Source organism: Trachinotus anak, unplaced genomic scaffold (assembly GCF_046630095.1).
Source record: "Trachinotus anak isolate AG129_WGS33_773 ecotype Australia unplaced genomic scaffold, CSIRO_AGI_Tana_v1 ptg000004l, whole genome shotgun sequence".
Taxonomy (NCBI): Eukaryota; Metazoa; Chordata; class Actinopteri; order Carangiformes; family Carangidae; genus Trachinotus; species Trachinotus anak.
Window position 1 is genome coordinate 12512694 of NW_027273855.1, and position 103868 is coordinate 12616561.

The 103868-nt window shown below is 40.1% G+C and overlaps 12 protein-coding genes across 23 annotated transcripts; 6 read left to right on the top strand and 6 right to left on the bottom strand.

The window, feature by feature from the left end:
* Nucleotides 1-1897: 1897 nt before the first annotated feature.
* LOC139620433 (glycine N-acyltransferase-like protein 2) lies at nucleotides 1898-5669 on the top strand. 2 transcript variants are annotated; one of them, XM_071475975.1, is made up of 5 exons: nucleotides 1898-2024; nucleotides 2873-2980; nucleotides 3061-3196; nucleotides 4711-4834; nucleotides 4978-5537. In XM_071475975.1, the coding sequence occupies exons 1-5, from the start codon at nucleotides 2022-2024 to the stop codon at nucleotides 5390-5392; spliced, it is 786 nt and encodes a 261-aa protein (XP_071332076.1). In that variant the 5' UTR covers nucleotides 1898-2021; the 3' UTR covers nucleotides 5393-5537. The 2 variants fall into 2 exon arrangements, with proteins under 2 accessions (XP_071332076.1, XP_071332075.1); XM_071475974.1 differs by lacking the exon at nucleotides 1898-2024 and adding an exon at nucleotides 2413-2645 and having other exon boundaries at nucleotides 4978-5669.
* Nucleotides 5670-15759: 10090 nt separating this feature from the next.
* spsb1 (splA/ryanodine receptor domain and SOCS box containing 1) lies at nucleotides 15760-19625 on the top strand. Its single transcript, XM_071475981.1, has 2 exons — nucleotides 15760-16526; nucleotides 18029-19625. Exons 1-2 carry the CDS (start codon nucleotides 15833-15835, stop codon nucleotides 18154-18156), a joined length of 822 nt encoding a protein of 273 aa, XP_071332082.1. The 5' UTR covers nucleotides 15760-15832; the 3' UTR covers nucleotides 18157-19625.
* A 4014-nt stretch (nucleotides 19626-23639) lies between these two features.
* Nucleotides 23640-31681, top strand: slc25a33 (solute carrier family 25 member 33). 2 transcript variants are annotated; one of them, XM_071475980.1, is made up of 7 exons: nucleotides 23640-23829; nucleotides 25739-25912; nucleotides 27273-27350; nucleotides 28575-28675; nucleotides 28969-29035; nucleotides 29923-30203; nucleotides 30306-31681. In XM_071475980.1, the coding sequence occupies exons 1-7, from the start codon at nucleotides 23789-23791 to the stop codon at nucleotides 30503-30505; spliced, it is 942 nt and encodes a 313-aa protein (XP_071332081.1). In that variant the 5' UTR covers nucleotides 23640-23788; the 3' UTR covers nucleotides 30506-31681. The 2 variants fall into 2 exon arrangements, with proteins under 2 accessions (XP_071332081.1, XP_071332080.1); XM_071475979.1 differs by lacking the exon at nucleotides 23640-23829 and adding an exon at nucleotides 24772-24986 and having other exon boundaries at nucleotides 30306-30652.
* A 1790-nt stretch (nucleotides 31682-33471) lies between these two features.
* On the top strand, nucleotides 33472-40714 carry LOC139620434 (galectin-3-binding protein). Of its 2 annotated transcripts, none has more exons than XM_071475976.1 (8): nucleotides 33472-33896; nucleotides 34609-34647; nucleotides 34891-35199; nucleotides 35944-36252; nucleotides 37647-37961; nucleotides 38237-38386; nucleotides 38547-38613; nucleotides 39059-40714. In XM_071475976.1, exons 1-7 carry the CDS (start codon nucleotides 33866-33868, stop codon nucleotides 38588-38590), a joined length of 1197 nt encoding a protein of 398 aa, XP_071332077.1. In that variant the 5' UTR covers nucleotides 33472-33865; the 3' UTR covers nucleotides 38591-38613; nucleotides 39059-40714. The 2 variants fall into 2 exon arrangements, with proteins under 2 accessions (XP_071332077.1, XP_071332079.1); XM_071475978.1 differs by having other exon boundaries at nucleotides 33724-33896; nucleotides 39062-39199.
* Nucleotides 40715-41346: 632 nt separating this feature from the next.
* Nucleotides 41347-45446, bottom strand: LOC139620437 (uncharacterized). The gene is made up of 7 exons (XM_071475982.1): nucleotides 45237-45446; nucleotides 44957-45061; nucleotides 43947-43978; nucleotides 43491-43525; nucleotides 43306-43359; nucleotides 43148-43210; nucleotides 41347-42391 (listed from the first exon to the last, which is right to left on the bottom strand). The coding sequence occupies exons 1-7, from the start codon at nucleotides 45316-45318 to the stop codon at nucleotides 42181-42183; spliced, it is 582 nt and encodes a 193-aa protein (XP_071332083.1). The 5' UTR covers nucleotides 45319-45446; the 3' UTR covers nucleotides 41347-42180.
* A 726-nt stretch (nucleotides 45447-46172) lies between these two features.
* On the bottom strand, nucleotides 46173-49499 carry LOC139620438 (protein starmaker). Of its 2 annotated transcripts, XM_071475983.1 has the most exons (7): nucleotides 49407-49499; nucleotides 49046-49225; nucleotides 47154-48959; nucleotides 46985-47051; nucleotides 46813-46882; nucleotides 46551-46718; nucleotides 46173-46452 (listed from the first exon to the last, which is right to left on the bottom strand). In XM_071475983.1, exons 2-7 carry the CDS (start codon nucleotides 49086-49088, stop codon nucleotides 46330-46332), a joined length of 2277 nt encoding a protein of 758 aa, XP_071332084.1. In that variant the 5' UTR covers nucleotides 49089-49225; nucleotides 49407-49499; the 3' UTR covers nucleotides 46173-46329. The 2 variants fall into 2 exon arrangements, with proteins under 2 accessions (XP_071332084.1, XP_071332085.1); XM_071475984.1 differs by lacking the exon at nucleotides 49407-49499 and having other exon boundaries at nucleotides 46194-46452; nucleotides 46813-46879; nucleotides 49046-49232.
* Nucleotides 49500-49589: 90 nt separating this feature from the next.
* dnase1l1l (deoxyribonuclease I-like 1-like) lies at nucleotides 49590-52026 on the bottom strand. Of its 2 annotated transcripts, XM_071475986.1 has the most exons (9): nucleotides 51958-52026; nucleotides 51719-51878; nucleotides 51541-51629; nucleotides 51372-51458; nucleotides 51157-51275; nucleotides 50485-50597; nucleotides 50058-50215; nucleotides 49852-49948; nucleotides 49590-49772 (listed from the first exon to the last, which is right to left on the bottom strand). In XM_071475986.1, the coding sequence occupies exons 2-9, from the start codon at nucleotides 51857-51859 to the stop codon at nucleotides 49692-49694; spliced, it is 885 nt and encodes a 294-aa protein (XP_071332087.1). In that variant the 5' UTR covers nucleotides 51860-51878; nucleotides 51958-52026; the 3' UTR covers nucleotides 49590-49691. The 2 variants fall into 2 exon arrangements, with proteins under 2 accessions (XP_071332087.1, XP_071332086.1); XM_071475985.1 differs by having other exon boundaries at nucleotides 51719-51978.
* Nucleotides 52027-53172: 1146 nt separating this feature from the next.
* traf3ip3 (TRAF3 interacting protein 3) lies at nucleotides 53173-59296 on the bottom strand. 3 transcript variants are annotated; one of them, XM_071475996.1, is made up of 14 exons: nucleotides 59158-59296; nucleotides 57991-58422; nucleotides 57769-57901; nucleotides 57551-57668; nucleotides 57418-57445; nucleotides 57253-57282; nucleotides 56595-56690; nucleotides 55797-55868; nucleotides 55496-55636; nucleotides 55181-55318; nucleotides 54967-55102; nucleotides 54707-54855; nucleotides 54067-54183; nucleotides 53173-53796 (listed from the first exon to the last, which is right to left on the bottom strand). In XM_071475996.1, the coding sequence occupies exons 2-14, from the start codon at nucleotides 58387-58389 to the stop codon at nucleotides 53596-53598; spliced, it is 1758 nt and encodes a 585-aa protein (XP_071332097.1). In that variant the 5' UTR covers nucleotides 58390-58422; nucleotides 59158-59296; the 3' UTR covers nucleotides 53173-53595. The 3 variants fall into 3 exon arrangements, with proteins under 3 accessions (XP_071332097.1, XP_071332098.1, XP_071332099.1); XM_071475997.1 differs by having other exon boundaries at nucleotides 59162-59295; XM_071475998.1 differs by having other exon boundaries at nucleotides 53456-53796; nucleotides 54707-54852.
* Nucleotides 59297-60320: 1024 nt separating this feature from the next.
* On the top strand, nucleotides 60321-64614 carry atp5pb (ATP synthase peripheral stalk-membrane subunit b). The gene is made up of 7 exons (XM_071475999.1): nucleotides 60321-60463; nucleotides 61239-61275; nucleotides 61404-61549; nucleotides 62235-62398; nucleotides 62637-62762; nucleotides 63372-63551; nucleotides 64357-64614. The coding sequence occupies exons 1-7, from the start codon at nucleotides 60436-60438 to the stop codon at nucleotides 64432-64434; spliced, it is 759 nt and encodes a 252-aa protein (XP_071332100.1). The 5' UTR covers nucleotides 60321-60435; the 3' UTR covers nucleotides 64435-64614.
* A 338-nt stretch (nucleotides 64615-64952) lies between these two features.
* Nucleotides 64953-73914, top strand: eps8l3b (EPS8 signaling adaptor L3b). Its single transcript, XM_071475995.1, has 20 exons — nucleotides 64953-65099; nucleotides 65917-66033; nucleotides 66344-66459; nucleotides 66571-66635; nucleotides 66731-66889; nucleotides 67566-67715; nucleotides 67925-68010; nucleotides 68123-68256; nucleotides 68460-68581; nucleotides 68720-68855; nucleotides 68981-69057; nucleotides 69212-69286; nucleotides 69399-69544; nucleotides 70948-71158; nucleotides 71637-71677; nucleotides 71806-71899; nucleotides 72690-72806; nucleotides 72884-72972; nucleotides 73086-73218; nucleotides 73301-73914. The coding sequence occupies exons 2-20, from the start codon at nucleotides 65996-65998 to the stop codon at nucleotides 73340-73342; spliced, it is 2031 nt and encodes a 676-aa protein (XP_071332096.1). The 5' UTR covers nucleotides 64953-65099; nucleotides 65917-65995; the 3' UTR covers nucleotides 73343-73914.
* On the bottom strand, nucleotides 73814-77834 carry LOC139620449 (glutathione S-transferase Mu 3-like). Of its 2 annotated transcripts, none has more exons than XM_071476000.1 (8): nucleotides 77673-77834; nucleotides 76036-76111; nucleotides 75884-75948; nucleotides 75704-75785; nucleotides 75339-75436; nucleotides 75151-75246; nucleotides 74467-74577; nucleotides 73814-74194 (listed from the first exon to the last, which is right to left on the bottom strand). In XM_071476000.1, the coding sequence occupies exons 1-8, from the start codon at nucleotides 77706-77708 to the stop codon at nucleotides 74099-74101; spliced, it is 660 nt and encodes a 219-aa protein (XP_071332101.1). In that variant the 5' UTR covers nucleotides 77709-77834; the 3' UTR covers nucleotides 73814-74098. The 2 variants fall into 2 exon arrangements, with proteins under 2 accessions (XP_071332101.1, XP_071332102.1); XM_071476001.1 differs by having other exon boundaries at nucleotides 73985-74224.
* Nucleotides 77835-78974: 1140 nt separating this feature from the next.
* Nucleotides 78975-100946, bottom strand: ampd2b (adenosine monophosphate deaminase 2b). Of its 4 annotated transcripts, none has more exons than XM_071475991.1 (18): nucleotides 100737-100946; nucleotides 87820-87944; nucleotides 87577-87707; nucleotides 87411-87479; nucleotides 87205-87307; nucleotides 86835-87024; nucleotides 85835-85976; nucleotides 85605-85694; nucleotides 85308-85437; nucleotides 85013-85207; nucleotides 84725-84856; nucleotides 84438-84601; nucleotides 83637-83763; nucleotides 83369-83532; nucleotides 82792-82912; nucleotides 82402-82575; nucleotides 81379-81489; nucleotides 78975-81260 (listed from the first exon to the last, which is right to left on the bottom strand). In XM_071475991.1, exons 1-18 carry the CDS (start codon nucleotides 100843-100845, stop codon nucleotides 81045-81047), a joined length of 2493 nt encoding a protein of 830 aa, XP_071332092.1. In that variant the 5' UTR covers nucleotides 100846-100946; the 3' UTR covers nucleotides 78975-81044. The 4 variants fall into 4 exon arrangements, with proteins under 4 accessions (XP_071332092.1, XP_071332093.1, XP_071332095.1 ...); XM_071475992.1 differs by lacking the exon at nucleotides 100737-100946 and adding an exon at nucleotides 96929-97147; XM_071475994.1 differs by lacking the exon at nucleotides 100737-100946 and adding an exon at nucleotides 92821-92915.
* Nucleotides 100947-103868: the final 2922 nt, after the last annotated feature.

Sequence of the window (103868 nt, forward strand, 5' to 3'; positions counted from 1 at the left end):
CTTTCAGTGATGACGTTTGCAATGCACTACATGGGCTTTGTATGGATAATGGTTTCTCCATTTTAAAACCTGTGCGTTTGAGGTATCAGCATCTTGGCTGTTCTCTGCAGCAGTGCAGCGCTCTCTGCTTCTCACTGCAGGAGCGAAGCAGTTTTTTTTTGTTTTTTTTTTAACATGACTTTGTTCTGCCTGGGCCCCCAGTTGAACCCTGGGATCTTTCGTCCTCTAGTGCAAAATTAGGAGCTGCATGCATCTCACATTAACCCAATCCCACCAGACAAGGTGTACGCTTACCTATTTTACACAAATTGGACTTAGTGTATTACATGAGGGCTTCTCTCCCTAATAAGCTTGTATCTCTGCTCTTATAAGATATGCCACTGCTGGTACAAATTACTGAATCAGCAAACTCACATAATGGAGCATATCTGACTATTGGGGAGCTAGGCTGTCTATATCAGTCAGTGTCAGCATGAATCATAGGTTATGTATCATGCGAAAATTGTAATCAGCTGAGAGTGAAGCATCACTCCCTGCATGAAAGATCTGCATGCAGTGCTGCTACTGCATCAGTCTGCTGAGCCTCACAGCATCTGTCCTCTCTCCTGTACTCTGTAACACCAGGGAAAATGCCCCCGCCAGCATATCCCTCACATAGCCCATGCCATTCTCAGTAATAGCATCCCCTGTGATGAATAAGCCATGAGGAGGGGCCCTTTTACATGTCCTATTAGATTACCTCCCTGTGCTTTACCTGGCTGCTGTCACCTCATCGCCTCTGGCCCTCCACTCTTCTTAATATTCTCTCTTGTTAGCCCAGCCAAGGGCAGAATGTATAAACATGTGTTAAAGCTCACAGATCATATGAGTGTAGAGATTTGGAGTTGAGTCATCTGTGCAGTTGATTGAATGTGCACATACACGGCCAGTCACTCATGTTTATGATTCACATTAAGGTCCGGGAAAACTGCCTCACTATTAGTGATTTTGCGGTTGATAGGAAATGTTTAACTCAGAAGGTGTTTTTGTCAGTAGGTGTCATAACAGGGCATCATCATTGACTTACACCTTATCAGACATGAGCTCTAACAATACTGAGGCAATGCTCATCTTAGGGAAAAAAAAGGTTATCGGCTAGGTATGGACAGTCTTGACACACGCAGATAATGGAGTTAAGTCTAACCATTGGCAGGTGAGTTTGCATGTCTTTTTTTTTGCCATTCACAGCCAATTCCCCGGCTCCATTGATCTGTCCGGAAAAGATAATAGACACATTGATTCACAAGCTCAGCAGCTTGCTTGGTTTAAACATCAATTCAGACTAATTCTCAGTAGTCCTTAGTCAAGGAGGAGAATTGCCTTAACTGATGACCGACTCCTGGGTCTTTGAAAATCTAGATTCAAAAGACATGCTGTGAAGATTTACTGTCTCAGAAAAGCAGAATTTATTCCTGAAAATCTGATGATGTTAAAAAAAAGAAGAAGATTCGGGTGAGTAAATGAATTAAAGCAATGAAAAATAGAATCAGAGAGGAGATAATTGAGGCTAGCTGGCAATAAATTAACTTACAGAAAGCTTTCTCTCCCCACTCAGTTCAGTCGGTCTGGCGTAAAGATAGAGTGAATGATGGGATCCTGACTTTGTAGAAGAAGGTGTGTGGTGTGTTTCACTGCACCAAGGCTTCTTTGCTGACCTCATTTTGTAAAGCTGAGCAGATTCCTCCCAAGGCCAAGTGGAGTGAAAAAGACACACTGTCAACTCCAAAACAGGTCAAATGTGGTTGCGCAGGAATGACTGTGAGCACACAGAAGTACAAACACTTCACCATTTTGAAATCACAACGGATGAAGTAGCAGCTTTTATGTCACTAACAAGGGCATTCTCTTTTTGATTTTATCAAAGAATCGCTTATGGCATTACTCACTGTGACATTAAATACCCTGTTGTGAAAGGATGAGCTGGATATGCAAAACATATGAAGCGCGAGGAGTCATCAGTTTCTCCCTCAATATGAGAGATAATGGTAAGAGGTCTATGAGAGATTGACATAACGGTGAGTGGCTGAACTTCTGACAGCTGGCTGCTCTGTTGTGGTGAACGAGCTGCGACTCTGTCAGCTGTCACTGTCAGCAGCAGCCAGTCTGCTTTCTACACACAGTTCAGCCTTAACTGAGGGAGACTGCAGCAGAGAAGTCTTGATTAGGCTTTTACAAACATATAATATCATTGTCAACCGTCAGTATTTAAAATTTTAAGTTAAACAGTGTAAGAAATCTGTAACAGATGTTTTTGTCTGAATTTCTTTTCAGTATTTTGTACATTTATGATGACTGCAGTTAAATGTACACTTTCAAGGGCAGGTAAAATAAATATTTCTTGTATAAAGAATAAAGACTTTGGACTTTGTGTTTATCTTATCTGGTGGCAGTAGCATGTACGTGCCCAATGAGCTGTAAAACAGCTGAACTACACCTGTAAATATTAATGTTTCACGGCTAAATTGCACATCTTCAGTCAAGACTTCAAGAATTCAAGACGGTGGCCAGTCTACTCTGCAAAAACCGAAATGATCATCTTGAAAGCAGTCAAGGACCTCACTTTGATGAAAAATATCCTTTACAGGGAACTGCCACACTCCATCACCGTAATGCTGCTGTTTTTTGTGATGAAACATTAATGTTTGTGTGGTAGTGAGGCAGAAAACAATTTTGTTTAATAGAAAAAGTGAATATCGGTTGATGATTGTAGACCAAACTCCACTCTGCTGAATTCAGTCTCCGGTGTTACTTCTGTGCCATTTTCAACTGCAGTCATGGAAAGCCACTTGTTATTTTGGTCTTTTTCCCTGCTGTATTGTATTCTGCATTCCAGGTTCTTGGAGGAGTGTTGCATATACTCCACAACAACTTGTGTCATCTGGAGATGTGTGTTGACTCCTGGCCTACATTCACCACTGCCATTTGTTACCGTCAAAAAAAGGTATGGCACACAGGGACAAAGATAGATGACTTATAGGCTCCTCCAGAGTGGCCCGTTGATGTCTGAATCTGCCTGTGAAGTATCTCAGCAGCAGCGGCAGCAGCTCCAGTGTGATTCCTGACATATGCACCGTCTTCACCAAGAACCCAGAAACTCTGAGAAGTCTGCTGCTTAATAAGAGGGTCATAAACTGGAGGAACGGACTCATATTCAGAGGTAGAGTGAAAGAATGAAGGCATAACATTTCCTTAACTGATGTATTAGAATAACTTAGGGCTGCAATTTGTTATTTTTTATCAGTAGTCATAGCAAAATACAGTATTTTTATTACGGTGCATTTGTAATATGTCTAGTTTTCATCTGTGAAGTATACTTGTGATTATACTGCAACTGTGGTGCATGATGAAGACATCCAACAGCACCGCTTTTTGGATGTAACTGTTAACCTTCCTGATTTATTACAAAACTATTTTTGAGTTTAATGTCTTTTATTCACTGAGGAGATGAGTAAAGTACTTAAGGGATAAGGCTGCAATATTCTGTATTTTTGTTATTTTGTCATTTTTGTGTCAAAACATTCTGTGCAAATACAGAAATCAATGTCTCCAGCCTGTGTGTACAGCCTCTGCTCTCTGCCCTAGGCCCATTGGTCGCTTGAGAAGATTGAAAACTTACTCACAAATATATACTTTAATTTAAAAGAAGGGCTCAGCGTTTTTTTAAAACAGCTGGGCACTGTACGTTTTTAGCAAATATTACTAGGAGTAAATGGTGCATTTATTGGGAACTCTTTTCACCTGCAGACTGAAACACTTGGTGCGATATAGTGAGTATTTCTGGCAGCAGCACAGTGTGTGTGGGATCAACTCAAAATAAACTACACTGTGTGTTTTCATTGTAATGAAGGAACATGTCACCCAGTGCAACAGTGTGTTTCACTCATGTGTTTTAAGAGTCTTTGGACAACAATGGAGGTCTATAGCACAGAGGAATAAGCTATATCACTTAGATACACAGTAAATACTTGTTAGTAGGATCAAGTCAATGGTGGTTTTGGTCTTTTCACGTAATCTGTTGACAATAAGAAACATATAGAATATGATCAAACTTAAGTGTGGATACACATACTGATTTGTCATTCTCATATATTTGTACACTTGAGAGCAGTAAATTTTTTTCACTTTTTAGAATTGGAGATTAATAACAGAAATATTTATATCATTCATATATTTTTAAGCAATTATTGTCTGTAGTTTTAAACAACTGCATGGCATAACATTTTTTTCTAAGCCAGATGGTTCCTTAACATATAATTCTGTTTGTCCATGCCATGATTAGGGCACTGATGTGATATGCTGAAATGACATCTGTGCCGATATTGACCTTATTCAGCAGATTGCAGCCACAATGTGACTGATCTACCACTAAACACAGTGTCTTCGTCAATGTCGTCTTTTTGTGTTTCTGCTATCAGGTACACTCATTCAGTCATCGAGGTCCACTAACTCCGCTTATGGTGCCGCAATAATCCCAGTAATTACTTTATATACAGTGAAAATGATTCCAATGAGTTTCATGCAGTGCACAATACAGATATTAAATATGGGAAAAAGAGAGTTCTGGTGTTGGACTGATATTCTAATGGTAGATACCTAGAGTTGAAGATTGTTGCATCCCTGGCATAATGATGAAGGTAAATTAAAACAAATTTGCTTTTGTGCCTCTGAAAGGTATACCAAGCTCACGCTGTGATCTCATCAAAGAACTTGCCACTCTCAGTGGGCTAGATATCACAGAATATGGGGGTTATAACACCTTCATACACCACAGCCTGGAGAATACTGACGAGCAAGAGTGAGTTCCTCAGATTTATTCATGACCTCAATTTAGGACAGCTCTATTATTTTTTGAAGTCGATGAGTGAGATTAGAAAATACGATGCGCATTTCACTGATTTATGTTCATAATTTCTGTTCATATTTTTCTCTGCGGTCCAGGAAGGTGTTGCTGCTGCCAGTTTCCATTCTGGATGAGTCCCACGCTGAGCTCGTGGACACACACTTGCTTTATGGAGGCAACCAGGATAGCCTCAACCACGTGAGAGCCTGTATCCGCCATCTGCCAAACCACTGTGTGATGGATGAGAAGGGCCGTCCCGTGAGCTGGGTGCTGTCTGATGAGCTGTGTGAGCTGAGGATGGCCTACACCCTCCCAAAGTACAGACGAGCCGGTCACCTCCTGGCCTTGTCTCTGTCTTTGATCCGCAGGATGAGCTCTCTGGGTCTGCCCGTCTACTGCCACGTTAGCCAGCATAACCAGGCCGTCATTAATGCTTTGACCTCACTGGGCTTCTCTGCATGTCCCAGTATGGAGAAGATCTCAGTGCTGCTCATATGCAAGGACAGAGTCTGAGTAAACCCAACTAATGACAATAACGTCTGTCAGATGAGTGAAAGCACACTGGAAAACTGATGTTTTATTGTGAAAGTGGAAAATTTAACAACGTCTCTCCTTGTTCTATGATTTGTTTCCCTGCTCAAAAGATGCTGCACAGTTTAATCAATTTCTCATAGCAAACTCAAAATAACATTTTCTGTGGTGTTCAGGTTAAATGGAGGAATATGCCAGCTATGCTGCTCCTTTTTGTTCACTGTAAAAAAAATAAAAATAAAAAAGGTATACAAATGTCCCTCAGCATGAAATAATTATATAAGGACAACACACAAATCTGTCTTCAGTTTGATTCTCTGGTGTGTGCTGAGCGGCTATTCTTGAAGAAAAGACCCCCCTAATCTGCAGATCATCCAAGGAGACTTGCATCCACCTGGGACCCCTCCCTGGAGGTGTGCTGTTCCGTTGCTGATTGCCTATCTGTGTTTTAGCAGCAATGCACCATTCAAGTCTGCAGGCAACTTGACAAATGAGCAGCGGTCTGAGCAGAGGGGATGCTCGTACTGCACCACACATCCTGTCCCATCCACAGCCCCCTGTCCCGCAGTGGTGCACCTCTCTTAACTGATGCCCTTTCCTTACTCGAAACCAGCAGGCACTTTTCTCAAAGTCACACAAGTACAGTACATGCTAAATACATGTTTGCTGACACATGCACACACAAAGACACGTCAGCATAGAAATGTTGATCTTTAGTGTACATTTATACAAAGTTGTTCAAATTACCATATTATATCATTTTAATGTGTAAAATAATTTTAGTGAGTCAGTGTTTCAGGTTTTATTTTGGAATGTCATGAATTATGTTAACTGTATGTCAGTAAACGTGTAAATAGACCAATTAATCAATTAGCGTATTGATTAGTCAGTTTACAGGAAATTAATCAGCTGCTATATTGATAAGCAGTACATCATAAGTCACTTTTGCAGCAAAAAGCCACACATGTGTTTGTTTTAGTTTCTCCAGTATGAGGATATGCTGCTTTCCTCTGTTTTTATGTCATTGTATATGGGATATCTTCTGTTTGACAAAACAAGAAACTGGAATTCTTCACCTTTGGTTCTGAAAAACTGTGACAGGCTTTTTTTATTATGCCATGACACTGTATAGACTAAACGTTTAATTAATTAATTGAAAAAATAATTTAATATGAATAATAGGTTAATCAATGATAACAAATAATAATTTGTTGCATCTGTACTTGTAAATTTAGTGTGTCCATATCTGTCAAAATCATTGTGATTAATAGTTTTTGAAGCATTTTCTCAAAAATAAGTAAATTGAAAGAACGGTGTGCTATATTTTCTTGCTGGGCTTCTTGAACAATACACAGCACTATGTTATTATAAATAACCAAGCAGAGCTCTGTATTCCCAGAGTGAATGAATTTTTAAACCTCACTGTCCATGCACACAACTCTAATAAGTGGTAAAGATTATTTTTATCGCTGTCTAAGGATTTCTGCTATACGAATCTGGGCTGTGCAGGTCTTATATTGCAAGCCATCCACTGAAACATGAGATGTCTTCTCACCTACAGCATGAATCTATTTGAGTGCTCAACCTCCAATACAGTCAAAGAGGTGTAGGACGATTCAAAAAAGATATCAGGAGGGTTTTATGCAAGCTGCAACGGTTGCAGATCTTTACTCATCCCAAGGCATGTTTGTGAGTCAGATAAAAAAAAAAAAAAAAACTCAGAACATGAAGCACCTGACAGCTGAACTAGTTCTCATGCTTCATCAGTATGGAGCCTGCAACTGCAGCCACCACTTGAGGACAGCATCCACCCACTGGTCCTCCTCAGAAACTGCATCTCAGCGCAAGCGAGGAGCTGAGTGTCTGACGCAGCATGCGATCATTCACCTTGGCTGTGTGTGCTGCTCGGACTTGGTGCAGCTGTCCACACACACACACACACACACACACACACACCCCCCACCACCACCACCATTACCCACTACCCCCCCACCCCCCCTATAGAGGCAGTGCGCTCTGCCAGCCATGGAGTGGGACGTACTATCGATCCTGCTGAAATGATGGTTTCTAAAAGGGAGGCAGTAAGCATGTCTGCACTCCCCTCCTCCACTGTGGAGGGGCCCTGAGATATCACCAAGCTCAGCACATTGCACCATCACGGCATGGGAAAATGGGATTTTCACTGTGAGATGAGCTGAGGGGAAGGTAATTCAAGTCGCCAAGCTATGTTCCCCACCAAGGATGTAAAATGAGCCCTGTTACCTTCAGATGCCTCACACAGTGGACAAATAAGGTCATTTTAAATCTCCTATTAATTCCAGTCACAAAGAAATCAGATACCAAATGTGAAAATATGCATGAGTGCTGAAGTTAAGAAGGAAGTGAAGAGGAGGAAGATGTTCACTGTTCACTCAACCATTCATCTTTTGCAGCCTTTAGCACTTGTTCCTAATGTGCCACCACATGCAACTTGTATCTTGTGTTCCTTGTGATTCTGCAAGGAATTAAATGATAATCTGGATAAGTGATAAATTAATGAAGTGTGTGAGTTTCTTGCAGACTGAGTGCAAGGCTCTGAACCTCAAGGGTGTGTCTATTCCAGAGACACCACTAGATGGCGACAGTGTCCTAGGATTTTCCAATACTCAGGTGAAATATGGTGCATGTGTATGCTCTGGCTCACACAAGGTTGCAGATTTTGAGTTAATTCTGAGCAAGCTTTTACACTACACTGTGTCTGATACAGTAAGTGAAATAAATAGATGCTTATAGTCACTACTATGGAAAAAAAAAGACTGTGCTCATCTCTTTATGAATGGACCTTGTTGTTGTAAAGGAGCTCTGTTACTCAAGATATTTGTTTGAAAGATTAGAAGTGACTGCATCAGATGTCCAGCACATGAAGGTCATGTGCAGGGTGCATCATCCTTGTCAGTCCAAATCGTAAGTCACCATATTTGACATTCCCCATGGGTCAGTGTGTCAGTCCGTGGAGTATGATTCTGACTTACTGAGCAACGGTAACTGATGTCAAAGATCTCCACTCGTTTTAACATCATTCTCTGTTTTTTTTAAACTATGTCAGTGCACAAGTGAATGGCCTGAGGAACAAGTTTAACGACAAGATGCACCAGTGTTTCAGTGTGTGAGCAATCATGGTTCACTGGTGCTGTCGATAGTATCACGCTCCTACTGAAGTTGGTCATATGGTGTGTGTGTGTGTGTGTGTGTGTGTGTGTGTGTGTGTGTGTGTGTGTGTGTGTACTTGACAGACTGGAGTGTGGATTATCAATTATGGTTCCTGTCATCAACACACATCACATGCATACCCCCAGAGCAGACCATAATAGCATAATTGTGTCCAAGAATGCATTTAAAAGACGTATAAGTACACAGCATATCAGCATATATTAGAAAGATACCAAATTCTCATGGTGGATACCCCTCACAGAGAATGTACCACAGACTAGGTTTAAGCGCAAAGCAGCTTTTTATAGTTTCACTATCAATTAAGGTCTAATTTCCTACCTTACTGTAAAACTAACAAAGATGTGAATGAACAGGGGCTTTGTGATGTCCTACCTGACTTGCACAGCATGTGAGCCCAGTGTAGTGTAGAGCAGTGTCTGCAGTTGAGATTACACATAAAAAGATCCTGTGGTGGTAATGGCCTGAAGTTAGTTTTATATTGGTGAGCCCTTGGTAAGTGGATATTTTCGTAAAACGTGTTTAATTTCAGTCATAGGTGAATGAATTACAACCAACAAATATATATCTCAGGTTTTTTGTTTTGTTTTATATATGTCAAGATTGTTTGTGCAATTTTGTATGTGCCAACAGTAAGGTCCAAAAGCCTGAGTTTTGGACACCACTGTATATTTTTGTCAAATCTATGCAATAGTTTTGAAAAGAATATGACATTTAATTATTCAATGTTTTCATGTACCTACAACCACATATTTGAAATGTAATAATACTTTTCCTTATGACGTGCAGCTGTGAGGCCAGATTTTTCATGTTTCCTCCTGTAATTTTTCGTGCTTGTTCTTGCGCTTGTCTTTTTCCAATGTAAATATAAATGTGCAATTCTGTTTGATACTTGAGCATGATACATGAGCATCTTTTGCAGTCTGACTTGATTGTATAATAATAAGACTTTATTATTAATTACAGCTATATAATTAATAATATATTAGTATTAATACCACTTAGCTGCCACAAGGGTTTTTAGGATGATAAATTCACTCAAGAAACAATATACATTGAAAAATACTAAGAAACAATATTTGACAATTCAGTACTTAAACATAAAATACATGAATTATAGTGTGAGACCTTTTGTGAATGTGACCTAAGCATGTCAATATGAAGACTCATGAATGAAAATTAAAGTGCTTGTTTCAAAATGACAGAATACAAGTTAAAGCTATATTTCAACAATGAAATTTCAATGTGTTTATTGTATGGTTGCAACTAAGAATTATTTCATTATTGATTCGTTTTTTAATTTTTTTTAATGAAAAAAATCAGTGAAAATGTTGATTACTGTTTCTCAGAGTCCCAGGCGATGTCTTCAAATGTCTTGTTTTGCCTGACCAACAGTCCAAGTCAATTAAAGCAGCAAATTCTTTCCTCTGAAGAACCAAAACATCTATCAAATATTTTGAGTAAAAAAAAAAAAAGACCTGTCAGAATCGATTAATCGACGAATGTAGTTTAGTGTAAAACTCGTGTTCACTCATCCGTGTATAGTTTTACCTCAGTTAATCTCAGATGTGCTCATCATTGCATTTGCCCATGTTTTTATAAATACATTTACATAACCACAGAAAAGCCGCATAAACTGCAATACCAATATGCAACCAACTTTGCTGGGAGTGCGGCCCGTCAGCGGGGAGGTCCTAATCTAGCACAGCAGCTGGGAGCATTTTACCACGTGATGCGAGGGATGTTAGAGAGCAGCCATCATTCAGCTAATTCATGTCCTGCCCGATATGGTCAAAGCTTAGACGACAAGGACGCAGAAAACTACGATGGAGTAAGTGCGGACCCTGCAGCCTTACCCGGTGCCGTCCGCTCTGCTGCTGCTTCGCTGCCTCGCAAAGGTCTGTCTGCTGGGCGCCTTTTCTTCCCCTTCTCCCCTGTCTTTCTGCTCGTACGGCGGCTGCCGGAGCGCTTGTTTCGGTTTCAGTGTTCCTCTTTCCATCACATTTGCGCGTTTGTTGTCGAAAACAAGACCCGTAAGCGAGCTGTCACCCCCCGAACGTCCAATTTCAGGAGGGAATAATGAGATGTTTTGTGTGCCCCCCCCCCACCACCACCACCACCACCCCCCCGGTTAACATGAGCCATGTTGTGTTGCTGTTTATGCTAACACCGACGGTTTCTTGTTGTGTAACAAACGGTCGCGCTTCAGGTGAACAAACGATTTTTTAAAAATTTTACATTTAAAAACCAACGGCTCCGAACGTTGGACCCACGCGCTGCTACAGCCCGTGGTCACGCGTGGACGGCCCCACGGCCCACGAGAGCTTGTTTGCAGACCAGGCTGCTTTTATCTCAGCTAGCGTGACGAGCTGTTGTGGTGTAAGTGTCCACAAGGCCCACGTACACTCGGTTGCCACTTTATTAGGGATTCCTGCTTTGAAGTAGCGCGCTCCAGTAGAGCTGCCGATACATCCACTTTTCCAGGTCGTGACCGGGAGTTCAGGCTCTGTTCAAGCTGTTGTAGAAGAAGTGTTGGTTCGGCTTTCAGCGGGCTGTGGGGAGACTCACTATACTATCGATGATCGGAATATCTGGGCTCCCCTAATTGATATAAATGGGATGTTGGTATTTCATAACAAGTTGTCCACCCCCATAATGCCAGTGGAAGTAGACTAAATGTTAGAAACACATCTCGGTATTACATTTTACGGCTTAATAGCATCACAAACCGCAGCCTCCAAAATGACCAGACGGACAATTAAGTTGAATCAACAAACCTGAACTCTGTAAACTTCATGATGTTATGATTTGTTGCAGAGTTGTTATGTTGGACTGCATTTGTTTTAGTTAGGTGAACCTAATAAACTGGAACAGAACTGCACTGAAGAAAAAGTAAGTGATCAAAGAAAAGTAGAAAAAGAATGCTAAACCGGTTTCGCAGCTAAAACACTACAGTTTAAATTTCATCAGAGGACAAGTCATAGCAAAGTGATAGACTAATAATATTTAGCAACTCTATAATATACAATACATTCAAACATTTTATCCATACAATGGATGACTTTGTCTTTGGTAAATCATGAGCTTTATATACTCAACAGGTCAACAAACAGACTAGGACTTACGTTCAGGTGGGCCCAGTCTAAATTGGGCCTTACAATAGACACAAGTGTTTCCTTGGCCCGGCAAATCCAGAGAGCCCTTCCTCTTGCATTTTAATCAGTTCCAAACCAACCCAGGGGCCCAGGACCCCAAAAAGCCCACGCCAGCATCCCAGCCCAAATATATCCCTCCACAAGCCACCTTTTATGCTACTAATGGACATGTTTGTTTTGAAGTCCAAGGTAAATGTGGGAAGACTTTTTATTGTTCTGTTAGTTATGATTTGCATATTGCGCACGTTGCAAGATGGCCCTTTGCCACATGGAAAGGGAATGGTAAACTCCTGGCTCAAAGAGTGTGCAAATTAACATGTTTCTCTCTCCCTGAATGCTGGACAGGCATTGAAAAAGAGATTGTTTACATTCAGATGCTGGCCACCCGCTGCTTGCTTTTTCTTCCCTCCTGTTTTCCGATCACTGAAGAGACATGACCCATTTAAATGGTTGTTTACTTGCATTAGAAGAAGAGCCAAAGCACTTCTCAATGAACTCTTGTCTACAATTCAATTAGAGTGGCCTTCCCAGCAGCAGAGTTTTCCACATTATACAATGCTCGCCACAGCCTCACTGCAACACAGGCCAAAACACGAAGACCAAAGAGCGGCAGTAGTCACACCTGCACGCACAAAAAGTCACGTCATGTCTTTGGGATACTGATCCTTAACGCGGTGTGTGGGGTATCAGGCCAAATTGGGTTTTCAATATAAAAGAATGGCCTGACTATTGACCTAAAATAGTACCTTTGGCATCAGTTGCCTTTCTAAAGTTTCAAATGAAATGAAGAATGTAAAAATTAGGTATGAGATGTTGTTTAGCAGTTCGATACAGGCCTCTTAGTAGTAAACTGTAAGTGCCCTGTCACAGCCGTGGTCTGTTGTAATGGAGTCAGTAAAGTAAAGCACAGCAGGTATTAATCAGGCTTTTAATGTCAACTTTCTATCCTCCTGAAACTCTTTCTGCCTGAAAGGAGCTGTGTCCTTCAAATACAACAGAACTGGCTTTTTTTTTTTTTTTTTAAGCCAGACGTTTTATTACTGCTTTTCCTGTTGCCCTCTGACTAGACAACCATATAATAGGAAATGGCTGGAGTTTTCCCCCCTCTTTTTTCCTATTTTTGGAGTTTGTGGGAATATTTCACTTTCAGAATATCTGAGTAATGTTAAAGCCCATTGAGGGTCATGTATCTACTTTTTTGATGCTTAGTGCTGCGTTTCATGTGTGTTAGCTTTTCTAAAACCAACACTATTAGATTTAAAACAGTCATAATGCCACAGAACTATGGTTTGGAGATTTTGGGGCACTAAAGAAAAAGTCCAACAGTTGTTGCCTCTGTCAGGATGTCAGGCTCCTTCTGTTGGAGTTGCTTAATAAGTGGCCAAAATTGGCAACATCATGGCATAACAGATTCTTGGATTGACTCTGGTTTATCGGGAAAAGCCGGAGAAGTAATGCGTAAAATTGAGGACAGCTAATCAAATAAGGTTTCAATGTTTTTCAAGTTGTTTGTGTGGTATAATCCTGAATGAGTCACTTAGCAAAAGGAGCACATAATAACATGGGTGTCTGCCAGTTTAGACAAGCAGATCTCTGCACACTATATGAATCTCAATGTTTTTATAAACTCCATGGAAACTTGTAAGGATATCTGGATCAAGAGAGAATGTTGATCTTCTATGGTTCAGGTACATTAAGATTTATATGAAAACATATCACAGTGTCTTTTGTTGGTCTACAGTTATTTCAAAATTTGTCATAACTATTTTTAGTTGATTTCTTGATAACATGTTGTCTCCAAGTGCGGATTTAAGCAGGCACCTTCCGAGTTATAAGGTAATTTGACATTGCAAGGGTGTTACATACTACATTCCCTGGAAAATTGATTGAGAAACTATTTATGGATACAGTCACGAGATGTAAATGTATATTTTTTTGCTGATCTGGTGATTTCAATGAAAACCAAAGTACTTAACCATGCACCTGCAAAAATAATAAAAAACCCAACTTACTTATTGATTTGCAGAATGCCTACAAGTGATAGGTACCATGGTAACAAGTGTATGGCGAAATCTCTGACAGTTGACAAATTTATATTGTCTATATACTGTCACACTGCCCAGCCCTAGTTAGTCATTTGTCTGGAAAGACTGTGTACACAGCAGCAAAACCCTGTCAGTTATTAAATGTTGAACTGCAACTTTTCAATCTAGGCCAGTCAATTCACAGTTAATAGTCCAGTACAGTATACAGGTCATACATGGACCACTGCTGTTCTCCATAAATGTAAATAATCTCTGTGATAATTTTTACTGTTTAATTCAAATTTTATGTAGATGATACAGTTGTCTACTACTCATCCACTTCAGTAGTCCAAACCCTTGAATGCCTGTATTCTGCCTTTTGATGTTCAGTCTTATTTTACTTAAGTTAAATGCAGACAAATCCAAAGTCATGCTATTTTCAAATGGCAAAGAGGTGACATCTTCCTAAGATCTCATCTCTACAAGGAGTTGAAATTGAAATGGTCACAACATGTAAGTATTGAGGTATTATTACTTATCAGAACTTGTCATTCAAATCACATTGGAAAAGCTGAAAATTTTCATTTCAAGGAATAAATCCTGTTTCTCCCTTCAGGCAAGGAAACTCTTGATTTCAGCACCTTTTTACCTGTATTGGATCACAATGATCTGCTCTTTATGAATGCACCTGAACAGTATCTAAAGAAGCTGAATACTGTATTCTATTGTGCTCTACATTTTCTGACTGTATAGAACTTAGAAAAAGTTGGTCCCCAGAGGTAGGCCAGAATTAGGCAAAGAAAGCTTTTAAATATGCTGCGCCCTCTTCCTGGAATAACCTACAGAGGGACCTGACATTGTCAGGTAGCTGATTACTATGGGGAAACTTAGTTCTCTTGTGTGATTGTGATTGCTCCTAAATTTTCACTGAAATCGTTTTAGTATTGTATAGTAACTGGATTTTTGTGTATTGCCTGACAGTTGTATTTGTCTGTTTTGTATTGTTTGTGTTTATTGTATTGAGTATTAATGTAATGGTGTATATGCTGCTGTCTTGGCCAGGTCACTTATAGAAAATAGACTTTAATCACATTGACACACAATACTAGTTACACTAATACAATAATAGTAACATAACCTCTTCAGTCTAGAAAATACATTTGTGACTGAGTGGCAGAAACCTGCTGGTCTTGTCTGTTATGCTGACTTAACATTATCGTGAACTGGTAGGGAGGAAGCACAACACTATAGAGTCTTGATCTACTGTCTGACTGCTCCGGATTTTAGATTAAGTTGAGATTGCTGTGGGTAAATGCATGACAATGATAGTACATTGTCACTAAGGCTGTAGGAAATGAGGCCATGGTCAGCAGATACATGGTCCCTGCTGTTGTGTAATGATAATGTTATCAGTTTAAATAAGCTTTACATCTTGGATTTCTTAGGTCATGGGACATTGCATTCTATACTGTGGGTATCACATGAAAACAAAGCCACTTTTGAGGCCACTTAACAGCTCTGCAGCTAATATCAGTTGTTGTCCACTGATTACCAAATGAATAGAGTTAAGAGATTGAGGTAATTTCCCGTTTAATTTAAATATGCACTGAAACATTTGCAACTAATGCTGTATGATGTCATTACAGCAGATGTACCATTTTGTTGTCAAAGGGTGTGCTGGCGAGATAAGGATGGTCTTACAATGTGCTCTGATGTTTCCTGATATGTCCTGCTACAAACAGAAGATTGCTAATTAGATGAGTGAATAATTAACTTGTGTCTTTTTTTTCCCTCATCTCCTCTAATCTCTCCAGGTAGGCTTCAAACAACAACTGGTCTGGACTTGGCTGTCTACCATCTAGTGGCAGAGGGAGCTCAGACCTGTTCTTAGGGTTGCAGGAGCACAGTGGAGGCGAGGGTTTGAGGGTGATTACTCCCCCCATTAGTATTTGAGGAGGGGGGAGGAGGAGGGGGAGGAGGAGGAGGAGGAGGAGGAGGAGGAGGAGGAAGAAGGAGCTGCTATAACGACCCCGAGCATGGGGCAAAAAGTCCCAGGTGGCATCAAAACCATTGATATGCGGGATCCGGCATTCAGCCCCCTGAAGCTGGAGCTACAGGCCCTGAGTCACACAAAACCGTCTCGACTGGACCTGCTGCTGGACATGCCACCTGCCAGTGTGGACGTCCAGGTCCAGCACTCATGGAACAATGATGACCGTTCCCTCAACATCTTCGTCAAGGACGACAACAAGCTGGTCTTTCACAGGCACCCAGTGGCGCAGAGCACAGATGCCATCCGGGGCCGTGTTGGATACACAAGGGGATTGCATGTGTGGGAGATCAGCTGGGCCATGCGTCAGAGGGGCACGCACGCGGTGGTTGGAGTGGCTACAAGTGACGCCCCGCTACACTCAGTGGGCTACACAGCGTTGGTGGGAAGCAACGCTGAGTCGTGGGGCTGGGACCTGTGCAGGAGTAAACTCTACCATGATGGCAAGAACCACCCAGGAAAAACCTACCCAGCCTTCCTTGAGCCGGACGACACCTTCATAATACCAGATTCCCTCTTAGTAGTCTTGGACATGGATGAGGGGACTCTTGGTTACATAGTGGATGGACATTATCTAGGGGTGGCATTCAGAGGACTTAAGGGCAGGAAGCTGTACCCAGTGGTGAGTGCCGTGTGGGGACACTGTGAAATTCGAATCCGGTACATAAATGGTCTTGATCGTAAGTACAAACTTTTAACCTTTTTAAAACCTTCTTTGGTTAATCTTTTCTCTCATAGGCAACCATGTTTTGTGCTCTGTGATGATGCCTTGTGTTCAGCTCTTGCATAACCACAGACAGCAGTTATTGAAGCAATAAACAAAGGTGTGACAGTTCAGGATTTGTCATATTAAACAGGACATATTGCTGAAGACGGGGTTACTATAGAGCAGCATTATTGTCTGTGACTTGCAGCAGTATGGCTGCCTCTTGGCTATTATGTAAAGCAGTTCATGTGATAACATGAGTGATTTGTATTCTTGCTTTGCCATCCAGATTACATGTGAATTAATATTTAACTGGATCGCTGACTCGCTTTCTTTCATATGAGAATGATGTCACTTTTATGATGCTTTTACTAAGGAGTTAAGACTATGATACATGATGTCACTATAACCTGTCATACCTTTTCCTGTTAGCTATACTTTTAATTTGTTTTTCAATTAGGCTGTAGACTGTAGGCTGTTGTTAGTGTTACTTAATGTTCATGTACAAAAAAACAAGCTGCTTGTTTTCCCCCTAGACAAATGTAAAATGATTCTAATTGGATTAATCCTAATTCTTCTATGGTAAAAGGGTCATGAGCTTTCAATAAGGAAACATAGGTGCTTATCAAAACATGTTGTACTACTCACATGTCCCAAGTGCTCTGTGCTCATTAGATTTTTATGTTCAGCTCAGATCCCTCGACCTACTTTAGGTCTTTGAGTAAGAAGTGCTGCAGATGCAGTGGTAGGCATAAAAACCAGTTTGAATTTGATATGACATTGCTACTGCTGCTAGATGTGGAGCGGGGAAATCCCTTGTCTTGTACACTGATATTAATATCAGTTAGTCTCAATATGTAGTTAATGATGTGGCTATGTGGCTCCAGTACACAGTGTTGGTACTGCAGAATGTGGCTGAGTAAAATTTATATATATTTTTTTTTCTTCATTGTGGCTCAGTTTTTTACATCTACAAAAAGTCAAACTACTGGCAAACACAGCTGTATGTTGAACAGTGCTTTTTGAAGGCAGAGCGAAATCTGTTTTATAGTATAAAAATTTGTGATGTACTTTAGTTTGGCACTGAATGTTTAGTCGCATTCTTGTTCATTTATTCTTCCCTTCAGATATCAGATATTTCCTTATTTAAATGATTTATTATTAATTGACAAGCAAAAAACCCCAAATATTTTGTTTGATAAATTATACAAATGAAAAACAGATTATCAAATCTCTCATAGAATAAAATGTGTTTTCAAGCAGCTAATTATGAAGTCCTTACTTGCCAACAAATTACAAAAGTATTATACCCTACAATGTGATCCATGTAAACTACGGTACAGTCTGTCCCCCCACAGCCTCTCAGATTTACAGTACAACTTCAACTGTACACACTCCTGAAATGCCATTGTGCCATTGTAAACACATAAAAAAATGGCTCCTCCTCATGCCTCTCCCTCTCTTGTCTCCCTCCAGCTGAACCCCTCTCTCTGATGGACCTGTGTAGGCGTTCGGTGAGGGTGGCATTAGGAAGAGACCGTCTGAGTGAAATCCATAGACTGCCCCTGCCGGCCTCTCTCAAGAACTACCTGCTCTACCAATGACAGACTGGCGGTCACACACAGCACACCCTCGTCTCTTTCTGTTTCTCTGGGATCCTTCTTGGGTTGAACCCGTTTGACAGCATTGTTCAAACCTCCAGGACTGACAAAGCCTCATGAATGATTCAACAAGTATGCTTTCTCTGTCAGTGGACAGTTTTTTGAGTTTCTTATCCTGTTTTTATGACTCTTTGCAGTTGTATTCTCTAACTTTATAAAAAAATCAGGAATCACTGAGCACTATGCACATGCTGATCCAGATGATGCCATGACAGTCACCATATTGGTGTACCTCCTCCAGTTTGTAAGTTGATGTGGCATATGTAGTCAGTACCTCTGCTGTGACCTCCAGGCTTTATGATTACAAATTTCTATCTCGTAGCCTTTTTAAATTTAAATGTTATTGTGCAAAAACAAAATTGTGTGATGGAAATTGAACATGGTGCAGGGGTGCATTGTCAGCATCTGACCACAAGGTGGCATCACATACTCCTGTCAGCCTATGTGTCCTGTGAAATTGAGAATTATAACATGAAATCCTAATTGCTTTTAGAAAATGTAGTTTTTAAATGGATAATTAATAAATTTTGCCATTCACACAACACAGAAATGAGATGCTGACCACTCCATTGTGAGTATGAAGTGCATTGTGGTTGAATGTGCTGTGAGCAGCTGAAGAGCAGCTCCAACCACTCACTGCACTATCAGTGCTCTCTGTGATATATATGTGCCCCATTGCTTACCATCAGGCATCTGAGAGGAACATCATCAGCAGAAATTGTAACGGAAGGATAATGCCACTGTGATTATTTGTAGCATGCACCTGCAGGAAATTTTTCTCAATACAATCAGTGTCTTTTTCTTTTTTTTTTTAAATCTTTTGTCACTCCTGGTTTTTGTAGTTCAGTAGTGTTCAACCACATGTTGTTGAGGCCCAAGAGAGCTGTTTTTATTAATTCAACCAGTCTCATCAGCTGATTCACTGGTTTGCACATATACAGTCAGAAAATGGAAATCAACCAGGGAAACAGCCACTGAAGAGCAGTGGTTGATGGTAAAACCTGCCATCTGTAGGGTCTTGCTGCCACATAGCTGAGAACCATTGATATAGTGTTTGTGTTTTATGAGATGCAGGGGTGTGGGGGGGTACAGAATATGTAGGTGAATGGTGATGTGCTTGAATCAACATACTTCAGATTTAAGACAATGTAATGACAGAAAAAGACAATCCACAAAGAGCTGCACAAATGTAATAAAACAAGGTCAGATTGCCAACATACTGTCAAATGCCATATCATAGACCTGTTGACTGTAGTATTTTTAAATGTGCAGATGTTGTACACATTCAGCACACAGCTGGATGTGGACACACTGTACCACACCTTACTTTTCCTTGCTTGCAGCTTCCATTTTATTTGTATTCCTTGTCGTAGATTTGTTTGTAAGTATCTATTAAAGATTATTTCAAATTATCTATTGTGCTTTGTACGACAGTCTAAGGTAAAAGTGAAGGCAATCCATTTAAATGCTTCAAAAAGCTACTATAGAGTAGAATCAACACTTGAGGCATATAAATCAATTAGAGACCACATGTACCTTGAGGGGAAATTAGTTTGCATATTATTTATACTATATCATTTGATGAATATTCATTTATGCTCTGTAATTCACAGGGATAGAACCTGTATTCTTAATGTTTGAGGTCCCTGTGCAGCCGTGGCCTGCCTGTACCAGTGTTTTCACTTATTTTGCCTGATTGGACCCCTTCTCAGGACGGTGGGAGTGCAGATACAGTCTGTGCTTGATTGATATCTCTCTCATTGTCCTTTGGATTCTAATGCACCCATAGGCCTTTTTCACAGACGATGTCACAGTAGGAACATCTAACGTATGAATACTAAAATTAATTAGGGCTGAATTTCATTGAGCTGCTTCAGTTTCATAGTCCTGACATGGTGCATGCCAGCTCACCATCACAGTCGAGGCTTACTGGGAAGCTTAGTAGAGCAGAGCCATCATTAATTACGTTAGTAACACGTGGTTTTTGCACTATGACAAGTCAAAATGACTGCTGTGAAAAATCCTTAGGGGCAGCACATATTGGTACATGTTAATTGACCTCACCAAACCTGATCCGAGTTCTATCTAGCCAGAATAGTTGACAACATATGGATGCTTAGGGCTTTTTTATCATCTCATTGGCAAAACAGGAATCTACCATCAGTGAGGGTGATGGAGATTAGACCCCTTCTGTCCCTGTTGCATCACTCTCAGACTGCTGTATCAGTTTCCACGCACGTAGAAACTGTGACAAAAGATTAGGATAGGCCATGGATTTGCACAAACGAAGGCATGCTGGCTACACACAAAGTTTTTTACCATGAAAAAGTCTATTTTAGCCGCAGAATACAGAGACCATGCTGAACATTAGAAAAATTGAATCCTGTGACCCTGAACTTTGTGTCCATACATAGAAGCGGGCCCTGTTTTAATGTTTCCCAAATGAAACTGCTTCCTTTCTGAAAGTCACTGAGATGTGGGCCCTCAAATTCAAGGTGCTGGGAAATGTCTTGTTCCCTAAAATGGTATGAAATTTAGATTGGAACATGGAAGTGAGTGCAGTCACATCCATACTCTAACACAGTTTAACTGTCTGAAATAGTGTAAATGTGGCTCATTTAGCTTGATTGAATGTGCCACACAATATGTATTATTTGAATTTTCATGCATATATTCAATATACTGTGAAAATGTTATTAAACTAAAACCTAGAGATAATGAACAATGATTACAGGTAAAAAAAAAAAAATCAGGCTGTTGCTGTTACCTTAAAAACATGAACAATGACACAGAGTAACACATATAAACACACATAAATTAATTATAAGCTAATTAAAGGCTGTTGCCTAGAAGTGAATTACACTTTGACTTACACTTTAAACTCAGATTTGGGCACAGAGTGAATAATAAACGAGCAGGTTTGCACTGAAATACTATTGAAGATAAAGCAAACAAGGTCTGAGCACTTGAAATGGGCCAGACATTGAGGGAAACCAGTATGGAGGGGGCAGGGAGTGGTGGGATGGGTGTGGTGGGATTTGTGCCTCTGTTTCTGCTTCATCAGTCTCCAACTACTGTGACAGTTTCACTGATACAGAAACTGCCAGTTTAATCCCTGTAATTGTTTAGCTTTTTACATAAGGAGCAGGATTAAGTTTATCTGCACACACACATGCACACAAACACACACTGTATTCAGCAGCAGATTCAAAGCAACCCAGGGAGATTTATGAAAGCCCCAAGTAACCCCAATGGGATCTTAACTGCACCTGCAACTTAACAAGGCCGCTAGATCAAAAACAACACAATGAAGATGAGGTGACAAGGGGAGTTAAACTAAATACAACTGGTGAAATAAAACAAAGGAAAAAGAAAAGAAAAGAAAAAAATCATAGGATTTCTGAATTTCACTTCTTAGAGCTACGAGGAAGTGTCCTGTAGCTGCAGGCTTTATATTTGGTCGCTTGGTGTCAGCATTTCCAACACTTACACAAACATGAAACAAGTCAAGCACATCCAGCCATCCAGCCCCATTGTTGAGCCCATCAACAAACATGCATAAAAATTCTTATCCTGCAAAGTAAGCAACAAAGTAAAAGTACTCATTCTGCGGAAATTTGCCCCCTGTGACTGATATATTATTATATGACATTACTAGATTGTTAATACTGATGTCTCAGTTCATAAGCAGCATTTTACTGCATAGAACTGGTCTAGTAAGAGGGACATGAGATGATTAATGGGACAGGGTTGAAGATAAAACAAAGTGCTGCTACACATTACATTGGAACAAATGTAAACACAGAATTCACTGCGAATACAGGATGACAAACATGTTATTGTGATTCTCATATGGGCATAATTAAGTGCAACTGGTTTGACAAGAATGTTTCGAAACACACAGATGGCACAGATGTTATGGTGCAGACATACAGACAAACAGGCTGTTATCAAGGTGACTGAGTAACTTATTTTTCTGTAGCTTAGATATCCTCAGGGTGGCAGCAGGATCTAAATTCCAACTTTTATTACACACCACTCTTTGGTGGGCAGCACATACCATAACATCACATGTTCATTATAGCACATTTAACAGTCATGGTGTTATTTTTTATCTCCAGTTAAAATCAAGGTCACTGTTGTCATGTTTTCTTCCTGCTGAAGATAATGAGGATCTTGACCTTTATTTTTTTAAGTTTCCCTGTTTTTGTTTTTTGTCAGAATTGGAACAGGGCAATTATAGGTAATTCGACACGAGGTAGGAAGTATTATATAACTGGTGCGAGATAAGCATGCAGATCTAAATGTACCATCGTAGTATGTGATAACCTTTACATAACATACCACACATAAACACTTGATGTTCGAGCTGCATAGGCTGCCTTGTTCTTACTATGTAATTACAAGAATTAAGATAATTAAGATAATAATGATGCAGTTCCTCATTAAAGATATTCCTCTGGACACTGCTTCCCTATTGAGCCACAATGGAAAAATAACACAAAATGGGAACTTTGTACCAAAACAAATGTAACTATGGAAGCTAATAATTCTTGGGCATCTATTGACAACCACAACACATGGCAACTTCATTATTTCCCCAGGCATCCAGACACCAACTATTATTCTAGACCTGAAATGACCAGTAGATTAATTGATTAGACATTTAAGAGACAAATAATTGGTAAGAATTTTGATAACCGATTAATCATTTCAAAAAAGTGCACAAAATTACAGCTACTATTCTAGGGCCACCTTTTAGTGCCAAATCTTTTGGTTTTGTTCTATTGGCCAGCAAAAAAAGCCCTTTGTAAATGCAAACTTGGAAATAATGATTGACATTTTCAACAATTTGCTGACATTTTACACACTGAACAATCAATCGATTTTCAAAGAAAAAAACATGTATTGATGACAACAAATGAATACTATATGAACTAAAACAGTTTAGGTCTTAAAGCTAGATTTTGACACAACACAAACAACAAGATGCAGAATAGGGGAGTGGTGAGAGCTGATATTGCCCTTCAAATGAAATGGTGCGAATTTCTGACTATTTTGCAGTTAAACAGATTATGTACACAGAAGTGACATGGAGTAAAGCGGGGGTTTCTGGGGCCATTACGTCCTTACCCATGCAACACAGTTACACTTTAAATCATGGCCTGTGTTATAAAGCGAACATAGCTGTAAATTATTAAGTCTTCTATTTTACACTGAAACTGGTGAAGGTCAAGAGGGACTCAGAAGTTCAAAGGGTTGTTTTTAGGACCTCTGTTTGTTGTGGGTAGCAGTTGTGTAACCCCTTGAAAAAGACCAAAGACAGAAGGTGGCGAGCACATGTGCCTACGTCACGGACAACACCCCCGTCCGTCCCACTGACGTCACAACGAGCCACTCTTCAGGCCACCGTGCCGCTCCGCCCCGCACTGACAGGTCCACAGAGCCGGCACAGAGGCACGGACTAAAGGCGGCACACCGGGATCGCAAGACCGTCGCTCTGTTATTTCACCTGGGGACAATTTTAACAGAAGCATAATACCAGTATGGTGGCTGTTTGAAAAAGAAGAGAAAGATGGCGCAGAAAGACACGCTGCTACATCTCTTCGCTGGGGGGTAAGTCACGTTAACGACACTGCTTCCAACCGGAGAACGTAATTAATAACTCAAAGGTTAATGTAACATGAAGAGGTAACTGGAGTTTAGGCCACCTGGTGTTGTCCACCAAACGCCTGTGTCAAACTAGAGAGAATTTACTCTTTAATCTACAGATTACGGAGTCGGCACCCAGCATGCTAAAATATATAAAAGCGAGCTAGCTCGTGTTAGCATAGCACAACGTTGGGACTGTAAACGCATTTCTTTCACCGTGTTCTACGCCAGGGGACAAATGTCTCGTGTAAAATGATTTTTGTTAACGTTTTGAACCTTGGACTAATAACCTAGCTAACGTTGTCATGGGTTAATGAACCACCCGGTAATATCTTCGATTTCCATTGATCAGCTAACTCGCGTTACAGCCGTGTGGAAGTTTGCTAATGCCTCGTAGCTACCGTTAGCTAGCAAGTAATATCAAACTTAGCTGTTTGTATTCTGTCTTGGGAACCGTGTTCAAACTGCGTGTAACAACCTGATGTTTTAGGTAATACCGTATGTGGAAACTGAGGTTGAAATGTGTAACTCGAGACCGCGGGTTGGCGATTAGCTAAGTGTCCCCTGGCAATCATGGCTGGACGTGGCGCAGTCACGGGAGTAGTTAGCCTCTAGCTGTGTGATGTACTCTGCTGTTATGTAACACTTCGCCAGCAACCAGCTCCATGTACCGATGCCAATAACTGTCCGAAGAATACTATTCGTAAACCTCGAGTAATGCCGTATAGGTCTGTGCGCTGGGTGCACCCAGTGGACGTTAAGGTCACATTTAAACAACACTGGCTTCTTAAAAATGACGCCATTTTACCCTTGAAATGTTATGACGAGCCCAATTTTAGCTTCGCATGTGATCTGAACGTTTGATCTTAAAAATGCAAAATCAGTCTAACGTAAGATGATGTCATGAGAACACTTGCTGGTCCATCATATGCAGTATGTCGAAACGATGGAAGGAGATTTTTGCATTTAACTCTGGAGTAAACTGTTATTTAGAAAACCAGCTGTACTTGTATGACAGCATTTGGTCCATCGAGTGCATGTGGAATAACATCAATAACTGATGCACACAATGGACATGTTTGTCATTTTCAGAGGACTCACAAAAGAACCCATTGCCCAAGGTTTGTTATCTTTGTGTTTTGTGGTCGTGTCCACAACAGCTCCACAGCGGAACAACATAATTACATATTTACATAATGACATGTTTTTGTTTGTCAGATGAAGTTATGCAATATGAACAAAGACAATTCACTGTAACGTCTTCTATATAGTTTCTAACAATCAGACAGTGAGATAGATGGCTAATGATTAGTGAATGGACAAATAGGTCAGGTGTTACTTTTGCTAAGATGTTTGACTCTGTCCTTCAGACATGACACAGTATAGAGGCTTAGTCTAATCTGTTCCACACTTCTAAGATTGTCACTGACAAGGTTGCAGACACAGCTAAGAAAGGATGGAGCAGTGAGACGTGTAAAGTACCAAAATGAAATAACTTTTTGTGCTGAAATTGGAAAAGTGTTATCTAAAAACAGGCAAACAAGTCTTTCCAAGTGCAATTAGAACGTCTGAGCTGGAAAACACAGTGCACCACCTGTATTGGGTTAACTCTGAATATTTCCATTGCAGAGCAAGACAGTGGTCTTTGACAGGAATTGTTCATTGCACCTGGCCAGTTGGTCCCCAGCTGTGTTATCACTGAAAAATATCTTGTCAGTCAAGGCTCTTATGACTAACCATGCAAATAATAGCACCACATTAATCTAAGCAGCTAACCATTGTCTTGAAACATGAAAAAAATACATGTAGTGACCAATTGCCTACTTCCCTGTCCAATGCCCATAATCCTGATTTTCACGTAATTGATCTGCAGGTGTAGTGGTACAGTGGGAGCCATTGTGACTTGCCCCCTCGAGGTGTTGAAGACACGGTTGCAGTCCTCTGGCCTCACCCTCCGGCCCGTCTTCCAGGTCCAGCTGGGGACCCTAAGTGGCACTGGAGTTATTCGACCAGGGACTGTTACACCTGGGCTGCTGCAGGTCCTACGGTAAGATGTTTGTTTGTGTTGTTGTTAGGCAAACAGTGCTGAAGCATGTTTTTATGGATTGTCCCTTGAGGCATTCGTGTTTTTCTATCTGCAAAACAAAGGAACAAAATGTTCCCTCCTCACAGCTGGTACACTTTACGGTTTGACTGCGCTACCATATAGGGACAGGCATAATTATTACCTGCTGACATTTGGCAGTTAAAGTGTGACAACCTACTGAGTTTTGTCCTGCAAAGACCTTAGTGTTTAGGCTTCTCTGATGTTTCTACGTAACTAATTTGTCAAAAAAAAAAAAAACAGTGCTTGGTGTGTTTTGGTGTAGTTGTATAAGGTCCTGTGCAGTCCATGTGATTTAGTTCGTGGAAATACTTTGAAGAGCCTGTCATTTAATTTCTGCTTTCATAGTCTTAAAATGAAGGCCTCTAATCCTGTCCTACATAAAGTGGAGATTAAGCACACACTATTCTGCTTGTATTTAGTGTCCTAAACCAGCCGTTAGGGGTGACAAAAACATGCTTTCCCATGAGGCCTGAAGATGTGTTTATAATGAGAGGTTTTTGTGATGTGTGAGTCAGCTGAGGTAGGAGAAGACGAGAAAGAGCCCCAGTTAGCCAAGAGGAACGAGGGAAGGTTTTAAGCAGGGTGCTGTGTAAGTGTTATATTACACTCAGAAGACCAAGGCCACAGTCTGAACCGGTCTGGACTGGTGTATGCTGCAGCGGAGGCTGTAAAAACTACATATGCCTAAAGACAATTTTTGTCTTAGGATATAGAATATTTCAGGTGTTATGCTAGATTTTCAAATTACTTTAGCTGATACAAATAGGTCTGTCAGACCTGTTAGAGGGTTGTCTTTGCATTTACAGGCGTATCTTTGTGTAAAATGTGCAAGAAATTCAAGACAGACATTTAAACCCTTTCTCCATTCATGGGAAGCTGTGAGAGAAGTGGTGGACATTGCAGTTGTGACTGCCCCTTTGCTTGGCCCCAGGCAGACCTGACTGTCATCTGGAGAATGAAGGTCACTGCCCACAAAGAGTTAAAAACTCTGTGGGGATGTGGCCGACGTGACAAGCCAGACACTGAGGAGGGTACTGGCTTCAGTGTAGAAACCTATGCAAAACCAGCTCAAGTGAACAGGACTGATGTAACTCTTTGGGTGGTTGCAGGCTTGAGCTATCATACTCATACCCTTAGTAGTGCCTAGGATAATCCTACTGACCATTGCTGTAACAAATGTGGCGATAGTTCAATATTTACAATGAATATATATGAATAAAAATCTGAATTATCTTATCTCAATTGTATTATTCTGCTTTATTTATGTTTGATGGTATATGGCTGTTTGCTCTTATTTCAGATCAATTCTTGAAAAAGAGGGACCAAGATCACTTTTCCGTGGTCTGGGGCCGAACCTTGTTGGTGTGGCCCCCTCAAGGTACAGTGGAACCAGTGTCTACACCACACACTTTTGTTGCTCTAATGCCTCAGTGTCGTCCATCTCCACCACCATTCTTACCCACTGCAGTGTTGTTTAATAGAGTCAGAGTTAATGATACCTGTGTATTGCAAGCTGCTGCAAGTTAACAATAAAACACAATTGTTAAAAAACAACTAACAAAGCAGAGGCAAAGAAGGCCACAAAGGGAAGCAGTAGTGTTTTCCCAGCAGAGTCTTGTTTCTGTCTATCAGGACAGCTCACATCCTGGCTCCTAAGGAAAGAAAACAAAAGAGAAGGAAATTGTTTCTATTTTTTTAAATGACTGAAAGCATTAACTGGCTGTGTAAACAGGAAGCTGTTGTCATGGCAACAACTTCCAAGCCCCTCTCCACCCTTACAGAATTTTTGCAAGTCAGGCGCTTAGTTTGTTTAGGTTAGTGTCTGTCAACAGGATTAGGCCTCTGTATTTGCATTTAATTAAATTTTTTCTTTAGTCGTGACAAGATGAGATAAGAACAAATGAGGAACTACATTCAAAGTTTCACAGACAGAGTTTCGGGAATTTAACTGATGTGGTCATGAGAATAACTGGATAATGATTGATCTATTTTAAATTTGTGTCTAACACTTTGACAAGAAGTTGTAACTAAATCTGAGTCTTGTATGGGTACACCTTTTGTAAAGTTTCAGTTTCACCCTTGTTTTATTATTAGTAAAACACATAGTCAGAACTTTGTCCTGTTGACTCATGAATGATAATCTTGGAATAATATGATCATAAAGTGAGTAGTTCTAATGCATTTGTCACACAATGCTGAGAACCTTGTCAAATTGAAAGGGGTCATGGGTTACCTATAATTTGCCCATGGTTAATGAGTAGCTACAGCATCAGCCTTTGCTCAGTAATTCCACCGTCCTTCCGTTCCTATGGCCAGAGCGGCTCTGTGGGTAACTGTGGTGCCCAGTGCTTATTCAGCCTATTCTGGTGCAGTGACAGTTTGTTCCAGAAACCAAGCAGAGAGCAGGCACCAGGAAAAAGACTGCTCTGGATACACTCTGTCAAAGGCTCACACCAGCCCAAATGGAATCATTTACATAATTGCACAGCTTACATGAAACCACATTCACATATTCAAAATGCACTCATATTTAAGCACTGTGTGTTAATCGTTGCTGTTTCTTCTGTGTAGAATTCTTACCAGTTTGTTCTCTGTGTTACAGAGCCATTTACTTTGCTGCATACTCGAAATCTAAAGAAATGTTCAATGGGTTGTTTGTCCCTAATAGTGGAGTGGTGCACATGTCGTCTGCTGGTGTTGCAGGTGAGCAGTCTACATATTCCCCTTTGTTGTATAAAGGCCTTTTTGAAGCCTCTAAATTGAACATTATTAGCTTCATAGGTTGGAGTTATCTTTATTGCATGGCAATAATCTGACTGCAGTACATTTTGCAGAGGTTTATGCTGTTGCTGTGTATTCATGCTGTGATTTCCCTCAATGAATTCAACGAAAACAAATGATGATCTTCACAACTTTATTAAGAATTACACTGAGGGGATAATAATCTCGGTACCCTATTGTGTAAAACTGAATATTCTTTTGTCGCTTGTCCTCAGCTTTCGTTACTAACTCTCTGATGAACCCCATCTGGATGGTCAAGACCAGGATGCAGCTGGAGAGAAAGTTTGTACACTCTTTATTTCACCTGCTCTGTGTGTAGTTGTATTATTTATCTCTTGGCAGACTGCAGTGTAAAACAATCTCACTTATTTAAGTGACTCTACTGGTGTGCAGGTCTTTCACATAAATGTGACCTTTGACAGATACCTTTAACAGAGTCTGCCTTCATGGTACTGTCCTTGGATTACGCAGTGCATGAGACCGAGCGTGTGACCTGGCGCCATAAATACACAGTGCTGACGCACTGTCCTGCGTCCAGAAGAAGAGTCTATATTTACATTATCAAGTACAGGGCAGTAGTATTATGTGAGGTCACTGAAACGGGTCTTTAAAGAAGACCTGTCCTGCAACACAAAATGGTGGCTTTAGGAACGAAGGAGCACAAAGGAGTGAATGATTTCAAACAAAATTAACTTAAGGTTTGACTAGTTACTGATTCACCCAATAAGGAAACAGTAGGATGTTATATCTTAGATGCTTAGATGATAAACAGAAAATTAGCAGGTTTCAAATTGTATTATCATTTATAAGATTGAAATGCTACAATTGAGAAAACTTCTCAAATTTCATATTAGGACTTGAGCTGTTTGTCAGACTTGTTGGCCTCTGGCACCTTGTGATGGGCATTCATTACACTTGGCATTTTGTAGACTGATTAAACAAATATAAAAGATCTAAGGTCAGCAATAGTTAAAATAGTTGTTAGTTGTAGTCCTTCTCATAGTGTGTGTGTATGTGTGTGTATTTATTTATTTATTTATTTATTTATTTATTTATATATGTGTTCAATATATATATTTTTTATTATTATTATTATTATTATTATTATTTTATTTTTATTTTTTTCTTTCTGTTTGGCACTAATGAGCCCGACCTGTCTGATCTTTCAGAGCCAGAGGAGAGAAAAAGATGAACGCACTGCAGTGTGCTCGCTATGTTTACAAAACAGAAGGGATCCGGGGCTTCTACCGAGGCCTGACCGCATCTTATGCCGGCATCTCGGAGACCATGATCTGCTTCCTCATCTATGAAACACTAAAGAAACACCTCGCCAAGAGCCAATTCGCCTCCCCCAATAGCGAAAAGGAGAAAGGAGCATCAGACTTCCTGCGTTTGATGATGGCAGCTGCTTTTTCAAAGGGTTGTGCGTCCTGCATCGCATACCCGCATGGTAAACGCCTTGTTGTTGTTTTTTCTTGGGAAAACCTAATGTCAGAGAGAAGTGTTTATATTCACTTACATGACTAATACTTTTTGTTGTTTGTCTCCACAGAGGTCATACGGACGAGGCTGCGAGAGGAAGGCAGCAAGTACAAGTATTTCTTCCAGACGGGGAGGTTAATAGCTGTGGAGGAAGGCTATGCAGCTTTTTATAGAGGACTCATTCCACAGCTAATTAGACAAATCCCCAACACAGCCATCGTCCTCTCCACTTATGAACTCATTGTCCATCTGCTGGGAGAGTCCAAGTGAAGACATGTTTGAAAGTTGGCGTTTTCCACACAAACCCCGAGACACACTGGGCAAGAGACTTTTGAAAGTGCAACACATTCTGTACATATTTTGATGTGGTGCTACGGAGACTTTTATGATGGAACTGAAGCAGGTAGTACTGTTATCCAAAGAGCTAAATAGATTATTTTATTGAAAGCTTGTCATTAGGAGTTTATCAAAAGTAATTCAAGAAGTCATGGTACTTATTGAAACTCCAAACCTGTGAAAAAGGTCATCTTCTTAGAGGACTAGTGTTAAGTTAACTAAGTTATTTTGTTTTATTATTTTATGAAAGTGTTTGTTTCTTTTTATCAGTGGTAAATGTACCATCACACATGATTGTGCAGGTTGAAACATTTAGTTAACAAAAGGAGGTTATTCAGATGAAGTGCAAGTAATACTGCTGTCCATTGCAGTGTAATGACCACAGACCATTTTGAGATTTTTGTTTCACAAAAATAATGTTCTGGTTTTGAAGTTGGAATTACAGAGAAATTTATCATATTTTTCATTAATATATATCTATATATACAAAAATACAGGGTTTTCTGTATTTTTTTTCTTTGTGAAAAAGATGGTCACCTTTTACAATATAATGAGAACTTGGATGCTGTTTTGACCAGTGGCTCAATAAACTGCATCAAGAAACTACATCAGCTGGTTGTTGACCTTTTAGTACCGACGTAATAATTCTAAATAATAATCTACATTTAGTTTGTAGCAAGCACAAAAGTAGAGCAGGGCTGTTTCATTGTCCATATGGATTTGGCTAAAAATACATAAAATTATTTTATCTTGTTTATTACACACACTTAAATACAAAGCTCATGCAGGAAATGTATATGTGTGAGGGTGTGGTAGAAACCTGTAATGCCTCGTATCAAAACCACACCCAAAAGATAAAATGCAGTACAATACAGGAAGAACTTGGGTGAAAAAAAAATGTCTTGAGTCAGAGCTTTCTTTAAGGATTTTAATTTCATTCCACTTTTACAACTAAATGTCTCTACATATAAGTATGCCTGCCTTTTGCTTGCTACTGGTGTTCATACTATGACTGAATGTCAAGATGTGTTTTCTAATCATTTTCTTCTACATACTGTTATTTGCTGACAATGTGTTACTTTTTTCAGTAAAACCTACTCACCTCACCTCCAGTCACAGATCTGGAAAACAGTCTCACACTGTCTCCATATATGCCTCTAAAAATAATCACCCTCTTGGGCGTTTCATGCTTTAATGTTTTACAACAAGTTAGTATTTTATGACCCAGAGCAACATAAAACGTTGATGCCAAAATGGCTTAAATGAGATATAAATACTACAAATATAAAAATATATAAGTTTTTCAAATCGCATTACTGTTTCTGGACTGGATTAAGGTCTAGACTCTGGTTTGGCCATTTTCAGTACTGTGAAATTGTTGTTTTGGAGCCATGCCTGTAACTTTGGCATTATGTTTTAACATTATGTTTCACATGGAAAATAAGTCCAGCAAGCTGCAGGTCTCTTTCAGACTGAAGCAGGTTTTGAAGATTTCTTCTGTATTTTGCTAAATTCCTTTGATGTCGCAGGCCTTCCACGACATGAACATAAATAAAGCAATAATATGATGCATATGTATGTAAGCATATTTGGTCATAATACAGGAAGAGGAAAATAAAAAAGCCACCCTGGGCTGCTGGAAAGCCAAGTCATGTATGACAGGAAAATGATATGAAAAGGAAAATATGTAAGTAAGTCACTTGATGTGTGAAACCATTTTAACAGTCAGGCATCATTCAGCAAAAATGTCTTCCTCCTGCTCTGGTTTTGGTTGATTTACCCACATTGTCCTCCCTAACAAGGAAGAACACGCTCATGACTAAAGGGTTTTACATGGAAATGAGACATCTTGTGTTGGTGTTAAATTTCTGAACAGTAATGTCAACAATAACTTGATGAACTTTAATCTTAATCTCTCTGAAATGCGCACAGGGTATCGTAAACCCACAGTGATCAGGGTTTTATGACCATGATTAACATAAAAATATTATGTTCAATGCCAAATTAAAGGCAAATTTGTACACAAAGACCTAAATGATGCATAAATATAAACAGAACTATTAATTGCAAAATTCATAATGATTATGCAGAAGACATCCACTTGGTTTAGCTAACTCAGAGTGCAGACTTGTATCATTAGCTTCAGCTGAACTTTCGGAAGCATTTTACACAAAACAAGGACTGTGGATTAAAGCGGGGGTGTCTTTGCAGCCAGTGTGTACAGGAGGAACAAATAGAGTGACCAGTAATGCTTTCAACCTACATATGGGTTTGTCATTATTGCATTAAGATAGACTTGAAAATCTCTCCTTTAATGCCTGTTTGTATTGGTAAGTGTTGGTAAATGATGTATTAGCCATTAATACAGCCATCAGTTACAACTTAAAAACCTATTGTAAAGGCTGATTTATAAGAAAGTGGTACTCTATACAGTTATCCTGTGGTGAAATATTATTTGACTTCAGATTTGCTGTGCGGTCATTTGATTTAACACATTAAAGGGTCAAAAAATAAATAATTCAAGACAGTCTGAGGTTAGATAAAATAAAAAGCCTTTCAATACCACAGAACAGAAACCAAGGCTGGCTTACAAACCAGTCAAAGCGAAGTGAGCAAATTCCCATGGAAGTGATGAAAATGTTCACACGCATTTTTATCTCTTCCAATTCTATCAGTTAATTCCTGTTGTTTCCACCCCTCATGGTCCTCCACCGCAGCATCATTTTAAGATACGTACATGACTTTGTATGTCCCAGGATTTTTGGCTACGCCCCTGCGTAAAGTCGTGATCCTCCATAGAGAGGAAGCTAGAGGGTTAAATGCATCGCTGCGGCGGTGTAGTGACCTCTGTCTGCCGCAGGGAGAACGTCTCAGCGCCGGGATTCATGGGATAAACTGCTGGACTACTGACGTGAGAACGGCGGCCTGACGGCATGTAGCTTACCCTGCGCTGTCCCAACAGTCCCCTGGACGTCTCGCCGTTGTGAGAGTCCCCCACAGCCTCACTTGGTTTCGAGACAAGAATTCAATTTTAGTATTATTATTTTTTTTAATCTAAACTATTGGCTATTGACAATGCCTAAAACTAACTTACACCCGCGCCGTTAAGTGTAGGTTGGTCAAAGTTGCTTAGCCGTTAGCTCCTAGTTCAGTTAGCCAATCCAAGTGTTTCCAGCGCGACACAAGCCAGCTAATGTCTTGTGCGGTCGCTGCCTTTGAACGACTGTCGGCACCATCACCGGGACAACGGGCCACCTTACCCCCCGGCCGTCTGATGGAAAGGTGAGGGGGACGATGCTGAGATTCCTCCACATCCTTTTAACAGGTGAGTCAAGGCAGCTAATAGCGGTTAACTCAGCTCGTTTGTCAGCTAGCTAGGTCTGAGGCAGGACCAGCTAGGTACCTTATTATGCAATAGAATAACCGTAAGGGTTACTACATTACATTCACCTTCAGAAAAGAGTAGCAGTGGTGTCTGGCATGTGTGACTTCCAAGACATTATCTTGAAATTATGACTTAAATTTTGTTTTATATCGTTAATTAACATTACGAGAACCGCTTCTCTTTAGTTAGCTTTAAATGTAGACCTGTTGGTTACATGTAAACATACTTTAGAATACCTTGCTAAAGTTATAGAAGTATAACACCACTCTGCAATGCATAAGCTAGGATACTCATGAAGATTAGAAAGGCGCTGAATCAACTGGATGGTCATTTAGGAGGCTGTAGTTTGTTAAACTGACAAGTGTTATAATATGCAGTTCAGCCTAATTTCTAAGTAAAGCTAAATGTGGTTAACAACCTATTAGAAACATCTCTCAATGATATGCAATACAGCTGTTCCAACTGATCTGAACATAAAGATAAAGATTCATTAATTACAGGACTGTTGTATTAGATGGCATTAATTTGGCTAGTGTTAAGTGTACCTCAAAGACTGCCAACTGAGTGAAAATAGCTGCTATTGTTGACATTTTGAATGGATTTTTATCTGTTTTTGTTTGAAAATAATCTCATGTTTATGATGTCCTCACAGGCCTGTTAGGTGCTCTATGGGATGGAGTTAATGCCTTTGGTAAGTCTGGTTTGCTTTAGACCTGCTGCATTCTCAGCATTTTCCACACTTGATTGAGGCATGTTCAGAAGCCTGACGCCAAAGCACTTCATCTACTCTTTAAAATTCAGACTCAGTGGTTTTATGTTTAATTCACAGAGATGACTATGATGGAGCCATTGAGAAATATAAAAACAAAAGTAATCTCACCACTTGTATATTGTAAGTCCATGCATCTTAAGATAATTTTTCACTGGTCCACAGGTGGGGTCAGACTAGTAGATGGGGAAAACAAGTGTTCTGGGAGAGTTGAGGTACTCCGCCATGACCAGTGGGGGACAGTTTGCGACCATGACTGGGACCTCCGGGAGGCTGATGTGGTGTGCTCGGAGCTGGACTGTGGCTTAGCTGAATCTGCCCTTCATGGAGCAGCATTTGGTGCAGGCAGAGGAGAGATCTGGCTACGGCATGTCCAGTGCACTGGGCATGAGTTCAGTTTGACGCGCTGTGCTGTTGTCCTCCACAGCAACTCCTACTGCACCCATGAGAATGATGCAGGGGTGAAATGCTCAGGTGAGACTCTAGTCTCTACCAAGGTGTACTGCCAGATGGTTGACTGAGTGATTTCTATTGTGTTGATTCATAGACGCTATGAAATGCTCACCTTAGTACATAGAAGACATGGCAGCTGATGTTACCATTGGCTCCAATTACACTGACACTTGAGCAATCAGGATCAGCTAGTACGTGTCAACGCTAAATCCTGTGTAGAGTAACCTGAACATTATAAATCCCAAACATCATAATTCAGACAAATGTCTGGAATACATAGAAATGATCTGGAAAACTGAGGTATGTATATTTGTTATCTCACAAGAGCATCCATCCATCCATCCAAAGACAGGTGAATGTACGGCTAGCCACATGCCCGCGCAAGAGTGCTTAGACACCTAATTTTCTCCTTTGCTATGTATGTTTTTCCTTCTCAAAATTGTCTTGATGGCTTCTCCTTCATCTCTTGGATTGTACTTCAATTGTATGTCATTTTGGACAAAAGCTTATGCCAACTGAATAAATGCAAATGTCCTTCCTCTGTTTGGTATGGTGATAGGTGGGCAGGGCAGAGAAATACATTTTTTAAGGAACAGGATAACAACAAAATGCCGAAGTAGGATTGTACAGTGAGATCATTGGGTACCTGGAACACTAGGCTAGTATTCAGAATAGCCTGCATGTCAGCATATTTATTGATAAGCTGAAGAATACGGCGCATTGGATCATCCTCACATTTTGTGATAAACCTGTCTTTTCTCACAGGTACCCTTTTTACGCCCACACTCACCCTGCTGTCACCTCACACTGTGTTCTCACCTGGGGAGGCTGTTCGCTTTGGCTGCAGTGTTCTCCTTGGTCACCACCTCAGTGACTTCCACCTGTACAAGGCTGGAGTGTCCACACCGCTGGTTACACAGAGGGCTGACCAGACCCAGACCAGAGTGGAGCTCACCCTGTCTGACATAGAGACTTTCCACCAGGGCAGCTACAGTTGTCGGTATAGGATCAAGAGCGGCTTTCCTTCTCAGCTGCTCAGCTCTCCACCCAGCAACTCCATCAACATCACTGTGGGTGAGTCATAACCACATTTTCTAATCCACAGTAACTCTATCATACCATTTAACTTTATTGTGCCAATCCCGATTCTCATTGCACATGGTTTTGTTGTGCAAGCTATATTAGACATTTGATTCCCTGGCTGACTCAGCATAATGGGTTTGCAGCACATTGGATTTTAATTTCTCTTAAGTCTCTCGAATCTGGTTTGGTTCAATTTTTACTAAATGTCTTTACTCTTAACTTAGAGCACATCTGAAACTTTGGTTTTGAGCACTGGAAATTCAATGTTGATCTTCGGGAATAGTGTGTGTAAAAAATTAATCTACACTTAAATGTGTATTTAGTTTTCAATTGCATTTTACTATCTTCTTGAGCCAAAGAATGTCACATGATGACACCTTTGCCAGCTTCATTTGCTGAAGAAGACTGTGAGATGTGGGTGACACTTCCAAAAAGCTGGCAGTCTGCATCTGAGCCCATTGTCACTGCTTTTGGATTTGCAGAAATCTTGAGTCAACAGAGATGGCTGATGTCTTATTTTAAAATATTTTATAATAAAAAAATGTGGATTTTGAGGAAAATTGTGGTTATAATATGGTTTAGACCCAAATCAGGTCACAACTGAATCAACACGTTTTGAGTCTGTCCTGAATTACCTTCAATAACCTATGGAATTCCTTTTTATTCATACCCATATATTTCAGTACCGTCTTGACAAAACTTCTTGACATTTGGTACAAACGTTCAATTGGACTCAAAGATGAACTGATTAGATTTTGTTGGTCAAAGGTCGAGGTTGTGGCGACCTCACAAAACACGGTTTTGGCCTTGTGAACACGATATCTCAGTAACGCCTCCAAGGAACTTCTTCAAATCTGGTACAAATGTCCACTTGGACTCAAGGATGAACTGATAAGCTCTTGGTGGTCAAAGGTTAAGGTCACGGTGACTACAAAAAAAGGTTTTGGCCTTGTGAACACAATATCTCCGTAATCCCTTGAGGGAGCTTGGTAAAAACATTTCATAGGACTTAAGAACAAACTGATTAGATTTTGGTGGTCAAAGGTCAAGGTCAAGGAGATCTTACAAAACATGATTTTGGCATTTTGAATGCAATATCTCGAGAACACCTCAAGGAAATCCCTTTAGATATGGCACAAATATTCACTTGGACTCAAGGATGAACTGATTAGACTTTGGTGGTCAAAAGTCAAAGGTCAAGGTCAGTGTGACCTGACAAAACACTTTTTAGCCATTACTCAAGACTTAACACAGCAATTATGACAAAATTTCACACAAATGGTTGAAATTTTGTATGACTGGGATGTAATCTTAAACTAGAGTGGTGGAGGCATACAATCGCGAGGCTGTAATTCTATTTTTTATTTTTTTTTGTCTTATCACAGTGGAACTTTTGACTCCCCAGCACTGGTACAACACGTCCACTGAGGCCCCGGCTGGTTCCGTCATCAAAGGCCACAGTTTTAATATCACCTGCTCCACCCCGCAGCAGTACCCTGGAGGTTCCTTCCAGCTGCGTCTGATTCGCTCCAACGGCACAGTGCGCCAGTCCCTGCCTGCCCTCACCCCATCTGTCACTTTTACCTTTCCCAACGCCCAGAGCTCTAATGAGGGCTACTACTACTGCCTGTATCGGGTCCAGCTGGGTGGACGAACCTTTGTCTCCAGAGAAAGCCAGCCCTTGCCTATAGCCATAAGAGGTGAAAACTGATAATATTATAGACCATAGAGATATGAAGAAAAGTGTTGTGTGTGGTGTGTGCTGGAAATCCGAATGGTTAAAAAACATTACGATACCATAATATTAATATTAATTTTACATCAGATAGCTTCTATGTAGGGTTTCCTGACAGTTGTTCACTGTACAGATTTTATGTTTCACTTGTTTGCAAGTGTACTTCAACTTGATAGTTAGTTGCAGCAGTACATGAAATTCCATCTATGGAAACTTACAGATAACTCCTCTGACCCCCAGACCCAGATCCAGTACTGAGTCCAATGGTGATCAGCTGGCTTGTGTCTGGCCTGACATTTGTCGTAGCTGTCATTATTATAATCATTGTGGCCAAGGTACTGTGTAACAAGGAGAAGAAGCCCTCTGAACTGGAGCGAGAGACCAGAACCTGTAAGTTCCTTTGTTTTCTTTTTTTTTCTCTTTTTTTTATTTATATTGCATTTATACTGTAGAAAGGGATGTAATTTTTAGACAGCATCCTGTATGTGTACCCATGATAATAAGGCTGGGCATACACTGTATGTTTTATTAAGTGTGCTTCTTTTTACAGGTGTGGACAACACTTATGTTGCCTTATCAATTAACAAGCTATGACGGGATATGCAGGCAGCAGATAGGTAAGAAAAGTATCGAAGTTCATGATTCTTGCACAGTATATAAAAAGTATTTACCACACTTGTAAGTTTTCATGTTTTATGGTTTTGCAACAATAAATCCAAGGGGATTTAATATTTTGTATCAATCTCCTGACTTGTGCTTTTCAATTACCTTTTTGTGTGTAGCTTGGAGTGTTCTTTTGTTTTTATTGTGTAGGTTTTGCCATGATATTGACTCACTAAAAGTTTCCTTCTAGTTTCAGGTGTATTTAATCTCAAATTAAATGAAACTCCTTGACTACACATGGGTCGTCTGCATTTAACTAATTCTAAAACCAAATGGGTGCACCAGTTTTGTCTTGTTGCATGTCTTGTTTAAAAAGGATGAATACTTGTCTATATCCATATTCTTAATCGTGCAAGAGTAGTGAATTAAAGTAGAGCATTTTGTGTTTCTCCTTTCTAGCAGAATCACTAGTGAGTGGAAAGCCAGAAGACTCACACCATGTCCTAAATGGATTGAGATGGCAGGGGACGCAATACAGAACCAAACAGCTTGGTTGGTCATCCACCACACCTTTGGAAAAGGCAGCAGCTCAACCCAGTTCAGTACAGTCTGGATGAGGCACAGCTTTGACTTGACACTAACATAGACCTAGGACTGTACTGCAGTTTTCTTTCTAACCAAACTTCAGGTTTGTGGCACTGCAGGGAACAATGGATATGATTGGCTACTAAGCATTGTGTTAAGGTGAGATGTAAGATAATGGCCACAGAGGACTGATAGACAGTAGAAACTATGTCCAGTTCAAAGTCAGTAGTAGTTCAGGTTAGGGATGCAGCGATTAACTGGTTTCACTATTAACCACACTTTAAAACGCTTATGTAAATTGTAAAGGCTCAGCTACACAAAAGGACATTTGGCGCAACTGAACTAAAACAAAGTTACACTAGTGGCGCACCAGCTTAAAGTGCTGCGCTTATCAAGAGAGTGAAGAGGGAGACTTTAACGTTACATTATCTTAACAATGGCAGAGGGACCAAGCAGCAAAACTTTATATCCACCGAAGAAACGCCTGATGTTAGTGTGGGAGCGTTTTGGATACGCCAAGAATGACCAGGGAGTTATGTAAGATGCCGGCTCACCTATGTGCAAAACCTGTCAGAATAAACAAACATGTCAAACTTGATGTAGCATCTGCGGGATTACCACACAGCTTTACACACCCATGTAAAGGTAATACTAACAACTGAGTTAAATTAAATTTGTGGCAAGTTAGTGAATAAAACATTGAGTTGGTAGGGAATTAAATATAAATGGAGATCAGTGAACTTAATAATTTATGAAAATAATTGAAATAAATATTTCAACTATTAGAAATTAACTTAAGTGTTAACTACAATTCCAAAACTCATTTTGGCATGATTTTTTTGTTAATTTTAGCCTAAGACTACCTCTACTGCTGACACCATCTGTTTTGTTTAAAAGGGAAATACTAACAAGGATGTTTGCAGAGCAAAGGTCGCTTACATTTAATTCCAAAGGGAGAGATAGACTTTTTGTATCTTTATTTATTATTTTGTACTGTATTATTTGGTTGCTGGATTATTTCTCTATTTCAAAAGGCAGCAATAAATAACACATTAAAATCTCAAAAGAATTCCCATGTGACATAATACATCAGTGGTCTTGTTAAATTAATGAATGCATAATAATCGTGAAACCATGATTATTCCTCGGACTATAAACGTACCATCAAAATCTATAATCGTTGCATCCCTAGTTCAGGCTGGACTTCAGATTCATGCAGACTTAACTGCTGCCATGACTCCAGATGTATAGTGTGGAAATCTGCTACAAAGAGCTAAACTGGGGAAACTGTGACATAGGTTCCTCAGGTTTCTGTGTTTATCCAGTTCAAAAACATTGTTTTATATTTATTAAAAGGCTCCACTAGCTTATTATGTACTTGCTTCCACAGATCAATGATCCTTAAAGGATTACAAGAAGTTTTTGTATTTTAAGTGTAACCCTACTATGCATCTTATGCTATTAACTACATGTACTGCACTTAGTGTGTAAGTAGAAACTAGAGTTGATTAAAATGTTGCTGTTGTTGGAGCTTCTTGTTTCAATGTTATTTTTTTTATCTTTACATGTGTTACTGCATGAACTGTGTAATTTATAGTATCAGATCAAACTTATCAGATTGTAGCTGACTCCTCCCACCCTGGACACAAACTCTTTGAGACACTCCCCTCTGGCAGGAGGCTGCGGTCCTTCAGGACCAAAACCTCTCGCCACAAAAATAGCTTCTTCCCATCTGCTATTAGCCTCATCAACAAGGCTAGAGAGCCCCACTGTTGCTGATCAATTGCACCAATCACCAGAAAAAATTCCTTGTATGTGAAAACATACTTGGCAATAAAACTGATTCTGATTCTGATACATAAAAGGAGAAAGGTTTTTATCAATAATGCATCATACAGTTTATTTACTTTTACACCCCCAATTATTTAAATGTTTAAATTTAGTTTTTGCCCCTGAATAAATGACTTAACACGTTTACTTATTAAAACTCTTATATATGGGATTATGACAGGAAAATTCAAAACAATTCACAACATTGACCTCGACAGGATGTAAAGGTTGGACAAGTACAAGTGTGATATTTCAAAATTAATTCTAGTGAAAGTATAAACATGACATTACAGCTTGTGAAAAACAGTAGTAGCCTCAGATTTTACCCAAGATGAAACTTTTCCACAACCATTTATTAAACGGTGAAAAAACATTAACAATTATATCCCAATTATTCCTATAAAACTGCTGAGGCACTTTAATTACAGCTGGTCTGAAAACTGAACTTTAATAAAAATTACTTCTGATAACTGACCAAAGAAGCCATTGTTGGGCCATAGGGGTGTATAAACCACCAGGATTTGGTTAGTATTTTTATTACCAATATACACAGAATTATATACTGTATAAGACCCTTATTACCAAGCACCATAACGAATATAATGAAATAAGGAAAATTTTGGTATACTTAAGAAGTGGTACCTTACCTCCTGGTACCTTTGATACTGAACTGCAGTTTGACACAGAAACTAAAAGTTAGTTAAAATCTGGGAAAATCACAAATTCTCTTAATAGCAGTCAGTTTTTGTAGATATCAAATGTTGAAGACTTTTTAAAATGTAATTTCTTTGCACATTTAGCACCATAAACCAAAGCCCACTGAGTGCACGTATGCTGGGCCGAGCTGTGTTTGATCATCTACAAAATTTCACAGACGACACTGAAACTATCTGGACAGACAGAGTGATGCAGTCTAGGTAAGAGGAAGAGGGATTTTGTGTTTTTGAAGTAGCATTCATCTATTCTAGTAGTACTTGCTGACAATCATGTATTTTACCTTTAGGCATAAGCAAGCAAATCAACTACAATTATAACACACACAAATATTGCATAAACAACAATTTCAGCAATGTCTAAAATAAAGGCATTAACCAAAATACATTCCTTGTATTAAAATGTGTAATAAAGTGACAGCCCTGTAAACAGAACATGAACAAAAGAACAAATCATTCAATTCCTTTGAGGGATTCATTTGTCTCCATACTGGAAAAAACTAAGTAGAGGAACACTGCCACAGCCAGGAAGAACACAAACTGAACCCACAGTGGGATGAGGCGAGATGACTTTGGTGCCTTCGGAGCATCTTGAGTGGATTTCATCGGCGTTGATTTCAAGGGGGCATTTCTGTAAGTGGACATTGTGTCGTACATGTAGGGCCTGGAAAATAATTAGAGGAATTATGCAACAGTGCGTAATTAACAGTCTCCCTCATGAACTAGCAGTAAACATATGTCAGCCTGATCTGACCTCAAACACAGACACTCCCTTTAGTGTCAGCTAATGTGATACTGATTTCATCATGAACTCAAAGTCATTCTGTTTCAATCTTATTTACCACGATTTAACTGAATGTAATTGCAGTGCTGCCCCCCTTGGGGCAGTAAGTGTAATTTTGACAGAAATAACAAATCTGACAATCAATCAATTGATTGAAGAAGCTGTTTTTCAAGAAAAAAGGGGTCAAATATGCTCTGTTTTCAGCTTTTCTGATGTGGAGATTTGCTGCTTTTCTCCGTTTTACACACTTGTATCTTTGTGTTTTAGACTGTTTGTCTGAAAAAATTAGACATCTGAACTGACTTTATGGACTAAACAATCAGTGGTGGAGGTAGTATTAAGATCCTTTACCTGTAGCATGACTGTAGCAGAATAAAAATGCTTTGTTATGGGTAAAAAATATTAATAATCAAAATATTATTAGCAAAATATACTTAAAATGTCAAACGCACAGTCTATGTTATTATATATATATATATATATATATATATATATATATATATATATATATATATAAATATAAAACTAATTTGTATCATAGCCCATCTGCAGGAGGAAAAAAGTGATGTGAACAAATTTTCAAATTTGAACCTAAATGGCTGATGGCACCAATTAACTTTGTGTAAATACACTTACTCATTGACAAAATTCCTTCCTCTGTATTCAGGTTTTGACCTCGAGTACGCTGAGTAGGATGTCCTGTAGAGAGCGACATAAAAGGTATACATGTGAAGGTTTTGTATGCCCCTCATTGATTTTGATGACAACAACAAATTACTAAAACTGTAACTTACTCATATTCAAATTCTCTCTCAGGCCACCCTGGTCTTGAGCTCATGGCAGGCCCACTAGACAGGTGAAAACAGTAATTATTAATCAGACTGATTTGTAATTGCTTCTCTAATTACATTAAAGAGGAAAAGGATGACAACAGAAGAATCGGTGTTGAACCTAACAGGAGAGGATAAGGAGAACAGACCTGTCTCTATAGTCTCCTGCACCCTCACTTCTGACCTGCAAAATTGGAATCAGGGAGATAATAAGCACTGAAATTTGACAAGAGTGTTGATGTAAACAATCCATTCCTATAAGGTTGATAGCTTTAACTGTTGCAATTAATAAACATGTACCGGTATATCTGCATCATGTGATGCCCTCCTCAATCAGATTTTTAAAGAAGAGTATTAACTCATATTTCAGTTCAGACATATGGGATTTTGGCCTATATAAAATACAACTGACTTGACCATTTTGTTGATAAATTCTGGAAACAAAACCTCTAAGAAATTGGCTATTCAAACTGTAAGGTGAGGAGCCTGTAGGACGGAGGCGTTAACAGAGGACTTCAGTGACATTTGCCAGTGACAAAGATGCACTGATATGGAATTTCAGGGCTGATAATGATGACAGGTTTTTCGATCGGGATGATACTTACTGGTGTCCTGTGAACATAGGTGACTTCCTCCTCTGAAATAAAGACATAAACATCACACTGTATGTCAAAGCAAGTGTACATTTGAAATACCTGAGACGCCCACCTGAGAACAGTTACTGCCGCTCAATAACATTTTGACTCCAGTGGTTAGGAGGATGTTCATCACCCGATGAACATCCTCGCTTGTCAATTTAAACGAAAGAGAAGCACAGATGTTTTCGGTTGCTTTTCTTGGCTTTGCATATCTTATTTATCTTATGGTGGAGAAAAATATAGAATTTGTCTGACATAATATTGGTATATGGTAAGATAATATGGACTGTTGACGCAAGGCAGGTTGGGTCCATGGATTCATGCAGTTGATGCAAAGATTCTGACCCTGCCATGTGCGTGGCTTAGCAGAAATCAAGATTCATCAGACCAGGCTACATTTTTCCAGTCTTCAGCCATCCGGTTGTAGCTCATATGTCTTAAGGTTTGATGTGCTGTGTATTTTGAGATACTTTCCTGTTTACTACAGTTGTAAAGAGTGGTTATTTGAGTTACAGTACCCTTTCTGTAAGCTCCAACTAGCCTGGCCATTGTCCTCTGGCCTCTCATCAACAAGGTTTTTTCCATTCACAGTAAACTCTAGAGACTGTGAAACTCCCAGGGGATCAGCAGTTTCAGAAATACCCAAACCAGCCAGATAGGCACCAACAACCACGCCACAATCAGTTTCACTGTCACCACCCCCCCATCCTGATGTATGAACATTAACACAAATGAGCACATGTACAGGTGATATGTTACAAGTAAACCTTCTTATAAAGTGCTAATAAATGTCAGACATACACACATCTCCTTAATTTTTAACAAGATATTTTAAAACCATGTTTCTTCAAACTTCAGTAAAAGTTTGAACACAAATTATTCCTCAAGATACACAACATATCCTCCACCTCAACAACTGAGAAAAGCTCTTTAGCCCAGCATGAGTAAAAGAACAGAGACTACATAGGGACAGTTACCCTCTTCTCTGTAGTAAGTCTTGTCAGGCGATGGTTTATAGCTTGCTCTTTTCCCTTTGGTCATGGCCTCCTTCAGCTTCTTCTCATACAGACTTCTGGTGGATTCTGAGTACAAAAGAATCACAGACAACGTCCATTTGAAGAATAATGAATAAATGTACACACATGACCACAGATACAGTACAGGAGCAAACTCACACAGGCAGGGGGAGGCCTGTGAACTTTACTGGCATAGACGTTGATTCAAAGCGGGCACAAGTAAACAATAAGAGCCTCTCACCGACCACAGGTCCGTGCTTTATCCCATATTCATCCAACAGGTCGCTAATTTCCTGCGCAGATTTACCACTTAGCGAAGACATTGTTTTATTTCGCTTTTTTTGCCGTCAGACTTCGGTGTTGAGTTATTTTTGTGTCGTTTCGGTTGAGCTGTAGTTTCAGTTCGCAAAAAGACACCACTGCTAACTCCGCCCACCGATAATGAGCGGGAGCTCGGTTTGCTACGCGGGTAGCAGGGACGGACCCTCCGGTGTCCTGGGAATATGCAGACGCTTGAACCCGCCCTCGTCTGTTGTGCTGGATATTAAAAACATTCGCACCTTCAGTGAGCTCGTACGTCATTTCCGTTTGGCAAATTCTTCTTCATGGTGTCTTTTACTTTTGCTCTGGTTTCTTTTTCAGAAACGAAGCAGCGCTACCGGAAGGCTGATATTAATACTCACTAATACTAATGCTAAATCAAATATCCATCCTCCTTTTATGCTCCTGTGCTTGTGTTTAATATGTTCCTGATATTATTATCTAAAAAATAGTAATACCACGGTGTAAACATTGCCTATTTCAAGTAAAGAGTAACAAGTAAGAGTACAACAATATTGTTAATAAAATTAGAGTCCATATTATACAGAAAGACCCCTTCCAGATGGTTATATTATTGTTTGGTGTTTAATTATAATTATCTTCATATTTTAATGACATTAATTCTATTAATAATTGTAATACAGTTTAACAAGAGAAACTAATAAATCATTGTTACTGATGCATTAACATGCAGCAGCATTTTACTGTTGTTCCTGGTCATTAGGGGCTTGTTTCAGCCCCTTATTCATCACTAATTCAACAAAAATACAGTACAATTAGAGGCCTTAGTTTTAGGCTTATTTAGCTCTGATGAGAGGACAACTTATCTGAAGTTCATACAAATACATCAGTATCATTTTAAACAAAGATCGATCTTTATTAAGCACAATATTGCATATTACAGGTAATGGTTCATAATTTTCAATATGTAGCACTTTACACTGCATTTTTACAAATTCATAATTTTATTTTTGATTTTTTTTTTTTTTTTTTTTTATCATGTGGAAGCATATTTAGCCCTCAAAGAATGATGCTAAGCTGAGCCAGTCTGGTTGGCCTGTGCCCATTCGGAACATCAGCAATCCCATCCCAATCACCAGACCCATTTTCAGTGTCAGCTTCAGCATGCCGAGACACTGCAGGGGGAAAAAACAGGACAGAGGTGTACAAATAACCAAACAATAAAGGAACAAAGAACAAAATCAATGTTCAATAATGGCCAGTGAACACACACCTTGTGTTTTCTGGTACAGATTTTTGTGTTGGTCTCTGGCACGCTCTCTGGCACGCTCTCTGGCACGCTCTCTGGCATGCTCTCTGGCACGCTCTCTGGCACGCTCTCTATGTCTGGAGGATCATAAGCAGGTGACATTTGCAGGTTGTCGTCAGGCTCCCTTAGTTCCTGAGCACAGAAAAAGCAGTTGAGACAATGTGTACATGTGTACATGTTTTGTGTGTTCTCATATGTGACCACATGCAAATGCTCATATTCTCACTTCAGATGTTTCTGCAGAGCTCACATCCTCCTCCCTGTCTATGGAGCTGCTTAGCGAATCTCTGTCACTGCTGAGAAAAGGGGAAGAAAACAAGGGTGCTGGTTGGATCCGTTGAGCTCAGGTTGTAGTTATTGTTCAAAAGTGTTTAACACGGACAAGAAATTCTGCTTACCTGTCAGTTTCATAGTGAATGACTTGAGACAATGGATCTGTACAAAACTGAACTTTAATACGCCTCTCTAAAAATGCACAAATGGAAACTGATGAATGGTGGGATACATGCAACACTTGTTAATATTATTCTGTGGCAAAGACTATATATCCATCTCATCTACACTCACCTTCTCTTTCATTCTCCCCATCACTGTCATTGTAAAACTTGTAGAAAGCCTTGATTCTCTCCTGCTCTTGTTCCCAGTTCCTATCCTCTTCATACTCGTCATCTCCCAACTGTCCCTGCTCAGTGACTTCTGAGGCCTCAACATCAGTATTGAAGAAGAAGCTGTCATCCAGGGAGCCCTGGTAAGAGGGGCTTGGGGTTTTGCTATCCTCTCTCTGTACCACTGAGTAGCTGTTGCTGTTTTCTGCAGGACGCTGACTCACATCCGAAAGAGATGCTTCCGGTGTCTCTGTGTCTTCTGCGGTTAACAGGTCCTCAGACAGAATGGAAGCAGTTTTTGACACGTTGAAATCCCAGCTTTTGCTGAGGTCTGCTTGATCCGCTCTGTTGTTGTGTATGTGATGATCATCAGAGGTGCTCCACCTGGAAAATGCAGAAGTGTCCGCCCTGTGAAGCCGACTTTCCTCCAGTGTCTTGTAGTATTCAAGATCTCGCAGACATGTATTATCCAAGAAGTCCTCGTCTCTTCTCCTCTCTTGGACCTCATCATCACTGGAGCTGTAGGAGTCACTCTCACTTGTCTCACCTTCATCATCACGCCCTGTCACAGCAGCATCGCTCAACACATTCTCACATTTTCCTCCGTCTTTTTCTTTAGCTGCCACATTGAAGCTCATTAACCTATCAGCATCCATCTCCAGATCTATGCTGTACAGATACCCATCTCCTTCCTCATCAGTGTCCTCCTCTCTTCCCATCCATGTTATATCCGTCACCTCTCCTTCCAGGCAGATGGTCTGTTTTGCATTTGAACCGGATGTATGAGGCAAGGTATTTGACTGGCAGTTACTTTCTTGATTTTTGACTCCCTCTTCTACATATTCACATGAAGAGAAGTCTGAGGGATAATCTGCAAAGCTCTCACCAGCCTCTTGATGCTCCTCCCCCGAGAAATCCTTAATTTTCTCTACATATTCCTCTCTATCAACTTCAGCAATGAGATCCTGCAGATTTTGCACTGATATTTCTGGAAAATCCAAAGTGACTGTGCCAGGCTCACTTCTGTAAGGATTTTCAACCTCCTGCTCAAAGCACTGAGCAAGAGCATTTTCTTCTTGTTCAACTTTCATGCCATCATCCTCAGAATCCGATGAGTCCTCTTGCTTGTTTTCTTCCCTTTCTTGCTCATCCTCTTCAACCCCATCACCTTTTATCATCATCTCGTCGCCACGTTCAGGGATTCGCCCAAAATAGGACACCTCCTCATCGCTCTCACTCTCACCTTGTTCCTCGTTTCTAACTTGAGGGTTTTCAGCACCGTCCTGGGACAGAGGTTGTCCCTCAGCAAAGATCCTGTCCTCTTTATTGCCATAGCAGATCTCGTCGCCGCAGCACACTGACATCAACAAATCCCCCTGTTTCTCTCCTGTGCCTCTGTCCTCTTCCTCATCCTCCTCATCTTCTCTGGAGACAGAACCTTCCTGTTCAGAATCTCCATCTGAGCTCGTGTAATTTTCCTCCGATATTCTGTCCATGCTCAAGAGACTGACCCTGACACTTTGAAAATCCTTGTCATCGTGATTATCATCAGACTGCTCTTTATCAACATTTTCAGCCATGTATATATTTTTGGTTTCCATGGCAGACAAAAATGTAGATTCACCAGTTGCTTCCTGGTGCAGAGCCCTGGCTTCCTTTGTTAGTAAATTTTCTTGAGAGTTGGCTGTCTTCTCTACTTCAAACTTTTCATCAAAATTAAAATTCTCAAAGTCCAAATCTTCATCAGTAAACGATGGAACGGTTGTCTCTGTAACAAAATTATCATTTGAAAATTACTCTTTTGTAAATAGTAGAAAAACTAAACAAAACACAATACAAAAACTTGTTCCTTACCTGAAAATGCATCACTGAGTAGATCAGAAAATCTTTGTTCCATCTTTCCAAAATAGACAAATCAATGGTTTATTAAGAGTTATATCAAGACAAAAATGAATGCATTGCCACAGATAATCTCCTCTGTCAGAAAGGAAGAGAGCGCGAAGTAACTCATCTGTTGTTGCTGCAAACGGCTTCCTGTCAAACAGACGGTGCAAACATAAATTAAAACTAAAATATTTGGTCGAATATATGACAGTAAATGACTACATTATGCGAGCCTGTCATAAGGTACGAAGATAGAAAATGATGTCGGAAAAGTTCCTCTCTAAAAAGTAAAGTCACAAAAGTAATATTTTGTGTTGCTGCAGGAACGTACCTTCATGAGCTCATGAAATGATGTCAGCTTTGATGTGGTTTCAGATGCACAACATAAACTCCAGCAGTCAAACATGCAGTTACGCTGAAATAGCTCATGTTTATTGGTGTCTTACGTACTGAGATGGGTATAGTGACACAAGATAAATTAGAGTCATTATAAAAGAATAGTTCTTGTCAGTAAGTATTCTGTTTGGTATTTCAATTTATTTTAACAGCTAAAATCAAGTAAAACTGCAGTAATAATCAAGAAATCCTGGATTGTTGTGGTTCATTGTTGAGTGGTTTACAGCTCATGGCGGAGGAGGTAGCGATGATTGGGCTTGAGGTCAACTTCTACTGGGAAATGGTCACTCACCTCAAGAGCCTAAAGAGCCATCAAGACATCAGCAATCAATGTTCATATTATGTATAAAACTGAGCTAAAAAAAAAAAGTCAAGTTTACCTCCCCCTCAGTGAGATGGAAATTCTCTTTAAAGTTGAACGGTTGAGCTGAACCTGGAACTATACTGGAAACAATTTCACGTCCATGGACAATAATCCTGTTTGTGGAAATGTGGAAAGATGATTGTAAGAAATAACTTTGTGTAATGTGCCCTGTGTATGAAAAAGTTCTACACTTGTGTAATTCAGTTTTTAGCTGTCACTAACCTGTCATAGGCACAATGCGTCTTCTTCCGGACAGTGGTGTCTTGTTCATCCCCAATTAGCCAACGAAGTTTGGGGTCAGTCCTCAAGCGTACGGCTCTCCAGCCCTTAATGGTGACGTAGCTGCAGCCGGCGTTGAGGTCTCCCAGGATCATCACATTCTGGTGTGAATAAGAGGAAGCAAAAAGGGAAGTTCAACAGGTCAAGGTTACTCATAAATTTCATCCTGTGTGGAAGAGAGAAACCAATGCGAGGCCAAGCTGAGGTACTCTGACCAAAATATAGATCCATCCACCCATTAGCTATACTGCTTATCCTTTTGGGGGGGGGGGGGGGGGCTGGAGCCAATCCCAGCTGACACTGGGTGAGAGAAGATATAGATTAAAAAAACATATGATGATGATGATTATAATGATATGGTTTGACCTACATCAGTCATCCACTTCTTGCAAATTCTTTTGAAGACAGTGTACAGTTCATCCATCTCCTTCATGGCAGTTTTTGGACTGGTATGGTGACCAATCAGGACAAAATCCTTCACCACTGGAAAAAAAGAAAACAAGACACGTTTATGACACATTTTATGTGAATGTTTACATGCGAAGTAGTATCCCGATTTTATCATATGCATCATTTTACATTTACATCAAAGACAGGGAAATCTGGTCATTCATAGCCCTGCATACATATTTTTAAGGGGTTTCTGATTGTCCAAACAGGTGCAGATTCCTCTTTTAATTCAGCAAATTCTGTATTAACTGATGAGTCCAGTTTGGTTTCTGGCAGGCTAAACTTAACCATTCTGCTTGATTTACCCTTTTCATTTGGTCATTTTTGTTTATGTCATTGCAATATTTATCATCATGTAATTTTTTATCGACTAACTCCTACATAGACTCAGATCGGATTCACCTGTACACATGGCGGAGAAGGATTAGAAACCTGGATAAATCACTTTAATCCAGCATTTCCAGGTTTCTTAAACCAGTTTATGATGTTTACATTTGCAAAACATCATGGATACTCCAGAAATACTGTATTACTAGAATGTAATAAGGTAATAATTTTTTTTCTGTACAGTTCAAAGTTCATGTAATCTTACATGTCGTGGGGGAGTTAAAGCGGATGATGAAAGGCTCTCTGGAGAAAACATCAGTTTCATTGGTTCCTTCCTCCAGTTTAGGATACTGATAATGATCTTTGACTGTCAACACATTGCTCCTGGAAGAAAAGAGAGAAAAAAGAGGTCCGTGAGGACATCATGTTCAACTGATCATTAACAGTAATGGGTCATGTTTGATAAACAGCATGAGTTACCTGTAAATGTAGACATACTGTTCCTTATAGGTGTTCCTGCCCAGCCTTTCACTTTCCACAAAGGAGTATGAGTTGGATTTGTCAAATCTGCGGAGTCACATACAGTAACATTAAAGTTGGTGTTACTGAGTGACATGTATGCATGTTTTAAACTTGCAAATGCTTGTACCTGTTGAGATCCTTCACCAAAGCTTGTATTGCTTCTCCTTTAGAGTCTCGGACCTCCTGAATAAGACACAAGTCACACCGAGAGAGGATCTTGGGAACAAAGACACAAACAAAGGTCAAGCAACCATATAGATTTATTTGGATGTTGATCTAGGCGTTGTACACATACAGCAGAGTACCTTCAGTAGAATCCCCATAACCTTCTTGTTGCTTGCCTTTGCTTCACCAAAGCTCTGAATGTTGAAGGCGCAGATTTTCAGGGAAGATGTGGCGTTCAACACACACAACCCCACGACAAACAGCAGAACTGCAGTCTTCATCTTACGGAGGATTATCACTCTGTAAGTAAAAGAGAGTTTGGAGAGATCCCCTTTGACATATGGTGAAATATGTTACAAAAACAGTGCAGCCACAGTACCTATACCACAGCCTCTGACCTTCAGTGCCAGTTTCACCAGGAGACTGACCTCATTCCAGCAAAGATCCATCTCTTCAATGACCAGTGGTGTATTTGGGGAACATGCAGGTAAACGTGGGTGAAAAGACAGGAGCTGCAGATCTGTGGTGGATGTGCTGTGTCAGTGCCTGCTGAGAATGGCACTTTATCTGGAACAGTTAAAACCCCTGAATACAATGGACAATAGCTCCATCGCACTCAGCTTTGAGTGTGTTTTGTCTCTAAGTTTGAGTGTAATCAGACAATAGTGGGTACCATGTGTCATGCCTGTCAGCTTCATGAACATTTGTGTAGAATTTACCACATATCAAACACATGAATGGCTGATCCGCACAGTGCCAACACATCACCGAGACAGTGCACTAATTGAAATAAAAATCTATACTGACACACATTCGACACACAAAAGCTTGTTGTGTTTAAGTGTAAAAACAGAAGCATTTTATGAGTCTGTGTGGTGAAATGCAGCAAAGTACATTTACTTTAAGGACAGTTTTACTTCTACTTATATTTTAATTACTATACTTATTTACATTTTCTGCTACTTTCACTCAGCGAATTTCAGACATTTTAGTACATTTATCTGACAGCTAAAGTCACTTTGCAAATTAAGATTTTATACATTAAATGAAAAGTGATCATCATGTTTTTGTTAAACATGTTATCATGTTTTTTTAGTTTTAGTTTTTTCAGCAAAATGACTGGAGTCATCAGGGGGGAATTTCGCTTCCAAAGAGTTTTCTCTAATATTTGGTTTTTGGGCAATATTGGATATTTTTAACCTTTGATTTTACCTCCAGTGAGACAATCTGAGAGGTTAGAGGGGACTTCTCTCTGCTGGAACTGCTAACAACTCACAGACATCAGAAACATGACAAGTGGCACCACCCAGACAGTTTTTTGTAAGTGGTCACAAGCTGTGAAGGTCGTAAAGGTGAGGATGCAAATCATGTTTTTGGAGAGCAACAAGTTACATCTTACATCTGTCCATCAGATTCGATGTGGCCCTTCTTAGTATTGTCTTGCCAGTTGAGTACTTGGGTATCGTGCCTTAAACTTAAACCAAAACACCATGAACTCCAACCAGTGACACAATCTGATATAAACGATATATTTCCTACTTTATCATGAACCTGTAGTCTCACTTAGACTATAATTATTTCAAGAAAACATGACAACATTTGTAAGCATATATTTTATTACTTTACGCCCACAGTACTGATGTAAGGAGTTGAAAGGATTATTTGGATGTTATATGTTTATCTTTTTAATATTTCAAGGTGGTGTTGTTTACCAAATATGCTGTTTACAGTACAAAGGATACTTGCTATTTTTCTCCTCCTAACTATTCTGTTGAGATAATCAATTCACAGTTTCTCAAAAACACAGAGACTTTTTTCGCACTGCATGTGTATTTCAACTTTCTGCACACATGTAGACTCCACATGTCAACACAATCCACAGCCAATCTGACATCACACACACTTTATGAAATATAAAATAGAAATATGAACTAAATGAACAACAGCCAATAAAATCTTATTTTAAAACAACAAAAAAATAATAATATTCCAATAATATTCCTGAGCAATGAAATCATCATATTGGTCTAAAACAGCCTGAGTGTTGAGGAGAAGCCATTTCCAAGAGATAGTCTTCGATGCGTGTCTCTATGTCTGAGCACAGGTCTTCAACTTGCTCCCTGAAAGGAGGATGCCACAGCCACAACATGGCAACCCCTGCCACAGTGAGGAGGAGAAGGAAGAACACAAACACCTTCCACCAGGAGCCAGATTGCATCTAAACAAAAAGAGAAGAAAACCACAAAATTATATTTTGTTGTAGCTGCTCTGGTTTTCACTGCAGCAAAGATGGAGCAAAATATCATGAAGTGTAAAAGACGTAGTGGTACAGAAAGTGTAAAATAATTAATATTTGCTGGCTGACAACCTGAGGGCAAATAAGAGCACTTAAGCACAGCGAGGACATTAAGTCTTACATTCCCCTAAATGTGCATACACACACACACACACACACACATACACACACACACACACACACACTGCTCACCGGGCTCCTGCGTCGGTGGCTGAGTTGCCGGAGTTCGTCCCTGCACTGCGACAGCCGGGCCTGGCTGGATTGACATTCCTGCTCCATGGCATGCAGCTCTGTCTGCAGCTCCTCACACTACACACACACACACACACACCATATGAAAGGGAATCATGTTGATTGTATTTGGCAAATATTTTCTTTGTCAAATATTTTTGAAATAGATTTGATAGACATTTGAAATACATAAGTGATGCCTTTGGAATGCATTTTGAAAAAGCTGGTAAGTGGAAGCTGAGTTAATTATTAAGATTGTTATTTGGAAAAAAAAAAGGAGACGATTAGACTTGTTTATAATATGCTCAAAATATAGATAATTTGCTAAAAATATATGATGACTTTTTAAAGAATATTTTAAAACCATCTTTACATGTTTTGTAAATATAAATGTTCTTTCCTCATGGGGCATTGTGCATCAGTCTCTGCACTACAAATTGTAACGATGGCTATATTCTTTTTGACTCATCTACTGTGGATTCATGAATATCTTATATTGAGAAACATGTAACTGTAGTTATCAACTGTGTGGCAGCTCTGAATCAAACAAAACATGAATGTTGTGAATGTACTGCAGTATACTGTGATATCCCCACGTTACCTCTCTCTCCTTCAGCCGGAGTTTCTCCTCAGTGTGACGGAGCTGCTCCTCCACCTGGGAGTCTCTCCTCAGCGTCAGTTGTGGCGCTGCCTCCTCTGACGTCAGACAATCCTGCATCATGAAGTCTTGGCTCTCATTGTCGCCGTCTTCTAGGAAACAAAAAAAGAGAACTCACACCTTTACTCACAGATGATGGCTGAGAATGGTTTTGTAGATTTAAAAAAAAAACATACAGTAGCTGTAGGTTCTAAGTGTCTTACCTCTAAGCTGCTCGATTTCCTCTCTTAAAATCTGGTTGTCCTGTTCTAGCAGGCGAATGTTGTACAGTAGCTCCTTCTTCTCTTGTTGTAATAACACAACTTCCTCCCTGAGCTCGGCTTCTCTGGCCCTGGAGAGCTGCACGGGACACACACATTTTTCACAACCACTGCCATTCTAACTTCTGACCGTGCCCAATGCCACAGTACACCGTACCTCCACTTGGCTGTGTAGCTGTTGTAGCTGCTCATTACTGAGGTGCTGGTTCTCCCTGAGTTGTCCAGAGCTCAGCTTCAGCTCCTCATATAGGCTCTGCCACTTCAGTGCCTCTGCTTTGGCTGTAATTAATGATCCCTGATAACAAAAATACACAGTGCCTTCAAGATTCAGCTGCAATTCTGACAGAGTATTCAACAGAATACATAAATCACCAGAAAACCAAGATAAGTCAGTGACATTGGTGTTGTGTCTGTCTCCTATGCCAAACCGAAAGAGTGTGGGATTTTTTTATATTTGAGTTAGACATTTGACCTGCAGTGTCTCAGCCTTGCTGAGTGCCTCAGTTTTCTCCTGTGTGGCCTTTTGCAGGGCGACCAGGGCTTTCTCTTCATATATCAGCTTCTGCTTCTCCATCTGTACCACTAGTTTCTTCACTCCATCTTTTGGAAACTTCTGTAAGGACACAACACTATTGAGTTAGACTAATACAGGACAGAGTCACAGTGTAGAGCCAGGCTGTCTCTTTTACAAAAGACTAAATGGTCTGAAACACCCATTGCATGGTTTTAAAAAAACAGTGGCTGCTTCTCTTACCACAAGCTGCTGTTCTTACCTGCAGGCAGATTTGCAGCTGTGACTCTAGAGCCTTGATCTTGTTTCTCAGCAGGTCTTCACTGCAGCGAGCCTGTGTGGGTTAGAAAGGAAATGACTGAGTGTCACGCTGTAACCTGCAGATGGAAAATTAATATTCATGTAGCACAATTTGTGATAGGATGTTCTTTCACAGTCTGCGCTCACTGGTGCATAAAGGCAACTGAGAACAGGAAAGATCACAATGTCTGCACGTCCTGCAACACAACACACTTACAAGAGTGAAAAGAAAATGTAATAAGTTGCCTAATGATAACAAACCTGAGTGAAAAACAATTTTACAGATGACAGGCATAAAGATTTTAAACGTCTAGATCCTCAGCTGTTCAAACCCAGATTAAAATTAAAAAAGGGAAACACTGATATTTCCCTTTCATTCATTACAGAAAGAGTAGATAAAAGAGAGCTGATGAGGATGGATGGCATCTATAGAAGCTACTGACTGCCACACCCTTCCTGTATAAGAATGACAGCTTGCACTCCTCCTATGTAGTATAGACTAGAGCGGAAGCAGGAAGCTCCAAACCACAGGCTGCATAGGAACTTCCTGAGGCAGAAGCAGCCATACACAGACTGTGTACACCACTGTGACAAAGACGTGTTGAGTATAATATCAACCAGGGAGCCAAAGAACAGTGATCAGCAACACTGTGATGCTTTAAAATAAGAACAACGTGTTTGGAAACTGTAACTGTAAAACACTGGGGAGTGTGTTCGATTGAAATAAATGGCCTGTCCACACAGACAGAGAGGCTCTTACTGTCCATATCATGTTCGAGGAGTTGAGAAGGTTTGACGTGCTCTCCTGGAGGGCTGCCAGCTTCTTCTTCATGGCCTCCTCTCTCCACAGAGCCTCCTGATTAGAAAACAGACAGCAGAAGACAAACCGCTACAACAACATACACAAGGGTTTAACCTGGTACTCAAAATCAATTATGCTACTAATTAAGTTAAATGATGCTACAAATTTAAAAAAAATTAAACTAATGATGCTGAAAATAAGACTGTAATATTCTATTGCATGAAAAGCCAGGCAATTGACTACACACAGCATGACTTTTACAGTAACTTCAGAACATATAAACAAAACACAACAGCCAATGTGGCAACAAGTGAGAAATGGTGAAATGTAGTTTACCGGTGGCACAAGTAGAGAAGAGGCACAAGCTTAACTCAATAATGTCAGTTACACAACAACATCTAGCTAAAGTTTGCTAACATTAGTTAACATAAGCCACCTACCGTAGCAATAAAAGCCCTGAGTGTGTTTGACAGAGAAAAACATATACTTTATTGCATATAAATTCAACCTTTCACTTATCTGAGGAGGAGTTTGTTATTTAATCTCCGAAAAGTCTTAAAGAATGAGCATAATACAGCTCAGGATGGACTTGAATGGAAAAGATCTCATAATTTACCTGCAGGTAGTCAGCTAACCGCTGGACATCCTATTATTTGAGGGATGAGAGACAAGAATAACAGTTGAATGTGTCAATAATATATTATAATATTTAAATAATATTTTTCTAATATGCAGTTTACACCCACAATTCTAACGTATAAAGCAGCACTGTGATACTCACTGATTCTTTGACAGTGATGAGGCCAGACCTGTGAAGAAGGAAATATCACGTTACAGACAAACAAAAATACTGATCACAGCTGTATTTGATATGAGATTAGGTATCAGGGAGATTTACAGTAAGTCACACTCACTCTGTCTGCACACCGGCCTCTCGAAGTGTCTTTTTTTGGAGATTTTTTTCAGTTTGGTGGGAGGATTTTTGGTGAATATTTTCCGTTCGAATGAATGTTTTGATGCTTGTCCTTTGAGCTTTTAGAGAGGAGGAAGAAAAACAGCTTTATTAGTATGAGAGGTTGAAGATAATGTGAAAGTCACTGGTCAAATGTTTTGTGATTGGCAAGACTTTCACCATTAATACTATTCTCTTTATTCATCCTGTGCTGGTTTGACTCCTTAATCACTGATGTGGAGGTAGATGTTTGCTTCCTTGAATGGCCTTTCTCTTGCCTCATCAGTGTTACCTGCTCTGACCATAATGAAGCCTGAGGAAATGAGAGGAGAGGGAAGATGATGCAGGTGTTATAACATGGATCTGGTGATATAAAACTCCAAATAACAATCTTTTATTTACCCATGTGCTGGTGCTTGGACCATCAGTTTTGCCGCTGTCTGGTGTTAAGATCATCTTTGGATGTCCATTAGCAGCGGGAGTAGTTTGGATATTTGTATGAAATGTCTTTAACTTGCTGCTCGAACTGTGAGGTTTCACTGTAAATGTCTTTGGTGAAGGTTTCGTCCTCGTAGACATTCCACACAGCTCTGGGCTAACCGATCTCCTCCTCAGAAACTCCAGATGCCTCTTTTCTTTCAATTCATTTTTTATCAGTTTCGTGTCTAACTCTCTCGTAGGGCTGCGACATGAAGTCACATTGTTACGTCCTCGCAGGTGTTCACGTTTCTCTGCTCTGACCTCCGCTTTATGGTCAAAGTCCTTCACTGGGGAGAGCTGTATTCCAGCCAGGGCGTCCATGGCAGCTCCTCTGGCTGTTACACTGCCTTGTGCCTTCAATGACAATTTATCAGAAAATGTATTACCAATATTTATAATGATTAAACATACAAAATATTGACAATTTGGTTTAAATCATACCATTTACTGATGCATGTATATTGTTTTAGTGCTGCAGGTGCAGTATGATGGCTCAGATGTTACATCTGGAGAAGCTATTAAGAGTTGTAAACTATTAGTTTCTCCAGCTGTTGAAGAGACTATTCAAGTTCATAGAAGACCGAAAGAGTTAGAAATGCGCCCCATACTTGGGTGGTATACATTTGTGTTTCTCAAACAAAGCCCTGACATTTCTATCTCTAGAATCTTTTACCTGCTTCACCAAAAGAAAAGAAAATTAGTTATCTGTAGCAAAAGGTAGTGCCCCATATTTATGTGAGATGTATGCATAAAATAATGTAAAGAATAATGTAAAGGATACTTTGTGTAGCTCAGCAATTCTCTGTGACACATGCGAGTCTGTTGTAGCAGAAGCAGCTGCAGAAGTAGCTCTAGAAATTTGAGCATAGTTGTACTAGTAGCTATAGTAATAGTATAGGTTATGATAGATGTTGCAGTAGTTGCATTGCTGGTGTATTTTTTTTAGAAAGCCCCTTTAATTATCACAGTACCATATCAAAGACAGACTAGGCCCTGGCAACAGTAGATTGAAGCTGTGGAGGGAAAATGCACGAGATAACGTAAAAGCAATATACTGCTAAATAAGCAGAAATGTAACATAAAGCTTACCCACTATGTCATCTCATTCAGTTGTGGAAAACTCTTCATGAGCTGGTTGAGAAGTAATCCATTTTCTCACTCTGCTGAAATAATGTCCGGGAGATTTGTCTGTGTTTCACATGTAGCTGTTTCTGTTGAGCATAATTTTACAGGAAGTGAAGAGAACCACAGCGTCATATGTTCCTCTATCTCACCAGCCACCCGTACCAAACTGATGCCATACACGGGTGCGCCCCAAGATTACAGACAGACCCAGTCAATTCCCCCTGCATACAGTCTGGGATGAAACACACCACTCGGGACACAGTTCTGTGCTGTGTGTGTGGTTGCTTCTTGGATGGTTTAATTTTTTATTACAGCAGTCTCATTGCTCATTGAAGTGGGTTAATGACTTAGATCTAATGAAGGTGTAAATGACTCTACACTACGGGAGGAAAACTGTACCTTGAAAAACTGTGAAGTTTACGAAAAGTATTTCAAGTAAAACCTTAATTTTATGTCTTTTAGGTATTTTATGATTCACTTTCACAGACCAGATCTCAAATACATTTAGATAAACTACAATATATGAACCATCTAAAAGGCTAAGGGAAAATGCAGTATCTACAATTAACAGTAGACAACAGTATCTTGCAATAAATATAATGTGTTTAATATGTGATTTAAAGATTGTTTGACCACACTGAATCAAGTGAATGCCTCTGGAGTCAAACCTACCCTGCTCTGTTAACCCTGACCCTGGTTAGCTTTGAGCTGATCTGGCTCTCGATTGTCTTGTTATCCTAAGTGTGTTGCAGCATGACAATTTCAGTAAAGTATATCTATGCCTAACCCTAATCCTACCCAAATAATTTTCCCACAAAGCTCCCAGACCCCACAAGTAGAGTGGGCTCCCAGTTTTTGACTCTAGTACACACATACACACGCACACAGACAGAGAGAGAGAGAGAGAGAGAGAGAGAGAGAGAGCTTTGAGTTTTGATAACAGTCGTGCATTTTCAAGATTGCTTCACCCAAAACCAGTGGATCTTAGCATATATAATCTCAAATTCCACCCATTAAGGCTTAATTAATACACCTAATACACCTCTATTGATCCGAACTTAACCTTGCGTGCACCCTCTGCTGGTCGCCCCCTTTAAAACAGGAGCTCTGCTCTACTCTCGCGATATTTCAAGGGGATTTCGCGTGTTTCCGCCATCCTTGCGGTTCTTTGCAGAAGGGCACAGAGAGGCCGAGACAAGGCTGCCCGGTGGAGCTAGAACTCGGCACTTTCCTCCTTCAAACATGCTGTCCAGGATCGTTTTTGTTTCAGGTATGCACTAATCTAGCGTTTTGAGATATAGATTAAACTCATTCGGCTCTGACACAACCAAACAGTCAAACAGGAGAAGTAAATGTTTGAAGTGAATGTGAAGGGTAAAGTGAAGGCCGCACATTGAATGAGATATATGCTAATGCTAGCTGTAAGTAACAAGTGAAATGTCTGCTCTGAATTTTAGCTGCTTTGTACTTAGAGAAGACTGCAGCTTTTTTTTTGTAATTCTAGCAGACATCACGACCAGTTTGTCAAAGCCATGGGTTTAAGATAAATTATATGACGGTACCTAACAGTAGTAAACAGAAGCTACATCGGGCTAACGTTAGCTCTGCACGCCTGCAAATGTCACCTTATTGACAGCAAGCCTTGCTCGGTTTTGTGCTTTTTTTACGTCTCTTGTGAGGAGAAACAACAATGACTTATTAATGCAAGACACAAAAGTGTGTTTTCACAAGTTTTATTTTGAAGTTTGACATTAAGTTGGTATTGTGCTGTCGGTATTGAAATAGCCTAATTATTTAACATGGTTTTTGTTGACTATTATCGTCAGTAAAGTTATGTACAGCCCATTGTCAGTGTATTAGGTTCACTTAGCTAAAACCTATGGAGTCTAATACAAGAGCCGTGCTATCCTCATGAAGGTTGTAATATTGAGCTGTGGTTGAAACTGTTTTAGAGACATGATGACACACACACATTAAACATTAATGAAAACATGCACTATTTGCAGATATTTGCTTTATGTCTTTGTTTATTCTATCCTTCGCAGCCGGTGCCCTGAAAGGCAGTGGCCCCCTTGGAGCTGGGTATGTGTCTTTAGAAATAGTTATTATTAACTGTATTTGTTACTGGCATGGTGATAAAAGTGATCAACCATAAATATATATCCTGTGAGGGCTGTATCCCTGAAAGCTGACGGTGTTTTCCACTACAGCCTGGTCCAGGCATCTCGCTCCCTGCACACATCATCCCAGAGTCTGGCCCCAGTTCCCCCTCTGCCAGAGAAAGGAGGCAAAGTCCGTCATGGCATCATCCCGGAGGAGTTCTTCCAGCTCCTGTACCCCAAAACTGGAGTCACAGGTCTGTAGTCTTCGGCCCAGGGCTAGGTGATGAGATGATTCAATAAATAAGTCATAAAGGATTTCATAAGGCAAGTTTATTTGTTAAGCACCTTAACAAGGTAATCCAAAGTGTTTTGCATAGAACAGAAAAGGGATTAAGACAATATTTACAGAATAAGATAAGGTGATAAACATAAGATTAAATAGAGCTGAATAAAGACTGATCTAACAGGAGACCAAAAACTATGTTGCAGTGACAGAGCAGTGAAAGACAGGAATACATAGTCCCACATTTATATCCATTGTCCATTTAGTTGTGACTCTGGAACAGTAAGCACACAAGGCTTGTGGTGATAGTGCAATGTAAAAAGGCTTATCAGTCAAAAGTTAAAACATTTTGTCAAGAGCAGTGCATCAGACAGTAACACACTGTGTTTGCTATTCTTCTGTGCATATTATTGCATGTAGTAATAGTGTAATGTCAAATTTAAAATAGAAAAAATAACTCTGGTACAACATGACCCTGTACTACACATGATGACAGTGTCTCTTTTGTAAAAAATACCATCGAAAGCTCAGGGACAGAGCTGTGTGTGGTTATTGCTGATGTGTTTCACGTGCTTTCATACTTTGTATCTCACTGTTGCATTAACGTAATTTCACTGACTATGGAAAAATAACTGCATTTTCCCTTTTGCAACCAGGACCTTACATGCTGGGTACTGGCCTCCTCCTCTACATGCTTTCCAAGGAAATCTACGTCATCAACCATGAGACCTTTGCTGCCGCCTCCATTGGTGCCGTCTTCATCTATGGTGTCAAGAAATTTGGCCCCAGTGTTGCAGCTTTTGCCGACAAACTGAATGAGGTAGGCTGTCAACCGTGAAGATCTGTGTTTTAGCTTTTCTTCAGGCCAATCGCATGATGTAGAGTAAAGTTTGTGCGGATACTTATCCTCAGCACCTTTTAAACAGAGTGAGAGATTACTGTTAGACAGATGTTACTATAGTCAAGCTACAGACTTCCAGTCAAAAATCATTGGTCTTGTCTTTTGTGCAAACCTTTGCAAACATTCCTCTGTAAACCTGCTGTGTGTGTGCTTTCAGGAAAAAGTGGCCAAGGCTCAGGAGGTGAAGGACATTGCCATGGCCGGCCTGGCTCAGGCCATTGAGGATGAGAAGAAGGAACAGTGGAGAGCAGAGGGGAGATCAATGCTCTTTGATGCTAAGAGGGTGAGCAGCCTTGATGTTTGCTTTTTTATTGTTAAGTGTCTTCACTGTTCATAACTCACTCCTATGTTTACACCAGACATAATGATAGCAGGTATTTGCCCTCTACTTTGAGCTCTAGGAGTGACATCATTATGCAATTTTTGACATTTATTGACCTCTGCTGGTGACAAGTTGAAATTGCAGCACCATCACCGAGTAGCTAAGGCTTATGTGTGTGGTGAGCTGGAACAAAATGATGTCTGGAGAAAATAAGAGGCCATAAATAAATAAAAACTACTAATTCAAAATTTGCTATGATTGAAGTTGTCTAGCTGAATTGCAGTGATACATTTACTCCTCTTGTTATCAAGTTGACAATCTGTTGAAAAATAACTGCCTGAATTCTGGCTGCACATCAGCATGTGGCGTATTTTGTAATATTCTGAATATTATTGCTTCTTTTACAAAAGCCAGACAGTTGAAAAATCATGAAAAAACCTTCTAATTTACTAATTTAATCTTTTTAAATTTAATCTGCTTAAAATAAATATTTAAGTGACCCAAGGTTAGACTACAGATATTTCTGTAGTGTTGTAACAAAGACTGCATGGACTCCTCTGTCCCTCTCAGAACAATGTTGCCACGCTGTTGGAGATCAACTACAGAGAGAGGCTACACATGGTGACCAATGAGGTGAAGAGGCGCCTGGACTACCAGATCGCCCTGCAGAACCTCCACCGCCAGATGGAGCAGGAGCACATGGTCAACTGGGTTGAGAAGAACGTTATCAGCAGCATCACTCCTCAGCAGGTCAGTCTTTTGTTCTTTTGGTCAGACTGTCAGAGGCCTCCAGCTCAGTGATGTTTCTCAGTGTGGATATTATGTGAAAATATTGTTTTGCGGGGCAGTTGTGTTTATGAAATTGTCATGTTTGCAAATTTTTTTTATTCTGGGCTTAACTTTAATACACAATTTAGATTTGTTCAATGTTTTTATGCTTGTGCACTTCATTATCAGGGCTGTATGTGTATTGCAGCAGAACACATTACTCGAGTCATTAGAAGCTGTTAAAATGGGCTAACAAAATACTTTTAGTGCAGACTAACTCTAAAATAAGGACTGGTAGATAGCCAAGCAACATTAAGACTACATACAACCCATAATACAATCTCTGACATTGTAAAAACCCACGTGGTTTCAGATATAATTTCCTTTAAAGGAAAACACCAAAACAGTATTCTCTCTTTAGATGGTTTCTGATTAAATCTAAATTCTAACCATTTTAGACTCTCACTTAGGCAAAGGTCTTCTTTAATGTTCAATAAATTATTTTCCAAATAGGGGGAAAAAAGTTTTTGTATGATCTAAAGAAAGTTATGTATTGAAAGAAAAACATACTTTTATCATCGCTAATCCAGAAAATTTAAAGCCTTATTCATTGCTTAATTATTGATCCATTGTCAAGAACAGTAGAACCAGCTTTTTAAAAAACAATGAATACGTTTTTGCTGTTCTTGGTAAATGATAAGATGCACAATAATAAAATGATCTTCATTGTGAAAAAAGCCCCTGCTATTCTCCAGAGCCTCACACCTGTGTTTCTGTTGTTTTCCAGGAGAAGGAGAGCATCGCCAAGTGCATCACAGACCTAAAGGCTCTGGCCAAGGCCACTCAGGCCAAAGCTACAGCTTAAACTGTCAAGTCTTCAGAGAAGGCTGCTCTAACCCCCAACTCAATGTCCTAAGACGAGACTTTCACTTTTCTTTACAGAATAAACTATTTCCTCTTTAAAGATTGTCTCTGTCAATATTATGGGTGTGTACAGTATTTACACGTCAGCTGATGGTATAATAAATGGTTCTCTTAACTTCAACTGGCCATTTGTTTTTTTCCTCTACAAACAGTAGGTTTTTACTTGCTTTGAACACTTCGGTTAACCTTTGCTTATATACTTTCTCAGTGACGTTAGATGTGTGGAACATGGTTGACGTCAACATTTTGCAATCACAATAGATTGCACTTAATCTAGATTTCTGGAGCATTTAAGACCTTTGATCACTCTTAAGGCAATGTTGTAAAGCATTTCAAAACCTTTGGACTCATAATGAGCCAGAGATTTGCTGCCTACCATCATACCTCAAATACTTACCTTTGAATTACACGGCAAGCCACCCCTCTTGATCGGTCACTCCCATCACATTATTGCACTTTGAACCTTGTGCCTTAAAGCAGGAAGTCAAGAAAAATTTTCTGAGCAAGCTGCGTGAAGAACAAATGCCTTCTGCTATGAAAGGTGTTGGTAGAAAATCTATTTGAAAGAAAGGAACAATGACACCGGAGCAGAGCTGAAACTGACAGGTAATAACTGGATTAAGAAATTATGTAAAGACTATGATTTGAGGTTCTATTTAAATAAGGTTAAATTATTCTCGACAGATGGTGGCGTTACGTCTTGTTTAGAAAGGGAAATGTGTTTGCTTTTGCATCAAGTGGGTGGTTGTTGAGAGAAAAGCACTTCTCATATCCTACATTCAATTTAGCAGCTATGTAGCAGTTTTGACATTACACACTGAATATAAAATAAACTTTTTCTACATTTTTCTAAATTGTGGCAGATTTGTTTCTAGAGCCTCATATGTGAAAGATCAGTGAATAAGAAACATTGTTTATACTGATCTACCATTTTTGCTGATCTAAGTCCAGTCTGGTGGTAAAGTCAAGACAGCTTAGAAATTATTAACAGTTTTTGTTCATTTAAATCTGAAGGTTATTAACAGTTCTTGTGGTTAATTAACTGGACTATTCAGTGTAAGTGGTTTATTATTGATTCTGATTTTAAATTAAAACGTAGCTTTAAGGCAGAACTGTAAAATGTAGTTGAGCAGCAGCACAAGAAAAAAAACTGACCTTAGTCATGTCAGTTCAGTTACATAAAGTAGCTGAATTACCCACCCTAAAATACTGGTCATACCACACCGAGTAAGACTTTAGCAATAAAACGCCTCAGTTTGATCATGCTTTGAGATGTAAAAAATCTGTAAATGTCCAAAGAGGATAAATACTCATGTGATTTGTGAACAGCGTATCTACACAACCATCTGTCCTGGTTTAATCTAGAACAGGACAACTTATATTGTGCGACATTTTGAGGTTGAGATCGCATCTTTTCTTACAGGTTGGAGTTGCTTCTGAAAGATTCCTTATAAACTGAAGGTTTAACTCTTCCTAAAAAAGACAGACGCTGTTGTTTGAAAATGTATGGAAACAATGGCCCCTTCTCCTATTCCCCGAGGTCAGTAACATGTCATTTTTGCTTTCAGGTTCACTGCTATTTGGTCAATAATATCACTTTAGTTAAGCTATTTGTGCACAAAACCTTTACAACACTATACACACCTGTTCACGCCCTTTCATGATAAAACACTACTGTGTTGCAGTAACTGCAGCCCTTTTGAAATGTGCACTGCAGGTGATTTATCTTAAGGTTGCTCTGCTGGTGACGGTGAAGGTTTTATTGACATGTAAGGAGGCCAGGATCGCAGCAGCTCATAAATGGGGCCCCATGTCTCCCATTTGATAAGTTATCTTTTATTGGCCTTCAGGGGTTTCTCACAGGAGGACCTCCCTCAACAGAGGCGGACCCTCCAACAAGATGACCTCAAGAGTTCTCCACTGCAGAGAAATGGCATATCCAGACCCAGTGCAAGACACATCTACAGTATGTTCAGACAAAAATCATACCACACACCTGCTGTGTAATAATATTTTACTTCTGTGAGAAAAAATTGCTTTGGACATCTTTTTTAAATCAAACTTTTCTTTACATCAGCCCAGAGAAAAGAATACTCTGAGTCGCTGAACAAACAACCTGACAACTTTCACGTCAGAGTGGAGGTAAATGAGAAATCGCCACCAGCATGAAGATATACAAATGCGTACAATACAACCTTTAGCTGTCCCCATTCATGAGCTCAACATTGACTCCACAGCATCTGTTCACCTGTGAGCTGGACGGCCAGGAGGTGAAGAAAGTGAACGACTGTGTGGCCAAGCTCAAGAGTCTGGATGCCAAAGGTCGTCTGTGGCCCCAGGAGATGATCATGGAGGTTCAGGGGGGATATCTACTGCTCAGCGACATTGAGACCAAGGTTGGTAGTAATTTCTAGAAGAGTGATTTAGGAGGTCTTGCAAGATTTGATCTCAAAAGTCACACTTTTAAACAGGATAGACAAGAGTCTAAACAGGTGCTTTACATGGCCAAAAGTATGCAGACACCTTAGCAATGGGCCCATAATTGCGTAACTGTTATGAAACTGCAAACATCAATATGCAGCTATAACAACCTCCACTATTCTGTGAAGGCTTTCCACGAGTTTGGAGCCTGGCTGGAGGGATTTGTTCCCATCCAGCCAGACAAGCATTAGTGAAGTCAGGCATGCTTGTTCCAGTTTATCCCAAAGGTGTTTGAGGGGTTGAGGTCGGGTTTCTGTCAAGTTCTTCCACATCAAACTGGGGAAACAGTTTATTCATGGACCTTGCTTTGGGGCTTGTCTTGTTGAAACAGAAAACTGCGTGATCCACAAAGCTGGAAGCACACTAATGTCAAAAATATAACTTTATTGAATTAAGAATGAAGACGAAGAGCCTCAGAGCAAAAATACACATGAGACTCATGACACTGACATTTGTTCTCAGAGTCTCATCTTCCCACTTTTTCCTGTATGTTGATTTTTTCCACATTGTGTTTTAACTGTGTACATTCTTATATTCACTTTTCATTAACCTGTGGACCCAATCTTTATCCTTTTCAATCTGATTTTAAAGACAGAGCTGGAGGCGCTGCCTTTGAGTAGCATCATGCAAACCAAAGCTGTATTGGACAGCTGCGCCTACAACTCTCTGCTGACAATAACCGTAAAGCAACGCAGCAAGCGCTTCCCCCAGGTCTTCATGTTCCAGTGTGAGGAGACTGGGGTGAGTCACATCTCACCACAACCATCAGTGAACTTAACTTCGGCCTCCTGGTGGCTTCCAGAGAAAAGAGGATGTGTTAGCCATGTTGATGTGTGGGATCTCTTTGAAATCATTATCAGTATTTCATATTAGCATGGATGCAGCTGTTTTTTTTGTTTGTTTGTTTGTTTGATGTAGGAGTTTGATTTAAATCAGGTCTGTTTTAACAGGCAGCGATCCTCAAGGGTGATCTGGACAAAGCAGTCCAGAAAGGAGGTGCTGATGTGGATCCACGCAAAGAGAGGTTTGACATAAGGTACATCAAGTCTAGACAAAGATAAAATCACTTTCATGAGAAAGCAGAGGAAAGCAGACATTTGGGAATCAAACAGCCAAATCCCTTAACTACTGTCTGCTGATGTTTGCAGGAATAATCTTGAAAATATCATCGGGCAACATGCTCCAGGAAGTTTCCGGCACGCTGGGCCTCGACCTGTGCAGCGAGACATGACCCCGCCACCACTAGACCTCCCAACCCCACTGTGGGGTAACAGAGTACCAGGTACATTGAAAGCATATGAAAAACATCTTTAATCATAGAAGTGAAACTCCCTTCAAATCTAACAGTTGGGCTTACTAACAGCTGACATTTTTAATTTCCTCTCTTATTGATTTGTTCTGTGCAAATAAGACAGGTTCAGCAATAAACTCCTAGAGTGCAGTTATATCATTACCTACAAAACCTTTTTCTTTATTTTGAATTAGAGAGTATGCCTCCCCTGCGGGTCAATACCCCACAAGAAGAAATGCTGTACCATCCTGATCTTCAAGTTTTACAGAGCGGCCCAGAAATGGCTCTTGAGCGAACAGACACAGATAGGAACACGGTCAGTGCTACCATAACTGTTATGAATATTGACTCCTCACCCTTTTTATCTCAAGAAAAACATGCTCATATGTACTGTTTTTTTTAGAAAGGTTCTGCATGCTGCTGTTTTATTTATTGCTTTTATTCCTTTCTACAGGACATATTAAACCACGTTATAAGTGATTTGGAGATCTTCTTGGCCAAAGTTTCTGCTGCAGCAAATGCACCTTCACTGCAAAGGGACCAGAGTGAGAAGAAAAATAAGTTCAAGAAGAAAAAATCGAAGAAATATGGTAATATTTCCAGTTCATGACCCCACAGGCTCATGTCATTATGGAAGTAATTAGTGGAGAATAACCTCCTAAAGGTACAGAACTGAATAAAAACTGTATTTATCACGATTGCATCTCTCCTGCAGCACCGGCTGTCAGTCTGCCATCTTGGGAGGAATATACCTCCTGTCTTCAGAAAATCAAATATGGATTCAATCTGCTGGTAAACTTGTTTTCAAGTCTTTAAATGTCTCCACACATGTCATGTTGTCCATAGTGGCTTTGGAAAGAATTTGAGTGCTAATGTGTTCACAGGAAGGTGTGACTGCAGAACAAAGCAGCGGAGTCTGACTGAAACACTCTTTCTTATATTACAGGGCGAGCTGAAAGGATCACTGACCACTCCCACTGCTCCTGACTTTGTCCACATCTTCTTCGCTAGTTTAGGCACGGTGAGCTCCTTCAATCTTGTTTAATTTCGACTGGCTGTTATTTCTATTTTCTTCACAATGACGTGGCGCTCTCTTAGTTGTGACAGTAAATACTTTCTCCATTTTTCTACAGATAGTGCCTCAGTATCCAGCAGACCTGCCTCCCACTGTGATCTCTCCCCTGCTGACAGAGACGGCCATGCGGCTGCTCAGTGAGGTTGTCAGCCCAGAGGAGGACCATCTGTGGAGGTCTCTGGGAGACCCCTGGAACATCCCCAGGTGGGGCAACCTTTACAATCTTCACACACTTGCGCAAGTCTTATGCAGCTTGTTACATTCCCACATACAGTTGATGTAGGTGCACCCCTACCTGCCCCAGCACACCCTAACGTAGGGTGTCTTTTTGGTGATATGTAAATATGGGTCAGAGTTAATGCTGCATTCATGGTCTATGGAAAAATGGTAGATATGAGTATTAATTTCAGTTTTAGGAAGTTCTACATGACAACTAAAAATTTGGCAGCTGGCAACAATGAAATAATGTGATGGATTAATTGACTAATAGTTTATTGATAAGTTATATATAAAAAAAACAACTTTACGGTTTACAGGTTGTGAAAAAACCCTTTGGCTGGTGTTTATCCTCCTCCTGCTGGAGGAGGATAAACATATCTGTAGTTATTCGGGTAGACCACTCCAAGGGACCAGTTTACCACCCACTTTGTGGTAAAGAGCTGCTGGATCAAAATCCATTTATTAACATCTTGATGGCTTATCATAAAGAGGGAATTTTATTTGTTAATGTGCTACCAACATTTATAGCTGCATTAGAAGGGATAAACATTAGCCATGGCAACCCAAGAGTTGTTATTAAGTTATTATGGGCTTCTTGATGATCTATTAAGAGAACACTTTGACACTTTGGGCGAAACGCTTATTCACAGAGTTAGATGAAAAGATTAATATCACTTAAATGCCTGTCTGTTAAATATGAAAACACTCGTCTGCCTCAGTTCGAAGGTAAAAAAAAGAAATGCACTTGCCATCAAGAAGTCAATGCCAGGCAACCGGCAGAGAATGTACAGTGACTGTGCCCGACCAAGAGACATATGGCACATATTTCCACTTTCACACTTAGTTTTGTGTACGGATTAAACAAATGAGATAAAACATGTTAATTAGTGAGCTTTGCTTGTGCTTGCAGGCTGTTTTTTGTTTTTGTTTTTTTAACTTTGGCTAGAGCCTGGCTCACTGTTTCCTCTCTGCTTCCTGTCTTAATGTTAAGCTAAGCTACCCATCTACAGTCAGTAGCTTCATATTTAGCGTACAGACATGAGTGGATTTTCTCATCTAACTGTTGGCAAGAAAAATAAGCATATATCCTAAAAATGTCTAACTATTCCCTTGATGTCATCTTTCAAAGGGTGACACATGAGACAGACTACAAAAACATTTGGTTGTCACATTCCTAAAACTGCATTTCAGCACCCAACTTTACATTAGCCATCTTTTTACCCCAAACGCATCATTAACAGATCAAGAGATACTACAAACTAGATTGATACAGAAAATGCATCATGAACTCAACTTATTCTGGTGGTCCCTCTTACTTAAGGTCAGTTCAGCATTAGACAGTTCCTGTGTTTTTTTTACATAGCTGACAGTTTCCTTTCACCTCACAGGTCTAGATGGCCGGATGGTGATGTCGCACCTTACATCCCTGACTTCTACGATGGATGGCAGCCGTCTGCCCCCTCACGCATTCCCTCCCCAGCCCCTTATAGCAGTGATCCATTGAGCAGGAGCAACAGCCAGCGCTTCTTACCCAGCCGACCCAATAGTCAAATAAATGAGAGCCGGAGCTACTCACCCAGACCAATGCAGCCTGAAGAGGTAGAACTCATTCAACTACTCACCTTTCAGGGTTTCTGCAGAACATAGAATAGAATTGAATACCTGCTTCACAATCCGGCAAAAGACAGTATGATGGAAACCAGAAGGGACAATGTGGCCTAGAACTTGTTCCATTATGAGATGATAGTGATATGCTTGCTTCATTTCTGACGTTGGAGACTGAAACTCTCCAAAAAATATATCATAACTACACATGCATGTTTTGATAAATTAGTTTTATAGTTCTTTTTTTCTTCATATGACAGATTACAGTGCTAGTGATTAACCCTTGTTTTCAGGGCCTCAGTAGTTGTTATTCATTGGCTGAGTGGTTGACTTGATGAAGTACTGTCACTCTGCTTGAGAAGTTGGGAGTAGCCAAAATTATATTATCTCCAACAACTTACATCTCCAGTGAAACCTTTATCACAACGGTTGAATACATTCAGTGTCATCATGTACTTTCTGCCTTTTGCAGCCTATGACTAACAGCCCCTGGAATTCACGACCACCATCACGGTAAGTGTATTTACATCACAGTAAATGTGACTTTTGATCTCATCTGTGGCAAACAGTACTCAGTGGGCTTTATTTTTTCACCATATGCAGTGACGCTTTCATAAACTGTGTGTCTGCTGCTGTTTCAGCTCCGGCGAGTCACCCCTGTACATGCAGGTCATTTATGACTTCATGGCCAGAAACAACCAAGAGCTGAGTGTTTTGAAGGGTGACACGGTTCAGGTGAGATGAAAAATGATGGTACAATAACCCTGTTACTCAGAAATACATGTATTATTCTTCTATCGTCAAATACAGTGCAAATGTTGCTTGTTGTAAATAAAAGTCATAGTAATATGATAGTGAACATTGGAAACTTTGGTCCAGTGTTGGGTAATTATTTTAAGCATGCCTGGAAACCGATCTGCCACGCAAACCATCATGTTACATTAGGAAAATGTAATCCAATTATCCTGACTTGTATTAAAATAGTCCAAAAATGCCCAGTGAAAACAGGTCCCAAAGTTACTAGCTGGAGTTAGATTTCGCTTTTGAGCCTCACCTCCACTGACAAAATCCGTCATCCGGATGGTTAAAAAAAACACTGCCCAAAGATCCACCTGACTTTTGCATGTTCTTGGGCAAATTTTATTACAAAAATCCAAGAGCTTTTTAACTTCAGAAGAAAGAAAAATATACAACAGATGTGTCCACACTCACAGCAAGCAGGTGCAGAGCTGCAGTACAGTCACAGGCAGGAAAAATGAAAAGAAAACAAAAATCTGGCATTTGAAACAGGCTGTTTGTGAAACATTTCCAAAGGACGCTGGAACTGCATCAGATCCAGCTGACATCTTGGCTGTTTAAATCTTCACATACTGGACTGATGAAGTAGACTATTCTCAATAGAGCCTTGATTCTTTTCAAATGTTGACTTATCTGTTCATATATTCACCTCAGTCACAGTTACAGCTGCCGTAAAAGTCTGTATTATCATTCTATATTTAATTTTTTTTTTTTTTTTTTTTTACAGGTGATTCAGCAATCCAAGCAATGGTGGCTTGTTCGTAATGCCCGTGGTGAGGAAGGGAACGTTCCTCAGAATGTTTTGAAGCCGATGAAGGGTGCTGGACCCACAGAAGATCTACCGGTGAGCCAAGTGACAGGTTTATCTATTAACCTAGTTAATAGATTTCACAAATGACATTTTACTCCCTTCACGCACAGCGGGAGACACGCGGCCCAGTGACCCTGGATATGTCCTCAACAGCCGCAGAGGTGAAAGCCTGGCTGCAGTACAAAGGTTTCTCCAAAATGTGAGTGACATGATCCACAGACGCACTGGGAATTTTAAGATGTCTGTACTGTAAATAAGGCTTTTATTTCACAAGAGTGTGATATTCTATGTTTTATGCCTTTGCATGAACAGCACCGTGACCAGCCTCGGGGTGCTGACTGGTAGACTGCTTCTGGGGATGAGCAAGGATGATATAAGGACCGTGTGTCCAGAGGAAGGAGCCAAGGTCTTCTTCCAGCTTCAGGCCGTTAAGTCAGCCATTGCAGTAAGTAATGTTTCACATGATATGCACACACACTCAAATCCAACTGCAACACATGGGTGATGTTTTACCCTGTTCCCCACAGCTCGCCAGTGAACCATCAGGCCTGACCTACGGCCGCTACTAGTGAGCTACTTCACTGCACCTTCAGTTCCTTTTCTTCGAATTTTCATCCACAGACCAACATCTGGAATTAATGGTGTCAAATTTCCTTTTATGTCATAAATTATCTTGCGTGGATGGCTACCCTCAGCTTGAATGCAACTGCATCAAATACTGATTTTTCAAGCGAAAATGCTTTTAGTGAATGAAATTTCTATGTGCTGTAACATGTATGACCAGCAACAATTAATTAACTCTAATTAATTTTACTTACAATGTAATTCTACTGATTTTTATTAAGTTGTGTATAGTTTTCATAATGATAAAATAAAATGTATGTAGACATTTAAGTTCCATAAAACACTTCTCCTCTTAGTCACTAAATACATTACATACTCTTCAGCTGCATTAACTTATATTTTCTTTGAATTAATGTTTCTTCAGATGTAATTTATTGTACAGGAAGTAATGTTGAAATTCAAACTGAAAGAAGCACTTGATACAAGATGTACTTTATTCTGTCAAAAAGAAATCCATTTCAAATGTAACAAAGAATTTAAGTGCTTGAAGTCAAATTAAAGTTTCTACTTATCTCCATCTCGGTACAAACTTGGTTTCCTTTTTACAAAACTCTGATTCATGTTCATGTTAATATCTGGGATTATAGCTAATAGCTGACAGCTTATAAAAAGACAAATAGTACAGATTTTCTTGTTTCTCTAGGTCTGAATTTATGGTTATTGAACATCATTATTTCTCTAAGGCATTAATGTATTGTTCTTTACTCTTTCTTGTTTCCCCATTTGGCCATCTTGTTGTTGACAGGAGTCTTCATGAATCTGTCAGACTTCATGTATGCAGCAATCTTCTCCAAAGCCTATGATGATATGATATTGTGCTAAGTCATCTTAAGAAAAAAAAAACACTTTGAGATGCATTTCACTATGAGAATGGCAAGGCTGGCACTTAAGCCATTCAGCCATTCCACATATACATAGTTTACCTACAGACATCATACTGAGACTGTCTCAACAACACAGAGGAATAAAAAGGTGCTTGAGTGCAGGACTTCGTATTTCTTGACAGCAACTTTCAGTGGTAAGTGTAGGATTTGCTGATTGTATCTGACAAACACACAATAGTCCTCACCTCAAAATGGTCTAAAAAATCTTTGAGGTTCTTGAAGTCATTCAGGCACGTAGGATGAAACATCCTGTGTTGATCTAACAGCTCGTACATGATGAAGTCCACAAAAGTGATCTGTTGTAGAGAAAAGTTATATTAATAAAACAAGTCGAAAGCAAGATAAAGGCACAAAGTAGACTTTAAAACTGCACTAATCCAGTTTTATCTGAATGGTCCAATGGCTACATGTAATTTGAAAGGTGAAAGCTAATAGTAAAAACTCAGAATTATCACCAAACTCTGCTGTTCTCCCACAGGTCTACCAGGCTTTACAACCTGATTAAGCTCATTGTTTTGATTTTCCAGCCGAGAATGTTTGTTTACCATCATCAGCTCTCATCTGTCCAGCAACAACAGGAACATTTACAGCAAAAAAAAAAAAAAAAATCTACTGTCTGCTACCTGCCATGCACCAAACAGCAGAAAAAATAACTATCTCGTAAACATAGTAGTTGCTTTGTGTCGGCCACATGGGTAAGCAGGCCACTGATAATAAGTTCGCATAACCAACCTTATAGCATGTCAAACGTATGTGATTCAGCTTGTCATGTTACTCAAGCCCCAACTAGCCCAAAATATGTATTTCTGCAGCTTTAATAATTTGACTTGGTCTAACATAGGAAACCTCCAGTCTGACAGCTGAAATACCTTGTCACCAGCAAACCACTTCCTGTCTCCCAAGAAAACTGAGAACTTCTTCAAGGTGCCCGGCAGCATCTCAAGGTACCCTGGCTTCATCTTGTCCTGATGTCAAAGAGGTGATATCAGCATTAGTGGAGATTTAAAAGCGTAGAATGACATATTCAGTGTCATTTAACTTTTAATGTATCACTCACAAAGTCAGTGTAGCACAGCATCACAAAGCCATTTCTGAAGTCCATTGCCTGGTTCTCCAAGATGTCCACACGGACCTTCTCATCCTCAGTCTCTCCGCCTGTTATCAGGTCAGATTTTAGGGAGACACTGAGAGAATGAGGGCAGAGATGCTACACCTGAACCCTGGAATTTCTATCTAATTATCTATAATTGTATAATTCCTTCTTTTAAAAGCAGTGTGAGTGATGTATTTGAAGAGTTTTTCCAAAATAAATTATTCATGGTGACTATCTTTGTTTAAAATATTGACAGTAAATCAATGAAAATGGATGTAAAACTCTGTTGAACAACATATTCATATGTGCAATAAACACACAATACTTACACATATTGTGTTTACGAGCAATGTATCTCATGATAGCATTGCTCTGCACGATCTTCCTGTCTCCATCCTCCAGGTAGGGGAGCTATGGTGAAAAGTTAATCACAATATTATGACTAATTGAGTTTTTAAACCTACCTGTTTTGCTAATAAATCAATATTCACCACTTGAAACTCACTCACGTTGGGAAAGTCCATTCCAAGTTTGTGCTTTTCATCGAACCAGCAGCTCTTGTCATAGTTTGGAGCTGTGTGAGAGATCATGTTACACAAATAAGCGGGTGTGTTGTATGACACTTCTTTGGGTAAAACTGTTAGTTGAACAGGTTAGTTACCTTCACCACAGACATAAAACTTGTCCTCATAATTGGTGCCGGTGTACTCCAGCAGCAGGCGGATAGGCTGGGCGAGCTAAATGTCCACAAATCAGATGGAAAAGAGGTTACATTGATATAATTTTTCTCCCATTTATACATTTCCAGATTATAAAACCGCCACTGCAACTTGTCTTAAATACCTAGTAGGCATCCACAAACACTAATTTTCAGAGGCTGAAACATGAGGTTAAATGATCAGGTGCACATTTTTTGCAGATTCTCAAATTTCAAGTTTTGCTGGGTTGACTTTGTTTTACATCATTTTAACAATTTAACATAATTTTAATAATTTGGGTTTTATGTTTTGACAAAGTACCTTCACGCTATCTCTAACTCTTCATGAACTAGACAACCACAAATAGTCTTCCCCAGGTATGTGGTTGAAAAGTTGTCAAGTCCACGCAGAACTGAAACACCAGGAACAAGACAGCAGCATGCAGGTACTTTTGTCACTTTGTTTGTATTTCCTATTGTTACCCTGTATCTGAAAAAAGTGTATGGGTGTGTATCTACTGACTGCCCGCAGGGTTTCAGGGTACTGTTAAACCTGTTTCACGAACATACTAAACCAAAGTATGAATGCTATCAGTGAAGACCAGAAGGGATGATATGGCCTAGAATTAGTTACCAAATGCACACACTTATTTATTTATTGATGGATTGATCAATTCAAAAATAACTTATTTATTTATTAAGTCCACTTATGAATTTTACATAATAGAGGTCTGGAGCAAGCCCGACGCGCTTTCTCTTTAAATGTTCGTGCATCACCGAGGTGCTGCCGTGATACGCAAGGTCTGCTTTGCAAACCTTACAAGTGATCTTTTTATTCGCCGTACCCAGGCTAAAATGCTCCCAAACTTGAGAGGTTTTGTTACGCGTAGCCGATGTGTTGGACGCCGCCATTTCTGTGCACGTTACCGCGACTCTCGGCAGAGATTGTGATTAAGTGAGATGCGTCACTCTGTCGGAAAAACACGTCTGGCGACAATAGTCGACGGTGGAATTCATTGTCGACTATTTCTATTATCGATTTCAGTCTTTTTTTTTTTTTTTTAGCAGATTAATCGATATTTTTACTACATGGTGTTGCTGTTTGCAGCCCTACCTGGAGGCTTGCAGTTAACCATTAAGCAAAACTTCACCGCTTAAACAGCAACTGCCCCCCCCCCCCCCGCTATTCCGCTGACACTGTTCACCCAGAGAGACAAACGCTGTTCAACCTGATATTGTTGAGTCAAAATCTGACATGTTTGCTAACGACCAGCGTGTTTGATTCTCACCAAAGTCTCTGAAGTCTCCGGTAACAACATAGTACAGAGCACATGGACCCGGGTCACCCCGGTTATTTCGGTGTTACATAACGATTTTATCGAGTAACGCTCAGGCGTTGCTTATAATAGATAATTATGAACACACAAACATTAACCAGCAAAACGTGAGGTACAGCAGGATAAAAAAACAGTTTGAAAGTCGATGAGGCGGTCGTGTGCACCGGGGTCTGCTGGAGGTCCAGCAGCGGCAGCCGGTCGCACACAGCGCCGCAAACAGCGGGAGCCACTCGGCTCATCGACACTGACGACGGCGGGACTCACCCCGCGAATATCCCAGTAAACCAGTTTCATGGTCATGTTGAATCCCTTTCTGCCGGAGTCCAGCTGTGGTCCACCGCGACTGAACAAGCTGGGACACTGGTGGGAGGGAGGGCAGCGGCGAGCCTGTCAGCAGACAGCAGGAGGCGGAGGGCGGGGTGAGCGGAGTCGAGCCCGGCGGTCTCACGCCGTCGCTCCGTAACAGTAATTTATTTATAAAAAAAAAACAAAAAAAAAAAAACATATACATGCTGTGACTTGTGAATGCACAGTCTTGAAAGGCAGCCATGCTCCCAACAGCCACCCGACAAAAGAAATGTAGGTGAGCGAGTATTGTGTATGGAAACAAATGCAAAGTCATGATGAGGTTTCAAGTCTAGACATGACAGAAAAGCCTCAATGGGAGTTAGCAACTGCAATAGCTGTAGACTACTACCATTTATGCAGGGATTACTGTATAAAGCTTTTACATAGGGAGTACCCAGCACACAAAAGTGGGTGGCTGTTGTGCCATTACTTGTTACACAAACTGATAATGATACAAATTTAAGTTCAATTTGCAATTAAAAATGATAAAACAATACCAACTCAAGGTACACTCAGGTTACTAGCTTTTTCTGTAGCTTTCAGCCATGTCCAGATAGTGTTTGCTCAGTGGCTGTTCACAGGCCAGCTCAGCAGGGTGTGACCCAGCTGAAAGCTCTGGAAAGAGCTGGTAAGTGGACTTTGAGTTAGGATTGACTTGTTAAAGTACCAGTACAGTATTGAGTAAAGCTGCTGTAGTGAGTAACATGCAATATTGACAGTTGAGCCTAACAATAATAATAATAATAAAAAAAACCCCAAACAAAACAACTGAAGCTGTGCAGTGAAAATATGTGTATTTCCTCTATTATGTTTTAGCCAATCAACCGATCAACTGTTAGACCTGTTGTTTTAGCACTAACAGACACACTAAGTCCTTACACACATATTGTGTCATATTATAAGGTTAACAATACAGTGTTTGTGTGAGCTAGGGATGTATCTTTGGGGCCTAATCTCAGTTCTTTATTTGAAGTGGTCAGATTTTTGTGTTGAAATTTCTGCTTACTTTGACCCACATCGGAGAGTAATGAGCTGAATATGGACACATTACACAATGCATTCATTGTTTCACTTCTCATAATCACTCACTAACTCACACATATTTCGACAGACCTGCTACTAACGATCAACTGCTGAACCTCAAAATGACCCTTTGTATCCTTTTTCAGTGTCATTTATTCACTTTCTGAATAATACAAAGTAAAGGGAAGCAAGAACTCCAACATGAACAACATTTATTCTACATAGACACAAATGTCATTAAATAATATTTCACAAACAGCACATGTAATTCTCCAGAGGGAACATCGAGTGCTTTGAAAAGCAACAAATAGCCCTACTATAACATCAGGACCCAAACTGAAGGCAGGAGATTGAAACCGGTTTTATCAACTTAATCCACTTTCGGATCTCTAAAAATTTGATTATTCATGGATTTTGGCACTGGTTGAATTTCTGGAAGGAGCAAAAACTGAAGGAACGGATCATCATCATGCATCATTCACTGGATTATGACAGAAATGTCTGTACTTTAAATATTTGTGTGTAAAGGACAGATGGTATCAGATCAGAGTTACAGTTCAGTAGAAACAATGTCACAAAAGAGTTAGTATAATAACATGTTACAAAGGAGTAGCGTTACTGTACACCAGAAACAAATATCGACGTGCCTTCATGCAACTCTACTGAATCAATGTAAAGACTGTAAAAAAAACAGCAAGAATATTACAAGGAGCAGCTGTGGGCAATACGTTGTTAATATCATTGCCAGTAGCAGGAATACTGAAGATATGGAGCTTTCTGCCAGTTAGACAGCATGAGGTATTGTCCTGTGGATGATTACAGTAGCAAATGTCAACCGTACCTAAAAAATATCATGTAGTGTTTCTAATTTGACTAGAAACACTAGCCTAATTTGACTATGATTATTCTTTAAAAGTTTTTTATATCGCATGTCAAACAGATTTTGTTGCAAAAGTTTACGATGTACTAATTAGTCAGGGATGTAGCAAAGACTGTAAAAATACTGAGGTCAGCAGTCGTGGTCTGCCTCACCAACCGCTCCCCTCAAGACCTAAAAGTAGTTCTTTACTCAGTCAGGTTGCACAATTACAATTTAAGAAATGTCACAGCTCACTAAGTAGTGTGTAAATCAGGTTCTAGGAAACATATGTATTCGACTGTTCCAACAATATTTTAAACATACTGTAACTGTAACTTTGCGAATGTGTATCAGAAATCGTATAGTTCAGAATGAGTGGAAAATGTCCAAATACACTGACCTAGCCAATATTAGCAAGCTAACGTTAGCTTTGCCAGTTAGTTAAGACAAAAGTTACATATGACAGTCTGTGTGAATATTTAGTGACAACTAATCTCCTACATAGAAGTTTTTTTGTGTGTAACCTGTTTTATTTTGTGATGTGTAAAGTTTGAACTAAATAATAGCTGGTGTAACCAAGAATGACTGAACTCCAACTGAAAAGGATGATGTCAAAACTCTGGTTATATTTCCTGTATAGTGCCAGGTTATATATTTTTTTTTCAGGCAACTTGTCACTTGTCATTTGTAAAAATACTATTTTATCTCTAAAATTGAATTTTCATCTCCCAAAATAAAGGTCTAAATGCAGTTTCAAAGCATTCTTCACATTGCACATTTGTTTATGGTTAAAAGTGCCTAGGTTTTAATTTGTGAATTTTATAAATACTGGAATGAATATACAAAAGTAATCACTATGTGTAAGTTTTTAGTTGTAGAATGCAAACTCCCCTATGGTCACTAAAACCCCCAGTTTGCCAGTAAAGATAGCACAAACATGACCTCAGTGTCCTCAGTGTTAGCTATAGCCCGGTACATAGTCAAGAGTTTTCCCCAATTGTCTTCTTACTTCAATCGGTCCGTGTTGGATCCAGTGTATATGTTTTATTATTGGGTTGAATGATGTGAATATTATTGAGGGCTTATTAAAGGAAATGCAGACTTTGTACAGAAAACTGACAAAATGTGTTTGCAAACCATGAAAATATAATCGTTCTAAAATAAATACACCAAGAGACATTGTGAGGTCACCACGACAAATTAAAAAAAGAAAGTAAAGGAAGTAAACACCTTGGGTACACAGATTGTAGGTCCTCTCTTGTATTGCCACTGTAGCAACTCTCACAGTCTTATAACAAAGCTTCTCTCTTTTTACAGGTGTGATATGTTGATATGCAAATCTGTACAAAGTCCTGATGTGAAAACAGGGAATGTAGCGAGAATTTTGTTTGTGTTGTGCTGCATGTTCACTTCTCTGCCTGCACAGCTCCCATACACAGACTGCCCTCCTCCTCGATGGTCTCCAGCTCGTCTGTGCGGATGGCCTGCGTGATTAGATTCAACTCCTCACACATGGTCTCGTAACGGTATGCCACACGGATGTCGGGAACGTTGGTGCGTCTGATGTCATTGCTCTCCTGTCCCTCCTTGATGTATTTTGGGCCAAGCCAGTAGCTCTTTACCTGATCCGGAAGAGTGAAATTAAACTGTCTGCAGAACATCAAACTGAGGAGGGAGTGGTAAAGTTGTAGACAGTACAACTGGATAATGTGTGTAATGTGCTGTAAGGATAATTGATACCTTATTAGAGAATCCGCTCATCAGCACACTGTTTCTGGCCAGCTCACACATGTCACAAGAGCTCAGCTTCCACACTTGAGCAGCAATGCTGTACTCCTCCATCAGGGGCTCCTGCACAGAGCAGGAAATAAACACCACAATCAAACTTACACTGACTGCTGCCAGATTTTCGAGACAATGCAGCATTTTTAGACAAACCTCAAGCAAATCAGTTTTAATTTCACTGTAAATACCTGAAAATTGGTAACAGTAAATTCACAACTTAGGAAAGGTGGAGCTTTAAAGTGACTGTCTGTGACATTTTGTGCTGGAAATCCTGTAGATTTTGACTTGTAGCAAAATAAGCAGACAACATACTGCAACTGAACAGTTTTTATGTCTGCTAGACATTTTTGATTCAGTTACTTTTAGTTGCCTTTGTATAGTTTAAAGTTAAAGTTTATTGTTGGTAATAGCAAGTTTGTTTTAATAATAACAAGACCACTGGAAGCAGAAGTCAGATTGTTGAAACAATTTCTAATTTGTCAGGGTAGTGTGAAGATTAAGGCCATCCCATGGGTTGGATGGTGTATTTTGAAAGGTTAGTAATTTTGGCAGCAGGGTTTGATGAGAGATTGATCTTTTTGTCTGTGCAAGAAAATCTATTTTTGCCACATGAGCGAACAAGTAGTGCTCCAATCGATCATGTTAAATTACCTACTGAGTGTCCGGCTCTCAGACTCATGATGAATGCTTTATTGAGAACAGGTGTGCAGGTAGAAGTCAACCAGTTAAGCCAATATACTTGTGTGTAAAACATGCAGCTTATACAATTATGGAGCATGTTGGTTGGCTTCATATACCTAATCACAGAGATCAAAATGGAGGGCATTTCTGATTAGACCATATCCGATCCTCCCTTTGTGTACACCATATTTCTGATTTTCAAATTTAAAAAGGATAAACAACAACTTTTCAAAAAAATCAAAAACTCTAAAATGTAGGAAGTTACAAATGTTTGATTGGATGTGCGTGTACACTGACCTTGGTGAAGTGAAACTGTAGAGGGTCGTCTGTGGACAGAGACACCATGAGGCCTCTCGACAGGTACTCTGGCAGAGGGTTGCGATGGTAGCTGAGGAACAGGCTGTTGTTGCTGAGGGGGGACATGGCGATGCCTATCTGAGCCAAGTAGTACAGATACTGCAGCACAGGAGCCTGGAGGTACATGAGGCATAATGCTGTGTGTGGCAGTAGTAAACAACTAATACACCACAAGTACATTTAAAGAAGCAACATTATGACAAAAATGTGACAAACATAAACCAGATGATCTAGATGATTCTGGCACTTTCCTTAAATTCAACATTTCCTCACAAACTCTTGGAAGGATAAACTCTCCTCTGTGTGTGTGAAATGATATTGAGGTCCCACCTTCCTGAGCAGCAGCCCATGGGAGATGTTCTCTGACAGCATGAACCCAGACACCAGGTGATGGATTGGCCCCGCCTCCCCACAATGAGGACGTAGGACAAATGTGTGAAACCCCCGCTGCCTGAAAAGAAAAGTTTGGGTGACTTCAGCAGCCTTACAGGAGATAACACTGAATTTTAGCTTTGTGTGGGGGTTTTGTTTGAACAATCAAGGAAAGTGTATTCTCCATAAATGAACATCCACTGTGGTTCCCCAGTGACTCAAATATGAAAGAGATGACAGATAAAGAGCAAAGGATGCATCCCTAAACATAAGAGTGGATTTTCAGGTCAGGTGTACTATTGTAATATTGATATAATAATGTAGTAATAGTATTATACTATTATGTTATCGAATCCATTCAGTAAAATTTTAAACAAAATTTAAGAGGCAGAGTCCTATGACTGCCCTGTAAATCACAACTATTTACATCACACATATTCTCTCATTCTCTCATAGGTGTGTTATTTTTATTTTTATGTATTATTAACAAAAAGAAGGTTATGGCAGCCAGTTGAACTCAGGGGTGGTTACAAACCTGCGCAGGTGATTCAGCACAGTCATGTTTGCATACATATAGTAGAGGTAGTAGGAATAGGGCGGGTTGTCCTCCTCGGTCCAGTTGACTGGCAACGGACTGTCCAGGTTGAAGATATGTTGCTCTGGTTTTGACTCATCATCCACACTGTCAAAACCCACAACCTGTGTGAGAGACCAACAGAACAGATCCATGAAACCCTCTGAGGGTTCACTGACACTAATGTCAAAGATTAAATCTGCATAAATCCACAGGAAAGACTTCATACATGCTGAAGGAAGAGGTGCAGCTCTGGATGGCTGCCGGGGTTGACTGTAACCTCGAACAGAGGCATAAAGATATTCTCCAGCATCTCTTGGAAGTTGCACAGTTGTTTCTTCGTGTGGTAGACATCACTTTAAAAACAGAATAAATACGCATCAATAACTCAGTTGTGGGATGTATTGATGAAACATTATATTTGTAGTGATTATCTTACTCATGCCTGCCAGAGGTATTTACAAAATGCTTAGTGACTGATGTGGCTGTCTGTAAAACTCAGCAAGGATTACTCAGAGATGGAAGTATAGTCAGCTCCTTTATTTAAGCAATTCATTATGCTTGCATACATTGCAACATTCAAACTAAATGTGTAATGACACTTGTCTCATTACAAAAGACACAGAGCCTCTGAATTCAATCCTTGTCTGTTAAAGACTATTACATTTGAATATGTATTCCAATATTATGAAGGAATACTGCATTAACGTGCAGCATTTTAATGTAGTACCTGTTGGAAGAAGAGCTAGTTTTAACTACATATTCTACTGTGTAGTTTGATTAAACGAATGCATTTTATTTATAATTTGTCATTTATAAACGGATTGTATGTTTTGTATTTGAAATAGAAATGTGTAACAACTACAGCTGTCAAATACTGTAAATGTAAAGAAGTAAAGACTATAATATTTCCTAGTGTAGGAGTATAAAATGATAATACTCAAGTAAAGTATAAGTAACCAAATATTGTACTTAAGTCCAGTACTTGAGTAAATGTATTTGATTACTTTCTGCTACTGGGGTTACTCACAAGAGTCGTGGCACTTGCACGAGCCAGCGCACGTTGTTGGAGTAGACTTGATGTTTGACGGCCCACTTGGCCAGTTTGTCCCACTCGTCTCTGGATCGACCGTAGATCGACAGCCTGAGCTCCACGTTCTGGTACTTGCTCTCCTCCAGATCAGCCATCACCTCCTGGGAAGCAGCGACACAAGCTGTCAGCAGAGGGCGCAGCCGCCTATACAGTCATTCTGCAGGCATCAGAGAACACTGACAGCTTTAGAGGTGCAAGTGATTGTTAACACATTCAGTGAGCACCTTGATGATGTGACCAAAGTATTTCCCCTCGATGTGGTTGTCTGTTTTGATGAAGATCTCTCTCAGGATGGACTCGCCAATGGGATTGTATTTGGCATTGAACTTATCAAATCGATGGAAAGTGTTACGATCCTGCAAAAACAGTTGAAACACTATGTCAGGTCTCTCATCCGCTGAGGCTGCCATCTAGTTGAATTACTGTCATTTCACCATGGTGGTGCATGCTTTAACCAGGCAGCGCTCCTGAAATGATTAGCTCTTCGTCTACGCCTCATGGACGTCACTTACTGCGTGCATGTCCAGAGTGTCCACACTCAGGTCAAAGGCTGTCAGGTTCATGCTCTCAAACACCTCCATGAGCGTCTGACCCTTGCCTCTTTCCACATGAACAATCTCCTTAGGATACTTCTTCATGGCCCTTTTGATAAAACGCAGAAGGTGCTTCTGGTTCATACAGGACGAGGCGTGGATATGTGTGTCGACCTGTAGAGGCAAACAGTATAAAGATTATATATTGGAGCCTGGTTCATGATTACAACAAATAATCCTGATTGGGCAAAGTAGAAACAGCTGTGAAGTTCACCTTACGGATATTGTAAAAGTCTCGATGTGGGACTTTCTTCTGTGCTGCCAGCTCTTTCATCTCATTCAGCAGGATGTGCATCTGGAACTTGGAGCTCAGATACTGCAGACGACGGTAGCAGAAGGACTTTCTGTGGCAATGGGAAGCAAAAAACAGATAGTTGGTGCTTTCTGAGATATTTTTTGTGTTTACGAGATGGTTCAAACAGGACACAGATGCCAAAAATGTCTGGTGGTTGCCCATTTGAATGCTTATTTAAAGTTCAATCTAACATGCATGGTATACACTTAAACTCACACTGGGCCGTTGATGATGAGGGCCATCATGACGTTCATATCAGCGATGTATTCCTGCAGGTCTGGATATGGCAGGTCCAGCTCTGTGCTCCTGTTAGCAACAGAAAAACTGAAGACTCTGCTGCCAACGAAATGTGTGAACTGAGTCTAAAAACAGACCAGCATTCTACCACACAGAGGACTACAAGATAAAGCATGCATGTACCAAGTGGTTCATCATAAACATCTCACTTTTCCATCATGTTCCGTGTCGTATACACATGCATGACACCATCCACCATCTTGCAGCCGTAACCCATGTCAGGGGGCATGCTGGCAGGGTCCTGGTTCTCATACGGGTGCGTTTCAGAGACAGGTGGGTGCACTGTGGCGTCTGAGAGGAGACAGAATGTCGCACTGTGTCACGGCCTTGAACGAGGTGACAACGCACATGCAACGGCGGTCTGATTTTAACAGGCTGCCGCTGTGACAGCCTGTTCAGGGGTGTGTAAGCAGATGGATTGTGAAATCTGTGGGTGAGCCCAGTTATGTCTTAATGTGAGGATCCCGCACGTGGCACAGGGCAAGACTTGTTGTCATATTAACATCAGATTACTAATTGTTTTTGAGTAAGCAGAGCTAGAGTATTATTATCAGTCTGATATATTGGTGTTTCTTTCCATTGTAAAACATCTATTGCATGTTTGTCTATTTTGGAGGAAGGGTCCCACTTCTGTCACGCTCTGAGGTTTCTTCTTCTCTTGTTTTGGGAATTTTAGTTCATCTGAACTGAGGGTCTACAAATAGAGGATGTTGTAAAGATTGTAAAGGAAGCACGGCAAATTTGTGATTTTGCACAAGTAAATTGACAAAATTATTTTCTTTTTTGCTATGAAATTGTCTATCACAAGGTTCCACAGCAACAAAGTGATGTCTTCAAATTGCTTGTTTTGTCCAACAAACACACCAAAACCCAAAGAATTCAAATTAATCCAAATTCTTCTAAATTTACAATGTTAGAAAACAAAAAAGCAGCAAATTCTCAAATTAATTATTAATCTTAATAGTTGACTAATCATTTCAAGACAAATAAGATGACCTTTATCCTTTATTAGTCCCACAGTGGGGAAATTTGCGATATAATAATATAATAATACAGAATATAAATAAGGACCTCCTATATGTTTGTTTTTGAGTGCACAGGACATGAGGCCATTGGTGTGGTGGTGTAGGCGTGCACATGTGTATATACCTGCAGTCACTGTGGTGTCTGGGATCTCCTCCTCATAAATATCCAGGTCCAGGGGTCTCTCACTCAGCTCCTGCAGGTAACGAGAAGTGGTCCTGCAGAAGCTCTGCAGCGACAGACCCATGTACTTCTGTCTGATGAACAGAGCCTTCACCACACATTTGGCGGCATCCAACAGGTCTGTGAAGGGAACCTTGACAGAGCAACAATTGAACAAGAAGGAATGAAGAACAGAATCAAAGAATAAAAAAAAATAAAACAACAGAAGGTGTCTTTTTGAGAGAAGAGATGTTTTTACACCACAAAAGAAATTCTGTGTGAAATACTTCTGCTTGTTTTTTCTAATTCTTCCTGTGTTACTGCAGTGACTTACCCCGCATTTCTCCTCTCCAGAAATAGTGACTCTCTGGTACTCTCTCTCTGGGACCAGCTCTCTCTCCTGAAGGTCAGGAACTTGGCTCTGCTCCTTCATATATCTAATGATAGGTCAATAAATAAATAAATAAATAACTTTTCTATTGTCTGTTCTGGTAGTTTAATGACTAATTACTGTTGACTGCAGCCAGGGGCAACACTCACTCGAGATCAGTGGCGCTGTCAGTCTTCATGAACTCCTGTTTGGCTCGCAGGAGGATGTCAGGTTCAAACCTGAGGACAGAGCTCACTGTAGGATCATCAGTGCAGAGTCTGACTGCAACCATGGACACACGTATTTGTACATTAACCATCCACCTCCTTCACTTACTTGACATCCTGGCTGATCTGCCGCTCAAGGCGTTGACGTCTCTCCTCCAGCTGTTCGATGGGGCTATCCTCTGGAAATTCATAGGGGGCGCTGCGCATCTCACTCTCTGCCAGGCTGCGGGAGAACAGCTCCTTCACATAGACACACACGCACACAGAGTAAACATTATGAAATCCACAAGTAAGTTCAAGGTAAATGTGACTTTATTAGGTTAATAACTGAGCACAGTCGCTGAGCACTGACCTCTGCAATCTCCTTGTACTTCCCATCCATGGATGTGCGCAGGTCAATGGATTGTTTCAAGGCCACAGGGATCCCAGGCAAGGAATGCTGGGAAGTGAGGAGGTGGCGGGCACCACGGAGATCAACTGGAGATAAAGAGGGGGGCAAAGAGGGCAAGAAGTCATCAAATCGGGAAGTGAGACTGTGGGTATCAAGGAATAATGCAAGCTTTGTTTCTGAGACTTAAAAAATGAAGAACGGCACATCAAGGCCTCTGTATCCTCTAATGACACAAGTCAAGTTAGAGCAACTAATTTCAGTTCAGAGAGATGATTAATCAGTTTAGCTTGCAACAGCTGCGTCCTATTAACTGTCAATGAGCTTATCAACCTTGATAAAAATAGCAAATGTCTTCTCTTTTTACCCAGCATGGAAAAAGTGGGCTAGAAATAAAGCTGAATGAGATAAAGTAGCTCATGATGAGCGTGAAAATCATATTTTCACTACATGAGTTCTTATAACATATAAATTCACAGTGTCCAAAACAGTCTGCAGAAGCTTGTTGTTCCTCTGTGAGTGCGCCTTTACACAACAGTAGAGGTCTGAGCTCAGCGGCTGTTTGTGCCTTGAGACACAATGGACCATTCAGGTGGAGAGCCCATCAGCACATACACCAGCTAATACCCTCCATTGTTGCCATTTTTGAGACTCACGTTTTACACAAACCCAGTTGTCATGGAAAGGCGAGGAAGGAAAACGAAGGGGAATGGTCCTTGAAAATAAGACTTGGGACAAGGACGGCTGTGAGTGGACACCGGGACACAGGGTTGTTAACAACAATGGAGGAAAACAGAGATGTTAAGCGTTCGTCAGTGAGAACTAGAAACAGTGAGGAGGGACAATGCCTTCACTGCTGCGTTTCCCCCCGTCTGTCTGCAATGATATTAATCTTTCCCTTGAAACTACGCACCTGCCTCTGAAATATTCATTATCCTGTTAAATATTTCATGTTGTGTGTGCTACAGTGTCAGTGGTCCTGTTGTCTGTCACTATTTATAGACCAAACACACAAGGTCAAAGAGGGTATTCTGTATGATACCTGTGGTCTAACAGTGAAACTGTAAGGGTCTTTGTATTGTGCCCCATCTGAATTAAAAGTCTGATTTATTTAACACAGCGTGTCTGTGTCTGTCTGCTCTGTGGGGACAGCAAAGGAGACCAGAAAGTCCAATTAACTGGGCCGATTAGGACTTGACAAAAAGCTTCATTAAAAAGTATAAAAACCCTTAGTGAGAGGCACACAGACTGGTAGCTATAAAGAGAAAAGAGGAGATGGTGATGTTTATCGCCTTCTGCTTAACACTGTCCAATCAACACATCCCACTCAACACACAGGAAAAGTTTGCCTGCACCACAAGGCATCAATGTCAAAACATACACAAGTATCTAAGACTAAAATAATGTAGCAAAGACCGAGGGAAACATACTTCTTCAGTGGACGAATATTCAAGTGCGCTTTGACCCTTTCGGCGCTGAATAATCCATCTTCAACAATGAACTCAGTAAATTAAAATCAACTGTCGAAGATATACCTTAACATATAAAAACCAGACTAGGAGTCTGCAGGTATGTTAGCAGGTCTGTGAGGCTGTACCAAGGAGCAGCAGGCTCACAGTGACAATGCTGACATGCTGATGTTCACCATGTTCACCATCTTCATTTAGTGTGTTAAAATGCTACGCTGTGCTAATTAGCACATGAGTCTGACGGTTGAGATATCATCCATTTTGCAGGTAAACCAAAGTATTTTTGTTGGTATTTTGGCCTGTTGATGAAAGTCAAATGATTATTTGATTAATTGAAAAAATAACCGGCTAGACGAATTACTAATGAAAATAATCTTTTGGTGCTGCACTAGTCAAAATTTTACTGCGAGGAACCAATATTGTGTCATCTGCAAACATTATGGAACAAACTCTACTGGAAAACATTTGGTAAATCATTTATTTAAATAAGAAGTAATACTATTAAAATAATACTATTGCAAATAATTTCCCTCAGTAAAGTAAGATCACAAGCTGTGATACTAAACTGTCCTCCAGCCTCATCCTAGTCTTCTGGTGATTGGAAGGGGTGCGTCTGTGTAATGTAATGGCCAGCTAAGATGTTATCGCTGCTGTCAGTTTGAGGCCTATCAATTTGTCATGATAATAGTGGACACTGGGGTGGAGCGCAGGAGGCGACCAGCGTCAAAGACATCATGCTGGGCCACAGTAAAGCCAAGCCTATCCAAGCCCACCGGACCTGGAGCTAATCCCCTAATGGCCGCTATATTTGGATCGGTAGCATCTATGGTTATGTAACAACTCACCCCCCCCCCCCCCCCCCCCCCCCAACACTTGGAGAGAAAACCACTCAGAAATTAGAGTCAGCCATGTTTCAGTTGAATATATAATACATAATCTAGTTGGCTGAAGCTTTTATTGCTCTAACAGGAACAGGAGGAAAGCAGCATCAGAGCCTTATACAACATGAATAAAGCTGATTTTAAACTGTCTCCACAGTCTACCAGACGTCTACGACAAAAACATGTTGAAGACAATACAACACACAGTCTTGCAAAGCTCATCATTCCATATTGCTGCTGAGCCTCAAAACAAGGTCAAGAGTATCAGCTTGCAGAGGGACTTCCACAGGCATGCATATTTCAGCAGTAATACACAGCATTGTAACTCCAGTCCAACTCAAATCAGACAGTGCGGTGTAAAAAGGTCCTCAGGGATGAGATGACAAGTGGAAAGTCATCTGAAGCCCATAGGCCAGAGGGGGGGAAGAGCCCCCAGGTCATGAGACATCCTGTGGAAGTTCATCCACAGTACTGCTTATTATTTTTCATTCATTTCCCTTTTCAGGAAACTTGTTGCAACCTCTCAGTGACATCTACAAGTTCCTGCCCACATGGAATACAATTTCACAATATATACACAAAATCCTCAGTGGTTATACTAAATTAGCCCTCTAGAGTCCCTGTCTTTCATCCCTCCTCTCTCTGTTTCTACCACCAGGCCATGCATCATCAACCACTGTCTACCTGACACCACTGACTATGCAGATTTGGTATTCAGCCCACAATAAAATGCCAATGACTCACAGCCTCTGTGGCAAATGTCTCGGAGTAAAAAACCATATGTACTCATATCTGACATGGGTCTGTGCTGCCGAGAAAGCAAGATTACCAGGGAACAACAAATATAAACTAGAATGGAACATATCTCCACCAAGGCCAAACATTTTCCTCCACCAGGTCGGGATCTACAGCATAACGTACAAACTCATAGATATCAATATCATGAACGCATCTGTCTTTCTTTTTTTTTTACATCAAGATTCATACATTATTTTCTTGAGAAAATCCCTGTCTTGCAATGTTAAGGAAAGTGATAAAAACATTCCTGTTTTCTGCCCATTAACTGGATCAGCACCAAAATTCTGTTCTGGATAATGCTCCTTCTCTCCACTAAGTCTGGTGCAAAACAGTTCAGTACTTTTTGTGTAATCCTGCTGACAAACAGAGACACTGGTGAAAACACAACCTTCTTGGCGGTTTTTTTAAGGTTGAGTATTGCGAAAGAGATTGTATTTGGGAAGAATGTGATCAAAGAATGAAGGGCAGGCACTCAGTACATGAGAGTATTTGATACTCTGCGCTCTGGATAAATTTTGGGCAATAGCAAAAAGCTATCAAGGTTGAATACCTAGCCTTAGTTTTTAGTGTCAGAATATTTTGATAGAAGCAGTTTGGCCTCAAAGGGTAGAAGAAAAATCATGCACATAAAAATTATACAAAATGCCAGGTCTCTCATGATCAGTTCTTTCACAAGAAAATGTTTCAGAAACAATCCAGCATAACTAAAATGAAATCTGGCTGCACATGATCATGCAGGGAGTCCAAAAGAGAAGCACACACATGCATATCAGGGAGAATGCAGCAGGATCGAGCTCTGGATCTTCTCTGCTCCTCTAAAGCTTCCTCCTCCAGCATCTCTCACTGGCTCTGTATCAAACAGCTGCTGTCTCTCAAGATGGGTAATCAAAGTCTTTGGTTTAGTCTCTGCAGCTGCATGAACTGCATGTCTGCAAGCCAGTGTCGGTCTTCTAGTAAAAACTTCCTTCCTGTGTATATTTTACTTCTCTCATTTCTTGACAGTATTATTGACTCATTAAGAAAAGAAATACTAAAAATATTAAGGTAGGATATCCACTAGCCTTGAAAACAACCGTTTAGATCATATCCCACTGTTGCAGGTGTAGTCAGCACATTTGTTATCGATCTGCTCGGCCTCTTTACACCATCCTCAAAAGGCATGAGAAAGCTAGTTTGTGGGACAATGAATCGACACACATTCTCCTCAGCACAGTAAAGACAGCACTGCTCAGGGCTATTACACAAAGCCGTCAAGGGACAGGCAGAGGAGAGTGGCAGTGAGTGTGAAAGAGGGAAAGGAAAAAAAAGGGAGGGGGGGGGGGGGGGGTTGGGAGGTTAGAGGGGAGATGGTTATTTGTGCTTTTTGCACAGGGTGGGGGAAGTGGAGCGTACCTGTCTCCTCAGAGCCTGCGTTAAACAGCAGCTAGCAGGGCCGAGAGAGGAGAGAGAGACAGAGAGAGGGAGAGAGAGGCTGTCCTGGCAGGGAGATGGAGCATGCCAAACAGCAAAGGGCCCAGGATGGCATCTGCTGTCCTCTCAAGACGGGTTAAACATGATGGGAGGGAGGGATGGAGAGAAACAAGAAAGAAACACTTCAAACACCCAGTGAAATGACAACACTGGCAAAAACACACATATGCTTTCACATCAGCACACACATGCACGCACGCACACACACACACAAACACACACACACACACACAAACACACACACACACACACACACACACACACATACACACACACAGAGAGAGAGAGAGAGAGAGAGTCAAACAGTCATCTCCTCTATTCCCTTAATCTGTCCCTGTCATACATACAAAGAGCTGGTCCAGCAGATCCATGAACTCCCCCTCACATCTCAGTGTGTGACCCCCCTCTGCTCTGTCTGCCTCCTGGTTCAGGCCAGCTGTCGCTGCACTAGCTGCCTCTGGAGCTGATCCTCCTCATTTAAATGTCTCTGACATCTATCTGGAATGTACCACAGGAGGGAAAGGAGACGGGGGGGAGACGATGTACATCACCAGTGGATGTGGATCCTCCTGCTGAGAGTTTCTCTAATGGCCCCCCTCTCTGGACTACATCATCGTCAGTGCTGTGTTTTGCTGAGGGGACCATGTGTTCAGGCTGTTTGTGTTGTCCGTGTTTCTGTGTGTGAAAAAGATGGCGCTGTCTCAGCAGTAAGGTTTGAGATGTCATGGTCTTTTCTCTGCCAGCTGAATAGCAGCAGTCTGAAGGAGATGACTGTCTAATAAATGACACCTTGCCTCCATCTCCTCTCACGTGAATGAAATTAAAGGGCCAGCACATTGTCCCCATTTTGGATGCAGCAGTAACTGCTCTCCCATGCAATAAACACAGAGCTGTGTGTATGCTGAATGAAATAACCCAGTGAACTGATGCAACTGTGTGTCACAGAAAATTAAATGCTTGTGAAATCCTTTCTTCTATCTGCAGCTTGCAAGTTTCTTTGCAGTCATATCTAGTCATATCTTTTCTTATTCTACTTCTGCTGTGAATGTAAATTTGCTCTGGTTGACAGCCATGGCTGCATCCACTCACTGTGAAACAAAAAATGTTTCAGTGTCCAAATTCACTGGTTATGAATACTCCATGATTTTTTATTAATATTTGATTAATATTTGGAGAAAAACATCTGGTCATGGCAGATCAAGAACATGAGACATTTATCTGAGCTGTTTACCAAACAAAGGTTTTGACCTTTAATTCAGTCAATAAACTAAAAACAAAAGCGGAATACTGAGCATCTAAATGAGCTTTTCAGAAAGAGTTGTAATCAATATCGACAAAAAGCAATGCTGATAGAATGTGTGACTTATCTCCATTCAACTAAGGAGCAAAAGAAGATTTTATGCTCAACAACATGAATATTGTGTTTGTATGAAGTGTTTGCACTGCCTATCTTATCTTCTCTTTCTCAATACTGTCTAGAGTTCAACTTAAGTTATCTTAACTTGGAATTTAAAGCTGAAGAGGAAATCTTTACCTCTCCTTACCCAACACAGAATCGTATTTAAGAATGTGAGCTTTGTGCTGTTTTCTTACACTTTCTTAATGAGATGCTAATCTTTAAAAGTGCGTCACAAATATATTTTTTCAGTTTTAAAACAATTAAATAATTTGCTAAAACAGCTCGGCACTATAGATATTAACGAAACAGAAGTAAACAGTGGATTCGTTGAGACTATTTCCACCCGTGGATTTGGTGATCCAGTGACAATTTATAGCAGCAGGATGGTAAATAAACTACAGTTCCCACGTTCATCTTAATGAAAAGAAACACATAAGCTGGTGCAACCGTGTCATTCGCTGAAGTATTTTCAATAGTTTGTGGACAAAATGTTAGTGACAATAAAATCTGACAATAAGAAAAACAGAGTATCACTAGACTGAACATTTATCCTTTACAGACAAACATTCATCCTTCAAGGTCTGACAACCTTAATTTCCAGCTGTTTTATTTGATTCTTTGGTTTAGAATTTCAAATTGTTCTTCAATCAGGGTAAGTAAGTCAAATTGTACTTTATGTCTAAAAGGCCATGTCCATACTTGTAACGTAATGTAATGTGTAATACATCTATTCACACACACACACACACACACACACACACACACACATATATATATATATATATATCAGGATTTGCCTATACAGACAATAGTCTGTGCAGTCTTTTTATGAAATTCTTTAACAGTAAGAAAGATATAGATTATAGTCAGCCTTGATTCCCCCCCAATCGTCCAATTATAACTGCAGAAAATTCTATATCTACACACCTGTATAGAAATACAATGTAAACATAAACCAACAGCTGAAAACATCCTGACAGTTACAACATGTAGTGTGGATAATACATATTTTCCTTCTCTTCTCATGCTCATGGTGGGAGGTGCTCTTAAACTGGATTGCTCCAGTTTTGACAAACTGGACAGAAAAACCCAGAGAGTCAAATGTGATTCAACAGCAAGCAAATTACCACTTTGTCTCTCAAGGTTAAATTGTTTTTTTTCCGGGGCACAAAATTGCTCTCAAGAGGAGTAATCAAATCGTTCTGGGCCCAAGAGGAACACAACAAACAAGACTGTTGCTCAGTGATGCATCAGTGTGGCTGCACTCATTCACACCAGGCTCCCTCCGATGGCTGAATGCTGCATGGCACACAAATCAACACCAGCTCGTCATAATGTGAAGCAGTCAGTCAAGGACCAAATTATACACTAGAAGCTGGAAAAGCATAATTCTACACAACATATATTCATTAATAAAATAAAAGCAGACCCTTTACTGAAGTAAAAGTACGAGTGCCATTATTCAAAGATACTCCATTACAGCTCTCCTCTAATTCTCCTTACGTATAAGTAGAAAAATATACTTAGCATGCTTAGTGTCATAAATGTATTCATTAAGTAAAATGGCCCATTTGAAATCTTTATATCATTACATACGATATATTTTCATATATAGGCTATTATCATCTGTATTTTATATCATCTGTAGCAATGTGTCTTGTTTCATAAGATGATGACTTGTTTTGTATGAAACATTTCAGGGCTGCAACTGTTACAGTTATTTAAATTATATTTATTCATTAATTTTCATTATTTTGTCATTTAACTGGTAAATCATTTAGTCTACAAAATGTTTATAAAGATGTGAAAAAAATGGCATTCACAATTTCTAGAGCCACTGTGACGTCTTCAGTTTGATTTTTTTTTCTAAACAAGTGTCCAAAAACTAAACATTTTTAATCAACTGTCACAGATGACAAAGAAAAACTGCAAATGCTCAAAAAGTTGAAAGCAGAGACTACTATACCATTAGTCAATTATCAAAATAGCTGCCAATTAATTTTCTGTTAATCAACTGATTGATTAATTGACTAATCATTGTAGCCCTCAAAACTGTAAATTAGTAAATTAGCTAGTAACTAAAGCTGTCACATAAATGTACAACATATCGGTGGAGCAGGAGTTCAAAAGTATCAGCGAATGGAAAATACTCCAGTAAAGAGAGGACAGGGGAGTCATATCCAGAACACACAGAATAAAGGTAAAACGTAGCAGCAGAGCTCATGAGTAACACAACTAGATCCCATCAAGGCACAATAAAAACAGCTCACATATATCTTCAAAAAATAGTTCTGTGAATTCCATTAGCTACAACGAATCTGTTCCATTTTAGCAAGAACACGTCATCTTGTGAAGCCTGGGGATGATGGAGACTTAAGTCAGTTATATTGATTTTTTAGCCACAACCATAGCCACAATGAAAGCTTGCGTTTGATGCGAGGGAAGGGGCAAATTACAGCCTGGCTGAATGTTTATCTTAATACTGTTGGAAAACCAATTAAATATGACAGAGAACAGGCAGTGGTGCCAAAATAAATATGACCGATGCCCTTCAGCAGTTCCACATCTATCACACATGGTGAAAATGACTGAAATGTCTTCCTAAGTTTAGCTTTGAAATAATACAGGACTTCCACTGGGAATGGACATTACTGGACTGGACTGAAACAACTGGACCAGACTGACAAATCCATAAATCATCAGCATACACTTTCACAAGGCTTTCACAACATTATAGATACCTGGGTGACCTCTGATTCCTAGTGATCAGAGGTCTGATAAGGTGTTTAAACAAATAATGAATAATAATATTGTAAAATACAACTGTAATAATATCAAAAATGTCTTCAGAGGAGGTTATAATGTTTGAAAAATACTGGCAAATACTGTAAATTTATGAAAATACACATAATGTCCTAATATCTGCTTACAACTAAATTATAGTGAATTATACACTGTTAAATGCATGTGTGTATAGTCTACTGCTTATGAATGCTAAACAGAGGGACTCAAAGTAACGTGTTACCAAGACAGATCTAAAGGAGCATACACTGTACCTTTCAAACAAGACTCTGGCTCTCCACAGGTCAATGTGTTGCAAACAACAGCTGGCATCAGGTGTCTCTGCGGTATATCTACTGCATCAGCACAGCATTAAGTATGAGCAACAATACAACAAAGAGGTGGTTCCACCCAGGGCACAAGTCCATGAGACCTCTAACAAGCCAGATGTTCACGAGTAACATGAGTAACAGAGACAAAGACAAAGACGTAGTGTAGATGTACTCGAGGAGCGACTGACTGAAGGTTATCAGATGGAGGTGTGTTTGGGTTGCAGTTGATCATTAATTACAATTCGAGCTATTACAGATTGCGTTATGGTAGGGAGTGACAGGGCTTAACATTTAACCATTACTGTGTTTGTTCACGGCACAGACCCTGACATTGTGTGGGCATGTAATGATGACACAGGTGTGACACAACCAAAAGAGGCGTGAACGAGGTGTGGGCGAAGTACAGTGTGTTTAGAGGTCCGTCATCAACCTGCTGTACTGTTTGAATGAGAATGATCATAAATCATAGTTTTTTTTATGTTTTATGCTGTCGTGGTACTGCTGTCCTGCAGAGGTGGAAGGTAATTCTACACTTCTACTCCACAATTTCAGAGGAAAACATTGTAGTATGATCAGGTCATAAAATATAAAGCATTTCTATACAATAATAAAACATATCTGTTCCCCCATTCAAATGCAACTTACACAGGCATCAATAACAATGATCTAATAATACGGAAAAGATAAGCATGAGTCTCCCTCTCTATCGTCAAGAATCTCTTGGAGACTCATCTCCCCTGAAAGCACTTTTAAGTGCACTTCTTCACTTGATCTCCTTGCACTTATTGAATAGAAGTAGTACTTAGAACTTAGACCAAGGTCTCCTACTGCATTAAGGCTTTAGTATTGTCCCTCTCTCTCTCTCTCTCTCTGTGTGTGTGGATAAAAGCGTCTGCCAAATGAATATTCATGTAAATTATTCTTACACCACTTTTTTCTGTATTTTTACTTAAGAGAGTTATAATGCATCATTTTTACTTGTAATGGAGTGGGTACTGTGGCACTGTGGCACTTCTACTTAAGCTAAGTATCTGAGTACTTCTTCTGATTTGATGGGAGAACCAAAATTTTACAAAAGCTCAAGTTAAAAAAACTAAGATTTACTGGATTTTAAAAAATATATATGTATTCCACTCTTATAAACTCTTATTTATTGTTTTATTTTTATAAAGCACTTTCTGAATTTGTTTGAAAAGTATCATAATATTTCCCAGGACAGAATGTGTGTTTTAACGCTATTAATTTATATAATAAGGCCCATTTAAGTCCCTTACAGTACAGAGCTTTCTACAGTAAACGTCTGCTGCTACATGAAGTTCTTCTCGTTTGAGTTTAAGTGGAACAACAAGTGTAAAACAGCACGAGTCACAGAATAGACTAACTGGTGAGTGGGTGGTGCTCTAATCTCAGAACTACCTCTTTCACAGGCGGAGAAGTGATTCACCCACAGCCCTTCTCTGCTGTGTTCACTCCACACTCCCTGCAAAATTGTGCTAAATATGGACAACGCCATGCCTCAGTTCTCCACACAACAACTGTACGAGCAAACAAAAGGCTGTCTGATGGACATGCAGCAGTATACTGTGTGTATATGGGTCCATAACCTTTAAAAAAAGCTGAGTTGTGGGTGATTCAAACTCATTTAGTCCTGATTAGATCCTGCTGCAGCCCTCCACATCAATTTTGCTCTGCTGTGCTGATTGATCGGCAGAGAGCTTATTAGATTAGGTCGTTCAGGATTCTTATTAAAACAATTGATTAGGCTAAAGCTCTTCCAGCATGCTAAGTGTCAATTTAGACAATTGTTAAGCAGACTAGTGAAATAAGAGTGTCAGACACTATAATTTATGATCCTGTTATGGGCGGCTGCAGCAGAAACAGTAAGAGCAATCACTTTATTAGAAGATGCATTAAGCATTTAAAGACATTACACTAGCAATTATTCAAATAATAATCAACCAACACAATCAAATTATCCTGCATCCGGAGCCTGTTTTCACTGCACATATCACATATTTACACAGACTGTACTGTACAATCTGCCCCAAACTAGACAAGTGCCCTTTTAAAAAAACAAAAGAAGATGAGTCACCTAAATGTCATCTTTGCTTACTCAGATGGTTCCCGGAATGCTTTAACAACATCAAATTTGAATGCTACCTTAATGTGCTTCTGCAGAGACTTTCTAATCAAATCCTGGAGGCATCGGGACAGAATCTGTACACAGTGTGCATTTCCTTTACATCTACAACAAAAGAAAGGGGAAAAAAATCTAGCTCTGCCAAATATAAAAGCCTGTAAAAGCCTAACTATTTATTAATCCCAGTCTGAGACACCAGAGCAATTTCTGTAATAGCCACTGTCAGCTACGAGCCGTAAATGAGGGTAATCACAGAGAACATCTTGACTGTAGGGAGGGGGGGTTAGTGAATCACTCAGACTTCCAGCTGGTGTTGTCAGGGTGAAAAATCAATTGCTGACTACCTTGGCGGTCACTGCAACGTCACAGTAATGTCACTGCCGTGTCCCGGGTGGTGACATGACCTGGGTGTGGGGGATTTTTAAAGATACAGTCTATTTTTAGGGCAATGTTGTGCATTCATTATGTAATTGTAATATTTAAAAAAAATCACCAATAGAAGGAGATTATGTCAACAACTTTGAAGATGTAAAGAATCAAGGGTCGCGTCTTTCTTATTCAGCCTTGTTTCAGGATATTAACATTCAGGTCTGGAAAATCTTAAACCAATAACCAAATGATGTGAAGACACTGATGGTCGTGTGCTGCTGTGTAAAAATATCACTATTTGCAGATATTAATAACAACTGAGTGAGCCCTTTTTTACATTTCAGAGAAACTGTGTTTGGATTGAGCGATAACACTGAATGGACAGAGGGAGGGCTGTTTAAATGGCTGCTATTTTGTCCTATGGTCACTCTACGTTCTTTGTAGTTTGGATGAAAGGCTGTGTGTGCATACATCAGAGAGGAAGCTAATCCTTTCATTCAGCGGGGGATCAAGTCCTGAGGTACCAACCTACATATTATTCTCTCCAGGCCACGTACTTGCACATCAGGCTGAGTGAAAAACACCATCATTACATTTATCTAAGCAGCACATCTCTGTTCTCTAGGGAGAAGCCTGTATACAGGGTACAACACGAAATGTGACATTGTAGGTTGAGCTTGCATTTTTTCACCATATGCAACATGTTTTAAAAGACTGTCAAAAGCTGAAGGGTGCCTATAATCATCAAGTTAAAACATGGCAACCGATAAAATGTGAGTTTTGCAGTATTTCAGGAGCATGAAAATGGTTTCATACAGAACTGGCTAATCCTTTGGCTTCCAGGATCTGGCTGATGTTAGAGAACATGCAGTATGTATTTTTTTAAAATAAGCCTGAAAATGAAGGATGGAAGGGAAAGCTAGAAGTCAGCACACTGACATGAAACTGCAGGGTATGAATGGTGAAATCATCCACAGAGCGCACCCTCTGCTGCACATCCCCAATCAACAGGTTTGCATTTCCCCAAACTACTCACAGACAGAAAGTATTGCACCCCACGTCCTCTCTTCTCGTGAGAGAAATATAGAACTACTTGAAATATGAAATTGTTCAAAAAGTCAGAAATCATTTAAAGATGCACAGTCCAGAGCTTTACTACCTCACGTTTAGGTCACGTGAGATTAATCCTTCTGTTATACACAAACTGTTCTTGCTGTTCAGCCCAAGTCTCCCTCCACTCACCTGTGCTGGCTGTGTATTGCAGGCTGCCCCGCTTCCTGAAGGGGGAGAGGGGCTTGTTTTTGGCCCCGGTGGCCCCGGCTGTGGTCCCAGGGGGCAGGTTGGAGGACATGTTCCCAGGTTGTGTGGTTCAGCTTGGCACGGATGGGTAAAGGAGCTCTGAGTGAGTCAGAGCTGCAGAGGATGGCGCGACGGAGAGCTACAGAGTGAGAGAGGAGGAGGAGGAGGAGGAGGAGAAGGAGGGGGAGAAAAAGAGAAGATAAACAACAGAAAGGAGAAGAGAGGGAGGATGTAGCACAGATGACCGGAGCTTGAGGGTCTTTGATTGCGGTCAGCGTAAATCTGTGTACGTGTGTGTGTGTGTGTGTATGTGTGTGTGTGTGGGGGGGGGGGGGGGGGGGGGGGGGGTGCTACGTGCCTGTGAGCAGGGATTTCCAAAGTGGTTGGTCCAGCGTGGGGCTGCAGAGCATCCCTCTGCAGCTAAACAAGCCCCGCCCCCTCTGAAAGACTCCCGTGCCTGAGCTGCAGCACCGATGCAGCTGGGGGCGTGATGGAGAGGCTCGGCTTCCCCCCATGCCAAGCACAAACACACATTCAAAAAACACAGAAAACACACTGGGTACAAAACACACAACGGCACTGCGCAGTGCAGCTGTTGCCATGGCAACCACAAATCTGTGTGGGCCAACCAGTGGGGAGAAAAGTTGTGGGTATATAATAATGGTAATAATAATCATAATTATAATAATAATAAAGTCTATGGGCTAAACTAAAAAGTTAAAATAGAAAACCAAAGAAAAATATTTATTACTGTGAAATGTATTCATTATCCCCAAATGATGACAGTTTACTTTAAGTTCCCCTTTTGAGCATTTATTAGGAGCATGTACCATTTAATAAATGGCTTATAACACACTATAAGGTAGCTGTACACATAACAACATAACATTTCATTAAATTGTAATCAAGTCATATTACATTTACATGCCATTCATCAAAATGCTGCTCAGCCACGTCAGTATGTGCAGCTCTGATAACTACATCTGAGCGAGGCCATGGAGACAACTGGCCATCATTCAGTGTTGTGGTGTCCAAAAACCAATCAAATACTTCTTGTGCCAGGTCCAGTTTTAAAATCTCACTTTCTGCATTTACAGGATAAATTTTTGTGCAGTGTTTGAGTTCAAGTAGGGAGATATAATGAGTAAAGATGCTTTTAACTGCAAGGTGGAACAGTGGTAAAAAGACAAATATCACCCTGAGGAAAGCAGCAATATATTATTTAAAAAGATTCCCTCAAGAATAACTGTTTTACATACAATACATTTTGAAGCCTTAAAAGCATACAGGAAAAGATAGAGTCTGAAGACTCATAAATAGTGAACTAGTGAACAGGTAAATGATGTGAAATCACACCCATGTGCCTATTAACAGAAGTGAAGAAATGTGTGCTGCCTAAAAGAATAATAAACAGCACAGGCTAATATACATTTTGGTTCCTAGAACTTGTCTGTGGCTTGTCTGACCTCTGATGAAAACACCAATGGCAGATTGATTGTCATTGCTGATTGCATTGCATGCTCTTTAAAGGAAGGCCTACTTTATTTGACAGGTTCTAAACACACTCTTAGTCTTAAAAATGTCTGAATTAATTTAAATGGTAGAGGATATGTGATCATGTGGTTTCATAAATGTATGTTATTACCGTCTTTTTATTTAGTTTTCTGACTTGGGGAGCTACCCAGTGCAATCACAGTCTTTTGCAAAGAAAACTGGTTATACTTTGATCAATGGAACTGTCATGAAACATCTGAGGTTTCAATACCAACCTACATTGTAATTCACATGTCATTCACTACAATTAAAAATTGGCCAGGGTTGCCACCTGACAGAGATGTGTTTCTTTAAAAGATACAGTTGAGCAGCTGGGTCATGTGATTGTATCCTCACCATTTGAATTTTACTGAGACAGTACCAACCACGGGCAGAGCGCAACAACAAGAACATCAGTCAATTTATCCATCTTGCAAACAGTTACTCTGGATGATTATGAACCCTGTTGCTGCAGCTGATGGAGACATTGCTTTGATGGAAATATCAGTTTCTGTAAACCATGATGGCTGAGATTTATCATCAGTTCAGTGTCTGAAGATCCCTGAACCAGAAATAACAATATCACACTGGGACTGTCTCCAAAACCTACAACTCCCCCACTTTAAATCAAATCAATCTAATAGGTTGTCGTGCTCGAGGAAAAATAGGCAATAATGTTTTCTTTCATTAGGGAAGCTACAGTAGAAAGGAGCAGGTACTATGTGCAATCCCCCAATTGTAAATTTAAAATGTGAAATGATAGACTGGCTGTAAAGACGTGGCGTTGGCAGAGGTGTGTACACTGTGGAGCCACCGCCCTCTTGTGGTAATTTTGAAGAAGTAGTGAAAGTGACTGCAGCACAGCACCACACTGCATACTGGAAACCTTGAGAGTGATAAGCTGCTCAGTGACGTCATTAAAATAGCAGCACAAAGCTTACAGAGGTAAATAAACATGTTTACATCAACAAGGAACAAACCCTATAACACTTTATAAACATTGTAAGAGCACACAGTGTGCACTGTAGTGTATACTGCATGAATTAATTATAAGGTGGAAAAAGGTTACAGTAAAATATTTATGACAATACACACACTGCAGTGTAGAGTGTTCATGTGAAGCAGACTTTAGACAGAGATCTCTGTGCGCTGTTGTGTTCATGTACATTACAGTGGGCTACAGAGACAGGCAGGTTCAATGGACTCCAGAAAGAGAAAAGATTGTTTATGATGTGATTTATCATGATTTATTGTTCATTATGAGATGATTTACGGGCTACAATGTTTTTCAAAATGTCCTTCATTCTTTTGGATGGACGATTTGCTGTCCTTTCAGAAAGGAACCTTTTTTCTGACAGATTTTATTTGTTGAGCTTTGGATGAAAGACAAAGGTTTTAGTTTGCAATGTCAGAAGCCTATGCCTGTCTATGTGTCATGTTTCACCACTGCAACTATGTTTTCTAGTGTCCATGTGTGCTGGCCACTTGCACGTGCATGACACAATAATGCACATAACATAATGTACAGCATAGATTCACCTA

What these genes read in the sequence shown, in the direction of transcription:
- LOC139620438 (XM_071475983.1), bottom strand. Translation starts at nt 49,088, where the DNA reads ATGGAACAAAGATTTTCTGATCTACTCAGTGATGCATTTTCAG. An exon ending in ACTCAGTGATGCATTTTCAG is followed by an intron (nt 48,960 to 49,045) that starts GTAAGGAACAAG and finishes ATTTTGTTACAG; the next exon opens with AGACAACCGTTCCATCGTTT. An exon ending in TGGGGAGAATGAAAGAGAAG is followed by an intron (nt 47,052 to 47,153) that starts GTGAGTGTAGAT and finishes GTGCATTTTTAG; the next exon opens with AGAGGCGTATTAAAGTTCAG.
- spsb1 (XM_071475981.1), top strand. Translation starts at nt 15,833, where the DNA reads ATGGGGCAAAAAGTCCCAGGTGGCATCAAAACCATTGATATGCGGGAT. An exon ending in GTACATAAATGGTCTTGATC is followed by an intron (nt 16,527 to 18,028) that starts GTAAGTACAAAC and finishes GTCTCCCTCCAG; the next exon opens with CTGAACCCCTCTCTCTGATG.
- ampd2b (XM_071475991.1), bottom strand. Translation starts at nt 100,845, where the DNA reads ATGTCCTCCAACCTGCCCCCTGGGACCACAGCCGGGGCCACCGGGGCC. An exon ending in AGACACCACAGTGACTGCAG is followed by an intron (nt 85,977 to 86,834) that starts GTATATACACAT and finishes GTCTCCTCTCAG; the next exon opens with ACGCCACAGTGCACCCACCT. An exon ending in GTGCTGAATCACCTGCGCAG is followed by an intron (nt 82,913 to 83,368) that starts GTTTGTAACCAC and finishes TTTTCTTTTCAG; the next exon opens with GCAGCGGGGGTTTCACACAT.
- atp5pb (XM_071475999.1), top strand. Translation starts at nt 60,436, where the DNA reads ATGCTGTCCAGGATCGTTTTTGTTTCAG. An exon ending in CAGGATCGTTTTTGTTTCAG is followed by an intron (nt 60,464 to 61,238) that starts GTATGCACTAAT and finishes TATCCTTCGCAG; the next exon opens with CCGGTGCCCTGAAAGGCAGT. An exon ending in GCAGCATCACTCCTCAGCAG is followed by an intron (nt 63,552 to 64,356) that starts GTCAGTCTTTTG and finishes GTTGTTTTCCAG; the next exon opens with GAGAAGGAGAGCATCGCCAA.
- LOC139620449 (XM_071476000.1), bottom strand. Translation starts at nt 77,708, where the DNA reads ATGACCATGAAACTGGTTTACTGGGATATTCGCGGG. An exon ending in TTTACTGGGATATTCGCGGG is followed by an intron (nt 76,112 to 77,672) that starts GTGAGTCCCGCC and finishes GTGGACATTTAG; the next exon opens with CTCGCCCAGCCTATCCGCCT. An exon ending in TGCTCGTAAACACAATATGT is followed by an intron (nt 75,437 to 75,703) that starts GTAAGTATTGTG and finishes ACCTGATAACAG; the next exon opens with GCGGAGAGACTGAGGATGAG.
- traf3ip3 (XM_071475996.1), bottom strand. Translation starts at nt 58,389, where the DNA reads ATGGACGCCCTGGCTGGAATACAGCTCTCCCCAGTGAAGGACTTTGAC. An exon ending in GGTTAGCTGACTACCTGCAG is followed by an intron (nt 56,691 to 57,252) that starts GTAAATTATGAG and finishes TTTTCTAATCAG; the next exon opens with GAGGCTCTGTGGAGAGAGGA. An exon ending in GCCACCGACGCAGGAGCCCG is followed by an intron (nt 53,797 to 54,066) that starts GTGAGCAGTGTG and finishes CTTTTTGTTTAG; the next exon opens with ATGCAATCTGGCTCCTGGTG.
- dnase1l1l (XM_071475986.1), bottom strand. Translation starts at nt 51,859, where the DNA reads ATGAAGACTGCAGTTCTGCTGTTTGTCGTGGGGTTGTGTGTGTTGAAC. An exon ending in CAGTATGTCTACATTTACAG is followed by an intron (nt 51,276 to 51,371) that starts GTAACTCATGCT and finishes CTTTTCTTCCAG; the next exon opens with GAGCAATGTGTTGACAGTCA. An exon ending in GCAAGAAGTGGATGACTGAT is followed by an intron (nt 50,216 to 50,484) that starts GTAGGTCAAACC and finishes TATTCACACCAG; the next exon opens with AATGTGATGATCCTGGGAGA.
- LOC139620433 (XM_071475974.1), top strand. Translation starts at nt 2,568, where the DNA reads ATGATCATCTTGAAAGCAGTCAAGGACCTCACTTTGATGAAAAATATC. An exon ending in GAACGGACTCATATTCAGAG is followed by an intron (nt 3,197 to 4,710) that starts GTAGAGTGAAAG and finishes TGCCTCTGAAAG; the next exon opens with GTATACCAAGCTCACGCTGT. An exon ending in GAGAATACTGACGAGCAAGA is followed by an intron (nt 4,835 to 4,977) that starts GTGAGTTCCTCA and finishes TCTGCGGTCCAG; the next exon opens with GAAGGTGTTGCTGCTGCCAG.
- eps8l3b (XM_071475995.1), top strand. Translation starts at nt 65,996, where the DNA reads ATGTATGGAAACAATGGCCCCTTCTCCTATTCCCCGAG. An exon ending in GACCAATGCAGCCTGAAGAG is followed by an intron (nt 71,159 to 71,636) that starts GTAGAACTCATT and finishes TGCCTTTTGCAG; the next exon opens with CCTATGACTAACAGCCCCTG. An exon ending in TACAAAGGTTTCTCCAAAAT is followed by an intron (nt 72,973 to 73,085) that starts GTGAGTGACATG and finishes TTGCATGAACAG; the next exon opens with CACCGTGACCAGCCTCGGGG.
- LOC139620434 (XM_071475976.1), top strand. Translation starts at nt 33,866, where the DNA reads ATGCTGAGATTCCTCCACATCCTTTTAACAG. An exon ending in GGATGGAGTTAATGCCTTTG is followed by an intron (nt 34,648 to 34,890) that starts GTAAGTCTGGTT and finishes ACTGGTCCACAG; the next exon opens with GTGGGGTCAGACTAGTAGAT. An exon ending in CTCCATCAACATCACTGTGG is followed by an intron (nt 36,253 to 37,646) that starts GTGAGTCATAAC and finishes GTCTTATCACAG; the next exon opens with TGGAACTTTTGACTCCCCAG.
- slc25a33 (XM_071475979.1), top strand. Translation starts at nt 24,877, where the DNA reads ATGACAGCATTTGGTCCATCGAGTGCATGTGGAATAACATCAATAACT. An exon ending in AAAAGAACCCATTGCCCAAG is followed by an intron (nt 24,987 to 25,738) that starts GTTTGTTATCTT and finishes ATTGATCTGCAG; the next exon opens with GTGTAGTGGTACAGTGGGAG. An exon ending in GTCGTCTGCTGGTGTTGCAG is followed by an intron (nt 28,676 to 28,968) that starts GTGAGCAGTCTA and finishes GCTTGTCCTCAG; the next exon opens with CTTTCGTTACTAACTCTCTG.
- LOC139620437 (XM_071475982.1), bottom strand. Translation starts at nt 45,318, where the DNA reads ATGTCTTCGCTAAGTGGTAAATCTGCGCAGGAAATTAGCGACCTGTTG. An exon ending in AAAGCACGGACCTGTGGTCG is followed by an intron (nt 45,062 to 45,236) that starts GTGAGAGGCTCT and finishes TTTTGTACTCAG; the next exon opens with AATCCACCAGAAGTCTGTAT. An exon ending in CCTATGTTCACAGGACACCA is followed by an intron (nt 43,526 to 43,946) that starts GTAAGTATCATC and finishes CCAATTTTGCAG; the next exon opens with GTCAGAAGTGAGGGTGCAGG.